The sequence below is a fragment of the Microcebus murinus genome, chromosome 12 (assembly GCF_040939455.1).
Source record: "Microcebus murinus isolate Inina chromosome 12, M.murinus_Inina_mat1.0, whole genome shotgun sequence".
Taxonomy (NCBI): Eukaryota; Metazoa; Chordata; class Mammalia; order Primates; family Cheirogaleidae; genus Microcebus; species Microcebus murinus.
Window position 1 is genome coordinate 55,944,863 of NC_134115.1, and position 144,179 is coordinate 56,089,041.

The window sequence follows — 144,179 nt, forward strand, 5'->3', positions numbered from 1 at the left end:
GTTGCTACGAGCCAAGAGTTCTGCAAATTGTAATTTGATATTTTTGACAATTTTTTCATTGCTCTTGTAAAGGTTGTGGAGGTGTGAATTTTCAGAGGTCCTTATGTTGCCATTTCTGCTGATGTCACTCCTAAGGTTTGAGTAAACCTTGAACCCCAAGTGCACTGCAGCCTGGATAGGGATCATATTCCTCTAGGAAATTCTCCACGGCCTTGAGACAGGCTCAGGAGTCATCTGATGAGGATCACCTCCACAAAGGACCATTTTGAGAGTTCAGCACTAGTAGGGACTCACAAGGCAGTGAGGCCAGGAGGATGCTGAAGTTTTCTCCTTAGAAGACAATTCAGATTTTTTTCTCTTATTAGTGGTCTTATACGCTTGATTTCACCTTGAGCTATGTCCTCTTAGAGCATCTCTACAGTAATATCAGCCAATACTATAGAAGCTGTACTTCTAATTATTTATAAATATTAAATGTAAGCAGGTTCTGTAGTATTTTATGTGGAACATAAACAACAAATATTTCTGTGGCTTCCATGGAAGCTAAAAATGATGATATGTAGTTTGAATGTGGTATTTCTTTAAATTCATCCTAAGGGCTAGATTTTTCTAATTTACATCTTAAGCTGGACTTTTTCTCAACAAGGCTTATATTTATTTAGGTTGCATCTATTTTCCCCTAGCTGTCACTTCTCAGATAACTTCTCAGTAATGATTCAACCAAATCAGGAGATACCTTAGAAAGAGAGAGACAGTAATAAATGTCTCTGAATAAGAAGTCATTTATATAAACTGTTTAGACAAACAACTCTCAAAAAAGGAGATTTTTTTATTTCCCTTGCCTTATAAGACCACTTTCCTTTACATATAATTTAGAAGGAACAAAACCTCTGAACTTAGATTGGAGGCTCCCCAAACCGGAGGGCTAAACCTCAAGTTCAGAAATTCCAGGCAAACTATTCATCAATGAGTAACTAATAAAAGGAAACCTCTCTACTTGTTAATGCCATGTATTTAGGGCTGTTCAAAGTAAATAATGTAACTGTTTTTTCTGTCCATGCTTTATTTCTACTCATGCTTATGCATTTCTGAACAAATGATAGCAAAAAAAGAAAACCTTAACTCAGCTCATCCTGATCTCAATAATCAAAGCATTATAGACAAATGGACACTTAAGCTAAAGTTCCACTTTGAAAATCCAACCACACACAGAATATCATTTATATCAATGGCAGTGACAATTAAAGTGACCCCTTGCATGATGCCTTTCTGCATTTCTGCTGTCACCATGCTGGTGTGGCCACCATCATGTCTTCATCAACTGAAATAGCCTCTAAATCGAGGTCACTAAATTCACTCCTACAATTCTCAAGTTCATTTTCCAATGTGTAGAAAAAAAGAACTTTTCAAAATACATATCTGATCATGCCACTTTCCATCTTGAAAGCCTTCAGATTCTCCTTATTGCTCTTAGTATAAAGATCTAGCAAGGACCTGAATAACCTGTCTTAGCCTACCTCACCAGTTTGATTTTGTGCCACTCTTCTTGTATTTTCTGACAACCAGCCTCACATTCTTATTTCAGTTCTCATAACACAGGCTTATATTTCCCACCTCAGATCATTCAAACATGACCTTTACTCTGCTTGGAGCAGCTTTCCTCTATGAGTAATTAATTCTAACTCAACCTTCAGAATCCACATGAAGTGTCACTTTTTCAAGGCAGCCATCACTGCCTGCCTAATCCAGATCTAACTTTATTCTTCTTAGCAATATCACAATTGTAAATAACTGATCATGTAACTTGATGTTAGTTCCTGTTTCCCTCCAAAAATATAACTTCCACAAATTCTGGAACTTCATTTTGGTCATTACTGTGTTCCTACTTCCAAGCACAGAGAAGTACTCAATCTCAGTATCTATTATGAGTGAAATTTATATGAAATTTGTAATTAGTAGAATTTACAAATGAATTAAAAGCTAAAGAGTACATAAAATGTTTTTACATAGATTATTTAATTCTAACAAAAAAGTATAGTAAATAATATTTATAGATGATAAAACTGACTCCTCTACTATATTATGAGGGTAAACAAATGTGTTTCTTGGTGAGATCAGTGGCTCACTCTGCCCATTTTCTGTCTGACAGTAATATTAAGAAATTTTTGTTAATACATATGATTGTCTACCAACAAAGGTGAGTAATGCACTTAGATAAACTTACTTTTTTTTAGCAACATGACCTAGAATTATCAACACTTCATTACTGTAGACACATCTTAAAATCATTGTGTATTTATTTCATATATTTATATAATCTTTTGGGCCTTAGATTTAGTCTTATTGATTTAAAATTGAACTTCATTTCAGTTACCCTAAAACATCAACTTGTTTCATAATTGAAATAAATGTAACTGAAATCCTCCTTTTAATTTTCATTGTTTCTATGTTCAATGGAACACTTCTGCAAATTCGGTAGCATACAAATTTTCTTTCACATACAATAAACATTATTCATCCATATATACATCAATATTTAGGCCAAAGTATCCAGATGAAAAATCAGGGTGGATTTGTTATGGGGCTATGTGTTTGAGTGTGTGAGATTGTATAAGTGTGTGTGTGTGTGTACAAATTTAATTTGTTTTTCAATCTAATTTCCTCTCTAAATGGAATAAATACTCCATTTCCTTTTCTTCCCTAGAGGGCTTAAGACAATTTCTCCTTTGGTACTATTATCAACATGCCTTAAGTAACAGCTTCAGCATGTTAAGTCATGAAAATTCTTCTTCCAGTTTGCTCAAAAATCTGTAAAAGAGACAAGTCTGAAACTTCAAATGCTTATCCTTAATATAAGATTTGACATTTAGAAAGTAGGTCAAGTGCCCTAGTGCTGCTTGGCACACATCAATATACCATTTAGAAACAATTTTAGCCAGTAGGCACCACAAATTAACCTTTAAGTCTATCTCTAATACTCCTGTATGTTTTTCTACTTAAGGGGATAGAGCTTTACATAATATTGAGCATGAAATTAATTTTAAAAGCCCAGCCCTTAGCCTCCTTTCAGGACTTTTAATAATTTTTTGTCAGTTGTGTTGGCATTGCAGAGAGAAGAGAAGAGAGACCAGAGTTTAAGTCCTGTTTCTGAATAACTGTATTGACTTTGGGCATATTAGTAATCTTCTTTGTGAGTTAATTTCTACATCAAGAAGAAGATAATTATACCATGATGTCAATAGGCAATAGACTCCCATGACCAACCAAATTACAATGATCATCACAGTATACAAGCCATTTCAAAATTTAAAAAACCAAGTTCTGAGCTCATTCAACTATTGAAATGGTATTGATGGGCCCAGGTAACTTGCATATGATCAGAGAAGTTCATATAACCACTCGCTTGCTGTCTTATAACTTACATACAAACATCCTCCTACCACTATTTCTAGCTCATCCCTTCCCAAATGCAGTTGTTTCCTTCTCTTACTCGTAATATTTTCTCAAATGAGTCAATTCTACTATTTGGGTTAATTACTTTAATCTAAGTCTGTAATACTATTATTAATATTTCTATAGATAGTGGTCATTATATTTTTCTCAGATCCCTTACTAAGATTGTCTATTCATTTTGTACAATTCATTTGTGCAATTCCTGAATCACATGATTTTTTTCTGTGCTTACTTCACCTTATTAAAGTGAGTGTTCATTTTATGTAATAATTAAGACTTCTCATGCATTTTATCTATAATATATGAAATGAAAGAGTGAATGATTGTCTTAAAATTTGAGATCAAAGGCACATGAAGATTGAAAAAAAAATTTTTAAAAAGCCTCTTCTCTGAAAATATATGGCAAAAATTAAATTAACATAATCATGTTATTTGAAAACAATGTCAGGTTCATGTTCTCTAAAATGTACTTTGGCCTTTATTTCTTTTTCTTGCATTATTACACTAGATAGTACCTACTATAGATAGAAGTCTTTGGAGTCTTTGCCTTATTTCAGTATGATCTGTACATAGAAAATCTAAAGAAATCTTCAAAAGTCTATTGTAATAATAAAGAAGTTAGTAAAATTTAGTCCAAATACAAAAATCAATTACATTTGTATTTCTGAGCAATGAAAACTTTAAAAAGGAAATTTTAAAAAATATAATTTACAATGCCATCAGAAAACATCAAACACCAAAGAATAAAGCTGCCAAAAATTCTTCAAGACTTCTACACTGAAAATTATAAAACAATGTTGGAAAAAATTCAAGACCTCTATAAAAATTGTATAACATATTCATTAACTGAAAGACTCAGTATTGCTAAGATGTCCATTTTTCCCAAATTAACATATAGATACAGTGCAATTCTCTATCAAAATTTGAGCAATTTAGAAAAAAATAGACAAAAATAAAATTTTAAATGTACACAAAAATGCAAAGATACAGAATAGCCAAAGCACACTTACAAACAAAACCCAATATTGAAGGATTTATAATCCAAGAGAAATAAAAAGTTATGCCCACAAAAATACTTGTACATCAATGTACATCCTTATTAATAACTCATACAATGAAATACTAATCACTGATAAAATGAAAAAATGTTGTTTATGCAACAATATGAATGAATAAAAAAATTAATTAATGCAAAAGCACATACTAAGAGTTCAAACCATATGAGTTTAATGATTTTAAATGCAAATATAGGCAACCTCGTCTATTATGGTAGTGTTTGGTGGAAATAGGACGCATAAGGGGTTGAGAAGAGTTATAAACTGGAATATTTTAAGGGGATGAAAATTGTTTATTATTGCTTTGTGCAGTTACAAATTATAAAGTTTCATACAATTGTCAAAACGCATCAAAAGAACACTGAATATCTTTGCATTTTTAAATGATAATTATATTTCAAAAAAACAAGATTAAATAATAAAACATGTAAAGCATGAAGCATAGATCCTGTAACATAGTACTTGGGTTGAGTTTTTTTTATAAAGCTTAATCTTTTTCTTTTTTCTAAAACCAATGTAATGGGTTAAATCTATACTTTATCATATACACACAAAGTAATTTTAGAGAATGTAGCATTTGGTCAAACAAATTCTATGAGCTGAATTTTACAAAGATTCTGCTGCTTCATAGAATAATTCAGAAGAGTATTCAAAACTGGGGGGCAGTATTTTAAGGGAATGACTGCTCTGTAAAATATCACTTTCCATAATCCCAAGAAATATTATCAAGTGGTAACTCCAATTTTAAACTTAATGTCCATGCCCATGAAATGAGAAATTTCTATTTATGAGAACACATACTTTGAATAAAGAATTTTGGTTCTCATGGGCATTCACAGCTCATTTGTCGTAAGAAAACGGCTATGAGACACCCTGACCTATAGTAGCCACTGTCATCACATGTCTTTTCAAGGACTCATACAAACAATAAATAAGCTTTATTATGATAATATATTTTTAAAGCACATTCTATGTACATAGTCAGCAAGTTAACCTTATGGACCAAGGGTTAGTTACCATCATCGTGCCTGTAATGAATTTGCAAGGTACTACATTGCTATTCTAGGCCTAGAATAGTAATGTAGGCTCATTGCTATTCTAGGCCTATGAGAAAATGGATGTGAAAAGAAGATTCAAATATGTATAGGGAAATCTGAGAGGAAAGACTAACTGTGCCATTAGAAAATCTGTAGTGGATAACATTAGAGCTCCTTCCAAATTCCCTCATACTCCTTTCATTTTGGTGCACACTCCCATCCCTGACCAATTTCAACTGTATTTCCAAAGGCCAAAACTATATTTCTGAGGCTCTTCTTACAGAGGTCTACTCTCAGCTACTTAGGTCAGAATATCTAAGTACCTTTGGTCTCAACAGAGAAGAGAGATAAATTTAGGGGTGTGCAAGCCCAGTTCCCTTGCCTCAAGTTGCTCTATGGGATCAGGCTGAAGTTATTTTCCATGGGATTTCACCTGATATCTTCTCCTTCTCTATCCTGTTTCCCAGTTTCCCTTACCAGTTTCTTCTGGGGTCATTTCCTTAGTAAGCCACTCAGGAGTCCTCTTTCCAGGCTCTGATTTTGGGGAACTCAACCTAAGACAGGACGCAAAGGCCCTCTGGACATAGGGATACTAATGGACTATATAGAAAGATGTAAACAGAACTCCTGTTCTTAGAGAAGTATACATCTTCTAGTTGACTATGGCCCACTAAAGCAGAAAATGTTCATCCTTACACCAGCAACTTCAAAAAATGATAAGGAAAGGAAAAGAGATTCTTGTGCTACAGAAAAGGGCTTCTATCCCAGCTTCACCTTTTAGAAGCAGTTCAAAAGAAATATAGTGCCCCTAAAAAAGTCCTGAGAACTGTAACTAATACCCCTGGATTGGAAAAATATAGACTAAGAGAGCAGTTAAGTCAATTAAGATCTCAAGGATAAGACGGGCTATTGGCTGGGGCTTCTTCTTTGCTAGGATGCTGGCGTGAATTGGGAGAAGGATTCGGTGCTAATGTGAACATCAAAAATGGATGCAGGTGAATAAAATGGCAAGCGGTGAACACTGCAAAAAAATTATCCAACACTAAACAATAAGGAGAATTATGCTTATAAAAAAACAATGCACAATGTTATTTGCCTCAAAAAATAAAAAAAGAAACACTAGTCCAGAAGTGGAAAAATTCCCAGAGAGCTAATGTCTTTCATAGCTGTTGAGTAAACTGATGTTCTCTAAAACTGAACTGTAGTTAAAATTCCAAGGCTCCAACTTCTTAATACAGATGCAAGTTGAATCACATAAGCTTCTAATATCCTCCACCATAAAAACTACTTGTTGAAAATTAGAAGTTATTTTTAGTTTCACCTTATATTTTTCCTCATGCTAAATTCAGTTAGAATGATATTTAATGCATTTTAGTGTGTGATTATATTTTTATACCATTATTACTATCAAGAGGTGACAAGAATGGTATTAACAAATGTTAACACTAAAATTCTAGGTAATGAAATATTGGATAATTTAGTATGGATTTTCTTGGTATTGTTTGGTATTTTTTTATTTACAAAAAGGAAATAAGGTTATTTTCTTCAAAAATACACAAAAATTATGTTCTTTTTAAATTATTAATTGAACTTTCTAATAATCGAGCAGGGTCACAATATCATAATTTTCTAAAAGATAAACTTATGTATACAATTTTATCCCAATTTTAACCCTTTGCACTCGGATGTCAAGTGTGACTTGACATGGTTAGCAAAAATTATAGAAATTAAAATTACTCTTTGAATGTATCAATAATTTGAAGTTTTAAAAAATCCAAATAAATACGTTTGTATGAAAAGAAACTCCAGTTTTTTATTCTACTGCCATGCTTTGTAAAACCTGGGGCATTTAAAAAATTAAATCCCGAGTAGAATAAAGGAATCGAGAAAAAAGCAAGTGAGTTCAAAGGGTTAAAATCCCTTAAGTTGTCCTCTGGATTCATTCCTTTTCCCCCTGACTATTGATGCATAAAGAACAGAATTAAACAAATACATGAAATGTAGATAAATCAATTAATGATGCTGGTGAGAATGTCACCAAAATAATTCACTATGAGATATAGCCTGATTGAAAAGCAAACAGCAATGAAGCCAGAGAGGTGATGACATCCCTCAAGCACATCCATATTGACTTTTCCTATTCTAACAAGCAATAGGTTAAGTGGAAGTGAAGGGAGAAAGTGCATAAGGGAAGTAGGATATAAAGTGTAGTCTGAGAATTTTAGAGATCAACATTTCAGTGACAGCAGCTCTAGGTGATAAAAAGATTTTAAATGTAGTTTGATGTGTGGATTGTCAAAGTGAAAAAGGGAGTCATTGGGTCAGATGAAATCCTAGAGGTATATGGTTACTTTTGGATCAGAAACTCATTAACTGTGAGCTAAACTAGGAACTCAGGTGCCAAAGAACTTGTAAAATGAACTAAATTCATGTTATCAAATTTATGAAGCATTGAAGAATGAAGCTTTAAAATACTGGACATTCATGGGAGCCAGAAAAAATGCTGACTATACATGATGCTTCAAAGTAAATAGGTGTAAATATGTATGTGGGGTATGTGTGTGTGTGTGTGTGTGCATGTAAGAGAGAGAGAGAGAGAGACAGAAAGTGAGGGTATCTAACTGAATGGTTGTTCAGAAACTGGTACGGTAAGAGGAAAAAATATTAAGGTCTAGAGGTAAATGTAGTGGTCAAGAAAAAGTTCAAGCATATAAAAACACCTATTGACAGTGAACTGAGATTTCCAGAAGGCACTCTGAGAAAATTAATGATAGGCTCTCAAAGGTTAGGAAAAAGGGAGGAAAAAACAGAAAGGGGACAAATATATAGGGATGTGTGGTGACAGCAGGTGTTGAAATTTATTTGATTAGTGGATCTGTGATGGGGGTGGAGGATGGGTTTTAGGAGGATTGATTCAGTCTGGAGCCTGGCACATCACAGGTACTCGGTGAATATTAAAAGAGTAAATAAATGATAAATTTAAGTAAATCAGCCTCAAGTTTGCAACTGAGAATTTTATATGAAGTTTTAATTTTCTTAAAAGTCCTACTTTCCCAGGGCAAGCAAGTATAAGACTGAAAAAGACTGAAATCACTGTCAATTATGCATTTCTTGTTGAAAAGGAAGGCCAAGAATTTGGAGGATGTCAGTCAATGAGAAAGAATTACAAAATAACATCTGGGGGAAAAATGAACTCACTACCCATTTGAAAGATTTACACGAGGTGTACGAGCAAAAACAGAGGGATGGACCCAGGAGAGAAAAGAAAAACTTGGGATATTTTCACCTGTCTCAAAATTGGCTTTAGGTATAGCAGGGATGCTCACAGGTTGCAAAATCTTGGTCTTTGCTTATCTTATGATATCTTATGCTTCCTGTTAGAAGACAAAGTCTTCATTTCTCATATAAAAGTTTATCAAGCTTAGGAAATCTTGAAGACCTGAAATTTAGGCTATTAAAATGGATGAAACTAGTAAAGCTATCTTGGAATTAAAACCAAAACAAATTCCATTTTGGTTGGTGCCAGATATTGTTAGAGTTTTAGGAGATAACTTAAAAATTCTACTTCATTTATCATCTTTCATGACAACACTCAATGCAAAATAAAGTGTATATATTGTAACATTCTTTCCTAATTTATTATTTTAAACTAGTGTATTTTGGACTTAGTTGCATTGGACATAATTTTTTAAATCTGGAGAACCATTTTATTATAAAAATAATAAAAAATAAAGAACATACCAATTAATTTACTATCACATAATTAAACAGCTTTACTTCCATAGTTTCCTCCTTTCTTCCCTATTTCTCTCTCTCTCTCTCTCCCTCCCTCCCTCTCTCTCTCTCTCTCTCTCTCTCTCTCTCTCCCTCCCCCCCTCTTACTCTTTCTCTATCTTATCATATTCAATGGAGGTTTAATATTCTATTAAACATTTGAACTCTCATTGATTAAAATTTTCCCCACTATTAAGTATTAATGCCCCCCTTTCCTCTTTATGGCTAACTATTGTTAAAAATAAATCTTTACATGGATATACCTATTTCCCTCATTATAACTAATTTCAAATATAATGAACAATAATTAGATTATGGATAATGACATAATTTAGTTAAATTACATAAATAAGTTTATAACTTGAAATCCATTGCCAAATTATATAAAAAAAGAACAATCTTTTGGAAAGCCACCACAAGTAATAGTGATAAATAAGTGTCAGGAATTTTTTCTAATTCCAGAAACTCTGAGTGTTATGAATTATGCTCTTGTATTACTAATTAAGGGCAAAAAGTTATTTGCACTTCTTTGGTAGCTAATAAAATTAATACATTTTCATGACTGTTTCCTAGATTCCTCCATTGTTATAAAGATTTTTTTCCACTTTACTGAGGTAAAACCGACAAATAAAAATTGTATACATTTAAAGTAAACAACTTGATGTTTTGATAAACATTGTGAAATTACCACTACATCAAGCTAATTAACATATCCATTACCTCACATAGCTACTATTTTTTAAATCTGTGTACGTGTGTCTGTGTGCATGTGAGTGTGTGTGTTGAGCACCCTTTTAGCCAATGCCTGCCAATTAGTTCCTTAAGCCAATAAATGGTTGTTAATTGAGCTGTGCCCTCAGGTGATCTACCTAACCTCTCTGTCTCCACTTTTCTGTAAAATGAGGCTGGCAATGGTAAGGATCCTAAAAGGTGATATGAATAGAACCTCTAGTTTTCTGCTTATCTTCCTCTTTTTTCATATAAATTATCTGTTTATAACAATTATAAGCTTCTAACCCTTTTTTCTCAAAATATTTTCCCATTCCCTTGGCATGAGGTCTTCATATAATACAGTTACTGAAACTCCCTGTCACTGACAAATATTTCCTTTTTTAAAGTTCTTGCCTAGTTGTACCTCTATGTAACCTTAAAAATGCCAAAGAAAACTTCAGTAGGAATGCTAATGAGTATAGTATTCAAAATGTAAATTACCTTGACAGAATGTCTATTTTCACAATATTTAGTGAAAACAATTAGGAATATGATGCGTGTTCCAGTTATCTGTTATTCTCCACCTTTTTTTTTTTAACCTCAGGGGCAAGGAGCTAAATTAAACATAATCCTCTCTTCATCATGTCCTTGTCACTAATGTAATCAAAGCTCAGTTCTTACTTCATTTCTGTTCCATTAATAACAAATCTCTCCTTCCCCCACTCCATGAACACCCACTCTGATGTATAAAGTATGTGTCCTTGAGCATATCCCGATTTTGCAGTTTCTCTACATGACTCATCCAAATTGCTTATTGCCTATTCCCCAGAATATTTATCTTTTTGTTGTAAGTCATATTTTTATCAAATATAATTTAGGTAGTTATTGCTGGAATGCAGCAACACTTTTGTGTTTTAAGTTTTTCTTACTCAGCCCCTTCAATGATATTTTTTCATTATATCTAATAGTTTTGAGTTAACTACTCAGAATTTCTTAGTATATAATATAAAATCTATGAATAATTACTTTTTCTATTTGGCAATATTATTTTTATTCTTACTCTTACAACAACAATTTCTACAATCACAAAAAATCAATTATAATATAATGTAATTGTCATTCCTATTTCATTATTTAATTTAAAATGGTATATTGAATACAAGGAAGTTTGATAATAACTAAAGGTCTAGGATAAAAACCTTTTCCATCTTTGTCTCTTTTAAAATATATGTCTTAGGGATGCTTCTGAATTTTAGCCAAGATCATTACTATTTCTTTTATAAGCATTATTATTTTAAACTATTTATAATTATACATCAATTTTAAACCCCACTTAATACTTCTTTACCTTTGCAGATGTTTCTGTTAGAGCACGTTGGCCTATAATATAATCATCACTGCAAAGTATCACATCTGTAAATTCCCTTGTTTTCAACTGGAAGATGAAACAAGAGAAAAATAACAGTTTTATTCCAATTTCCAAAACTATTATCATCCACTGAAGCTAGAACCACAAGGAAATGATTCCATAACAGTTTTGTACAATCCCACACATATTTAATATGTTGATAAGATCATGTATGCAATTGTTTGGAAGGTAGAACTTCAGCATATTGGAAGTATCTCCATTGAAATTTTTTAGGAAGCTGATGTTGTCACCCAGTGATATAATAATTGTAAATATGCAGATATATTAGTTTCTGATTAGATTATCTCTTGTAGATATAAAAACAAGTCAAAAAATGTGAAATCATTATTTATCACTAGTTATAATAATTTATCTGCTGTCAAGTATAAATTCTGATAAAAGAGTAAAGTTTGACTCCATTCCATGAATTTTAACCTAGAAGATGATTTATCATACCTCCAAGATGGTATCACACCACTTAGACATTAGGATCTAAGGAGGAAAACTGTTTTTAACTGCTTTTAAATCTTATGCTGTTGCTTGACACTGGTCACACCGATTAGTGGCAATACTTCATATCTATAATGGGCCTAATAAACATCACTATCATTTGAAACTCTGTAATACACATCCCTCCAAAATGAAACAAACAAGATAGAACCATTTCATGATTTGCTTAACTGTATACTGCATATTTAAAATCAGTTTTTAAAAAACCATTAGCATTTTTCTTAGATAAATTTTTCTAACTTGGCTTAAGTTTTTCTACATTTTTATAGTAATATGTTCAAACTGCTATAAAATGACATTTTTCTCATGTATTTAAAATCTACATATTAATAAAACTCATCTCTCCTTTACCAAAACAATTTAATGTCAAGCTTTATAGAAGGTTGAGCTTGCATTAAAAAAAACACAATATAGAGTTGTATCTCCCAGAAGACGATAAAGTTGTGCTCCAAATTCTGTATTTTAAAATATCAATTTTGAGAATTCAACTAGAATTTTATGACCTGTATCACTATCCATCTCTAATAGGAGATATTTTATTTCAAAAGAGTGATTATTTTAATTTTTTCAGGGGTATATACACGGCCACGTTCAGCATGTCCTATACCAATTAGAATGTACATATAAGTTAATTGATATTACTTAAAAAACAATTAATTTATATCAAATATGCTAGACAGACCCCCCTCATAGCCCAGACTATTCTCCTCCCTTTTCACTATTCCTATAGGCAAGAGAATTAGAAGGAGTGCAAACTAGTAATTAGAAATTGTTCTCTGCCTTTAATTATTGCTATTATATTCTCTTGGAAGAAGTGACAGATTAATAAGCATTAAGCCTCACTACTATGCATTATTAGTAGTCTTACTAATAAATACTATGAAAGACAGAATCCTGCTTATGGGACAGGTCCTATAGCAGCTATTATTTGGCTTGATTGTGAAGGGGACCCTACTCAGCCAAACTCTGATCCAAGGAAAGCCACTGCCATCACGTACACATCCAGCCACACTCAGTTTGAAAGATTCCTGGGCTCTATGAATGTCATTCCTTGGGACCTAGTGTTCAGGAGAAAGGATATGGGCATTGCTTCCTTCCAGATCCAATGAACCCCCAGTAAAGGACTTGAAGGTGCCTTGTGCTGCTCTTACTGCTGAAATAATTCGGCCTTGTTTTATACCTGGTATCTAATCAGTTCAGAATTTAGCTGTGTTTATATGCTACAGGAAAGCCAAACCCATTGTGTCTTGGAACTGATTGCAAGAAAATGGCCAATACGTAGTTCCTTCTATTAATGCATAAGGCCGTCTAGACTGAAAACATATCATGCAAAAAGTGGCATACAGAAAGACATCTTAAATGCTTCCTTTGGTCAAGAGCCTCACAGGAGGTGACCAGTACCATCTCCACCCTAACTGATTTTTGCACCCTTTTGCACAGTGTTTCTTTCCTATCTCTCTAGTTGGAAAATTTCCCATAATACACAGTTTTAGGAGTTTGTCCTTAACAGTATCATTAGCTGACTATCTAATGGAATCAATCTTATTCTCTATATTTGTGTGAGATTATTTATTTGAATTTATTTGAATTTCCTTATTGTCAGAAATAAACTGACTTATTCAGTTATTGACTTAGAAACTTGATTTTGTCTAAAATTAGTTTACCTTCATACTGATAAAATAGGATAACAAAATGTGAATCCATATAAAATAACCAAATAGATAACCCACAGCTTAATTATATCTATAATTTAAACAGAACAAGTATGGTAAGTACATTTGTTTTGAAATCCTGCTATTAAAAATTACCACAAAGTTAGTGGCTTAAAACAACATAAAATTATGATGTCACAGTTCTGGAGATCAGGAGTCTAAAATGAGTCTGCAAGCCTGCATTCTTTCTGGAGCTTCCCTGTCTTTTCCAGCTTTTACAGACTGCCCACATTTCTTAGCTCATGGCCCATTCCTTGTATCATTCAGACTTCTGCTGTAATCATCTCCTCATTCTCTGATGTCGATTCTCCTGCCTGCCTCTTATAATAACCCTTGTGATTATAGGGGCTTACCTGAACAATACAAGATAACCTCCTCATCTCAACATCCTTAACATTATCACATCTGAAAAGTTCCTTTTGCCAAGGTAATATCCTCACAGGTGTTTTGGATTAGGATGTGAACAACTTGAGGGGCTGTTATTCTTCCTACTACAATAAGCAATAACCAATCTAGTTTTTTTGTGTGCCTGAGAAACTGTGTTATCACATCCCATTTCAGCTATTCTAGGTCACTCTACATCTTTATTATCCAAAGTGCAGAAGATAAAATGAGTGTTTTACTCTATGGAACAGTGGAAACTACATTGGCTTTGGAGTCAGAAAGTCCTTTCTTCATATCCTGGCTTTTCCACTCAACTAACTGTGTGACCATGCACAAAGTATTACTTCTCTGATCCTCAGTTCTGCCACCTGTAAGACAGAAACAATAATGTTTATCTTACCAACTATGAAGAATAAATGAATTCATGTATTTGAAATCCCTACCACTTGGAATGTAGCATGGTCCACGATAAATTGTAGTTACTTTAATTAAAATAATAACTATCATCAAATTTTAAGCTCCAGCCTCCCAACTTTACCCTCATTGTCTTTATATTTCTTCAATGGGGGCCTTTTCTCTCATTATATTTCCAGAAATACTGTTATGTTTTTCCTAAGTGAGGAATTTGAATTCAAACTACATCGTGTGAGTCGGATCAGACACGCTCTTGCCTCTCATCCCAGCAGGAAGGCAGAGTGTGCACACCATCCTGCCAGGACCACTTGCCATCCAGCCCCTAATTCACATAGACCTTCCCACACTCCCTAGATGTTATGTGTAGAGAGTGTGTTTATTTTTAGCTCATATAAATAATGCTGAAAAATAAATGTGTGTGAACAGTTATGCTAATTAACAATGTTTTAATGTTTATATTCCAAGATAGGGATTTACTAGATTACAGGCTTAATATTATTTAAAACACACTTAATAAGATGTCAACAATTTTTCTATGAAATAACCACTGAATTATTCCCTACCCTACAGAATATAATACTACTACATGTCATACTACTTCACCAACATTAAATAAAGCTTTATTATTATAATAATTATAAATTCACTATAAAAATGTTTTAAATGTAGTATTATGCCCTGTGGCTATTTATATTTTCTGTCTAGTAATTATGTCTTTGTCTTCACTCATTTTTCTAGTGGGGTGTTCATGTTTTTTCTTATAGATGTATAGGAGCTCTTTATATAGTGTTATGCATTGACTACACTGAAGGCCCAATTCTTTGTCCCACCCTATGTCTCTATTTTTCTGCCATGTAACTTTGCAGTACCTGCCTACTCAGGAAAAGATGTTATACTTACTCCTTGACATGGAGATCAATCATGTGACCTGTGTTGACAAATGGCATGCTAGCTAATGTGATACAGACATTAGAAAAGGTGTCTGCATTTCTACTGGTTTTTATTCCTCTGCCATCGCCATGAGAATTTATCTCTGCTAGGCTGCTGGATGAAAGACACATAGAGTAAAGCTGAATCATCCCCTGTCATCCCAGCCAAGTCTATCCTGTGTTAAGTGACAGCCAGCTGGCTCTCAGACTTGTGAGAGAGCCCAGTCCAGATCAGTAGAGCTGCCTCACTACCCATCAGTTGACCACAGACACATGAATGAGTCCAGAGGAGATCAGCTAAATCCTATAGACCTGTGAGCTAAATAAAATGCTGATTGTTTTTGCCACTGAGATTTCATGGCTGTTATGTGACATTATTGCAGAAATAGATAACTGAAGGTATCTATAACATTATTCAGCATATTCATATCCCAACACTTTCCTAGTTTGTAATTTGCATCTTAATTATGGGCTTATAAATTTTGATACTAATTTGTGGTAAAACAAAAAACATATGTGGTCTTTGTTTCCAGTTCCTGGCACAGAGCTCCTAAAACTCTTGGAAATTCCTGAGGGATAAGGATAATAGGAACATTTTTTGTTCTAATAAGGAAACTCTTGGCAGGCTCCTAGATAGCTTCAGGATGAGAACTGGTTGCCAGAAAGAAGGCCAAGCCTGAATTATAAGCGTGGAACTTTCAGTCTCAGCTCCCAACCTTTGCAAAGAGGAGAGGGGCTAGAGATTGAGTTAATCATCAATGGCCACAGTAATACCTACATAATGAAACCTAGATTAAAAACCTGTAAATGATGGGGTTCTCAGAGCTTCCTCATTGGAGAATACATCTACATGCCAGGAGGGTTCTTCACCCTGACTCCATGGGGTACAGAAGATCCTGCCTTTAGAACCTTTCTGAACCTCATTCTACATACCTCTTCATCTGCCTATTATTTTTATCCTTTATAATAAACCAGTAAACCCAATTAAGTGGCTTCTTGAGCCACTGTGAGCCATTCTACCAAATCATTAAACCTGAGGAGAGAGTCCATGGAAACCTCCGATTTATCACCAGTTGATCAGAAATATGGGTGATTTGATGCTTGCAACTAACATCTGAAGTCAGGGCATTCCTATGGGACTGAGCCCTTAAAACTATGGGGTCTGATGCTAACTCTGGGTAGTTAGTGTCAGAATTGACCTGAATTATAGAACATCTAGCTGTTGTTGGAAAGTTGAAGTGATGTTGGAAAAGACATCACATATTTGGTGTCAGGAGGAAAAAAAAACCTCTCTACTAATACTTAGAAATCTTTGACTATACCTACAATACGGCAACAACTAAAAGTGACACCAACAAATGATATATATGTAAATTTCCTACTCATATTTTGATGGCTTTTTGGATTCTCTCAACAAAACAAGTATCTCGGCAATACAGCTACAAGCTGGGCAGATGTCACCAAAGAGATAGGGAGGCTCTAAACAAACCCAAAAGAAGTCAACCTCTCTCCCTTTGCAGGCTCATACTAGATGTAAAAATGAAGTTTCCATCTAGAGTCTCTGCTTTCAGCTCAGTTTAGTCACCTAATTCATGACACTATTTGATAATTTAGATAAATATAAAAAAGACTTTCATATTCTGACTTTTGAAAAGAGGTTTGAGGTTTTTTTTTTTTTCCTTTCCAAACACATTTATGTAATGGCAAAAGAGAGAAATTCCAACTATTCTAGTCTGACAAAGAAATATTACAGATAATTAAAAAGACAAATACAGACATTACAATAAAAACACAATACTTTTTATTGATTTAAGCCTCTGAAATTTTTAGTTACTTACCAAACCATAACCTGGCATTACTCAGACTATACCCAAGTCTCTATTATTTAGTTTACAATATTCAAAATACTCAGGTAGCTTTGCAAAGATATTTTCCAATATTTTTATGTTGGAGAATATCTTTGCATGCTAAAAACAATATTCTAAACATTGTTTTCTTTTTTTTCCTCTGGAGAGTTTTTCCACCTCACAATAACTATGCTGAGAGATTATAATTTTTATGACTCTTCTCCATGACAAATGATAAATTTTCTAAAAATAATTTAGACTTCACTCTTTATAAAATGCTAATACAAGTTAACAAGAATTGAGAAAGTCGGCTTCAGATTTAATTCAGGCAGTCCCACTTGTAAGGATTCTGGTCCCTCAGAGACATGGATGAATAACAAAGAGAAGCAAACACAAAATAAGGACAGAGCTAATGAGTCAAACTGAACTATAGGACTAGTCTCCATTGAAACAAATTATAGTGCCAGTGGTAAATTTGGGGTTGATATGGGCCATGGTTAGTTTGTAGGGTAATCTTATTTGGTAGGGTGGTTTAATAGAAAGCATTTCTAAGCATGGGTGAAGCTTGAAACCAAACACATAGTTCTGTGGTTTCAGGCTGTCAGCCAGGTTTGTGAGGTTGTCAACCAGGAGCTAAGAAGGCAGAAAAACAAGGGCCAATCCTTGGAGAGGAAAAGCAAGGGAAAGCCAGTGTCCAAGCATAACAAAATAACAGAAAAAATAAGTGGTCATAGATATGGAGTGAATTCAGTCTTCTCCAGTCACTCCCTCTAATCAATTTTCTAGTCTCTCCAATCAGGTCTCCATAGTGATCTTTCAAACTACAAAACTTATCATGTTGCTCGCCTACTTAGAATCAATATTCTTTCATCTATATTTATGCATTCTGTTTACTTATTTGTTTTTTATTTTATTTGGGGTTTTTTTGGAGTCCTTTAAAGTAGATCCCAGACATTTGTATATTTTGCATAATAAGGCTTCAGTATACATTTCTTACTGTTAATAACATTTACTTTTCTTTTAAATAATCATCAACTTTCTGCCATTCTGTTTTTCAACTAAGACCCTTCCAGTTTGTTTTTTGTTTTGAGCATTCTAATATGCCAGTTGGAGAAAAGGTGGAATAGAGTCTTACTCAGACATAGTATATACAAAATGTCTAATATGGTATCTGTCATGTAACTGTTGATCAATAATTATTATTTATGAATTTAAATGAATTTATGAATTTAAGAAAATAACTAAGTACTTCTGACACATTATATCAGAATCCAGCTCTTTATTCTCATTATCAGCCTTAAATTGGGCTTCAACCTTTTGCACGGTGCTCTTTCCTCATGGCATTTTGTACTTAACATCACTAGGTATATAGGACAAATTAAAACAGAATGTGGTTCTTTAAAATTATTTTTAAACTTGAATATGTAGAGGTTCTCATCCCTTCTCAATGTTAATAAATGGGACATTGATGAAGTAGATAGAGCTTTAATTGGATATTTAGGTTTGAATGAGGATCACTCATCCTTTATTTGGAACCAATCATTCTAAAACCTGAGCATACTTATTGAGGGAAAACAAAAGATGAAAATTATAACAAATTAAACAGAACATCACCAATTTAGCTGTATCCTAAAGAGAACATCACCAATTTAGCTGCATCCTAAATTTACTTTCTCTAAGCAACTCACATTTAACAAATCCTTGAGCAAAGTCCTGGGATTGTTCCTCACACTAGAGAAGGCAGGCAAATACTAGACACATTCATTAAATGCAGCATAAATGCGGCCCGGCTGCTATATTGAAAAGAAATATTTCTATCAGCTTTTTAATTCAAGAAAGACAGTAATTATGAAAGACTACAAATAAATAAGAAGTTCAAAATAAATAAAGCATGTGGTAAAAAGGCTTTTATATATCATAATTATTTAGTTCTAATGCAGATTTCTAATGATAATACATTCATTTCTATTAATTCTATAAATGTAGACACACAGTGATATGTTCAGAACACAGTCTATCCAAATTTTTGAAAGAAAATTATTCATTCCCTCTAAATGATGGACTTATTCATTGATTTACTGGGAAATCAATTAAAAATCTATACTAGTTTATTTCTTGGAAAATTGTAGTTCTAAACTATTCTCCATGAAGAGCTGACAGGATTTAGGCAAAATTATTCTACAAATGATGATGGTTTAAAAAAAATTGATTTTGTGGTCTGGAACCAATTAATGAATAACCTGTACAGGTTTTAAAATGCCATCTTATAACTTATATTGTCACAGAACCTACACCAAAATTTCAAACCTATATCAACATCATGATGACTTGATTAAAAAAAAATGGTTCTTATAGTATATAAAGCATAATGGCATTTGGTTAAAAAAAAAAGCCGTTTTTTTTTTGTTGTTGTTTTTTTTTTTTACTCACCCATTCCATTTCTTTCAACTTGTTTCTTCATTTTAATGAGCTATATATACACTGCCTATTAGCAGAACTACACCAGGGAATTTAACTCAGCAAACTAGTCACAAAGTTTTCAGAAAAGCTAAAAACAGGGAAAGATGAGAAGCCCAGATATAAATCATCTGCAGGAAGCTACTGTTTGTATCCTTAAAACTGGAGGTACATAGGGAGGAGGAAATGATGATATCAGAGTCCAGAAGCTAGGGTCACCAAGAGGGAGCCGCAACTCCAATGAAGGGCTTTCCCAAGGAACCACCAGATAAGCCACGCAGAAGAGGCCACCAGGGGATACCTGAAACTCTGGAGGAGGGACCATGGGCAGGAGTTAGACTCATAGTATGGGCTTCCAGGTAGGACTGAGACCATAAAGGAAGGAACAGGTGGCAAGAAGGAGCTGTCTAAAAAGAACAAGAATCACAGAGGAAGAGGAATCTTCAACGCTAAAGATTCCACACAAACCAGAAAGAAGAGCAGAGAAAGCACCCAGCTGTCCTTTCCCAACTCCAGTATCCTGCCACTTAGGTTGATAGAACCTCAATGAAAGCCAACAGACCAGGGAACCTGAGAGACACAGTTTTCACATATCCCCTTCCTGCTAGAGAGAAGAACCAGGTGGGGGAAAGGATGAACATCCAAAAGTAATTTAAGCAATGGGCTAGAACAATGACCCAAAGAAGATAAAATTAGGTGTTAACTTTCATAAAATTGTCCAGTCTTAAAGGATTTTGATTTTCTCTATCATTTATTTCCCATCACCAACTGGAAGTGATTTCTGATATGCTGATTATTTACTGATCTCAGTGTTGGATATCAATCTATAACAATTCTAGAAGTATTTAGGCCCCATTAATAACAATTCACCTAGGTCATTTTCATGAACTGGGGCAGTGGTCAATCCAGCCTGACATCTTGAGTAACCTCCTTATTTTGAAACACAGACCTTAAAAATATCCACTTCTCAATTCTAATTATCAAAAAATATGCATAAGACCATTATCACCAAAATTAATAACTACATTCACATTTTCTCTAACAAGGCTTATAACAATTGTGGGAAAACAGGAGGCTGAGTTTCTGCCTATTTTAAAGAGAAAAATTATCAGAGATTTAAAAATTATCAGAGATTTGACTTTACATTCAAGTCAAACAACTTACTTTAAGTAATAAGGGTGGAAACAAAATTCAAGACTTGTAAAGTGAAATATTTTGGTCTTTTTTCGGTACCACTAGGTTTCCAATACATAATTAACTCCATTTGCATAAAATCTGGTTAACTGTAAGATCCAGAATTTGTTTTGCAAAAGTAATTAAATAAGTGACAGTGATTGAGTAAGTGACTTCAATAAGACCATGAAGAGGCATGTATTATCATAAACAATTTTGGCAATTGAGAAACCACTGTATTGTGTCTTTTTGTTTTCTTTTTAGCTCTAGGCTCTCTTGAATTGGTTTATTTTCTCTCCTAGGCATTATCAATTTAATTTTGCATTTGTGAGGCTATTATGCCTCCATCCCACCTCCCAACATCCACAGTTAGATTGTGGATGCTTCGAGAGCAGGAACCCTTCTTTACTTTTTATTGATACATAATAATTGTACATATTAATTGGAGACAAGTGAATGTGATATTTTATCCATACATACAATGTGCAATGATGGTATTTAAGATATCTATTACCTCAAACATTTGTCATTTCTTTATTTTGTGAACATTTCAAATTTTCTCTCCCAGCTTTTTTGAAATATACGATAAATTATTGTTAACTATAGTTATCCTACTGTGCTATGGAACAGAACTCATTCCTTCTATTTGACTGCATGTTTTTACCCATTAACCAGCCTCTCTTCATTCTCCTCTACTCAACACTCCCCAGCCTCTGGTAAGCATCATTCTAGTCTCTACCTTGAGAAGATCCACTTTCTTAGCTCCCACATATTCCTGAGACCATGTGATATTTGTCTTTCTGTTCCTGGCTTATTTCACTTAACATAATGACCTCCAATTCCATCCATGTTGCTGCAAATGACAGGATTTCATTATTTTCTATGAATAAATAGTATTGCGTTGTGATATATGCCATATCTTCTTTATACATTCATTTGCGTATGGACGCGTTGATTCCATATCTCATTTATTGTGAATACTGCAGCAATAAACATTGGAGTCAGATATCCTTTTGATAGACTCATTACCATCACCTTGTGGTTTTGATTTGCATTTCTCTGATGACTAATGATGTTGAGCATTTTTATATGGTCATTTGTATGTCTTCTTTGAAAAATGTTTACTCACATATTTTGCCCATTCTTAAGAATATTTATTTTTTGCTAGTGAGTTGTTTCAGTTTCTTATATATTCTTATTAATCCCTTGTGAGATGGACAGTTTGCAAATATTTTCTCCAATCTATGGGTTGTTTATTCACTTTGTTGATTGTTTCCTTTGCAGTGCAGAAGCTTTTTAGCTTGATATAATCTCAATTGTCTATTTTTGCCTTAGTTGCCTAATCTTTTAAGGTCATATACAAGAAATCTTTACCTAGACAAATTTCCTAGAGCATTTTCCTGTGTTTTCTTCTAGAAGTTTCATAATTTCAGGTTTTGAGGCAAGTCTTTAACCCATTTTGATTTGATTTTTGTGTATGGTGAGATATAGGGGTCTGGTTTCATTCTTCCATATATGATTATCCAGTTGTCCTAGCACCATTTATTGAGAAGACTGCTTTCCCCACTGTAAATTCCTGGAAGCTTTGTAGAAGATGAGTTGGTTGTAAATGTGTGGATTTATATCTGATTTTCTATTCCATTGGTCCATTTTTTTTTTATGCCAGTAATATGCTGTTTTTGTTACTATAGCTCTGTAATAAATTTTGAAGTCAGGTAGTGTGATGCTTCTAGCTTTGGTGTTTTTGCTCAGTACTTTTTCTGGTGGGGGGAGGGCTATTCAGGGTCTTTTGTAGTCCCATATATATTTATAGATTGTTTTTCTACTTCTGCAAAGAATTTCATTGGTATTTTTATAGGGCTTGAATCTATAGATCCCTTTGAACAGAATTGACATTTTAATAATATTAATTCTTCTAATAAATGAGCATGGAATATCTTTACATTTTTTGTGTCCTCTTCACTTTCTATCATCAGAGTTTTTTAGTTTTCCTTACAGAAATCTTTAACTTCTTTGGAGGAATTTAATCCTAGGTATTTTATATTTTTGTAACTATTGTAAATGGGATTGCTTTCTTGATTTCTCTTTCAAGTTGTTTGGTGTATAGAAATGCTACTGATTGAATTTGTCAATTCTAACAGGTTTTCAGTGGAATCCTTAAGTTTTTCTAAATATAAGATTATGTTATCTGCAAGTAAGGCTAATTTGACTTTTTCCTTTCCAACTCGAATGCCCTTTATCTCTTTCTCTTGTGCTCTGGCCAAGACTTTCAGTATTATGTTGAATGATAGCGGTGAAAGTGGGCACCCTGGTCTTGATCCAGTCTTTAAAAGAAAGGCTTTTGATTTTTCTCTGTTCAATATGTTAGCCATGGGTTTGTCATACAAGGCCTTATTATTTTTAAGTATGCTTCTTCTATACCCATTTGATCAAAGTTTTTATCATAAAGGAATACTGAATTTTATCAAATGCTTTTCTGGCATCTATTGAAATGGTCATATGATTTTTGTCCTTCATTCTGTTGATCTGATGTATCACATTTATTGATTTGTGTATGTTGAACCATTCTTGCATCCCTGGGATGAATCCCATTTGATCATAATGAGTGATATTTTTAATGTATTGTTGAATTCAGTTTGCTAGTATTTTGTTGAGGATTTTTGCATATATATTCATTAATGACACTGACTTGTAACATTCTTTTTTTCTTGTCTGGTTTTGGTCTCAGGTAATTCTGTTCTCACAGAATGAGTTAGGAAATATTCCTTCCTCTTCAATTTTTTTAAAGAGTTTGAGGAGGATTGTATTAATTGTTTTTAAAGTGTTGGTAAAATTTAGCAGTAAATCCATCAGGACCTGGGCTTTCTTTTGAGCTGAGACTTTTAATTACAGCTTTAATATCATTACTTATTACTGGTTTATTGATGCTTTCTGTTTCTTTATGGTTCAGTCTTGGTAGTTTGTGTGTTTTCAAGAATTTATCCATTTCTTCTAGATTTTCGAATTTGTTGGTGCATAGTTGTTGATAATAGTCTCTAATGGTTCTTTGTATTACTGAGGTTTTTATGTTCTTCTTTTTCATTTCTGATTTTATATATTTGTGTGTTCTCTTTTTTCTTCTTAGTCTAGCTCAGGTTTGTTGATTTTGTTTATCTTTTCAAAAAATCAACTTTTTGTTTCATTGATCTTCTGTATTTTCTTGTTTCAATTTCATTCAGTTCTGCTCTGATCTTTATTATTTCTATCCTTCCATTAAATTGGAATTTGATTTGTTCTTGCTTTCCTAGTTCCTTGAAGTGCATAAATACATTGCTAATTTGAAGTATTTCTCCTTTTCTGATATAGTCATTTATTGCTACAAACTTCTCTTTTAGTACTGCTTTTGCCATATGCCATAAATTTTGCTATCTTGTATTTCTATTTTCATTTGTTTCAATACATATTTTAATTTCCTTTTTAATTTCTTCATTGACCCACTGCTTGTTCAGGAGCATATTGCTTAATTTCCATGTGTTTCTGTATTTTCCAAGGTTTTTCTTGGAACCATATTAATTTCTAGTTTTATTGCTTTGTCCCAGGTTCAGCTTCTCTGGTGCACTGAATCTCTCATTCCCCAAGGTACAGGGCAGTGTGTGACCTACAGTGCTGGGGACCCAGCTGCACAGGCATGGGAACTCAGGGCTGCAGTAATGGTGAGATGCAGGGGCCATTGGGCCCCAAGGCAGAATGTAGTCTGGTGGAAACTGGGCCTTCAACATGGTGCCATGATAAAGCTGCGTGGGTCTCAGTGGGTATATGCCACCCAGTGTGAACTCCTTCTCTGAACAATGCCATCACATGTACTGCAGGCAGCTCCCTGTTAGTCATGGGGCCTGTGAGGGCCAAGAGGCTCTCCTATGGCTAGAATGACAGTTGTCCGTGGTGGGAATGTGGACCACTGAGCATACCTTTTCCCTGCAATGGGGAGGTCCTCCTGGCTCTGAGCCTCTGCTGACAGGGATGGCTGCTTTCTTCTCTCCTTTCATGCCTTAAAGGTTCCCTGTCACTTCCCTGCTAAATTCCAGTATTCTGTCATGGAAGCTCTATTTTACATGTTGTTATCTACTCTCTGTCTTGGTCCTTCTTTATGCCTTCATTTTTTTTTTTTTTTTTTTTTTTTTTGCATTTTCCAGATGCTGGGAAAGGTGCCTCATTCCTGGATCCTGCATCGGTACTCCTGTTTCTTCACAGATAATTTTAACAAATGCACTGATATATTAATTATGTGAATTCAATCTGAGAAACAATTGATTATTAAAAACCATCTCTTTAGAAAAAAAAGAAATGTAGTTTCCTTCTATTCAGCATAGTTAAATAAATTCCATAGTACTTATTACCCTTTACTGGTTCCAACTTTCCTTAGATTACTACACTAATATCTTCAGTTTTGCAGGGCACAGAATTTGTTAAATGCCCTTTGTGATCAGATATCTTTAGCATATTCATCTAGATGACTGCCAAAAAGAGAAACTAAGTGATATTATTTTTGCTTCTCCAAAGTTAATGTGATCTTCTATTTTACCTTGCAGAAAATTATATTCTGTTATTCATGTGATAATTCAGTTCACTCCTGGTAAATTATGTGACAAGTCAAAATGGCAAGATTGTATTTAAATGTAACTGTTATTTTTTGAGCATTTTTTTTCTCTCTCTGGCGTTAGAATAAGGGTATCATTATCTGAATCACATAGCTTCATTTTTGTAAAGCTTTTATGTATTTTAACTAAAATAGTTATATAGAGTAAAACAAATGTATATACTGATACACATATATATGTATTTGTGTGCATGTTATATCTTTTAGCTGGATGAACACATTTATGTTTACCACTGAGTACAGAGAAAAAAGAGTAAAGAATAAGGAAGATAATAGATGCAGGGGAAATAGACATACCATAGTAATATAAACAGAAATGGGAAAACAGAAGAATATCTGTTAATAGATGTGCTCCTGTGTTTGTGTGTGTATGTATATATGTATATATGTGTATACATATATATACATATATACATATATACATATGTATATATGTATACATATATATTTTATTGGCTCTAAAATTGTAGGAGTAGGATGGGTGTGTGTGTGTGTGTGTGTGTGTGTGTGTAGTATACATGCTTATCAGAAACACTTTTGCCTTAGCACTGTCACAACAACACTTTGAAATAGGGAATTTATTACAGAGAATGGGAAGTTTTTACCTAAGACTTTTTGACCCAGATGGTAAGGGAAAAAAACATAAAAAATCCAAAGACAACTACACTGAGGACCAGATTATCAAGGCTTGTGGCAAAAATACAGAAACCTGGCTCACCAGATATCTATAATTGCCCACTCAAACTGAAACTACCATGTATTAGCCCAGAAAAGAAGAGTGACTACATCTTTCTTCGCTTAACCTTTTGGCCTCAATTTCCTTCTCCTTTTGGTCTCCTTTTGATGTGTGAAGAATGCTCATTTATTTGTTTTCACTGTGGTCTCACAAGAAAGGGTGGATGCACAGAAGTATCTAGACAGCAAAACATAGACCACTGATGAACAAAGGAGTTTGCCTCCCACTAGTAGTGGAGGGAGGGAGCCTGTGGTTTGAGGATGAGAAGTTGAAAACCAGTTAAGGCATTACAGTGATATACAGCTTTAGGTTTCTTAAGGTAATATGAAAATATGAGTCTTTATGCTCAAATTAAGGACCAATAGCAACAACTATATAAATCTAGGTTTTTTTTTTCTTGTGGTTTACAATTTGTTTAATCTTTATTTTTTAATTTCCTTCCTTGTTAAACTATGCACATATCTTTTAATGTAAATGAGGTCAATTCATTTTGAAAGTAGTTCAGGCAATGTTTATGAATAAGCTAACATAATTTAATATTATTGCTCCCCCCAACCCCTACCAAATCTATTTTTGAACCAAAGATACTCATGGGTAAGTTTTTTTCTTCCATTGATCTATTAGGTTGTTTTTCCCTCTCTGGTTTCTTTAATAACTACATTTAGAAAACTGAAAGTAAGTAATTATTTCTTATTCACCAAATGTGGGTCATATTTGAGCATTGACATATTTTATTTCTAATCCTCACCACAGTTCTGTGAGAGGCAATTACCAGTTCTGTTTAGTTTTATAACAAAAATGTGTATGAGGAAAGTGAGGAAGGAATGGTAGGTATTGGGATCTGTAATATTACATGTGAGGAAACTGAGGATGTAATAAATTCTGGACATGTTCATCCAAATTTCCCAAAGGAAAGATAGTACAGATTTCCTACCTCAATTTGATGCAAGATCGCTCTTCAGAGACATTCTGACCCAGGAATTCCCCTGCTAGGATATATGTGTAAAATTCTGCTAAGAAATGTGCAAGTCTGCTTGTAGCAGCCTCACATACAACTAAAAACATCAAGAATTAACCTAAAATGTCCATCATCTAATAAAATTATGGTTGAATAAATTATGGTTTATCTGTATAGAATATTATGAAAAAAATTAAATAGATGAATTTTTATATGTTGGTGTGGGGAATCTCTAAAGTATACTGTGTTAAGCGGGAAAATGCAGAGAATAGAACAGTACACAGAGCATAAGCTCTTTGATGTGATGATAATACTTCATATAATACAGATAATGTAATAGTATTATTAAGGTTATTTTTTTTTATTTCGGCATATTATGGGGGTACAGATTTTAAGGTTTCAATAAATGCCCATTTCCCCCCCTCCCCCCAAAAGTCTGAGTCTCCATCATGACCATCCCCCAGATGGTGCACATCTCACTCATTATGTATGTATATACCCACCCTATTAAGGTTATTTTGATATATTTTCTTAACATCAATGATTATACACAATATATAACTGGCAATGTATAATAGTTAAATACACACACAGACAGAATATCAAAAATATTAATAAAAAGCCTGTAATAATAATTTTGAAGAGAAAGAAGTTTGGAAAACATAGAAAAGTTTATTTTGATTTTGTAACTTGCTGTGTGATTTTTGAGACAGGCAGACTGGTTGGTTTCCTATTTTGGTGTGGTCCACACAAGGGAGCAGAGGTCTCTTGCTCAAGCTGAGGACCTCTGAATTTCTAGCCAATTAGAATCAAGAGACCAAAAACCTGTTAACCACAAGTTTCTGTTGTAGAGGGCTAGGAACTTTCCTGGAGCCTTTACAGGTGCAGTTAGGCTTAACCTTCAAATTACAGTAACACTTTCTTCATTTTAATAGTAAAAATCACACCCAGAAGTGGAGATTTAAAATGCTAATGTTAATACAATACATGGAGTATGTAAAGCTACTGTGCAGGCACAAGAAAAACCCCTCCTATACATACTTTGACATAACCAATTCCCACACAATTCTTGAGGAGCAGCCCAAACTCTTCTTTTCCTTATGTACCAGGTAAATAAAACGTTTTTCTTCATTGCTATGTCTGGTGATCTCTCTTGATTTCTATCCTGGGAGAGTTACAAGAACACAGGAGCATCAGTAACAATTTCATTTTTTTTTTAGATGGGATCTCCCTCGGTTGCCTGAATAGAATGAAATGGCGGCATCACAACTCAATGCAATCTCAAACTGCCAGCCTCAAGTGATCCTCCTGACTCAGCCTCCCTAGTAGGTAGGACTGCAGGCACCTGCCACTACACTGGCTAATTTATTTTTATTTTTATTTGTGTAGAGACAGGGTCTCGCTTTGTTGCTCAGGCTGCTCTGGAACTCCTGGATACAAGCAATCCTCCTGCCTCTATCTCCCAGAGTGCTAGGTTTATAGGCACAAGCCACCATGACCAGCCAGATTTGATTCTTTTGTTGTTGTTATTATATTGTTATATTATTTTTATAATAAATGATATTAAGTTTTCCAGGGGGTAGGATTATAGGTTATTATTCAATTAATCATATTTCTTCGTATTAAATGTGCACAAAATAAATATTCTTTTAAATTGAAGGCAACAACAATATACATGACCATAGAGCATAAAACTTCTTTAAGAACTCTAACAGTAAATAAATTGATTAAACACACACAGGGAGGTTGGGAGCAAACAGGACAAAAACCAGACACACAAGAGAATCTTACAAATAGAAAACAATAACAAAAATGCCAGGAACCATTTAAACAAATATCTACTACTCAAAATGAATATGGACTTACCGAGTGTCCCTGTTGAAAGACCGACTTTCGAAATTTGGTAACAACCCAAACATTTGGTCGTTTACAAGAGACACATATACACAAACTTAAATAATAAGCAAGTGTCTCGGGGGCCTTAGAAAAGAGGAGTCAAGGCGAAGGGGAGGCAGCACAGGGCTTCTGTGGACTCCAGTGTGCCGATGGGTCGCCAGCCTTAGGCCTCAGAGGTCACCAGCCTTCACAGCCCGCCAAGGCCTGTGTGTGCTAACACCTGCTCCACAGGCTGCGGCGCCAAAGCGCCTGCGTACACTGCGGGGGGCGGGTCCAGGGAGCCGCGTCCCTTCCCGGCAGCCCAGGGGCGTGAAGGCGGCGCACAGTCTGCAGGCTCCAGTCAGCTCCAGGGAAGATCTGCACTCAGCAGGCACCCAACATGCAGGATCCCCAGGCCTCCCCCATCAGAGCGGTGGCAGAGGGTCAGGAGAGGACCACTGCAGAACCAGGAGTTTTGGGAGAAATCCTATTTTTTTATTTTTTTCAGAGCCTCACTCTTGTCCAAAGGGCTAGAGTGCAGTGACGTCATCACAGCCCGCTGCAACTTCAAACTCCTGGGCTCAAGGGATCCTCCCTCCTCAGCCTCCTGTACTTGTGTTATTTTTCTTTATGTCCAGCTAATGAGCTTGAGTCAGTTGAGTGCTTTGTACTATTGCAGAGCTTTCTTATACACATGACTTAAGACTTAGCTGCTAATAATATCAGCAGTCCTTTTCTGTATGGCAGAAATTTCTGAAGCCAGAAGTCTTTTAAAAATTATTTCAAAGCCAGAAATATATGTTCTTGGATATGCCCACTGAAATTATTTCAATATTGTTTAATCAACATTCTTCTCCACTCCCTATTCAAGTGTTAACAAAGTGTCTTATATTAATTATTCTTTCTAAATTTTAGAATCTGTTTACTCCATTATTGGGTTGTAATCTTGGATTGAATTGATTGCTTAGGAGAGATCTTCTAAAGGCCTGAAAATACAGCATTCTATATTTCCAAGAAGACTACATTTTCAGGATGACTAATTAGAGAGCCAAAAGACATTAATGTACTTGATGTTCCATTGTCTTATGTATCATTGTTGTTTTCTGGTTTAAAAGCCAAATACTGAATTTGATCTTGGGAAATTTGCTCTAGTCTAAGTATTTTAGATTCAAACTTCTCATGTGTGAAAAAAACAACTAATGTACTGTAAATAAACGAATATAAACTAAGTTGTTGGAATTCATAATGAAAGATGAAATTAAGGACTTAGCCTCTTAGCAGTGAAATGAGTTATTTGGAGTAGTCACTTGGATTATTTTTCAGTAAAAGTTTTACAGAAGTCTAAATTAGAAACAAACTAAACCAAATTAGAAATCATGTGCAAAATATAAATGCAAATTTATTTTTAGAAAGTAAACTGATATCTGATTGATTGAAAACTTAAGCCTGGGGGATTATGATTTTTAATTCTGTATATGTCATGAGCTGAATGGTAATACATATTTTTATTTCAGTGAAAATTTTTTCTAAAAATTTTTAGGGTTCAGTTATATCTTAACAATTAAAAAAGTCTAATTCCTCCCTTTTCCTATGGGGCAATAGAAGCCTGGAGAAGTTACCTCCTCTAAGGAAACAGAGCCAGCACAAAGATTAGAACCCAGGGTTTCAGTTTCTAAACCTTTTCTTTCCAGAAATCTGAAGATCATTATCATCCCTTTTTATATGACTTGTTAATCATATGTTTGGCTGACATATTTAAAAACTACCTTTGGAGATAGTGGAACTGTATTTTATCAGAAAATCCTAGGAGAATAATTCACAAGAAATGGAGTTATAGTTGGAGCTTCCAAAGACTGAAAAATGGGTAGTAGAGGAGAGAGAAAGATCTGATCTGGAAAAGATAATTAAGAAAGGGTCAAGCTGGCAGCACCCCTATAAGAAACTAAGGAGGAACAACTACATAACATCAAGATCATGGTGTGATAGGTTTCAAAATCAGAAATTTATGAAAGAAAATATACACAGTATTTTTAGTTAAAAGGAAAAAGTACGGCAGAAGATAGTGCTGCCTGCCAAACTGCTCGGATTATAGGCAAACCTCATTTTATTGCAGTTTGTTTTGTTATGCTACACAGATGTTGCATTTTTTATAAATTGAAGGTTTGTGGTAACCCTGATTTGAACAAGTCTATCAGTGCCATTTTGCCAATAGCATATGCTCACTTCATATCTCTGTGTCATATTTTGACAATTCTCCCAATATTACAATTTTTTTATTATTACTATATCTGGTATGGCAATATGTGATCTCTGATATGACTATTATAATTATTTGGGGTGCTATGAACCGCACCCTGTAAAATGACCAATTTAATCCATAAACATTGTACGTGTTCTGACTGCTCCAGCAACCAACCATTCCCCCATCTCTCTCCCTTTCCTCAGACTTTCCTATTCTCTGAAACACTACAGTATTGAAATTAGGCCAATTAGTAACCCTACAATGACCTGTGAGTGTTCAAGTGAAAGGAAGAGTTGCAAATCTCTCATTCTCAATTTATAGCTAGAAATAATTAAGCATAGTGAGGAAGGCATGTTGAAAGCTGAGATAGGCTGAAAATTAGGCCTCTTGCACCAAACAGCCAAGTTGTGAATGCAAAGGAAAAGTTATTGAAGGAAATTAAAAGTGACAGTCCAGTGAACACACAAATAATAAGAGAAATAGACTTATTACTGACATGGAACATGTTTTAGTAGCCTGGGAAGATCAAACCAGCCACGATATTCCCACAACCCAACATCTAAGTCAGAGCAAGGCTCTAACTCTCTTCAATTCTATGAAGTCTGAAAAAGGTGAAGAAGCTGTAGAAGAAAATTTTGAAGCTAGTAAAAGTTGGTTTATGAGGGTTAAACAAAGAAGCCTTCTCCATAACACAAGAGTGCAAGGTGTAGCAGCAAATGCTAGTGTAGAAGCTTCAATAAGTTATCCAGAATATCTAGCCAAGATCATTGATGAAAGTAGCTACAATGAACAACGGATTTTCAGTGGAAATGAAACAGCCTTCTGTTGGAAGAAGGTGCCATCTAGGACTTTCATAGCTATGAAGGAGAAGTCAGTGCTTTATTTCAAAGCTTCAAAAGACAGGCTGACTCTCTTGTTAGAGGCAATTGCAGCTGGTGGCTTTAAGTCAAATCCCATGCTCCTAGGGTTTTCTGAAAACCCTAGGGTTCTTAAGAATTATGCTAAATTGACTCTGCCTGTGCTTTATAAATAAATGGAACAACAAAGCCTGAATGATAGACATCTGCTGCAGCATGATTTACTATTTTAAGCTCACTGTTGAGACCTACCGCTTAGAAAACTTAAAGAGTCCTTTCAAAATATGACTGCTCATTGACAATGCACCTACTTACCCAAGAGCTCTAATGGAGACATACAAGGAGATCAATGCTATTTTCATGTCTACTAACACAACATCTATTCTGCAGCCCATGGATCAAGGAGTAATTTTGACTTTCAAGTGTTATTATACAAGAAATACATTTTGTAAGCTGTTGTAGATAGTGATTCCTCTGACGAATTTGGGAAGAGTAAATTGAAAACCTCATGAAAAGAGTTCACCATTCTAAATGCCATTGAAAACATTCATGATTCATTGGAGGAGGTAAAAATATCAATGTTAACAGGAGTTTTAGAGAAGCTGAAACTGGAATTTTTCTTTTGCTTTGTACAAGCAAGAGCAATCAGTAAAAGAGCTGAGAAGTAAATTCTGCAAGTACAAACAACGATGAGTTAGAAGATGCCTAGGGAATAAGTAATACAAGAAGAGAAATGTGTAAGTGTATTCCACATTGGGAACGAAACAGAGAACCTTAAACACTGATGCAAAAGAGTCCACTAGCAGTACACAGTCCCACTGAAGTCAGTCTCTAAGAGATTTAGCAGACTGCAACCTCCTTGGAAGAAAGAGCTTGGTTTCATTTCTCTTTGTTTCCTCACCATACCCTAATTCCATCCCCAAAGTAAAAATCAATAACAAGAAACTACACAAACACATAAAAATTAAACAACATTCTCTCGAACAATCAGTGGGCCAATGAAGAAATTCAAAAGGGAAATTTAAAAGTTATTGAAACAAGTGAAAATATAAATACAACATAACCAAATCTATGGGATATAGCAAAAACATTACTAAGAGGGAAATTTATAGCAATAAACACATCAACAAAAGTCAAAACTTCAAATTAACAACCTAACAATGTTCCTGAAAAAACTAGAAAAGCAATAAGAAAATAAATTCAAATTTAGTAAGAGCAAAGAAATAGTAACGCTTATTTCTGCTCTTATAGCAGAAATAAATGAAATAGAACTAAAACAATACAAAAGATCAAGGGAAAAAGTTGATTTTTTAAAAGAAAAATTAACACACCCTTAGCTATAGTAACCAAGATAAAAAGAGAAAAGACCCAAATAAATAAAATCAACAGGAAAAGGGAGACATACAACTGAGGCCACAGAAATACAAAGAATCATTAGAGACCATTATGAGCAACTATACGCCTAAAAATGAGAAAATCTAGAAAAAAAATGGGTAAGTTCCTGTACACATACAAGTTATCAAAATTAAATCTTGAAATAGAAAACCTGAACAAATCAATACTAGTAATAAGATTGAGGCCATAATAAAAAGCATCACATAAAGAAATGGTCAAGATTTGATGGCTTCACTTCTGAATTCTACCAAACATTTAAAGAAGAAATAATACTAATTCTACTCAAACTCTTCAAAAAAATCGAACACATTTTTGTTCAGTCAGAGCATACCCTGATACCAAATTAGAGAAGGACACAAGAAAAAAAGAAAACTATAAGTCAATATCCCTGATGAAACACAGATGCTAAAAATCTTAACAAAATGATAAAAATTAAATTATTTAAATAATAATTAATGATTTAAATAATAATGTATTAAATAATATAATAAAAAGATCAGTCACCATGAACAAGTGGGATTTAGCCAGCAAAATAAGAATGGCTCAAAATATGCAAATCCATAAAATAATATTTCACATTAACAGAACCCAAACAAAAACCATATGATCATTTATTTCAATAGATGCTGAAAAGGCATTCAATAAAATGCAACATTTCTTTATGATAAACACCTTCAAAAAACTGGGTATAGAAGTAACATACCTCAAGACAATAAATGGCATACGTGACACACCCACAGCAAACATCATACTGAACAGGGAAAAAATTGAAACTTTTTTCTCCAAGAACTAGAAAAGACAAGGATGCCCAATTTCATGACTTTTGCACAACCTAGAACTGCAAGTGCTAGGCAGAGAAATGAGACAAGGGAAACAAAAGAAAAAAAGGGCACACAGATTGGAAAGGAAGAAGTCAAATTATTCTTCTCAGACAACATAATTTTATATTTAGAATACCCTAAATACTCCACCAAAAACTGTTATAATGAATAAAAGAATTCAATAAAGTTCTAGGACATGAAATCAACATATGAAAATCAGTAGCCTTTATATAGACTAACAGTGAACAATGTGAAAGAGAATTCAAGAAAGCAATCCTATTTATAATAGCTACAAAAAGTATAAAGTACTTAGGAATAAATTCAACCAAATAAACTAGTGGTTTCTACAAGAAAAACTCTGATGATAGAAATTGAAGAGGGCACACACACACACAAAATGGAAAAATAATACATGCTCATGGATTGGAAGATATAATATTATTAAAATGCCAATAACACCCAAAGCAATCTACACATTCAATATAAACCCTATCAAAATATAATATAATCCCTATCAAATACACAGAAGTTGAAAAAATAATCTGTAAATTATATGGAACAACAAAAGACCTAGAATAGCCAAAGCAATACTGAGCAAAAAGAACAAAGCTGGAGGCATCATACTACCTGACTTCAAAATTTATTACAAAGCTATACTAACCCAAACAACATAGTACTGGCATAAAAACAGATACATAGTCCAACAGAATGAAATAGAGAACCCAGAAATAAATCTATTCATTTACAACCAACTCATTTTCAACAAAGGCACCAAAAACATATATTGGGAAAAAGACAATCTCTTCAATAAGGGTATATAGGAAAACTGAATGGTACATAGGAAAACTGAATAATATGTGGAAAAGTATGAAACAGACCCCATCTCTCACCATATACAAAAATCAAATCAAGATGGATTAAAGAATTAAATATAAGACATTAAATTATGAAAATACTAGAAAAAACATTGGAGAAATGCTCCAGGATATTGGACTGGGTAAATATTTTTAAGTAAGACCCCAGAAGCACAGGAAACAAAGGCAAAGATAGGCAATGGGATTATATCAAGCTAAAAAGCTTCTGCACAGCAAAGGAAACAATGAACAAAGTGAAAAAGAGACAAAGCACAGAAGGGAGAAAACATTTGCAAACTATCGTCTGACAATGGATTAATTAACCAGATTATATAAGGAACTCAAATAACTCAGTAATATAATAAATAAATAATCTGATTTTGAAAATGGGGAAATATCTGAATAGATAATTTGTCAAGAGAAGACATGCAAATGACCAAAAAGTACATAAAAAAAAAAACCCTCAACATCACCAATAACCAAAGAAATGCAAATCAAAACTACAATGAAGTATTATCATCAAAAAGACAGAATAATAGATGCTGGCAAAGATATGGAGAAAGGGCAACCTTCATACACTGTGGGTGGGAATGTAAGTTAGTACAGCCACTATGGAAAACAGTTTGGCAGTGCCACAAAAGTCTGTAAATAGAACTACCATATGATATAGCAATCCCACTACTGGGTATAAATCCAAAAGAAAGGAAGCTAATATGTTGCAGAGATATCTGCACTCTTGTATTTATTGCAGCACTATTCACAATAGCCAAAATATGAAATCAACCTAAGTGCCCATCAATAGATTAATGGGTTTTTAAAAAGTGTTATATATGAACAATGGAATACTATTCAGCTGTAAAAAAAAAATGAAATCCTCTCGCTTGCAGCAATGTGGATGGAACTGAGATCATTTTAAGTGAAATAAGCCCAGCACAGAACAACAAATATTGCATGTTCTCATTCACATGTGGGGGCTAAGAAAGTGGATCTCATGAAGATAAATAGTAAATGGAGGTTACCAGAGGCTGGGAAGGGTAGGTGGGAGGGGCAAATGAAGAGAGGTTAATTAATGGGTACAGAAATACAGTTAGAAAGAAGAAATAAGACCAAGTGTTTGACAAATCAGTAGAGTAAGGATAGTAAACAACAACCTATTATATAGTACAAAATAGCTGGTAGAGAATAATTTGAATGTTCCTAGAGTAAAGAAAAGATAAATATTTAAGGTGATAAATATCCTAATAATAACCTTGATTTGATTATTATACATTGTATGAATGTATCAAACTATTATGTGTATTTCTAAGATATGTATATCCATTGTGTATCAATAAAAAAGAAAGAAAGTTAAGTAAATGAGTTTTGAGTAATGAGCTCTAATCTTCTGTTTGTCAAAGATTTCACAGACCACAAAGATCTGATAATGCTGTGGTTGCAGAGAAAGGGGCCTAGTCATGAAATGCAGATAAGAGAAGAATTTGGTACAACTATAATGGAAAATTATCAGAAAAATCTATCAGAAACTTTAATGAACCAAGGCTTTACCCTACAAAAAGTATCAATGTGCATATTTCTCATCTTCCTCATGGTACTGTTTATTAAAACTAGATTTTATCAACACTTTATTGTGGAATTTAATGGAAATCTATATGATCATTAAAATGGTACAGTAGAAGAATACTTAATGACATTCAAAATATTCAGAATGTATTATTAATAGAATAAAGCAGTAAAGTGCTAAAAATAGTACATATTGTAAATTTTTATTTTGGAGAAATGAAATACATATTTAAATGCATAAAATTCCTAGATGCATATATCACCAAATGCTAGCAATTGTTATTATGGCTAACGAATTAAAAATAACATTTATTTTAGACTATATTTTGATATTTTCTAAATGTCCTCTAAGGCACTCATTGTTTTTATAGTCAGTCAACAATAGTTAAAAATAAAAATACTGGGAAACAAAGTAGAATTTTTAACTTTTTATTTCTGGATTTCTACTTTTATTTTAGTCTTCAGATTTTTATATCTTTCCCAAAATTTGCACAGAAAACTTATGTTTCAAAAACCACACAGGATTAACATTTCACACATTGTCATTATGCATCTTGGTGACTTTATTAACAATTTTTTAGCATTCTTTGTCTGAATAATTTAAATAATGCAGATTATATTTTTCTGTTATGTTTTTATTGTCATTTACTGCTTAATTTATTCCATCTGATCTCTGATCTCATATGCCTTCAGGACATCATTTCTGTGCCTTTTTGCACAGAGAAAGAAGGACAAAGCAGGTCTGTAGGCTTTATAAATATAATTTAAATAATATAATTCTGCACCTCCATGCCTCCCCCTACACTTTTGGCTATGATTCTGTTAGGTTGAAAGGTTTTCAAAAACAGCTTTCATAATATTAAATACCCCATTTACCATTCAAACAATTCAGAGTAACTATTTAGTGTCTTTCCCTTCTCTACATTCTAGCCATACAATTATTATTCTGTAACACTGAGTTTATATTCTCTCAACAAGATTCGTGCCACAACCCAATGTCTTGGGAGTCATTAAGGCCTTTTGAAAAATTCAAGACTTTCCTTTGGCATTTTGTAATTATAATACACAGGTGACACATGCTCACAATTCTCCCTCTGTCAAGAGCTTCTAGTCTAACTCCACTGCAGAGAACAAACAACAAACGTAAGAGTTATTTTGATTCAAGTTAGTTTCACACTGTCTTGCTATTTTTAACTTTTTGTTATTGATAACAGCAAATAGATTGTATTTACTGGTGGTTAATACAACATATAAGTGTTTGAATGGGAAAAATAGGAATAGGATAATCTTTAGAGCACTTTCATAGGGAAGAATGTTTGCTGCTGTAGAGCTGCGAATTTGGTGAATCAAAAGGTTCCCGGATGTTTACTTTCCATCTCTCCTTTTTAAAAAAAAAAATTGAAGCCATCCACACCTATGTTAAGATACCCTTTAAAGTCAAAGCAAGAATTATTAAATGAAAGGTTATAAGGAGGCCCTTTATTTCCTTAATTTTCTCTTATAAATCAGGTAACTAAATATGAGGCTTCATTTAATCCCCAAATCAGTACAGGCAAACCTGGAAGATATTGCAAGTTTGGTTCCAGACCACTGCAATAAAACAGATATCACAATAAGGCAAATATTACAATAAAACTAATAACATGAAATTTTTGGTTTCCCAATGCATATAACAGTTATGTTTACACTATACTGTAGTCTATTAAGTGTGCAGTAGCATTATGTCTATAAAACCAATGTACATACCTTAATTAAAAATACTTTATTGCTAAAACAATAGTAATTATTACCTGAACCTTCAGTGAATCTTAATATTTTTACTAGTGAAGGGCCATGCTTCTGCTGATGGCTGCTGACTGATCAGGGTGGTGATTGCTGAAGATTGGGATGATATTCTCCAATGGAATCTTGAAACCCTCAAATTCATCTATGAGAGTTAGAATCAGCTTCTTCCAAACTCCTGTTACTGTTGATATTTTGACCTCCTCCTGTAAATTATGAGTGTTCTTAATGGCATCTATGCCATTAAAAGATAAACCCTTTCCAGGAGGTTGTCAGTTTACTTTGTCCAGATCCCACAGAAGAATCACTATCTATGACAGCTATACCCTTACAAAATATATTTCTTAAATAAGAAACCTTGGAAGTAAAATCCCTCCTTGATACCACAGCTGCAGGATAGATGTCATGTTAGCAGGCAGGGAAACAGCATTAATCTCCTTATACATCTCCATGGGAGCTCTTCAGAGACCAGGTGCATTGTCAATGAGCAGTTAATGCTTTGAAAGGACTCTCTTTTTTGAGTAGTAGGTCTCAATAGTGGGCTTAAAATGCCCAGTAAATTATTCCATAACAGATGTCTGTCATCCAGGCTTTGTTGTTCCATTTATAGAGCATAGGTAGAGCAGACTTAGCATAATTCTTAAAAGCCCTAGGGTTTTCAGAAAACCCTAGGAGCATGGGATTCAACTTAAAACCGCCAGCTGCAATTGCCTCTAACAAGAGAGCCTGCCTGTCCTTTGTAGTTTTGAAACAAGGCATTGACTCCTCCTCCATAGCTATGAAAGTCCTAGATGGCAACTTCTTTCAATAGAAGGCTGTTTCATCTCCACTGTAAATCTCTTGTTTAGTTGTAGCTACCTTCGTCAGCGATTTTAGCTGTATCTTCTGAATAACTTGCTGTGGCTTCTCCATCAGTGCTTATTGCTACACTTGACACTTTTGTGTCATGAAGAAGGCTTCTTTCCTTAAGCCTTGTGAACCAACCTCTGCTAGCTTCACACTTTTCTTCTGCATCTTCCTCACCTCTCTCAGCCTTCATAAAATTGAAGGAAGTCAGGGCCTTGTTCTGGGTTAAGTTCTGGCTGAAGGGAATGTTGTGGCTGGGATGTTAACGGTCAAACATAAAACACGGAAACTCAACATATGCTTTCCCAGTTGGGCTTCTGTCCTCTTGCACCTCTGGCATTGGCCTTAGAAGAACATTACTGGGCTATCTCCATTGTCTAATGGGGAGGATGGTAGCATATGGTACAGGAATGCTCTAGATAAGTTGAATGAGCCAAGTCCAGCCTAGATAAGCCAATTCCATCTATCAGGGGCATGAGTTAAATAAATGCTTACTGTTGTATACTGTGAGATTTTGAAGTTATTTGTTATTTAGCAATAACTAATTTAACTACCTTCTCTGAATGCTTTCTTTACCATCTGGCCTTCAATGACACATTCTTCTCCCCTCAGTGATACCACTTCTGCTGAAGTAATCTTAAGTGGACACTGATCATTTTCTAACTGATCATTTGACTTATGTACTACAGAAAAAGAAGATGCATTTGAGGTTCTTCCTGAAGTCCAACATCAATTCTAGATAACTGATAGTTTCTATCCTCCTTCACAAGCTCTTCTTCCCTCAAGTCTTATGATTTATATTCTGTCCTTTGCCTTATGCAGTTTACTGCTGCTGTTTACAGGCAAGCCCATTCTCCACTACTCATTAAAGCAGGGGTTCTCAAACTATGGCCTATGGGCCACATGCGGCCCACGAAGACATTTATCCTGCCCGCTGGGTGTTTTTGCCCCCGCTGGCTGTCCTGCTTAGCAGCTAACACCTCCTGGGCCCACAGTGCGCATGTGTGGAATGTTCGCTGCGCACTCTCCTACTCCCCTCCTTCTCTCTGTCTCTTGACTCCTCCTCTCAGTCTCTGGTGTGATTGGACGAGCTACAAGCTTGCCTGTGCAGAGCCTGCTGCTGCCTGAGGACCCAGGTAAGAACAAGTTAGGATTTATTTTTTTGAAGTTAGGAGGTCTATTTTTGTTTTATTTTGCAGTTAGTAGGGCCTTTTTTTTTTTTTTTGCAGTTAAGGGGGGCCTTTTTTTCTGAAATTAGGAGGTTAGGAGGGCCGGGCTATAGTTAAAAAACAACTATGAACAAATTCCTATGCACACTGCACATATCTTATTTTGAATTAAAAAAAACAAAATGGGAACAAATACAATATTTAAAATGAAGAACAAGTAAAGTTAAAGCAACAAACTTAACAGTATTTCAATGGGAACTATGGGATGCTTTTGGCTAATGAGACGGTCAATGTCCAGTTCCATATTTGTCACTGCTAGTCATAACAAGTGATGCAAGTGTTCATCAGTTAGTCTAGATCTGGTTGGAGATTTCAGATGTTTCATTCTAGAAAAAGTCTGTTCACAGACATAAGTGCTGCCAAAGAGGGTTGCCATTTTGAGTGCATGGTTCCTGAGATTAGAATATGTCTCAGAGGGGAGAAATGCATAAAAAATTAGAAAGGCTGCTTGACTTGAATGCGTCTTTCGGAGAGTCACAATTCTGCAGTTCCATTTGGTAAATTGTATCTGCATTTTCAATGTCAGTAGAAAATGGGTTACGGAAAAGCTGCATGTCTTCTTCATGGAGATGAAGCTCTTTAAATCTAAATTGGAATTCCTTTTGCAACTTTTCCAGTGAATCCACACATGTTTTGTTTGGGAATGCAACCAATGGTTTTTCTGCTAACGATTTTGAGTTGTGGGGAGATGGCAGAAATTTTCCTCCTCCTTCACTTCTTTGATGAGGAGGCTTAATTTTACTTCAAATGCTTTCACATGTGATTGCATATCACAGATGAGCTTCCACTTTCCTTGAAGATGCACATTGAAACTGTTGAGTAGCTCTGTTGAGTTACATCTGTCAGAAAGGCAAGGTGCCATTTCCATTCTGCATCATTGAGCTCTGGTCCTTCTTTGTTTTTTGAAAGCAAAAAAGCTGTAATCTGTGGAAGTAAGTCATATAAATGTTTTAAAACTCTCCCTCGACTCAGCCAATGGACTTCTGTGTGGTACAGAACATCTTCATAGGCAACATTTAGCTCAGACAGAAATTCCTGAAATTGTCTGTGGTTTAGTGCATTAGCTCTAATGAAGTTAACACAAGATACCACAATTTTCATAACAGAGTCCCACTTCAGTGATTTACTACACAGTGCTTGTTGGTGGATGAGGCAGTGTATGGCTATTGGATGAGAATGGTTATGTTTGTCCATCTCTTGGTTAATGCGAGCATTTACTCCTTTCTTAGACTCCACCATGCTAGGAGCACCATCAGTTGCCACACTGGCTAGTTTAGCCCAGTCCAGCTCCAAACCATTCACAGTTTGGAAAACCTTTTCATAGATATCCTCTCCTGTAGTTGTTCCTTTGATGCTTTGCAGTGTAGCAAGCTCTTCCATGACTTTGAAATAGTCATTTGTCCCACGAATAAAAATTAGAAGTTGTGCAGAATCACAAACATCATTACTTTCGTCAAGTGCCAAAGAAAAATAGGAAAGTTTTTTTTGCAAAGTTTTGCAAATGCTGATGCAAGTTGTCTCCCATTTCTTCAATCCTTTCTGTAATTGTAGGTCCTGAAAGACTCACTGTACTAAATAAATCGGTCTTCTCTGGACACATCTCTTTGGCAACAGAAAGAAGGCATTCTTTAACAAATTCTCCCTCCACAAATGGTCTGCCAGTGCACGCTATTAGCTTGGCAACTTGAAAACTTCCTCATAGTGATGAAATATTTGGCTGCTTCTGCTTCACAAAAGTATTTTGCTGAGTTGTCAATGTATTTTTCAGTTTTAATATTTTATTTTTTCTCATTTCTCCGACCAAACAATCATATTTATTTTTATGTTGAGTTTGATAGTGTCGACGCAAATTGTATTCTTTGAACACAGACACTATATTCTGGCATATCAAACACACAGCTCTTTGCTTGTACTGCATGAAAAACTAATCATAAGTCCACTGTTCTTTGAATATTCTACACTCTGAGTCAATTTTTCTCTTTCTTGATACCATTGTTTCCTAGGGATTCCAAATTGCTATTAGTAAAATACCAATATATATATATATACAGCGCTACAAAAACAATATACCAGCAATAACTTTGCCCACACAGAGACATATAGACTGCACTGCCCATCAATGCAGTCTGATCAGTGTCCATCAATGCAGCCTTGCCAGTCCACATAGTGCCCATATTGGTGAAACTCAGCCTCACCAGTGCCCATATTGGTGGAACTCCACTTTTACCTCAGGCTCACACTAGTGTGGTGCGGGAACCTGCATGATTACAGAGCCGGTTCCTCCACCACCTTTCCAGTTCACACTACCCCATGCGAACCGCACTGTGACCTGCGAACTCGCACAAGAATCTGATCGCATGGGTGAGATTCCACTGCAGGAAAAAAGATGGCACGTATGCCTTTTTTCTTCTGAATCTAATGCGAGTTCAGCCATACAAGCATATGGCTGAACTCTCACTGCTCAGAGATGACAACAGTGTGAACCGGGGCTTACACAGCGCACAACATACAACATCATACACAACTGAATATCAATCAGAATATAAATGCACTTACCTTCGATTAAATTGGGTTTCCTACTCCTCAGCTGTCTGCAGAGCCAGATTAAGTTCCCATGGGGCCCTAGGCAGATTACCAGTTTGGGGCCTCCCTGCAATAACACTGACCGCTGACCATTTGCATTGACACTGAGCACTTACAATTATCATAACCACTGAGCACTGACTATTTGCCTATCACTGTGATACAAGCCCCCTAAAAACCACCCCCAAACAACTAACCAACTGTAAAAACAAAAGGCTTTCCTAACTTCCAAAAAAAAAAAGGCACCCCCATCTGCAAAAAAAAGACCTCCTAACTTCAGAATAAAAAGGCCCCCCTTAACCGCAAAACAAAAAAGGCCCTACTAACTGCAAAATAAAACAAAAATAGACCTCCTAACTTCAAAAAAAAATAAATCCTAACTTGTTCTTACCTCGGTCCTCAGGCAGCAGCAGGCTCTGCACAGGCAAGTTCATAACTCGACCGATCACACTGGAGACTGAGGAGGAGTCAAGAGACAGAAGGAGGGGAGTCAGAGAGTGCACAGCGCACATTCCACACATGCCCACTGTGGGCCCGGGAGGAGTTGGCTGCTAAGCAGACAGCCAGTGGGCAGGATAAGTGTCCTTGGCGGGCCACATGTGGCCAGTGGGCCATAGTTTGAGGACCCATGCTCTAAACCCATGAATGGCCATCTCCAGATCATTTATATAGAGCTGTTTATTTTTCCATTCTAACTCTATACAGTCTTGTCTGGTGATCTTGTTTATGTATGTGCGTGGTTTTAATCACCACTATATGCTGACAATGCTCAAATAATTATTTCCAATCCTGCATTTTCATCACCTAGTTAAATTCACTTGGACATTTAATGGGAACATTAAACTAAGCATATCACAAAGTAAATTGCTTATCTTCATTAGCTAATTTTAATTAAGATACTGATACTGCCTAATTTCCATCTCTTGAAAGGAGGGACTCCAGTCAAGTTCTGGCCAGATTCCTTTTTCCCACAGGGCTAAGGAAAGGAGGTGAGGTCAGAGTGCTTCTACAAGAATTGTGTGTAGAGTCATATGAAATAATCCAGATATTTTAGAAACCAAGAGGAAAATACATTATGATAGAAAAAATAGGCAAAGAACATTTTATATATGGAAAGATGCAGATTACCTTTTTGAACACGTTAAGAAATGAATTCAGAAATAACACTGCTATACTTATTTGTCTATTGAACCAGAAAAATATTTAAAAGTATAGTATCATTCAGTGTGGACGAAGTGGCAGTGAAATAGACAGGCTTAAACTTTACAAGTGGAAATGTAATTTTGCAAAATATTTCATCTTCCTGTAGTTATGTCTATTCAATAATTTGAACTCTTTCCACTCTACCCCTTTCAACCACGGTCCCAATTTAGATTCATTATTTCTTCTATGAACTGCCACCACAGCCTCTTCCCTGCTCTTCCTTTTCCCATTCTTCTTCCCTCTCATACCCATTCTGCACTCTACTAAAGAACACTTTTTAAAATCCAAATCTTATCAGGCATATCCCCTGCAGGAACCCCCATCAGTGTTTCCCCATTATCTCCAAGCAAAAGATGGATTCCTTTGCATGACATTCGTGCCCTTTTTGATCTGGTCCCTGTCTGACCTTTCCAAACTAATCTTCCACCAGACTGTCTGGGTTCAAGTCCTGGCCCCTGTCCCTACTAACCATGTGATCTTTGGCAAGTTGCTTAATGTCTCTCTGTACTTCAGTGTCCTCTTCCTGTAAAATAGGATCTTCCTGTAAAATAGGATCATATGCTCACTGCGTCCATTAGTTTTGAGTTTATCGCCAAATCTCTGGAGAATATTACTATGGTGTGAGCACCACAGTGTTGATCAGTTAGTGACAATTTGATGGCGAGTAGATGTGGAGCCTATTCTGTTCTTGAGATACCTCACTTTGGATAATGGGTGAGGCAAAGTCATAAAATGTAACCAAAATGTTTGTACCCTCATAATATCCTGAAATAAAATAAAATAAAAAATAGAATCATAATAACACTAATACTCAGGCATGCGAAGGTTGTATGAGTTGATATACCCAAAGTGTTCATTGCAGTGCCTTGTATATCATCAGCCTTATAGCAATATACACTGTTAATATTATTATTATTATAACTCTTTCACAAGGATTCTGTGAGATAAGGTGAGGTTTTTCTTTTTTTTTTATTATTCATGACTTTATCCATGCTACTCTCCTTGATGGTCTGATAAACAGGCCTCATTTTTCATACTTTTTCCTGTAAATGTCTGGGAAGGACTGAATTCATTTTTGTCCTGCCCCAAGGAACTCATTTCCAAGTGAGGAAAGACAAATAAATAAGAAGTGAATATATACTTTATGTCTGGGAGTGATAAGTGCTATGGAGAAAAATAAAAGCTTCTTGGAAGAATTTACAACTGTGTAAATGACTTCTTTACTCAAATAATGCTTTGTTCATTATTTTTTAACTAGTCCTTTTACTCTTATTAGACACTGAGTTCCTGAGTTTACTTAATTCTACATCTCTAGGGCTTAGCATTCTGCTGAACATATGAAAGGTACAGAAGGTACTTAATAAAGACTTATTAAATATGTACATGAACGCACACATGAAATAATGTTTGAGTACATATATATTTTTATCTTTTTTCATTTTTTTATTTTAGAATACAAAATCTTTCAATTGCATTGTCATAATTGTGCTTATTGCATGGATAGTAGAAATTTTAATTCACCTATTTGGTGTATATACATCAGCCTGGAAAGCCTGATTTACAAATATCTTTTATAAAACTATAACTGAAAACTCAACTGCAGATAAGGGCTGGGGAAATTCCCTTTTCTCATCACAGATAGAAGGCCTAGGGAGCTCTCAGCCACCACTAAGATGCCCTAGTCCCCACATATCAAGAGTTTTAAAAATTCCATTCTATACACTACAGTTGCCACAGCTCTTTCAAGAGGTGGGAAGGAGGACTTCTTTCAACCCTCCTAAGTCCAATCCATAGTTGGTGTCCCTAGGTGCTACCTCATACAAACTTTATAAAGAAGTATGCTACATGTAGTCAAACTGTTGTTTTTGTGTGTAATTTGTCATATATATGTAGAATTGGCTTTTCCAAGCTATCCTGAGCACATCATACCATTCACAATGAGGTTTCTGTGGTGTAAACTATTCCTACTGCCAACCAGAGAATTTATGAAAGGGCATTTGGAGTTCTGCCTGTTCATAAATTGAGGTTTGTCTTTACTACTGGACCAGACATACTTCAAAACCTTCCTGCTCCATTCAGTCCCCTCTCCAATTCAATATCCAATTTACCTTCGGAGACTTTCACAACGCCCAGAACAGAGCAGACACCTAATAAATGTTAAATGAATGAGAATATAATTGCTGTAGCACATTTAACATTGGAAGGAAATATCTGAAGACTACTCTGACTGGTTAATAGTGTAATAGTCAGGATTCCTTTAGTTATAAATTATAGCAATTCTCTTCAAACTAATTTAGCAATTCTCTTCAAAGGGATAAATTTGTCAAAGTTTCAAGTAACCATGGAAAGGGATGAAGCCATTTCTCAGGGACTTGAGTACACCAGGCCTTTCTCTCTCTGTCCTTCATCTCTATTCCTCTCTCTGTGTTTGCTTCATCCTCTCAGATCAGCTGGCTCCACTTTAAAGGGCATGGTGCTGTCACCGGCCTCTGTGGCACCAAATCAGGACTGGCCATTCTTTCCTTTCTTTTGTTCCTAAAAAAGGAATCTGATTCGCCCATCTTGGGTGATGTGCTCATCCCAAAATCAATCGTACTGATTGCTCCTAAACATGTCTAATTGCTTCTTCTCTCCTAACTCCAAAACCTACATTTCCAATTGCCTGCTTACCCAATAAATTAATGAAAACTGGCAGATTAAAATCAGTATGCTGGAACTCAAACTCACTTCTCTTTCTATATAACTTCCTTCTTCTTTATCTATTAGTAATACCATAAATGTAATAGTCTTCTGGGTACCTGAACTTGAAACCTACCCTGTTATATCAAATTCAGTTAGGCATTAAGTTGTTAGCTTTGGCTTCTACCAGACCTTTTGCATCTCTTTTCTCATTTTTCTTCTCATTCCTGCCTCACTAACTGAAGTGTACTTCACCTTCTTCCTGGACTAACAGATACATTTCTATTTGGGCATCATATTCCCATTCTTTATTCCAATCTAGACTTCACACTGCTATCAGAATACCAATTCACAATAAAATTTAACATCAAATCTGTTTCTTATTCAGGGGCTCTCAATGGCTCCTAATGGCTACTGAATATAATACCATCTCATCATCTTGACACTTTAGCATCCACAACTTGAATATGTACCTACAAGTCATAGAGAAGCTTCTCTCATCCATACATCCATACCCTTTGCTCTTGCACAATTTCCTCAATTTGAAATGCTGCCCCCTCTCCCCCAACTAGAGACTCATTCTACTTGTGAAAACCCTAATCATCTTTTCAGGCCTCTATCAAGTTTCATATTATTTGTGCAAATTTTCTCATTTTCATCTGATTATGAATTTTCTTTCCTGATGATCCTTATATTTGTCATTCACATACTTCATTTGTACTTTACCTCATGTCACCTGGTTTATAGTCATGTATGTGCTTTACCTATTCTACTTCTTTAACTGGTTAAGTTAAAGATATTATGAGTCTAATTATTTATCTTCGTAAATTCTTTTGTAAGATGACTGCATCTTTCATAAAGTTTTTGTGCTAGAGATATTTCTGAAGTAAATTGAGGAACTTCAAGAATTCATTACATACATAATGAGTGAGATGTGCACCATCTAGGGGATGGTCATGATGGAGACTCAGACTTTTGGGGGGGGGAAATGGGCATTTATTGAAACCTTAAAATCTGTACCCCCATAATATGCCGAAATAAATTAAAAAAAAAGAATTAATTACAGACTTGCATGGCAATAGATTGCATATGCTTGGTATGCCTACCCTCGACTTCTATGAAGATATATAAGATCACAAATAACAGCATTAGCCCTGTATATTAAATATAAGGAAGACTTGCTAAAATCTGGGCGGAATGTTTACCAGCTACTTTATTAATGAGAAAATAATGAGTAACACCTTCTTAAACTCTGCACTCTGTGTTGTTCTATGAGCAAATAAGAGTTCACTAAAGAAGGTTAGGGAAACACTGATTCACCCCTACTATCTCCACCTAATTTCAGAATTCACAGACCTACATGGGCCATAAAAGGAGGTCATAATCTCTAGCACCATGAGAGCATCTTGTCAACCAAATTCTGCAAATTGTGCTTTCTTTTCCCCCTGACACTTTCTCTTTACTTTCTCTGCTCGATATAAAAGTGGCAGAAAGTACGGGCAGCTCAAAGCATGTAGTATTAATGAGATGCTTAACTACTTAAGAAAAACCATTGTGGTATTAATTTTGCATATAGAATTAGCAAATATTTTAAAGCAAGCACTCAATGTGGGTATAGCAAGGTGGGCATCTAATGTACTATAAGTGGAATGTAAACTGGTATAACCTTCCTAGAAAGCAACTTAAAATATGGATCAAGAGACACTTTAAAGAAACATACTCTTTGACCTAGTAAGATGCCTTCTGTGAAACAGTCCTCAGAAATAGATATTTAATGAAGATTTAAGTTAGCTCTGCCTGAGAGAGTATAAGGAGAAGATAAAGGACAGAAGCTTGTAGAATGTGCAGTCCTAGGATGTACAAGAAAGAAGAGGAGCCAGGGAGAGGGAGAGATTGAGAACCTCAAAGAACACAGTGCATCAGAAGCCAATGGAGGAAAAAGTTTTAAGAAATCATGGCAGTCAAATGTTAAATACTTCACTAAGGTCAAATAAGATGAATACTCAATTCAGACCATTTTAAATTTAGTTATTAAATAAAATGATTTTTAAATAAAAGAATAATAAATTTAGTTGTAAATAGAGTAAAAGTTTTGAGTGCAGCTCCTCTGAGGGCAGAACGGGTAACAAGACGCTATACTGCAAGTTAGTGCATGGTAAAGAGTAATAGATATCAAATGTAAACCACACTTCCAAATACTTGACAGTGAAGAATTCAATCCACAACCATTTATGGAAAATGTACTCTGGGGGTGGAGGTAGGGGACAGTGAGGAAACAAAGAGAAATGAAACCAAGCTTTTTCCTCCAAGGAGGTTGCAGTCTGCAAATGTCTCAGAAACTGGCTTCAGTGGGGCTGTGTACTGCTAGTGGACACTCGTTTGCATCGGTGTTTAAGGTTCTCTGTTTTCTTCCCAATGTGGAATACACTTACAAATTCTCTTCTTGGATTACTTACTCTCTAGGCGTCTTCTAACTCATTGCTATTTGTAATTGCAGAATTTATAGCTCAGCTCTTTTACTAATTGGTCTTGCTTGTACAAAGCAAAAGCAAAAGTCTAGTTTTTGAACATTGTGGGCTGCTATCGCACCTTAAGTTAACAAACAAAAGCTATTCATCTGTAGTTTTTCTTGCTTTAAAAAAAAATCACCCAATTCATCTCTCTGAACTGAGTTATTTATACTATAGTGAAAAGGGAACTTAATTATCCTGCCAACTCTTAAGTGTGTGCCTTCATATGAATGAGTCTGGCATGAGGCATGTTTTCCAGGAGGCAACAGTGACTTCACGAGAGGACAGTCACACTCACTAGTGCTCGTCTGATCAATGGTTTGCATTTAAGAAATGAGAGGAGTGATCACTATACCTGGGTCAATAAATCAAATGGACACCACTGGCCTGATGGACATGCACACTCCGGTAGAGATTAATTCATTCAGGAGACCCTGTGGATGTCCAAAGTTCTAAACCCAAAACATAATTTCATCTTATCAGTAAGAAAAATGAAGAGAGAAATGGAAGTAGATGTTACAGCTCCTGACTAAAGCAGCCTTTGATGAAAGGTATTGTAAAAGTGTTTTGTCTGAGAGAAGTAAAAGTCGTCCCAGGTTAAAAACACGCTTCCTGATTTCCTGGCTTACATTCTAAGAAGGAAAGGCCTGCAAGGCTAACTGCGATCAGTCAACAGTGACTGTGGAAAAGAATGACTCCCGCTGTATAATTTGGGATCTGAACCATGCTGGTTGTGCTTCACTGTTACTTTTCAGTGCTGTTGAGAGTACTTTCCTTGTTTGTCTGAACCCCTCTGTCTGCTGTTTCTTTGAGACCAGCCCTTGTGCTTGTTCTATTCCGTCTACACTTATTTATTGTGAGAGAATAGTAATTGGTTTTACAGAAAGTCTGATGAGTTTACTTAATTGCTGATTGTATTATTCTCCTTAATTCTCATCTATGGAGCTTGGCAAGCAGATAGATGCCATTATCAGAGTTACTTCTTTGCCATTCAATGTCTATCGTTGCCATCATTCAAGAAGCAATACTTTAAGAGCAGAGCTCTGGGTCCTTCTCATTACTGCAGTCAACACAGTTTTCAACTTTTTAAAATTACTTTTGGATCCATCCTTCCTCTTACTTTCTCTCTTTTCCTCCCTTTCTTCCTTGTTTCTTTTCTTCCACATCTTCCTCCCTCCCCCCACAAATGCTTGTTATGTCTGGGCAGTTTGCTAAATGCTGGAGGCACAGGAATAACAGGAAAGTTTTGGTACTTAGCCTTAGGGGATTGGCATTCTCTGGGGAAACTGTAGGAGGGCGGGCTTTATTATATTTGTGATTCTTTGTTCAAATTTGAGTGTTTCAAAAAGGTAAGCACTATGAGAAGGTAGAATTAAGGTTACTAAAGAAGACTTCACTAAAGAAATAGTATTTAAACTGAAACCTGAAGGATAAAGGTGCCATATTCATATGAGAGTAGAATTAGGGCTGACCCAGTGACACCATTCACTACTTTATTAAACTTCTTGATGCCTCCATTACTCCCTTTGAAAAAAACCCTTTAACTCTCACCATCTCATAAGCTTGTTAAAGTGCTTTGGGACAAAGAGGGGATTCAGGGACTTGGGAAGGAAACAGCAATCAATTTTTTTAAGAAAAAAAACCAATAATGGCCACAATAACAGATGTATATCAGTTTAAACTGAATGGCAGGAAACTGTTCATAACATAAATTCAGTGGTTCATAAACCCTGAAGAACTTTTGTGAGAATGATATCAGAAAACTCATAATGGATCAAAACACAGAAATAATTGACCAACAAAAGGAAAAATGATAAATTTATAATAGATAATAATAAACATAGGATAATTTACCATTCAGAAGACAAATAATGCCAAGCACCATACTAAGCAAGTTCTTTACAGAAATAAATAGGATCTGAGTTTTTAGGGAAATGATTTTAGAAAATCATTTGTGGCACACCAATCTGGGTCCTTTGCTCAAAGCCTAGGGTCTCTATGGGGAAAGGGTGAGGGACAAACTACAGGTGAGCTGTGGCATCTCTACTGGGTAGCTCAGTCTATTGGGATATGGATATCACAGATATACGATTGACCCTTGAACACCACAGAGCTAAGGGTGCCAATCGCCTCACAAATGGAAAATCCACATATAAATTTTAACTCCCCCAAAACTTAATTATTAATAGCCTACTGTTGAGCAAAAGCCTTACTGATAACATAAACAGTCAATTAACACGTTTTTGCATATGTTTTATATTCTGTATTCTCACAATAAAGTAAAATAAAGAAAAGAAAATGTTATTAAGAAAATCATAAGGAAGAGAAAATACCTTCACTACTCATTAAGTGGAGGTGGATCATCATAAAGGTCTTCACTCTTGTTGTCTTCACATTGACTAGACTGAGGAGGAAGAGGAAAAGGAGGGGTTGATCTTGCTGTGTCGGAGGTGGCAGAGGCAGAAGAAGCGGAGGGAGTGGACTAGGAGGCAGGAGAGGAAGGCACACTCAGTGTAACTTGCATTGAAAAAAACCTGTGTATAAGGGGACCTGTGCAGTTCAAACTCATGTTCAAGGGTCAACTATATATATATATGCACACATAGACACACAGTTATATATATGTAAATATACATATATTTATTTTTGACAATGAGATAGATATTTCATCCATTTTATGACCTAAGAATGTCTTTCTGAAGTACCTGGGAGCCATCCTTTGAAATACAAACAAGGGAGGGAGCACTCCCATTTCCCAGTTTCTGTAAGGGTAGAAGCCTAACTTCAGTAGGCATCTTACTCCAAGTAGCAAAACTGTCTCCTGTCATTAAGATATGATAAGTTTGTTTTTCCTCTGGATGAAGCCAATTATCTAACAAAGGTGGTGGCTCTAATCACAATGGTAAAGTTGGGATAAACTATGCGTGGCAACCAGTACTGTCAAGACCTCTTACTTAGGACTAGTTGTTGTTTATCTTGAAAACATGTATGCAATGGGTTATATCCACTTGGTTATATAAGAAAATAAGTTTCCTTTCTGTCTTTGCAATCTCTTAATGCATTGCCTACATGCACATCACAGTCTGGTTTAATGCCTATTCAATAATAAAAGTGTTTTCTTTCTTTACCATCTTTGTGGGAGGAGTCCTGGATTGGAAGTTTTGTTTTGAATTCTATTTTCCCAACACTCTATGCTCAGTGTGTCTTCCACAGCTAGTCCATCCTCCATGTGGCAGCCAGAGGTTACTGTCTATAAGGTAGTTTCAGCAGTTGAATTCCCTTTTTAAAAAACTCTTTATGGACTTACCATCAACTCTGAGAAAACAACTCTATTTAATGAGCACTTCTGTGTCCCAGGTCCTACAGTAAGGACATATGCGTGTTATCCCATTTAATTCTCAAAGCAACCCTGAGAAATAAGTACTATTATTATCCCAGTTTTACAGATGACGGGGTATGAAACTTGTTGTAGGTTCTGCAGGTGATAAGATTCTTAGCTGGGATTAGAAAACAGTCAGGACAGTCTATCCAAAATCCCTCTATATCAGACTGCCCAAATCCTAACCCTCACTCTCTTTTCATATTACACTTCATAAATGCTGAAGGTCTATCATTCACTTAACCTACCATTTACTTTCACAGAATGTATACCTTTCCAATTTTGAGTATATAAATGGTGTAAAAAGTAGGATTTAGAAAATATACATACAAAAAGCCCAATATATGACTCTGGAATCACAGAATGAGTGCAATCACAGAATGAGTGCTACAACTATTTAGTAGCACCTGCTATCTTTCAATAAAATTGAAGCAATGATTATTCTAAAATTATCTGTGGAAAGAACAAATGATAATACCTGGAATTTTTTAATAAAAAAAAGAGACAAAACTTCTCCTCCTATATAGTAACATGTATATATAGTTGCAGTGATTAAAACACTGTGATACAATAAATGAAAAGAAAGACATATGAAATCACAGAGAGTTTGAAATCATCTTACATATATTTGAGAGTGTGATATAGGTAATTTTAAATTAGCATGAAAGGTATAGACATTTTTATCCAACCCCACTTACCAATACAGCCTCTATTTTATCTACTAACCATATTAAGCAGTTTTCTCGTGTTCCATCTAATCACAGAAACATGGCACAAAATGATGAGTAAAAGACCAGATCATTCTGTGGAGAAGTCATTCTTTGTCCATTCCCAGTCTAGACTCTGAACACCTAATTCCTTTCTCACGGTTGGTTTCTCAGCAGAAGTGGCATTTTTAAAAAGGATTTGCATAGTGAAAAAGTTATATAAGAAGACTAATAACAGCAATTAGAAGATGCATTATGTTATTAATAAGAAAACTCTGTGCTTCTCTGTATTACTTTGCTTTCAGAAATATTTTTAAATCAAAGCAGAGAACACACACACTTAATGGGAATTGATATGTGTTTTGAGGAAAGAAGAAATCCTAAAATTTAGAACAATCAACTAAATGTAAGACACCTGCTCTCAAATGTTTATAGCAGCACAATTCACAATTGCAAAGTTGTGGAAACAATCCAAGTGCCCATCAATTCATGAGTGGATTAATAAAATGTGGTATATGTGTACCATGGAATACTATTTAGCTTTAAGAAACAATGGTGATACAGCACCTCTTGTATTTTCCTGGATAGAGCTGGAACCCATTCTGCTAAGTGAAGTATCTCAAGAGTGGAAAAACAAGCACCACATGTACTCACCAGCAAATTGGTATTAATGAATCAACACCTAAGTGGACATATAGGAAAAATATTTATTGGGTGTTGGGTGGGTGGGAGCAGGGAGGAGGGGATGGGTATACACAAACACAATGAGTGAGATGTGCAATGTTTGGGGGACGGTCACACTTGAAGCTCTGACTCGAGGAGGGAGGGAGGGCATGGACAATATATGTAACCTTAACATTTGTACCCCTATAATAAGCTGAAATAAAAAAAATAAAGAAAAAAGAAAAAAATAAGAAGAGGCTAGGGATGCCTGCTTGATGGAATTTTGAATTTTGGGTCTCAAGGCTGAGGATTGAATGATTTCTCACCACCATAAAGTAAAGCACATGAATATATTGCTAAAGTTAGTATCCAAAGGGGTTTTCTGTATAATCTGGACATAAGCTATCTAAAACTTGGCTACTTTATCTATCATAGTTTGATTTAGAAAATCGAAATCATTCTAAGTATTCTACACAGAAAAGAAATTAATATCAAGGATCAGAGGCTCACAAAGCAATTGTAGTGGCTGGTGGAAGTAGGAGGATAAAGGACAGGGTATCCTCTGGTAGCTTACAGCTAGCTCAGTGTACAAGAATTGCCTGCACAGTTGCTGTCTGTTCTCACATGTCGTATGTCATATGAAAGCATCTCATTGATTCTCACATGAAACGGAAAACTGCTAGCAAAAAAAGATAGGAAAAGTAGTTTCCAGGCTTCTAGTGTCTGACATATGGGAGAGAATGTATAAGGGAGTAGGAATGCTAATGAGAAGCCAAAATCAAAGACTAACCAAAAAATGAAAAATTAGCAAAGAAAAAAACAAAGACTAACAGGGCAAGGAGGGAAGGAAAAGCCTAAATACAAGACAAGAGGATCAAAGGAAGGGACCGTGGTAAAGGACAGAGCGAAGACAGCCTCCAGGATATTTCTGTGCTGATCAGAAGCTCCCTCTCTCCTTTAGGAAAAACTCAAGGATAAAAAGAATGGTGTCCTGCTACCCAGTGCAATTAGGTGAGGGACATTCCAGGTAGTACATACAGTCTTCTTCTTTGGTCAGCATTCCCAGGGGTTCACACCTCTAAGGCAGCCCCTAGGTTAATCTGGATCTCACTGAGACCCTACTGCTGAGATCAGAGCACCTGGTAAAAGGTAGCAGGCACCAGGGCTAAAATGTAGCCCAATATGAGCATTTACAAAATGGGGTTACTTCTGCCAATCCCTGGTGTATCAATATTATGAGCAAAGGAAGGGAAAAAACTTTAAGTCGACTCCATCTTAGGCATATCCACAGTGGCAAAGTTTCACTAAAATCTTTAGTTAAATTTCATTTTATAGCCTTGAAATGCCTCTTAACTCTTACCATATATTTAAGGTTCTTTTCCTTGCTTTCAAGGAAACAATAAATTGTGAAAGCTTTTGTTCTCAAGAAAATCATACCAAGATTTGTATATACCTGTTTTCAGAAAGATAAATTTTCCTTTGTTGTAGCAAACGGAATACATATTTGCAAAGTTCCTTGGAGACTCTTAGTTCAAAAATCCTGCCAGCTCATTTTTCAATGTTAGCCTAAAAAGAAGGAGCTGCTTACCGATCTAAACTTATTTCTGTCCTCAGGAATAATAAAAGGAGTCAGAAAACAGTTTACTTAGAATTATCTTAAGGCAGAGAATTTTGTTTATGGGTGTTTACCCACAAATGTGGGGTAGAAAACCTGCTAGCCCTTTTGGAAGAATTCTTCTCACAGGCAGTGGTCTAAAACCAATGTGATAATGAGTGACTAAGAGTGACTAATGAATAACACCAATGAGTCTTGTGTGATATAATTGTGAATATAGTATAAAAATCCAGCAGAATAATTCTTTGAATGGCTTCTAGAACCTCTTGATGCCCTGAAATTTCTGGGCAACAATCTGTTCCATTGCTTATTTCAAAAAACTGAAATTAGTCATAGTCAAGATGAGGGACTCGCCCTGCTTTTCAGCAAACTCTTAATGAGTCTTCTCGGAGTATATGTTCTCTATTCCCATCTCCTTTTTGGAAATGGGTGTCTTATTAAGGCCCCCCTTTAAAGGGATAGAAAAAATGGCTAACAGTAATTGCACCAGGAATACTAAAACCCAAGTAATCAGAGATAGGTGTTGTCCAGTGGGCTGTAGCTGTTCCCACTCTACTCATCGTAATGATCTGAGGGTATAGGTGCCATGGGGATCCTTTATTGGTAACAGTATTTGTTGCCAGTCACTATTACAAATTTCTAATATTTTAAATAAGGCTGTGCTATAAGTATCATCATGATCATCATCATCTCACAGTTAAAAAAACTGAGGCATAGGGCAGCTAAGCACCTTGCCTACCCTGATAGTAAGTGGGTAAATTGGGATTAACACCCAGGCAGTTTGGCTCCAGAGGCCACACCGGGGACCCTTAGAGCATTGGCCCAAGCTGTTAAGGCAGTGTATGACCACACACAACTTACAGCAAATTTCTCACCTCCTATCCTAGGTACTTGGTAGGAGCTAGTGGGAGGCCATGAAAAGATGATTTGCTTTCCCAAGTGGACTTCCAAAGACTTCTGGCAAAATCCATCAATCCTTAAAGACCTGAGGCCTGAGCCTGTATCTATTCACTACTCAGACAACTCTTACTTTTTGATGTACTCAAAAGTTCTTCTGGCCTATTTTATTACGAGCAAGATTAGAATATATGGTAGCAGAAGGGCCAGTGATTCTGCCAGACCCTGTATGTAGTAGCATAGGCCATTTCCTGTGAAGTACTCTTTGGAGCAATCTAACCTGTCCTTTGCTAAAGCCAAGAGGCCCAGGAAGTATTTAAAAATCAAGCTACCCAGCTGGACAGGGTACATAATGCTAAGGAGATCATATGTTGCAGTTTTTCTGGGACAGTCTATATATACTCCTGTTATCCATGTGCAGTTATGAATAGAATCCACTTTCGCTTCCAAATGTCCTTGAGTGTGGACTGTAAATAATTATATGGTCGCTCTGGGAATCTTCCACCTCTTCATCTGCATAGCCAAGCAGGAGCCCTAGTCTCAGGCTTCTTTGGGGAGATGAGTTGCTGGCTGCATCCTCTAGAAATCAGGGACTTGGGAATCCTGTGGACACTCACATCTAAGCAGAAAGCCTGATGACCTCAAGGAGTTCTGGGATTATTTGACTATTTTTTTCTTCTAAATTTCTTTCAGGGAGCTTCTGGTTAAGCATAGTCTATTCAGAAATTTTTTTCTGCATGTCTTTTTTCTCCCATTGCATATGCAGAGCTGTTTTTGTTTTGTTTTGTTTTTCAAAATCAGCACTTTGCTGTTGGTTCCTCTCTTCTCCAGAGATTCTTATTAGCATACCAGGAAAGGCACATGGCCAGACTGCATATTCACATTAAAAGTAAGTCACTCAAGGAAATTAGAGACAGATTTTATTGACAGGGATAAATAACAGTAACACCTGAGCCATGATTCGACTCATCACTCACAAGTTCTAGCAACCATTAGCCAAATGGATCCATTGTTATCGACAATCATTGAAATTCAATGCTCACTTTTTCCAATCTGAAAATCTTTTGAAGATCTTCAAGCATGCCTTACTGACATCTCTGAAAAGGCTTGCAGCTTAAGCCATTATCTAATACCTTATTCATTTTTAGTTTTGTAAGGAGCAAACTGATATGCTGCATTAGGAGCAAGAGGGTGATAAAGAAAGGCCTTATTGTTAGAGGGACTTGGAAGAGGCCAAATCTAAGCATTGCTACCTTCCAAAATTTGATTAACATCATGTGTGCCAGATACATTCTCACCCCACAACTTCTGTTACTTACCCCTGCACAATATCATCCCCCTTCCTCACCTTCCAGCCCAAATCACAAGCAAGCTGAACCTAGCAGCAATCTCCATACCTGCATAGTCTCTATTCCCTGTTCTAGCAACAACTTCACTCACCCTGCCTCGCTCACCTCATCTCTGCCCTGCATCCTGGTAAACTCCCTGCAAAGGTTCTACAGAGAAGCCTGAACTCTGGATGATCTTGCCATAGGACACTCTGTGAGGAGAAACCCAGGAACTTGATTTTCTAGAATGCCTCTCTTTAATATTGTCCAGATTTAATGTAAGAAACCCATTAAAGCTTCAGCCACTGTTGTTCAGTGTCCCCACCACCTCTTACTTCCTAGAATGTGTAAGAGAATTAAATAACATCCATATCCTGACGCACTGAGTTTTTCTTCTCCAATTCAAAAGAGGTTGCTCCAGCATTTTCTCTTCAGTTTGGCTCTGGTAGGCTAAAAACCAAAAGACAAATCTGTACCTCAACTTCTAAGAGGACTTATACCTTGGGGCTCCTCATCTGTTCCCTTGCTTTGCCATGGACCACCATCCTTTTTAAATATCCAAAGCAAAATGTAAATACTCCACTCCCACTTCAATAAGCAAATAGCTGTATATCATATAGGATTTCTCATATGAGTGTACAATGAATGATTAAAGGATTAAAATAAGCTTTCATGAATATAACATTTAATTTGAGCTTGAGCCTTAAGGAAGAGGTGGTGTTCTACTCTATAGCAAGAAATAATCTGGCCTGACATTTGTTCAAAGTAATAAAAAGAAAGAAAAATGTAATAAACAACTTGTTTTGGTTTTTGTGAATATATTAGCGACTTGCTTCTGATTATGAAGTATATTGATTTTGAGTATAGAGCATTGCTTCTAAAGTGTTTTAGCTGTTAACAGCAGCTGTGACAGTCCTGCCTATATTCAGACTTTGAGAAACAGGTGGCTTTTATAGGTATTGATTATATGGCACTATATAATTTATGAAACCGAAACATTAAAAATTATAACCAGAAAACTTTGTCTACCCTTCACCTTGTACCCATTAATAATGAGACGGATGAACTAAATAAACACCAAGGGAGGAAACCTGGGTCATCTATTTTCCTACAACATGAGGAGCTTTATTCTAGACCTTTTGAACATAAAATGACTGTCCAGATCCTTCTAGTCTAAATATAACAGCTAGGTTTCCTTTCCTTCACATTTTAATTCCTATAGAAGGAAAATGCAGAGACAAAAACATTTAAGAAAAAGTCATTTACTCACAAAGATAATTTACAAGGGAGCTAGGTTTCAGAAAAATTAATTCATCAAATAAAACCACAACATATATTTAAAGGAAAAAAATTGCAATATTACCAGGTTATCAAATTTACACTTAGTCTGCTCATGGTAGAAAAAGACCAGTGTACCCACCTGATTATCCTATCCAAGAAGATCCTGACATCTACAAGTATCAGCATTGTAGAAGTCAAGGATGAAGATGTTTTTGTTAGGCAGTCAGTTAACTTATGGAGAACACTTAAGGTTTCACTTATTTTGAGATAGAATTAAACATAGTTACTCTGTTCTTTTGGCTTGATTTGAGATGCACAGTTTTGTTATTTTGTTTTTGTTTTGTTCTTTTGTTTGTTTGTTTTCCTGGTCTTAGGATGTGATGTGAACCTTTACCTATGATAGTGGCCTGCCAAGATGTCAATTTTGCTTTCACACTCCACACTATTAATAAAGGTTGTTGGGGCATGAAAGATTCTGATGTCTCATTTGGGGTAAGTATAAGATGTCATATTTGAACAGATCAGTGAGACTATTTCTATCAGACACTATTTTTAAAGCTCTGCTCAATTTCAATGACCTTCTTTTAAATACAAATAAATTGGGACAGGAGAGAAGTAACCTGGTAAAAGTCACACATCCATCACACAGTACAATTCTGACTTGAAACCAGGTGCTCTAATGAGTAGTCTAGCACACACATGGTAGAGGCTGTCAAAAACAGAGCACTTATGAATATTTGTTAGATGAACAAATTCTCTTTTCATTTCACCAAGCTGTATATGGTCCAAAAATTAAAATCACCATATCACACTCTGGAGCTCATCCATTCAGAGTAGTTATACCTGCTCCACTATAATGGATTCTTTTTCAATGTGGAGAGAATTAATTTTTTAAAAAAATATCAAGTTGAATAATCCTTGTATGCAATATAATTAGTGAGTGACCATGGTATGGAGAAGCTCATTTCATTTGCCAGAAATCTTAGTGTGACTCTCTGGCTGCACGGTAAGAGTAAAATGCACTAATTATGTGAGGCAAATGTGTGTTAATTATATGGTTCCATAGAAGGTTACGTTTCTTCCCTACTTCTTTTGTAAAGGATCAATTGTTTATTTCCAAAATTTGATTCCTTTTGGTCTTTATAGGGTTTCTCTGTGGTTCCTTTTCTCATAATGAATACTTAGCTTAGCCAAGATGTTTTTTCTAGTTTGCTTTAGAGTGCATTGATTTCGTGAAAATTCACTCAAATAATGTGCTCCCTGTATCTTTTTCTCAAGGATGAATTGCCTTTTTCAGTTTGAGTCTGGCAAACCTAGGGCTTCTTACTCCAGTGCCATCACTTAGAAGTGGAAAAGGGCCAGAATATGTTTTATAAATTCTTGCCAAATAGCCTCCTTCTTATGGTCACTTAATTTTCAGGCCTCACCACAGATGGCAAATCCTACAGCAAGCATTGCTTTGAGACTAGAGGGCTCCCAATAACTGGCAGTTTGTTGTAGTGCACTCAAAAACTGTTGTGACCCTGAACATCCTCTGCATGAGATAATCCCATTTAAAAATATTACTATAAGATTTAAGGACTGTAAAGCCTAACTCCTTTTGTACCTTAATATTTAAACATTAAACAATAATCAGATTCCAAAGATGTTACCGAAAGTTCAGCGCTTGTCTCTGAGACCACATCAGAAAAATGAGGGTAAGTGATTTGAGAAGAAGGAAAGAGAAGTTTATTAATTTGCCAACAATTGAGGAGTATGACAGACGCATGGCTTAAAGTACCATAGTCCTCCCCATGAGCAGAAATGCAAAGCTTTTAAAGGGAGTTTTCAACTTGGGGCTATTGCTGTTTAACTACAGTTGATGTTCCTGATTAACCCCATCTCCAGTGAAGATAAGCTATCTCCTGTGGTGACTGAACAAAAAAGTAAAAAAAAAAAAAAAAGATTACTGGCCTCAGACAGGGATGCGGGTTTTAAAACATTGACTGCTGCACTAGTAAAAAAAAATTTTTCCCTGTGTTCACAATATTTTATTAAAACAAAATGATTCTTTCTAATTTGTTGCTTTTAAATTGTTTTCTGTGTGTGAGTTATATGCGATGCAGTCCACATTTTAAGAATTAAATTGTCAATATTAATTGTAACAATAAGAACATCAGCAAGATTTTCATGAACCAACTGTTTTGGGGTTTTGCTTCATGAGGCCAGGGGTTCAAAACTAGTATGAGTTAAATATAATTCATATGGCAGTTAATATGTTAATTCCCAAGACAAGTGTGTATGGGGAGGGTTAAAGAGACAACTCATAAAACATTCTACCATTTTTTCAAGCACTCCCTGTGTTACAAAGACAGCCACTCTTAAAAAAAAAAAAAAAAAAAACCCAGACACTTGGTTTTGAAAAGGGATTAGAATCTCTCTTTTTGGAAGAATAAGAAATTGAGGAGGAGTAGGGGGAAAACCAAACTTGAAAGCTAGTTTCCTTGACTCTGAATGAGAATAGAACACACGTAAGGGAGTTCTGTTTCTTTACAGACAGCTAATTAAAGTCTAGTGACAGATTATAGCATTGTTTACGTTAAAGTCAACATTCACGGAAAAAAATTATAAAATGGAATTCAAGTTTACTATTTTTTCCTTTAACAGTGTATAATAAATTAAGGTAGATCTTACTGCTTTGCTAATACCCATGCTATTTTAAATTGTAATATAAAATTAGGAGAAAAGTTGTGTTTCACTCTTAGGACACAGCCCTTTTCTCTAAGTATGAAAATAGTTGTTTGTCCTATAAATTCTATTTACATAAATAAATATTTAACATTTATATGTAAATGTTTCACCAAAAAGTCCTGCATTTTAGCAAGCTTTATAAAATCCTGAAAAAAATGTATAAAAAAAATCTCTGAATCTATATTCTAATTGTAAAAACCATTAAAAATATATTGTTCATTGAGCTTTTCTTTTATGATTAAAACCTAAGCTACATGTTAATTTATATAAAAGATGAGATTATGATAACAAGACTATAACTATCAGCCCCTCTCCTGGATGACTAGAGTGAAGAAAGGGATATTAAAATTTGGAAAATTATCTAGTTGTTCACAATGATGAAAGCATTCTGTGATAGTTATGTTAAAAGGTCAAGGGAAAATGCTACCACTCAGCACTCAGAACAATATTATGGACTAATTTCCTTCACAGAAATGTTTTCCAGTGACTTGAATATGAGCTGTTTCTCATCTCACCAGGATTTTCACCATTGTGAGTAGGCATTCTCACCACAGAAACAAAGTTGCTGAAAATTAAATCAGATATGTGAGATGCACTCTCAGAATGCAGAGAAAGATCAAAAAGAGGCAATAACAATCAAAATCAGCATGTTAGATTTGAAGCCTAGAAATTGAAGCCCTATCTTATGGCTCCTTTGTTTTTCTAAACATGAATTAGAAAAATCAAAAGAGAAAAGTATTCCAAGATGAAAATAGCAGGGTGAATTAGCAGAATAGGTAGCGGTGAAGGCGAGGGAAGACCTGAACTCTAAAATCAGAAGTCGTATTGAACACTTAGAAAAAAAGAGAGAATAATGAGATATATTTTGTGGAAATTATTTAATCATAAGAATTGAGAAAAATCCTACAAATATACATTAAGAAAAAAGTTATATAACCTATAAAAGAAATCTCCCCTTCCCAAATCAAAAATAAACCTAAAAAACAGTAAGACAATGGAGCAGCATCTACAGGGCTTTGACAGGGAATTGTTGTTTAGCCAAATTTCTCCTCCTGTGTGCAAGCATAAGAAGTATTTTCCTAGTTCTTGTGTATCTCAGCATGACTATTATTCTTTTATCTTTCCTACTACACATATCTAAAGCCTACAAGGAAGATTATAATAGGGAAAAAAATGATGAAATGATTTCATGTATTCAAAATCAGTCACCCCCCCTAAAAATTCAAATATATATTTAAAAAAAACACTATGACCAAGAAAACTAATTAGTTTAAAATAGATTGGAAAAGAAAGTTATGTTATCTAAGTCAATGCCAAAATAATTTTGTAAAGTTTAATTTCCGTTCCATATATATAACAAAAATAGAAGAATATTTTCATAACATGGTAAAATTTATCCATCCTGAACCAGGAGGGAGCACCATACCTTAATGAAGAAATTGTTGAAGCATCTAAACTAAATCTAGGATAATAAAATAAAACAAAAAACAAACACAAAGATACTCATAATTAAAATCATTAGTGAGTATTTTTCTGACAATACTAGCCTCAACAAAAATAATGAGAAAAAAGAATGAGGAGGCATAAATTTGGGAAAAATGAGCTGATATATATTTTTTCAGATGATATGATTGCCTAGAAAATTCAAGCGAGCTCATGAAAAAACAAATGAACTATTAGAATTAAAGTGACTGTTTCAATAAATACCTTGTTCAGAAAAAAATATACAGAACAAATAGCTCTCATATATATAACACCTAGTTTTTCTATTCCAGCTTTACCAGACAGTCCTGCACTAGGAATTACAGAAAACCCTTAGGTAGGAGAGTAGTAGGATTACAAAACTCAACTTTGAACTCCTAATACTTGTAAAAAAAAAAAAGTGGTTAATTATTACAACCTCTACCTGTCTACATGGGTGAACAATATCACAGAAAGTCAAAGGAGTAAAAAGTATTGCCCCTTTTATTAAGAAATCCATAAAGCTGGGAAGATAAGATATATATGCACATGAAATCATTCAAATTGAGAATTAATTTTCCGTTTTACATTTATATTTTACAATCCTTATATAGGAGGGGCTCAGTCTGCCTGAATAGTCAACATGAATCATGAATGCTTTCATCCTCAAATATGATTTCTAACAAAAAAAATCTTGTTTGAGTTGGGGGAAGAAAACAGGGGTGGGAGTGCAGCATCTTTCAAGATACAAAGTAATATATGTGACTTTTTATTGAGAAAAAAAATCAATGAAACTAATCCCAGGGATTCAAGGGTGAAAATTTTTCCCTATTAACAGAGGAATGTCTCCCTACCCTACAATTGTAGCCCTTGAAAAACTATTTTATGCCACAAGTTGTAGTCTATTATTAAATGTATTATGTCTAAATCATGGAAATAAAACCAGTCTCAGACCATTATTTTCTGGGTATGCTGAGACATTTCAGGAGGACGACCAGCAACTAAGTCCTAAAGATAGAAAAAGACCATTAAAAAACAGCAACTGTTCATTTCCAATATTTCATTTGCCACAGGTGGGGGACTTTCCAGAAGGAACAAGAAAGAAGGAAAAAAAAGAGACAAGAGTTACATGTGCCGCTTGGCCCAGAAACTTTATGAATTAGTCTGAGAATGGTTCTTGGGTTATCTTTGTAAGAGTGATTTAGCAACATGAAGCATATCGCTTTTAAATACTGAGTGTAACTGACATAATTAATTATCAATTTCCTTTAAATGATACTTGAACAAATCGTATCTCATCTACTGCTTCTCAGAGGTTGTACCAGCAACGTCAAAGCTTTCGGCAAATTAACTTACAGCCCTCTGGGTCGGTTACCTAGCAGACATCAGAGGCCAAGTAGTGGCCATTGTTTTATGCATATTTTTTTATCCTTGTAAGTGTTTTGGATAAGGAACTTGGGCTATGACCCAGATTTTTAATATTAACCCTATAATCCTTCTTTATCCCAGCATGTGACAAATGTCTAATTTTTCTACTTGTTAGTTTCCAAACAATTAAATAGCTAAATAAATAAGTTTAAGCTGATGTTGTTAACAACATCAGGGGAATGATCTTTGTTCCTTGGTAATTTCAGTTTACTATAGAATATGCCCAATGAAGAATGCTGTGTTACTAGTTTTCACATCATGCTGTTACTGAAGCAGAGACTCATTTCCTAAGCCACCATGATGAGCTGAGGAACTCAGGACTTCTCAGAAACTCAGAAGCAGTGTTTTCTTCAGTAAGTGGCATTATTGAGGTCATTAGAATCAGTTGAGACATTCTGTGTTTAAGCTTGCTTTGCCACAAAATTATAGAGACACGAGAAACAGGTTTTGTATCCCTAACCTTTCTTACTCCATTTTACTTCCCCTAAAAAGGTCATTTGCTAGTTTCCTGGGCCATCTAAATCAACTTGGATGAAGGACTTCTCCATACTTCAACTCCTCTGGATTTCTGTTGTATCTGGATCAATCAGGGCTTTTGCTGTATTAGGCACAGACAACTGAATTTATATCTGGAAAATTTCCTTTTCAATACTCCATGTGTCTGTAGCTGAGACTTTTGCACGTCTTTTGAAAAATGTGCCTCTTACGCCCTATTTTAAGGCCAGATGTTCTCATGTTTGTAATAATTTGCATAATAGATGAGGTTTCTCACATAATTTCTGGTATTCTTCTGTGGATACATGAATTGAGGTGAACAGAAATTCTTTTAATATTGATGGTCCAGGCTGTTTTAAGGCCCAGGAGGTAGTGACAAAAATAGTGATATTTTGCAAAGTTAATTTTGATGTTGAGAAAATGAGGGACAGAATAGTTAGGTGGTTTCTCAAGGTCACACAATGAGTAAGAAAGGCAGCAGGAATTAAATGTCATGATACTTTAGAAACTATATGCCTAAATACTGTGAGGTTAAATGAGCTTTACTCATGGTGTCTTTTGTCATCATTTCATTATTCCTGAGGTTATGTGGGTAGAACCAATTCATAGCTGTTAGGTACAAGTGACATTTGGGAAAAATAAATTAAATAATGGGGAAGAATCACGCAAACCTGAGGCAGGCTGAATGGGCATAGTCTTGAAGAGTTTTATCCCATTGAGTATCAACTCCATTGATCTATTCTATTAAGTCTCAGTAGGCTAATTAATACTACATTATTTCACAGGGGCACAATATAATTTTCAGCAGACTGTGAGGTCTAGAGATCTGGCTGTGACCCTCATGTGGCATTCAAAAACTGTGAGGGTTTGGGCAAGTCATTTAACCACTCTGGGCTTCAGTCCAAATAATTCTGGGCTTCAGTCCAAATAAGGGATTTGAGCTTCATGGTTCCTAGGAGTCTTTCTACTTCCAACAGTCACTTTTGCTTATACTAATCTAGTATTTTTTCACTATGATGTTACAAGAATAGAATATTCAGAATAGAAATGCTTAATGGTACATGAAAGGGATTTCACTGGAAAAGCCATGAAACAAAGAATAAAAAAGCATCCTTTGAAATGTTTTTTCAAAATCATACATTTGGCCAGGTGTGGTAGCTCATGCCTAAAATGCCAGGGCTTTGGGAGGCTGAGGTAGGAGGATCACTTGAGCCCAGGAGTTTAAGAACAGCCTGAGCAACATAGGAAGACCTCATCTCTAAAAAAATTAAAAAATAAAATAGCAATAAATAAATAAATAAATAAGTTAGCTATGCATAGTAGCATATGCCTATAGTCCCAGCTACTCAGCAGGCTGAGACAAGAAGATTGCTTGAGCCCAGGAGTTTGAAGTTGCAGTGAGCTGATGGCATCCAAATGTAAATTTCTCTTTTGCTTCACATTCTAGCTCCTGTACTCCCATCTCACCTTCACTGAGAAGCAGGCTCAATTGACAAAACTGATACACAAATATGGAAAATCCTACATATACTCTCTGAAAAGACTAGATAAGGGTGTAAAACACATATCACTGTTTTTGACATTCGATACAGATGGAACTAGCCGGGAAGGAATATAAGGCTAATACAAAACAACTTTTTAAAGAGCAATACACTTGCTCTTTTAAGAGTAATACAGAAAATTCTGGAAGAATCCCCACTGTGAGTCCCTAACATGGAGTAGCGGTGGCTGAAGTAGAAAGTACACCATGAGAAGCAACACACTAGGAATGGCTCTCACTCTGTTGAGAAGCAGTTCCCGAAGCCCCTGGACCACAAATGTCAAAGATGAAAACCATCTTGCATGTAGAAACCTGGAGTGTTGTCAGGCTGTTCTCTGAAAACAGCAGGGATCCCTCAGGTCCTGGGCAGGAGACATAGCAAGGAGGTCAGAACTGCTATACCCTATTTCTAAACTGTGATTTGGAACGATGAAGAGAGAGTCAGTTCCTTGTCCTGGAGGCTTCAGGAACCCTAACCAGGGTTAATTCATCAGAACAAAGTTCCCAACTGGATGCCTATGGTTCTGTCTCCTCTCCACTTCCTATAGATTGCTGGACTCCAGAGCTGATAAGATGAACTTTTATAAAGCAGTTTAAATAGAGAGGAAGCCTAAGGAGAATATTTTTAGATAAATACTATATCTAAAGTATCTCTTCTTATTTGAGGATAAGTAGGCTGAAAATTAAAAATATTATACTCAGTGAGAGAATATAAATGTAGCAATAAAATGATGTAAGAAGAACGTAGTTGTATAATTTTTAAAAATATGAATTCTAATAAATGAGAGGTCCAAAGAAGTGAGATAAATTAAAAATTTGACATGAAAATTAAGGCTGGATCACAGAGGAAGATAAATTTTTTTAAAGATTAAATAAGTAAGTATTAACTTTGAATAGCTCTATGTTGTAAAATACAGAAAAAATTAAAGGAAAAAAATTAAAATTTAATTTAAACTTAATCATTGAGTGATAATCACATTTTTGGTGTATGATTACAATATTTTTGCTATGTAGGTGTGAAGAAGGCATGATTGTATATGTAATGAGTATATTTTCTTAGGTCTAGAAGATATATATTCTAATATTTCATTTTACATGACATCACTACATGATTCAATAACAGCATTTTGGATAAAAAACTTTACATTTAATATATGGAAAACTTACACTGAGAAAAACATTTGACACATCTTTATAACATTTTCTTCTTTTATATCACAAAGTTTGAATCAAACCCTCCTTCACACTTAGAAACTAAAAATTCTTGTGAACCACTTCAGCCACAGACAGCACTGCAAGCGTCATAAAGCCATGCTGTTTTTCCAAATTCTTCATCAGGAGTTTGACCTTTTGAGGCCCTTTGTGCTCAGTGGTGCAATTTCGAGGAAAATCAAAGAATACTGGAGTTTCAACTCCATTTTTAAATTTATTGAAAGCCTAAGGTTTTTGTTTATTTTCGTTCAAAACCAGCACAGCATATGAAAAGGCTATCCTTGCAAGTCTGACAGAAGATTTTGGCAGATAATGTTTGGCACCAGAGTGATATCTTTGAAAATTCCAGGATCTGGTTGGAGGTGATAGATTCTAATGTCTTTAATGATATGCTGTGTGTATGACAGGATGTGTTTTATGAACAATAACTTTTAATTTCAATGTTTCATCCCTATGTAATATTTTGGAAGGTACTTTTAGCAACAATTAAGAATGTACATTTAAATTGTAAATGCCTGAGATGCTACTAATGAACACGACTTAAGTGATAATCAGTCAACAAGTCCCCCATACGCACCAGGAGGCTCCCGCCTGGGCAGACAACCACCACCACATCTCAACTGACTTCCTGATTTGGTGTCTGCCAAAAATTTTTGACACCAGTTGTTAGACAAATTGAATTTCAGATATTTGGACAAAGTGTGCATCTTCAAATGGAGAACTTTCAGAAATAGAGTGTATATGGATATGCACTTTATAGTATTTTATAGAAGTGATGTTATAATGAAACATGATTTTTCACTTAAGGGCAATTTATTGAAAGTGTTTTTCCATGTCATTAACTACTCCTTTCAAGCATCATTTTTAATAATAGAATAACATTCATTATATAGTTATGATGTGTTTTAAACATTATTTCGGTCATATTAGATATTTATAATTTCATTATACTATAAATGTCAGTGAAATGTAGCTAAATCTTTGTGAATATCCAGGGCCATTTCTCTGGATAAATACCTAGAAGCAGTGTCTGGGTCAAAAGATATGCATATCCTTCTAAAGGATTTGAATGCATCAGACCTAAGTGCTCTACATACAAACCATACGTTATCCTCTAATCCTCTACTTGCCGTCATGCCTCCCCTTGCCCCGTCTGGCTTTCATGATGCTCTGGATCTTGGTGCAACCGATTCCTGGCATTACTGATTCCTCACAGTGAAAAGGCTTCTGTGGGGATACTGCCACATGCTCTGTCCCTGCATATTAAAGGATGGGTGGCATTTGCCAGGGTCTGCTCTGCTTACTTCTTGTATTCTACAGTCACTTCTCCCGGAGGAGTTTGTAAAAATTAACCAAAGGTCTGTTTCTTCATTCTGGTCCCATCTAGAAGCTATCTAGCAGAGTATCTTCAAAGTCTGGCATGTGGAGAACATTGATCCTTAGCTTTTAACTTCAAGTTCATTTTCCAATTGCTTTCTTAGCATCCTTTGGGAATTTAGGGGTTTCAGGAAAGGATGTTTAACTAAAAGTTTTTAGTGGTTGTTGGCTTGCTTTATTACAGTGTATGAATATAAAAACGGACATTATCTAACCTGGGAAACATAGCAAGACCCCATCTCTACCAAAAAAAATAAATAAAAATAAAAATGTTAGCCGGCATGGTGGCACACACCTGCAGCCCCAGCTACTGAGGAGGCTGAGGCAGGAGAATTACTTGAGCCCAGGAGTTTAAGGTTACAGTGAGCTATGAATGACGCCATTGCACTCTAGCCTGGACAACAGAGTGAGACTCTGTCTCAAAAAAAAAAAAAAATGACATATCCAAAGTGATAGGGTTAAAAAGAAATAACTGGAGACCTAGAAAAATCAGTGTTTACCCTTTTTTTTCAACTATCCAGTCATTTTTGAGCCTTTGTAACTCATTTTATATGCACTGTCAGTACTTAACCCCAGGATAATATATAGTAATATGGACAGGAAAGTGACCCTGTGAAGGGAATAACATTGTACAAGGGCCACTGAAGGAGGCCAGATGCACACTTACAATGGATACTCCTGTGGTCAAGTCTTCCACAGACCTGAACCTAGGTGACAGAGGCCCTGTGGTCTGATATTTGTAACTGCCTTTTCACATTTAACTAAGGCAGGACATATGGTCAGGTGATGTTCCACAGATGCTGCCTTGATCTTGCCTTCAGATGGCAATTTCATGAAAATGCCAAATCAAGTCCTGCTTATGATTGAATCCTATGGACATTGTTACAGGGTTCTGGTTAGTTCATGAGAAGGAATCACTGGCAACCATGAATAAAACCCCAAATTTCTTTTTTCACCTCTGAATCCCACATTCTCTTAGTCCCACATTTTACCAAGCAGCATTGGATAAACATCAAGTTTCAGTTATGCAAGATAAATGAGTTCTAGAGATCTGGTTTACAACGTTGTGCCTACGGTTAACAATATTGTATTGTGCATTTAAAAAATTGTTAAATAGGTAGATCTCATGTTAAGTGTTCTTAACCATAATTCTTTAAAACAGTAGTATTAGATATTCTCATGGCATGATCACAGCTGCCTGCTTGCCCCAGTCAGTCTACACCAACAGTTCTTAACCCATGAGGATGCCCAGCAGAGCTTTGATTTCCTGGCCCCATTTCCAGAGATTCTGATTTACTTGCTGTAAGCAGGTGTAATACTGCTTAAAACTCAGCCATGGGAATGAGAGGAACCAAAGACAGAATAGGTGCAGGAGCACTGAAAACTAATTGAATGTTAAATGAAACAGATATTTCAGTTTCACATTCCCTCACCAAACCATGTGGCAAGCTGTATTTGTGGAAATGTAAGCAATTTAATTTCATCCTTTCTGCCTTCCCCTCCTTCTCCTACCTCCTTTCTCCTCCTCTTTCTTTTTCTTTTTCTTTCTTTTCTCTTCTAATTGTCATACATTTGCTCCAATTTTGCCTTCTCTTGTCCTTTTGGGGATAAACTTTCCTCACGTCCCCACAACAGTTAAGTGACCCTGCTTCTTCTCATTTTTGTCTTTTGACCACAGGGCTATCATAACTTTTTCTCACTGTGTGTATGTGTGTGTTTATAATCCTAATTCTATAATAAGCAGGACTTGAGGCTGCATGGTGTGTTTATTAGTTTACATTGTTGTGCCTTGAACTGGACGCTGAGCTCCTGACTGCCCAAGTTCCTGGATTATTCCTCTTTGACTCCCCAGCACCTAACACAGTCAGTTCTCAGCAAACGCTGATGAGTGAATTCAGAAGGGAAAAAAATGACTGCTTTTGTTTGTTTTGTTCTTCAGCTAACATGTAGTTTAGCACCTTTTTCTTTTATGTTTTGAAGCTTCCTGGGATTTTAATTGACTTGGGCACAGTAATTTCAAAAACGAAAGGAAAATAATTATATAGCTTCAAGGTTCTAACCTCAGATGCCCTCAGTTCAATACTGTGGTATGTGCTTTAACGTTAATTTAACAACTGCTAATGGTCTAACTCACACAATCAGAAAGAAGAAACAAAGAGGTTAATATAAACTTGAATCAAGAAACTTTAACATTTATATTCAAGGAAGATAATATTTTTCCCAAAAAAGCATTCACTTATAAGAAATTTACACAGTATTGAAGCTCATATTCTGAGCTTTTCTCCTGACTTTGAGGGTAAAATTAGTCATCACCCTTAAAATGTTTAAATGAAAATATAGAAGTTGTGTTTGAAAGATAAACACGTTTCTTCCTCATGTGGTTGTGAGAATACCAGATTGCTGGTCCATTCTTTTGACAGGTGTCTCTTGGAATGAACTGTTGAGAGGACTGGCATGATTTGACAGCACTTTGACAGGACACTGTCTCATACATGCAGTCCCTGAGCAAATTGGCTTCAGAATATCCCTTAACGAATTCCAAGTCAGAGCAATTTGAGGCAGCCATGTCAGCTTAGATTATTATCTCCTTCAGCCTCCAAAGACAACCTGGGTTCTCTGTCAGCTCTCTGTAGACAAGCTGCACCATCAGCCTCAAGTGTTAAAAAATGAAGGAAGTGAATTTACTTTACTAAATTTCAAAAAGCAGAATGATTCTCATAAGCATTTCTCATAGGAGTTTTGGATTACTCAAATCCAAATCCTAGTTATTCCATGTACTAGCTACCAAATTTAAACAATGCACTTGATTTATTTAAGCCCACATTTCTTTTGAAAAATGGGGATGTTAGATCTGTTGTGCAGATGAAATTAAATAATCCAAGTAAAGTTTGTAGGATCCTGCCTGGTCCATAATTAGAGCTGAATAATGGCAACAATCACTCCTCTAAGGAATTCTTTACCATGTGGCAATTGGGAATGATGACCTCCATAGTCAGTTCAAGAATCATTTTGTACATAAACCCATTACAACATATGCATAAAATATAATGCGTCTACATCCCAGCAGAACCCCAGGCAATCCAGGGAGAATAAAAACAAATGTGCATTGAAATTCTCTCAACTTTACCATTCTCAGCTTTATTTTATGAGATATGTATAACATTTAAGGAGGTAGCATATCTCTGTTTATTACCAAAGTAATATATGTTTCTTATGGAAACTTGAAAAACACAAAATACCTTGAGTTTGCACACAATCAACAGCACACAATGATCCAGATATAAATGCAGAAAACATGAAGGTATTTATGTTATCCTTCTAGTATTTTATGAATGCATAAAATGTAAACAAATAAAATGTAATTAAGATTATGTTGCCTGTATTTTAATTTTCATTTAATATTATTTTGTAAATATTTTTCAATATCTTTAAATATCTTTCTAAAACTTTAGCTATACAAATTTATTTAATCTATTATTTGACATTTAAATTTTTTCTAATTTTAAACTATTGTGATTTATCTTTCCTTGAATGTGATTTCACATACATCTTTACAAAATAAGTGAAATTAATGGTTCTTAGAATAGTATGAGAGTTTTGTAAATACAGGCAAATTTATCTCCATATTTTTAATAGTTTATATTCTCAATGTAGACTATGAAGATGTCAATTTTTTCTAACCTCTGCTAGCATTGGATATTAACATATAAACAATTTTTGTCTCCTTGACATATAAGAAAAGGCAAAATTTTATTTGCTACTTCAATTTGCATTATAAAAATCTATTTCTGGTGAATACTCCATTCATGTGTTTTTGACTTAATATGAATAGTGAGTACCTATTTGATGCCAGATATATTGTCAACAAAATATTTTATTTATTTATTTATTAAGGTCTTGTTTTTCTCCTGTTGTGATTTTCAATTTTTGTTGTACAATTTGTATTAAAATGTTTGCCCTTTCCCTGAATGCTTTGTAAAAATGTCTAATATACAATAGCAACTCTTTGTCTATCATATAGCCTAGTCTGCTATTATTTTTCTTGTTTTGTGTGCTTTAATATTTATTTATAAATTAATATTTTTATTTTCCAAAAAAATGCATTTTTAGGAAGTTAACAAAATACAAAAATACTAAATAACACAAGACAAAAATTCTCTACCTAGAGCTTTCCACTAGAAATTTTTTTTATAAATTTGTTTATATTTTTATAAACAAATATGTTTTGCACATATTCCTGTGTTGTTTATATAAGTGCAGTCATAAAACACATCATTTTTCAACATTTTCCATTAAAATAATATGTTTTGTGGGTCTTTCCATCCCAAGAAACATTATGGCCACAATGCAGTATAGGCCTACATCATACTTTGACTAATTAATCTTTTAACAATAAATATTAGGCTATTTCTAATTTGTCACTATGATAAGCAACACTACCATCAACTTCCCAGCAGGTTTATTTTTCTGTACTTACCTGATTGCTTTATTGTTGAACATATAATTAAAGCAACTCATAGGGATTTTGACTGAGGTTGAAATTGATAACTTTATTGGAAATTAAAATTTTGAGGTTAAATACTCTTTCTAAAGATCAGTTGGTAAATTTAATGTAGTGCTATATTTATAAGCCACATTTATATCATATGTCCAAAGTATCATGGCGATAATTTTACTTTTTATTTTTCTGAGCCAATTTCTAAAGTTATAGATTTCATTATGCTATAGAATATTAATTTACTAATAGTAAATAAAAAATATTAAGTGTATCATTAAGTTAAAATAAGTAATAATAGTAATTTATATAATTATATTATCGTTTCAAATATTAGAACTAATATTTTTTAATTACTAACAACAATAAATTAGTGCAGGCCGTTGTTTGGATATTTGACCCTCCCAAACTCATGCTGAAATTTGATCCCCAATGTTGGAGATGGGGTTTTGTTAGAGGTATTTGGATCTTAGGGGCAGATCCCTCACGAATGGCTTGGTAGCATCCCTGCATAATGAATGAGTTCTCTCTGTTAGACCAGTGAGAGCTCCCCCTGCTGGTTGTTAAAAAGGTCATGGCGCCTACCTTTTCTCACTGTCTTTCTTCCTCTCTCTACATGTGATCTGCACACCTCAGCTCCCCTTCACCTTCTGCCATGAGTGGAAGCTTCTTGAGGCTTCCTTCTCATCAGAAGCAGATGCTGGCACTATGCTTCTTCTAACTAACCTGGGGAACTGTGAGCCAAATGCACCTCTTTTCTTTATAAATTAACCATTCTCAAGTATTCCTTTTTAGCAACACAGACGGAGTGCATTTACTCTGACCTATTCAATTGAATTTGTATTTTACTTCTTCACATTTTCCTCCTCTCATCTATTGTTTTATTAGATATATAGTCTCAGATTTTTTTACCCTTTTATAATTTTTTTTAATTTAATTTAATTTTATTTTTTGAGACAGACTCTCACTCTCTTGCCTGGGCTAGAGTGCTATGGTGTCAGCCTAGCTCACAGCAACCTCCAACTCCTGGGCTCAAGTAACCCTACTGCCTCAGCCTCCCGAGTAGTTGGAACTACAGGCATGTGCCACCATGCCCGGCTAATTTTTTCTATTTTTAGTTGTTTGACTAATGTCTTTCTATCTTTAGTAGAGACGGGGTTTTGCTCTTGCTCAGGCTGATCTCAAACTCCTGAGCTCAAGCAATCCTCCTGCCTCGGCCTCCCAGAGTGCTAGGATTACAGGCATGAGCCACCGCGCCCAGCCCCTTTTTTGTTTTTAATAGTAGTTATTATGTTAGTATTCCCTCTTTCAAGAATTATTTATGGTATTTGCATATCTTTATGTAACTCTACTTCAATTTAGATTAAGTTTTGTTTTCCATTCTTGAGAATTTATCCTGAATCATCATTCCATTGCATGGGATGCAACATTTTGTAATTTCTATATGAAATGTACAATTGTGTACATTAGATTACACAGCTGTTGCTTTCATATGTAATTGGCAATTTGACTTTGTAAAGCACTTTCTAGGAACAACCCTTTTTGTTCCTGTAAACTGTATAGATATACTTTGATTCCTTCTATATTTTTAATGATGTGAATTGACTGAGGATGGCCTGATATTTATTCTTTGTAATAAAACTGTTTTTATGGGGGTGGAGTGAGAAAGCAAGAGGTCCAATGCTCCCAGATGTTCATAAATTTGGGTTTTTAAATAAAATATTAATTGTTACAATTAGTAATTATAGTCATAATTATCATTCAATTATTATATTAATTATATTGATCATAATTATTATTTTTCCAGCATATATACAGGTATTAGCTGCTTTTCTTTAATTTTGATGGGATGACTGTAAATCATTTTGACTTTGTAAATTTATCTTCACATCAGCAAAATTTTCTTCCAATATATGTTAGATCATTTTAGTGTTTTCCTTTTGTTCTTATCTCTTTCTAATGATTGCTAATGTTAGATATCATGATGCCCTTTGCCAGATGTGTCATCTGCTCACTGATTATTTATATCTCTATGTCTATTTCTCTATATTTTGGAAAAGTTTTTAAATTTATATTCCATATCACTTTTGAAATTTTATTTGGTATAGATTTGTTTTTATTGTCATGTATGGTATTTAAATTTTTATTATTAAGTTAATTATTAATGCACCTTACTTCTTAACTACAGTCATCTTCCTTTTTTTTTTTTTAAGTTACTATGTTAATATTTGAAGTATTTTTTTTTTAATTTTTTTTTTATTTTGGCATATTATGGGGGTACAGATTTTAAGGTTTCAATAAATGCCCATTTCCCCCCTCCCCCCAAAAGTCTGAGTCTCCATCATGACCATCCCCCAGATGTTGCACATCTCACTCATTATGTATGTATATACGCACCCCCCTCCCCCCTCCCCCCTCCCACCTGCCCAATACCCTATTACTGTAGTACCTATGTGTCCACTTAGGTGCTACTCAGTTAATACCAGTTTTCTGGAGAATATATCTGGTGCTTGTTTTTCCATTCTTGGGATACTTCACTTAGTAGTATGGGTTCCAGCTCTAACCAGGAAAATATAAGATGTGCTATATCACCATTGTTTCTTAGAGCTGAATAGTACTCCATGGTATACATATACCACATTTTATTAATCCATTCTTGGATTGATGGGCACTTGGGCTGTTTCCACAGCCTTGCAATTATGAATTGTGCTGCTATAAACATTCGAGTGCAGGTGTCTTTTTTGTAGAGTGTCACTGGATCATTTGGGTACATGCCCAGCAATGGGATTGCTGGATCAAATGGTAGATTCACTTGTATCGCTTTAAGGTATCTCCATATTGCTTTCCACAGAGGTTGAACTAGTTTGCAGTCCCACCAGCAGTGTAGGAGTGTTCCTCTCTCTCCGTTATTGTTTGGAGATTTTTTGATAAAGGCCATTCTCACTGGGGTTAAGTGATATCTCATTGTGGTTTTGATTTGCATTTCCCTGATGATTAGAGATGTTGAGCATTTCTTCATATGTTTGTTGGCCATTCTTCTGTCTTCTTTAGAAAAATTTCTGTTCAAGTCCTTTGCCCACTTTTTAATGGGGTTATTTGATTTTTTCTTCCTAATTTTCGTGAGTTCTAAGTATATTCTAGTTATCAGTCCCTTATCGGATGCATAGGATGCAAAAATTTTCTCCCATTCTGTAGGTTGTCTGTTTACTTTCATGACTATTTCTTTGGCTGTGCAGAAGCTTTTTAGTTTGATCATGTCCCATTTATTTATTTTTGCTGCTGCTGTGATTGCCTTTGGGGACTTCTTCATAAACTCTTTGCCCAGGCCGATGTCTAGGAGAGTATTTCCAACTTTTTCCTCTAGAGTTCTAATAGTTTCATATCTTAGGTTTAAGTCTGTTATCCAGCGTGAGTTGGTTTTTGTGAGAGGTGAAAGGTGTGGGTCCTGTTTTAGCCTTCTACAGGTGGCTATCCAGTTTTCCCAGCACCATTTATTGAAGAGAGATTCTTTTCCCCAGCGTATGTTTTTGTCTACTTTGTCAAAGATGAGATGGCTATATGAGGATGGTTTTATATCAGGATTCTCACATCTGTTCCACTGGTCAATATTCCTGTTTTTGTGCCAATACCATATTGTTTTAATTACTACAGCTTTGTAGTATAGTTTGATATCTGGCATATTAATGCCTCCCATTTTGTTTTTGTTGCCTAGAATTGCTCTTCATATTCGGGGTCTTCTTTGGTTCCATATGAAGCGTAAAATTATTTTTTCTATATCTGTGAAGAATGCTGATGGGATTTTAATAGGTATTGCATTGAATCTGTAGATCAGTTTGGGTAGTATAGACATTTTGATGATGTTGAGTCTGCCGATCCACGAGCATGGTATGGATTTCCATCTGTTTACATCCTCTGCTATTTCCTTCCTCAGTGTTTCATAGTTCTCCCTGTAGAGGTCTTTTACCTCTTTGGTTAAATATATTCCTAGGTACTTTAATTTCTTTGTTGCTATTGTGAAGGGAATTGAGTCTTTGATTTGGTTCTCGATTAGATTGTTGTTGGCGTATATGAATGCCTCTGATTTCTATGTATTGATTTTGTATCCTGAGACTTTACTAAATTCATTGATCAGTTCCAGGAGTTTCTTGGTTGAATCCTTGGGGTTTTCTAGATACAATATCATATCATCAGCAAACAGTGAAAGTTTGATCTCTTCTGCCCCTATCTGGATACCTTTGATTCCATTTTCCTGTCTGATTGCTGTAGCCAAGACTTCCAGCACTATGTTGAACAGAAGTGGAGATAGTGGGCGGCCTTGTCTGGTTCCAGTTCTAAGTGGGAATGATTTCAATCTTTCCCCATTCAGTATGATGTTGGCTATGGGTCTGTCATATATGGCTTGTATAATTTTTAGGTATGTCCCTTCTATGCCTATTTTCTTAAGTGTTCGTATCATGAAAGGGTGTTGAATTTTGTCAAAAGCTTTTTCTGCATCTATTGAAAGAATCATGTGGTCTTTGTTTTTGCTTCTGTTTATGTGGTGAATTGCATTTATAGATTTACGTATGTTGAACCATCCCTGCATCCCTGGGATGAAGCCCACTTGGTCGTGGTGGATTATTTTTTTGATAAGTGTCTGGATTCGGTTAGCTAAGATTTTGTTGAAAATTTTTGCATCTATATTCATTAGGGATATTGGTCTGTAGTTTTCTTTTTTTGTTGCATCCTTTCCTGGTTTTGGTATCAGAGTAATATTCGCTTCATAAAAGGTGTCGGGGAGGTTTCCGTTCTTCTCGATGTTGTGGAATAGTTTCTGCATGATAGGTACTAGTTCTTCTTTGTAAGTATGGTAAAATTCAGGTGTGAAGCCATCTGGACCGGGACTTTTCTTTTTAGGGAGATTTTTAATTGCTGTTTCTATTTCAGCTGTTGAGATTGGTCTGTTCAGGGAATCTATTTCTTCCTGGTTGAGCCTAGGGAGGCTGTGTGTTTCTAGAAATTTGTCCATTTCCTCCACATTTTCCAGTTTGTGTGCATAAAGATTTTTGTAGTATTCATAAATTGTATCTTGTATCTCTTTGGGATCAGTTGTGATATCTCCTTTTTTATTCCTGATGGAGCTTATTAGAGATTTCTCTTTTCTGCTTTTCGTTAGCTTAGCCAATGGTGTGTCAATTTTGTTTATTTTTTCAAAGAACCAACTTTTTGTTTTATTAATCTCCTGAATAGCTTTCCTGTTTTCAATTTCGTTTAGTTCTGATTTGATCTTGTTGATTTCACTTCTTCTGCTGGGTTTGGGGTTGGTCTGTTTTTCTTTTTCCAGCTCTTTGAGTCGTTTCATTAAATTGTCTATTTGTGATCTTCTTGTCTTTTGGTTATAGGCATTTATGGAGATAAACTTTCCTCTCAGAACTGCTTTAGCTGTGTCCCAGAGGAGTTGATAACTTGTCTCTCCATTGTCGTTTTCTTCATAGAAGTTTTTTATTTCTGTCTTGATTTCTTCATTTACGAAGTAATCATTTAGTAGGAGGTTGTTTAATTTCCACGTTTTTGTGTAGAAATGTGAGTTTCTGTTAGGGTTGATTTCTAGTTTTATTCCACTGTGATCTGAGAAGGTACATGGTATGATTTCTATTTTTTTAAATTTCTTGAGATTTTCTTTGTGTCCTAGGATATGGTCAATCTTAGAGAATGTCCCGTGAGCTGATGAGAAGAACGTATATTCAGTGGATTTTGGGTAGAATGTTCTGTAGATGTCTGTCAGACCCCATTGTTCTAGAGTTTTGTTTAATTCCATTATTTCTTTATTAATTTTCTGTTTGGAGGATCTGTCTCGTGCCGTCAGTGGGGTGTTGAAATCTCCAGCGATTATGGAGTTGCTATTAATCCATTTGCTTAGCTCCAGTAAGGTTTGCTTTATGAATCTGGGTGCACCTAAGTTGGGTGCATATATATTTAAAATTGTTATCTCTTCTTGTTGGACTGTGCCCTTCACCATTATATAATGACCCTCTTTGTCTTTTACTACTTTTGTTGGTTTAAAAACTAAATCGTCTGAAATTAGAACTGCCACACCAGCCTTCTTTTGGCTTCTATTTGCTTGGAATATTGATCTCCACCCTTTTATTTTTAGTCTATATGCATCCTTGCAGGTTAGATGTGTTTCCTGAAGACAGCATATACTTGGCCTGTATTTTCTTATCCATTCAGCCAGCCTGTGTCTCTTGAGTGGAGAGTTTAAGCCATTCACATTTATTGAGAGAACTGATAGGTAAGGTAGATTACTGATCATTCTGTTGGGTTGGATGTTGTTGCTATGATTTCTGTCTTGAGCCATTGTAATATCTGGCCTTTAATATCTTTGGGTTTTGGTTGTTTTTATATTCGTGGGTTATTTTTATGATGTTCCGTGCATAACGCTGTTTTAAGTACTTCTTGTAGGGCTGGTCTTGTCTTGGTGAATTCTCTGAGCCTTTGCTTGTCTGAGAATGTTTTTATTTCTCCTTCATATACGAAGCTTAGTTTTGCAGGGAATAATATTCTAGGCTGGGCATTGTTTTGTTTCAAAAGAGTGAGAATGGGGCCCCAGTCTCTCCTTGCTTGTAAAGTCTCATTAGAGAAGTCTGATGTTATTCGAATTGGCTTTCCCTTGTATGTTACTTGCTTCTTTTGTCTTACAGCTCTTAGAAGGGCCTCTTTAGTTGATACTTTGGTCAGTCTGATGACTGCATATCGTGACGTCTTCCTGTTTGCATTGAATCTCCCAGGGGTCCTCTGAGCTTCTTGAACTTGTATATCAAGATTTTGAGCAAGGCCTGGGAAATTTTCCTCTATTATATCTTCAAACAGCTTGTCCAACCCTTGAGTGTTGTCTTCTTCCCCTTCCTGTAACCCTATGACCCTCACATTAGGTTTCTTCACATAATCCCACAGCTCTTGTAGGCTTTGCTCTTTTCTCTTGTTTCTCTGCTCTATTTCTGTGACTGATTTATTTAATTGGAGGGTGTTATCTTCAAGCTCTGAGATTCTTTCTTCTGCTTCATCTACCCTGTTCTTGAGACTTTCCACTGTATTTTGTAGTTCCTTGAATTGATTCTTCATTTCCAGGAGTTCGGTTACACTTTTCTTCAATGTGTCTATTTCTTTTCTCATATCCTGGAGACTTTTTCTGGTTTCTTGGTGTTGGTTGTTGAGTTGTTGTTGCAGCTGGGTGAGTGTTCTTATGTTCCACATACGAAATTCCTCTTCTGTCATATTGGTTGCCTGATTTTGGTCGGTGTCCGTTTCTAGGGGGTTGGTGCTCCTCTTTGGGGGTGTGTTTTCCATTTGGTTCTTCATATTTCCTGAGTTCTTTCGCTGATTTCTTCCCATGTCGATCAGTTGTTGTTTCTTTCCTTAGGTTATTGTTTGGGTATTCACACACCTTGTTTAGTTTCTGAGGCGTTAGGTGGTGCCTGTGGGTGAAATTGGACCACTCCCTGTATATTGAGTCAGTGGGTGCCGTGGAAAGGCTGTGCAAGATGCCGTCCCTGTCAGTAGGTGGCGTTTGCTTGGAGGAACAGGCTATGGTGTTGATTTTGAGTCCTGTTATCAGCTCTTGTTCTGGGCGGAGCTGGGTTGGGTAAGCCTGCCCTCAGGCCGTTAGCAGGGGTCAAAGTTCTGTTCTCTGCTGTCAGGGCGGGGCTGGAATGGTCCCGCTCAGCCAGAAAGTCTGGGTGTGGGGGTGGGGCTCTCTGAGACCCTCAGTCTGCAGCAGGCCTCGCTTCTTTCCACCCTCCCCAACTCCGCAGCTACTCCTGGGCCTCTGCCAGCAGGCCAGACCACAAGCTACCAGGCCTCCCCGGACTGTGATGCCGGTGGGGAGGTTCCCTGCACAGGAACGCCACCTGGGTTGGGCGCACGGCCTCCTCCTGGGAGGAGGGTTGCCCTCTAGGATGCCGATCCGCCCCTGGAGGCACACAGACCTCAGTAGGCTGTTCTCGTATAACCCTTCTGTGCCCCGGGCAATGCTAGCCCTCGGTGCAGGGGATCTGGTCTGCAGGTCCGACCTCTGGGTCCCAGAGTTCAAACTGTATTCCCACCAGGGAGAGGATTTCCGGTCCTAATTCACCCACAGGGAGCCCAAGCTGGGTCTATGTCTCTCAGCCTCTGAGTCGGCACCGTTTTCCTGGGAACACAGTGCCAGCAGCACCTAGGAGGGCGGGCGGGGTCCCAAACGGGAAGGTCGCGTTCCCTGGAGGTGCCTCCGGCTGGTGGCTGTATTGTCTCTCTGGGCAGCCCGGGTAGGGTCGGCAGAGGGGGGGAGGAGGCAATATGGCGCCTGCCGCGCGGCTCGGGTCTGTGCACACAGAGGTGCCCGGAGGAAGTTGGGAACCTGGTGCCACGTCTGCTACAGGCTCACCGTTGGCAGGCGGCGGCAGTATCTGGGCTGGTGTCCGCAGGTCTCTCCACCCGCTGGGGAGCCCACCAGCAGTCCCGAATGCAGGGGAGGGGAAACAGCAGATCCACCTACCCTTGCCGCTGGTCTCCGGGCTGCTCCGGTGGTCTCAGCCTCCAGTTCTCCTCTGCAGCCTCCTCCCGTGGAGTCTCCCGGGGTCTCAGGTACCCCTCCTTCCGGCCCTTGTCCGCTGTATGCTCGTCTTCTTGCTTCTTTCCTCTAGTGTCTGCTAGAATCTGTCTTTTCAGCAGAGACTCTCTGGCGGTGTTATTCGTCCGCCATCTTGCTCCGCCCCCTTCATCATCTTCCTTTTTATTTTATTGTCATCACTATGAATTCTTTTTCAATCTTTTTTATTAGAGTTAATCTCATATTTAGTTTTATAGCTTTACTAATTATACAGAGCAAGATCTCTTCATTCCAGATTTTTTGTTTTGTTTTGTGTTTGTTTGGTTGGTTTATTGTAAAATTTTCTCAGAAGAACATATGCAAACTGCAGCTTTCTGTTTTCCATTATAGCAATTTTTGAGAGGCAGTAAATTCCATCCTATATATTGCTTCCATTATAGGCTTCTTTCTTGTGCAAAAAAAATCTCGCCAGGCCTTGCATTCATGGAAAAACTATGCAGATGGATTCTCCTCAGTCACACTCACTCTCCTCCTAGGTCCTGCTAAGATTTTCTTGAATCTTATGGATGAGGGTTTGCCCCTATAAATAACCACATGATGGATTGAGCACCCAATGGGAAGTTGGGTGTTTGTGGAGGTGCACAATAAAAGAACTTGGCTATTTTAGCTTTCTTCTCTGGATGCAATGAAGCTGCAGCCAAGAGAAAGTTGTCACCATCTTCTTTTCTCTGGTCAAATTTCAGCTAAGGGTACAGCATGGAGCAAAGCCTGCCCTCCTTCCCAGCTCTACTTGCTTTTTGCCGGGCTGAATTTCAGATGCTTATATACATTACCTTTGTGTGAAGTTCTTATCCCTGGAGAAGCAAATTCAGATGCTTTGAAATAGTGAAAGAACTCTTTGGTAAAAGTGTTCCAGTAGTTCATTTGACTGATGAATAACCTTGGTCTTTAACCTTTACTCTGCAAATTGGGGAATGTCCATATGTTTTTGCTAAATTTCTTCTAAATCATTGCGAAGCAGTAGGTAAGGGCGATGGAGTCCCTCAACTAAAATTACACTTGGTATCAGAAAAAACAATCCTGTAGACTGGCCCTGGCACTAAATCTGAGAGAAGGCAGGGGTATTGGAAGGAGAGAGGAAAAAAAGAGGCCACCCAATCCAAGCTTTCCTGGAACAGACTCGCATTTTGGGGAGGTGCCTGTATGAGTGACTTAAGACCTTTAACCTCCAAAGACCCAGCCAACTTGGCATGAAATTTTCTCTGATATAGAGGGCACTGTGCTGTCCTCTTTCTGAGAGCTCCTGTCTCAGGACAGGAAGGTGCACTAGCACTTATTGTGAGAAAGAGTGGAAGCTCAGGTTCAGACATATGCCCTTGAGTATAATCCTGACTCTTGGGGACAATGTTTCCTTGCTTTCTCTGGGTAGGAGAAGCCCTGCCACAAAGTTGATTATGCAGACAACACTTTCATTGCAGAGAAAAGTTCCCTTTAGAGACTTCAGAAGATGATTTATAGATGTGCAGCCTTCAAGAAAATCCAGGTAGCATCAACCACAACAACCATCAATTGCAGCAGGAACATTTAGTCTTTAAAACAACCTTTTGAAATTGGCACTATCATTATCATTTTGCATATACAAACACTGAGACTCAGCAAGGTTAAAAAACCATGTCGGGCTGATAAGTGGTGGATTTCACATTAGAAATCAGATCTGTCTGATTCTTAGCCTCTCATTTAACTCATACTTTACTGCCTTGAAATCAGCACTTGACACAGTTTTTGACTTTCTGACAAGCCAATATTTGGGCTGTAGCTATTCTTGTGGAAGATTTCTGCAGGAGAAAACTGTTTGCAACTGGCCATGGCAGAACTTGCATCCCTAGGGGCCTGAGCTTCAAATTATATTCCAAGTTCTCAAAGTCTATTAGGTTTAAAGACAGCCTGGGCTTTTTCTCCCATCAGTGTTTAGCACAGCATACATTAACTGAATATTCTAACACATTTGCAAATGCAATCGCCCAGGCGGTATATTATAGGAGGAGCAGCATACTCAGGCAGCTATGCAAATGAACTATACCTTAGTTTTTAAATGACCAGTAGACCACTAATGACTTGCTGTCAAATATGCACTGTTATGTTTGAGCTTTTCTAAAAGGATCCCAGCACTCTGAATTTGTGAAACTAAACTTGAAGTCTCCAGTGGTAATATGAATATAGTACGGTGATTGCAATTAGTTTAGATTTATTTAGCTGCATAGGCACTCAACATAAGGATTTTTTCCTCGTGTTAAAGACCAAAATTTGGTGTGTCTTGCAATGTCATTTAGACTCAACTTGGTTTGATCCTGTTCCTTCAAGCCTAAACTCCTCCTTTTCAACAGATGCACATGTTAATAAGTACAGACAAACCAAGTCTTTGTATCAACTCCTGGGAGCTACCACATTTATAGTGAGTATGAATTCTAAGACATCAAGCAAAGGGATTCTGTCTCAATGAACTATGCTTTGAAAAGCTGAGAGGCATACTATTTTATTTTAAATACCAGACCAGGAATTTTACTTTATTTGAACTTTACTTAAATCTCTGGAGGATGAGACTTTTTGAATTCTTTAGTTAAGAAGACTATTAAAGATTTTTGCCAACATTGAAGAGAAAGTTATTTGTCATTTAAGATACCCTAGTATAAATAATGATACATCTTCTAAAGCTTAGCATATGCAGAAAAGAAACATTAGAAGAGGAAGCAAGGATGAGTAGACTATAATGTATTCATCTGTATTCACCTATATTCAGGAAGGTAGCATGAGAGAAAGGTACTGCTCTAGTGACCTCAGTGGTATGTAACAGGCTACATTCTATTTATATGTGAGCTGTTGCATCATGCATATGTTTGAATGCAATAATTTTTAACACAAAAGTCTTTCTAACCCCATAGGATTCATACAAGCAAACTGTGCAATAGCATCTTGGTGAGTCATAAAAAAAATGAAGTAGGGCCATTGAGATGAAAACTAACTTCAATACAAACTTCTATGAGTAAAGCAAAAACAAACAAAAAAAAAAATTCTGAGAGATTGATGAGTAAAACAACAAGGAGGGGCATTAAAAATTTCAGAAATTTCCTCACTGCAATGGTCTCAGGAGATTGAGTATTCTTACTTTATTGGGATATGAATCATTATATTTTATGTTGAGAGAAAAGCATTTTAATTAGTGCTATTTATCATTGATGGGAACATTTGTAATTCTGTGGTATCTATGAGAGTCGAGGTCTCCTTATAAATGGTTACCATTAACATTATTAAACACATTTTTTTGTATAACCCCAAAATGCAGAATGTTTTACTGAGAAATTTGGACAGCAATTTCCTGTGTAGGTCAACATAGTTCTTCAACCTGGGACAGAATCTATCGGGGAAAGGTCACTGGACTTGCCCAGTTCGTGGGCATCTCCAGGGTAAATGTACTACCCTAGACATGGGTGTGATGGTCTTCTGTGAACACCTCCAGCTTCTCTCTTTTCCTTGGGCAGGCAAGGCTTTTAGAGGTGAGTAAATTTGCATAACGTTAACAGAGGAATGGCATAAAGATTGTTATTTCCTTTGTGAAATTTGATATCATCACTACCCCTTTTGATGGTTGGTCCATCACCAGATGGACAAGAGTGAAGCAGGGGACCAGCTGGAAGATCCTCAGAGTAGTTCAAGAAAGAGATGGTGGTGCCATAGACTATGCTTATAGTAGTGATGATAGTGAGAGCCAGTCAGATTTGGGATTGATTTTTTCCATGAAGATTTACTGATAAAATGAATAGAGAAAATAAATGAACAAAGGGGTGGTAGGAAGGTAGTGAGGGCATTTTCAAGAGAAAATCAATGGTTCTCTTTGTTCATATTAAATGTGAGATATTAATTATTTATCTTAATGGACATTTGACATATAATATTATCTGGCTGCCCAACCTTTTGAGCACTCTTTTTATGCTTTTGTGTTCTTGTATTCCTGAAGTCTCATCTCCAAAGGTAAAAAACAGAAACTTCATTTTCCCAGGCTCCATTGCAGCTTGGCCAGTCATGTGACCTAAAATCTGGCCATCAGATGCACCCACCAAGACAGAATTCAGCTACCTGAGGAGGCAGGTGACATGTGGACTCCATCAGCCTATATCTGCCTTGTGAAGGAGTAGTATCAGGTGTTCTGAAGTCCAGGGGTGGCACTGGGTCAACAGGATAAGCTAAGATGTCTACATTGAGGGGTCATGGAATCAGTTGGAGCAGCACTTGGCAATGTGATTTGGATATTGTGTCAGGCCATATATTCCAAAGTCTGCCTTTCTACCATTTACAGAAAATCTGTGAGGCACTTATGATTCTTTGTGAAATCTATTTCTGCTTTACTCAGCTAGAGTGGGTTCTGTTCTTTGGAGCATGAACACACACAAACACACAGAGCAAACAATCCTGGCAACAGCCAAGTGGAGAGTCAAGTAGGAGTGTGAGATTCAGGAAGGCCTTGTTTGGAGAAATAAATTTGAGGGTCATCTGTATATAGGTAATATTGAGAGCCTTGGAGCTAGAATAATTCACTTAGGAAGAGATAGAGAAAACAAGGAGTAGACAGCAATCATATCATTTAGAGAACTTATAGAGGAAAAGGAACCAGGAAAGGAAGCTGAAGGATGGACCATTGAGGCAGGGAAAAAATAAGCTGGGTATGATTGCCCAGAAAATAAAGTGTTTCAAGAAGGACTGATATGATTCTGAGCTAAAGTGGTAGGAAGGAAGAATTCCTATTGGGTAAAGGGACAGCGATTGCCACAACATATGTTCCGATGCCCCGGTGTTTGTATACCTAAGAATGAAGGGCCTCTGGAATAATTTACTAGGGCACAGTGTTATACTTTTGGGATAATGACTGATCACATGCATTTAAATTAAAAGAGCTCAAACCATGGAGCTCAAGTCTGAAGTTCTAATGGGTTACTGGTGTGGATCTGGATATCATTGCATTGGTAGATATATGTGGTCTGTCCTGCCCATCAACAGTGTTTAGGTAGGTACAACTCATAGGTGCCAAGAAAACCCTGATGTTGGTGTCTTAACCAGAATTCCCAGTTCTCACCCTACCTGTCACTGCAAGCAGGATTAACCCCTTCAAAATAAGCCACCCTCAAATTCCCAGATAATTCTTGGTGGAATTAAAAATAAAAGTTGGTGGCATAGTTTTAAGAAAGACATGCTAAATATGCTGAAAATTAGGGCAGAGTGCAATTATTTATCAAATGATTATAAAACAGCAATTATTATTTTAAAAAATGATAGTGAAAATACAAATAATTTTTAAAATAATTGTAAATTACAAAATAATTGTCATCATATCTATATCCCAAGTTGGGGAATTGTTTAAAATCAGTTTTACTCCTAAGCTTCACGACAAAAAAAATTTTAAAAGTATATGGTTTCTTAAATCAAAATGAAATGAATGAACATTTTATCCCTCTATCATCTCTTGGATACAAGCAGTCTTTTTTCAAAGACAATACACTTGTTTTACTACTATAATCTAACAAAAGTATATAAAAGTATAATCTAATAAAATTATGAAAGTACCACAGCTACTCACACATATGTCAAATCAATATCTAATGGAATTTTAAGTGACCTGATTTTTGGCATCCTGGGTAGTTGTGTTTCCTCATGTTTTCAATTCTCAAGGCCTCAGAAAACTATGTAAAAGGTCTTGGTCTTAGGTGAAATGTGAATATATCTCCAAATTAGAGTAGAGACCAAGTCACTAGACTCCCAAAATGGGGACTATATTTCATTGTGTCCTATCTCATTTAGAAAGGCAATTTTCAGCTATCTCTCAGGAAATGTATTTAAAATTATCTGTTACAGATTATTTATGGAATCCAGAGGCTTTTATTATTACTATCTTGAATCATATGAAATTGCTATATTCTAGGGTCAGAAAAAGGCTGACTTATCAAGCAAGTTCATGTTGTTTAACCTAATATTCTTTTTACACATAGTATCGGTTTTACACTTCATTCATCCATAACACAGATTCTGGGACATCTGATAATCCTGTGTTCCTACTTGAAACAGAAATGAAATTCACAAGAAACAATTCACAAGAATCATGTTGGGTGATTTGTGGGATCTCAGCCAATATGTGCATCATCCTCCTGGCACTGACATCAGGACATCAGCCATCCCATAAATTCTTACTTTAGATGTTCACCAGTTTGGAGGCCAAAGATTTACTTCAATAATTATCTTGTTGAATGTCTCAAAGTCCTGATTCCAAGAGAAATTGTTTGTGCCTTTATAATTTGGCAATTTCAATCTGCCTGAATGAAAGGTAGTGAGTCCAACACTTTTGGTATCCAATCTATAGATCAGAACAGTAACAGAAGTGTGTCTTACATCCAGTTTTGCTGCAGTGCCATACAGCAAGCTTGGCATTAGGTATGTAAATGTATTTTAAAATGAGCTCATGTGTTACAGTTAGTTGAGGCCACAAAAGCTGGAAATATAACAGTAGATGTCATGTGCTGCCAAATAAGGTGCTAGGCTACCCATGAAGGATGTGCAAGTGGATAAACTAACATTTATTTTGTCCTTAGCTTAACTAGTGCCTTGGGAGTAATTAAGGGTAAGATTTTAAGAGGCTGAGGAATTTCTTCATAAGATTTATTGGCATGAAACATTTTTTTTCCTTATCTGTTAAGGCTTTTCATGTTTTTCTTCCCTGATGTATCTGACCATTCCAAGCAATATTACTCACATCCTAAATGAGCACTATAACTAAATCATACTTATAAGTGCTTTATTATAGCACTTATCTCAACTTATTATTATCATTGGTTGATGTGTTTATTTCCTCAATTAGGTGCCAAGCTCCATGGGGTCAGGAACTCTTTTTTTATCCACCATTGAATCTTCTGCATCTAGCACAATATACAAGACATAAATAGACAATGAGTATGAAAGAATGGTTCAAAATGAGGAAATCTATCAAGTCAAAGAGTGAAAAATCCACATAATCATATTGATCAATAAAGTTGGTCATTCACGTCTGAGAAATGCAAAAGGACTATAAAGAATTGAAAAGAGTAACACCTCCTTAGCAGGTGACATAAATTTAATTATCACCCATCAATTGAGAAAAAAAGGTTTGGTTTTTGAGTTTATCGTGCAAAATGATACATTTTGGGCTAGAATGGGGAGATATCTCTTTCTTGTCTTTTAAAAAACTTTGTCCTTGACTTTAATTTTCCCAAAATAGGCATATATAGTCTCTTTAATATGAATGAAGTTAGCTTTGAAAGGGTGACCAAGCAATACTAGCATTGAGATTTTGCAAAGTTTCAAATATCTTAATCTATCTGTTAAGTATTCATTTGAGAGTTTAATGGATGGGCAACCTAAATCAATTAAGTATTCCATGGGGTCATGAGATTGTAAAACATGCATGTATACTTTCTCCTGCCCTACCATTTTCTCTACCATTACTACTTTCTTTTACCTTTACATTATTGTATTTCTTTAGAGTTCAACAAAGAGTCTGTAAACTCTATGAATAGAGTCTTTCTAAAGAACAAAAAGGTGGGAGGAGCAGAATGTAGAATCTTTTCTTCTTCTGATTTATAATATAGTAAATATATACATTTTCTTTTTCATGTTAAAGACACAATTAGAGATCTGGAGTGTTCATCTGGCCAAGAAGTCTGGTTTTAGCACTTTGTTTCAACTTCTTTCTTACCAAATTTATCACCTTTCCTGTTTCCCCAGCACAGATAGCATGTGACCTAAGAGGACAGTGAACATCCCCAACTTCTACAGTGCCTTAAGCTGCCATGCCTACCTTTCTGTGTGTAACTTTATCACAGCCACAAAGCTCCCACCTTCATGTTTGGATATTGTTTTTTCCTGAGTCACCAGAAATGGGAAAGCTCCAGACTTCTACACATAGAACTTTCTGTGAATGGGGCTGGAGCTTCAGAGTATTCCAGACTTCCAGTATTCCAGTATTCAATCAGTCTTACACCAAACTTATATCAACTTCTTCCTCAGTTAAAATAACCTTTAATTTTGAAGTCTCTGTTTAGAACACTTGGAGATCATGTGCAAAAGAGAGCATGTGTGTTCCCCTTTCAAGTAATTTGAACTGCCCCCTTATGCAACAGTAAAGCAAGAACTTCAACACTGAAAGAAGTTACAAATAATGTTTAGTCCTTGTCACAAGGTGGGGCCTCCATAAATAGTTCTAAAAATGGGCGAGTAAGTACATAAGGCTATTACATTTATATGCCATGTATAACAAGGTACACAAACATCTCTGCAAAGCACCCCTCAAAGGAATTTCTATAGGAACCAGCAGGTTTCGAGCCTTGGTTCAAAAGGTGATATAAACCTGAGATTGGATCTGGGCTCTGCTACTGGCCGACAAAATGACCATAATCAGTTGCTTAACTTTTCTAAGATTCAGTTCTCTCATACTTAAAATGCAGTGTTTTTGTAAGGATTAAATAAGAGATCATGTTAAACTTAGCACAGTACCAGGCTCGTAGCACACATTCAATAAATTATAATAATTGTTACTGAGTCCACTTAAATAATTAAATCTTATTAAAAAAACTTGTTAATGGTGTATTGATGGTCTATGAGTGATTTAATCAATTAAATCAGGAAGAATAACAAATAATCTGGAAATTTTTTTCTTCACCATTATACCTAACTATGTTATAAGGGAATGCCACTCTCTTTTCACCTGCAAACTCATGGTATAGAGTCAATACATTTTTCTAAACTGTAATAAGATGACTATTGAGTGGGAGTGGATAAAATAAGTTCATTTGAATTCTATATAGTCATATACAAATTAGATATTTGAGCAGAGAAGCTATACTGAAGCTTTATCTTACTGAAAAATATTATGAAACATGATGTGTAATCATCCTTTTGGCCTCTGCTATAAGGTAGTCATGATTGTAATTAAAATTAATCACTAGTTATACCACAAAACAGGAAACATTGTGATGGAGATGAACTGTGAAAGGAATGCCAGGGTTTAATCACTGGATGCTGAGGCATCTATTTCAGGGGATGGAGAAAACTGGCTTAAAAAAAAAAGAGAAAATTAAAGTATTACATGAGTGAAGCCCCTAGAGGATGAAGTGTACAATAAATTTTGTTTATTTGCACAAGTGGAGACATTAAGCTGAAAAGTATCAGCATCGCAATTGATGAAAAGTGGCATTATCTCAAAATAGAAGAAATACAAAAATCCTCTTCTTGAGATTCATTGCACATCAGAGTGAAAATAGTCAATAATAAAGTATTGTGTATTTCAAAGTAACCAAGAAAATAAATTTCAAAAATCTCACCATTAAAAATGATAGGTGGCCGGGCACGGTGGCTCACACCTGTAATATTAGCACTCTGGGAGGCCAAGGCGGGCAGATTGCTCAAGGTCAGGAGTTCGAAACCAGCCTGAGCAAGAGCAAGACCCCATCTCTACTAAAAAAAAAATAGAAATAAATTAATTGGCCAACCACAAATATATAGAAAAAAAAATTAGCCAGGCATAGTGGCGCATGCTTGTAGTCCCAGCTACTGGGGACGCTGAGGCAGAAGGATCGCTTGAGCTCAGGAATTTGAGGTTGCTGTGGGTTAGGCTGATGCCACGGCACTCTAGCCTGGGCAACAGAGTGAGACTATGTCTCAATAAATAAATAAATAAATAAATAAATAAATAAATAAATAAAAAATGATAGGTAACTGAGGTGATGGATATGTTAATTAGTTTAATTGTACTACATGGTATATATATATATATATATATATATATATATATATATCAGAACATTACATTGTACCCCATAAATGTATACAACTATGATTCGTCAATTTAAAAAAAAAAGGTGTCATGGTAGTAGGGAAAAATTGGCCACAATCTAACACCTAAAAATAATGAAATGATCAATGAATTTAGATATAGCCATATGTTGGAAATTACACAGCCATAGAGTGATGTTTATGGAGACTATGATAACATAAGAAAATACTTGTTTTTAAATATTAAGTGAAGAAAATCAAGATAATTTTTCAAATGCTATGATTATAAGTCTATAAATAAATAATACATATTTTAAAATAAGAAACAGATTTAAAATATTTAGTTATTTTCTTTGAGTTAGAACTCAGGATAATATCTTTCCTTTAATTGAATTGTTTATTTTTAGTAAGTGCATACTACTTGCTTTATTCATCACAATCTATAATGGAGAATGAATTTTAAGTATTTAATCTGATTCAGTAGGAAATGTCCTACGTTGTGGAATTCAATTGAATACTTTTTTCTAGAGCATCAGCTAGAGCTCTTTTGATGTGAAAAATCTAATTCAACTCAAAAAAACACAAAGAAAGACTAATTCAGGCCACTTGGATCATGACAATTGAATTAAGCATCCATATGATATACCAAATAAAGTTGTCTTAAATTATTTACACTAAATGTAAAAATCTATTTAAAATGTGCATTCTCATATTCCTGAAATCAGAAATTCACTCTAGGTGTGTTTAAGATCAAAGTATGATTCACAGAGCAAGTGTATTTTATTTGTAAATGAAATCAATTTTATTTGCAAATGAAATATTTGCAAAGTGAAATATTACCACATGAAAATCTATAAAGATAACTGTTGAATCTTAGTTGGACTTAGAGGATACCTTTTGTCTATATATTGTTTCTGAAAATTGTCATAACTCGATCAATTAACTACGCCTACAAGCCAAGTGATCAAATAGAAGATTCAACAGCTGAATCTGATTAGTCTTAACTGAACTAGGCAAGGCTTTCTTCTGAAAAATTTCATTTAAAAATAATATGAATATTGTGTGGGGCATGAAGTTGGAAGGCATTTCCTCTTTAGTGATAAGGGTGAGAGGGAACCTGGCAGATGCATTTAACTAGAAATTAGTTAGCACTATTCCATATAGGTAAAGCAAAATATGAAGCACTTAAGGAAAAGTCTGCAAAAACAAAAACTTACCACTACATAGAGAGGCAGCTCCCTTCACTCATGGTTTAGAAATAGAATATTGAAACTAAGATGAAGTCATGTTACATTAAAGGAGACAGGGAGGAATCACAGAAAATTGACAATGTTAGCCTTTGGGGCTCATTTGCCTTCAGTCTACTACCAGGCAGTTCAGGGGGAAAATGTGTTCCTTGGGGCATTCCTGATTTTCCCTGGATGGATGGTATCTTTGCTAGTTATTGTACCAGACTTCTGAGAATAGTTTAATGAAAGCTGCTTGCACTTACATAGATAGCCAATGACTCCCAATCTGGGCTCTGCCACTTACAGCCAGTGAGACCTTAGACAAGTCACATGAGCCTCTGATTACCATCTGTAAAATGGATTTGCTATGGTTATTAAATTAAATCCTAGGTAGAAAATACTTAGGGTAATATCTGGCTACTAGATAGACATCGATATTAGTTATCTATGTTTCTTAATTAATATTACCACACATTTAGTGACTTAGCACAACACTCATTTATTAGCTCACAGTTCTGTGGGTGAAAACCCAGGAGGACTTACTTGGGTTCTCTGCTTAGGGTCTCACAAGACTAAAATCAAAATGGCAGCCAGCTACATTTTCATCTGGAGACTGGAATCCTCTTCCAGGTTCATTCTTGTTATCAGCATAAGTCAGTTCTTTGCGGTTATCCCAGTTATCTTTCTGAATTTTGGCTGGAGGTCATTCTCAGCACCTAGAAGTCCTTGTACGAGGTCCCTGGTCACATGCTTTGGTTCTCTCTGACTTTCTCTTTTTCCATCAGCCAGAAAAAACATTGTGTCATTAAATGGCTCATGTTATTGGATTAGGCCCACTGAGATAATCTCCTTTTTAGTAACTCAAAGTCAACTGACTTGCAACTTTAATATTTTTGCAAAATTCCTTTGGCCATGTAAGGTAGCATAATACCTGTGTATGTGATGAAAATTTTTCATCACATACACCTTCCTAAGTATTAAACCTTGGAGGAGCATTTTAGAACTCTGCCTACTGTACTCTTGGTAAATGTAAAATCTGCTATTTCCTCTGCTGCTATTTCCAAGAGGAGCTGAGCCCTGTGTTTTTTATGCACAAGATTCATCTTAATATTATTCATAAAGACATCACTGTCCACATAGTCCCTGAAAGATCTAGGAAATTTAGAACTGGCATCTCAAAAGTCCAGGCTGCAGGACCAACTGATGGATTGGCTAAATCAATAAGGGACACTCATAGAGTGACATCAGAAAGTCTGAAAAATCCATAAGATACCTATGTATATTCACTTTAATTAAATCTACTTGTAGGTGTCCATTTGTGGGTTGAGAGCTAATAGTTGTATGAATGTGGTCTGAGTGAGCAAAATGTAAAATACAATGAAAATAAACAGCAGAGGTACTCCCTACAAACCACATCCTTTTTCCTATTTATAGATAAAATTCATGCTCAAGTAACAGTTGTTTTAGAAGTGGCTAACGTATCAATTTAAGTGTCATTAACAGAACACTGGATAGAATTAAGGATCTAATCTCATGATCCAGATTTTACTCTTCCACTAATTCAGGGGATCTAAAATTAAAATGTTCTCAGATAAGTATGAGAAGACAACGAAAAGAATAAGAAGCCCTATCCTACTCTGATCATGGAACCCTAACTGTGGGAGGTCAGAAGCCCTGGTAGCCATCTTTCCTACCACTGGGAAGAACCTGAGAGAATGATGTCAAGACATGTTCCACAGGTGCCTTCTCTATCAGTGCTATTCATATTCAAAAGATTTTACAAATCAGAAAACATAAGTTTAAGAAAGGTAAATAGTTATCTAAATTCTCACAGTTGGTAAGGTGGCAGAGGTGGTTCTCAAACCATATTTGTCCCACTATGTCTACTTAAAAAAAATTATACCACTTCCTACACTGGTTACATAAAAATGTAGAGAAAAAAGAAAAATGAAGAAGAGAGTACCTCTCTTCAATGAAATTTTGTCTCTACATATTTATTTACTGAACACGTATGAACATATGTATATAAGTGTATACCCATCTTCCCTGAACTTAATAGTTGAAAAATGCTTAAACAGATGAGCCTATTTACTCAGTACCTGGAATCACTACAGCAATCCCAGAATTATTACATGATTGGCAGGAAACTTAATCAACCTTAACTCAAACTAATTGGTGAAATTTTCATCTCTTGACTTGAGAACAATTACTATTCAGCCAGAAGCATTCCAAGTTGGCTCAGGTTTCACCTTTGACTTACAAACTCAAGTACTATGAATAATCTGAATGTGAAGTGTTAGAGAACGTCATGCCTCATATCTTGGTATCATTTATGAGCTAAGATTGAGTGAAAATCCTCAGCTATGAAGTTTTTAAAACCAAATAAAAAAAAATGGTGATCTAGTATCTTTTATAACAACCTGGATGGAACTGGAGACTATTCTTCGAAGTGAAGTATCACAAGAATAGAAAAACAAACACCACATGTACTCAATATGAAATTGGAACTAGTCAATCAACACGTATATGCACATATGGAAGTAAAACTCAAGGAAACCAAGTGAGAGGGGAGGAGGGGAAGGGTAAATTCACACCCAATAGGTACAATGCACGCTATATAGGTGAAGAGCACATTCATAGCTTTGACTTAAGCTGTACAAAAGCAAATTATGTAATCAAAACATGCATACTCCCAAAATATTTGAGTTTTTTTAAAAAATGGAACCAGAATAATGATGTTTGTGAATTCTGATTCTGTTAAAACCATGATGGAGAGAGTATTCCACTTACTATGTTCTAATACAGTACCGCAATGGTTCTTTTTCTGGACTAATATATAACCATTGCTTCCACTGGCCATACTGGTCTTAGGTAAATCTGGAGAGTGACAAATGTATGATCTGTGAGAGGTCTCTCTCATCCAATGCTGTATCCCTAGCATAGTGCCTAAGAAATAGTAGATTCTCAATAAATATTCATTGAATGCATGAAACACAATGGGTTTCTAAAGAATACTTTAGTTACACATGCAAAATAACCTAAACTTAAACTTTCCTCATATAATTCCAAGGTTGTTAAGCCTGCCTTTAAGGCACCATGTGTAAATATGAAAAGACAAATACCACTGATCTCACTTATGTGTAGAATCTAAAATAGTTGATGTTGGTCAAAGCACACAAAATTTTAGCTAAGCAGGATAAATAAGTTTTGGAGATCTAATGTACAGCATGGTGACTATAATTAATAATACTATTTTGGATAGTTGAAATTTGCTAGGAAAATAGACCTTAAACGTTCTCCCCACCAAGATAAACAAGGTAACTATGTGGAGTACTATGGTCACCCTGTTGTATAGATCTCAAAAGCTTATTCCTTCTAACTGAAACTTGTACCTGTTGACCAAAGTCTCCCCATAACCTCTCCCACTGGAAACCATCATCTTACTCTTTACTTCTGTAAGTTCTATTTTTTTTTAGATTGTACATATAAATGAGACCATGAAATATTTGTCTTTCTATGCCAGCTTACTTCACTTAGCATAATGTCTACCATGTTTTATTTTGTTTTTTTGAGACAGGGTCTTGCTCTGTTGCCTAGGCTGGAATGCAGTGGTGCAACTGTAGCTCACTGCAGCCTAGAATTCCTGGGCTCAAGCAATACTCTCACCTTAGTCTCCTGAGTATCCTGAGTAGCCGGGACTACAGGTAGGAGCCACCACACCTGGCTCCACAATATGCCTCCAGAAGCAAGTAATGGAAAGATAGAGGGAGATGAAAAGTAATGGGAGTCTTTTTAGCAAATGGGGTTGGAGCAACTGAATATTTATGTACAAAAGAATAAAATTGGATCACTACCTCACACTGTATACAAAAATTAACTCAAAATGGATCAAAGACCTAACTAAAGCTATAAAATTCTTAAAAGGAAATACACATTTAAACCTTTGTGACCTTGGTTTCTGAGATATGATACTTGAAGTAAAAGCTACCAAAAATAAATAAATAAATTGGTCTTTATCAAAATTAAAACTTTTGTGCTTCTAAAGACCTCATTAATAAAGTAAAAAGATACTTCAAGACCATAGAATTGGAAAAATATGTAAATTATATATCTGATATATTGCTGATGTGAAAACAAAATGGTGCAACTCCTTTGGAAAATAGTTTGGAAGTTCCTCCAGAAGTTAAATATGGAATCATCACATGACCCAGCAATTCCATCCTTAGGTAAATATTCAAAAGAATTGAAAGCATTCATTCACACAAAAACTTGTACACATATCTTCTTCAGTATTTTTCATAGAACCAGAAAGTGGAAACCACTCAAATGTCCACCGACTGATGAGTAGATTAAACAAAATGTGGCATAGCCATACATGCTACAACATGGATGAAGCTTGAAAACATTATGCAAAGTGAAAGAAGCCAGAGGCAAAACTCCCTATCATATGGTTCCATTTGTATGAAATTCCACAATAGGCAAACCATAGAAATAGAAAATAGATTAGTGGTTGCTAGGGACTAGGGGTAGGAAAAAATAGAGAGTGATTGATCATGTGTATAGGAGGCTTTTGGGGGTGATGCAAATGTTCTGGAATTACATAGTGGTGCTCGCTGCACAACCTTGTGAAAATTCTAAACTGCTGAATTATACTTTAAAAGGGTTAATTTTAAGGTATGTGAATTACATCTCAATTTTAAAAGGCAATGTGAATTCATTTTACCCTCTTCAGACCATAGTTCCCATGGTCAGAGAGAAGGATTCTCCTTCCTCAGCGTATTAGGGATCTTTTGTGTTTGCCACCCACTGCTACTTAGCTGCCATGCAGCTTCAAAGCTAAAACACACTTGGAACCTGAGTGGGAGAGAAAAAAAACAGAACAAAACAAAAACCTAGGGATTTCTTCACTGTCTCTGTCCCTAGGGGTTTTCATTCCTGCTACTCTGGTGAAAAGGAGAGATTTTCTTGGAGGTATTTCTGTCCATGCTTAGATTATAGTTCTAGGATTTGTCTGCACTTGAGTTGAGGTTAGATGATATAGAAGTAAAAAAAAAAAAAAAAACTAGAAAATTTACCACTGGGTTATTTGTATTTTCAGTTTTAACTTCATTACCTGTTCTGCCTGTTGCAACTTACTGTTGAGAGTTCTCAGATCGCCACCTGCTGCATTAGGTCCAGGTTTTTATCTGCATTTAGTGGCAGAGAGGGATGATGTGTGCTTACTCCATCTTAGTTGAACCCAGAATTCTACTACTCATTTTTTTAAAAAATTAGTTTGGCTCTTATATTTCCATTTTCATGATTCTTCCATTTTCACAATTCTTTAGACCTCCCTCATTTTTATTTTGTCATAGCATTTATTAGCCCTTTTGTGTACATAATGCTGCTTTGTCTTGCTAAAGATTTCAATTAGAGGGCTATAATCTGAGGCTTTAAAATATGACATCGCTTGTTATATTTGTTTTGGTTTCTTTCATTTTAGAGGCTTTCCTCAAATGTCTTGTGGCTTCTTTGTTGTTCACTTTTATTTATTAAATTTTACTAACTGGAAGGTTTGTGTGAGTAAGAAAAATATTCATTATAGGATGATGATGGCTAGTTCATTGGGGAAACTCTCAAATATAAATATGTGAAAATTGTTTAAATCCTTCAGTCTTCTTTTCAGGCATGGAGGTGCAGTGGTGGTAACTTATGCTGATCTTCCAGAATCTGGATGGATAACAGAATTTGAAAGCACCATCATTCAGGATTGGGTCTCTGCAGAGAGTCCTCACCAGCAAGAAGGCCCTCACCAGATGTGACCCCTTGATCTTGGACTTCCCAGGCTCCAGAAATGTAAAAAATAAATTTCTTTTCTTTATAAATTACCCAGTCTGTGGCATTCAATTATAGCAACAGAAAACAGATTTAAATATGACCTTAAAATTTTGTTTTTATTCCTGTAATAGCATTTAGTATATTCTTGGGAGAAAAACAAGATCAACAAGAGTTTATAATATGTCATGTTTAACTAGAAATTTAATGTATTGTTTTGTTTAAATACATTAGGGATAACTTAGAGCTGATAAAAGCCAAAAATGCCTTGATCCTTAGTATTATAATTTATCTTGCCAAGTTACATAATGCCATTAAGACAATAATGATGAAACAACCCTCCCCCAATTCTCTGAGTAGATCCAAGGAGTGAATGAGTCAATGAGAGATAACTCCCTGCATCTGATGCATTATTCCTATGGGGACCTATTGTAGTTAATAAAGTATATGAGCATGGATCTATGAAAGGAATGAATTATGGTTACAGAGAAGATTGCTAATATTTGCATATCCTTTCTGTTTGAAGGATACCTTGGTACTAAACCTGACCCATTAGACTTTCTTCAGGTAAGAGCCTTGGCGGGGGCCCAGCATAAGTAATTTATAGTCTAAGAGGTGTAATTTATATCACATCCATCATCTTCTACCTTCTTCCATGAGAAAAATGCACTGACCATGAAAGAATCCTGGCCCAGGAACAAGGGTGGGATGAATAGGAAGACAGACTGATGAGTAACACTCTAGTAATTATATAAGTGAATTACATAAGGTTAAAATAGTGCATCAGTAATGCATTTGGATATTTTAGGAGATATTTACAATATACCACCTGAAGTAATATAAACTCTATGAGAAATCTTGATGGTAACTTCTGGTTGACTTAAGCATCCCTGTTCTGCTATCCATTAACATGTAAATAGAGTAGTTATGTGACTGGTTTGTGGTGGTTTCAACAAAACATTTTAGTTTCGGTCACCAAAATGGGACTGCTTGAAAGCTGTTTTCCCAGATTGATTATGATGAAGGTCATGGGCTTCAGCAAGGGAATTAGAAAGTACAATGATGACTGTCTCGGCTTTACAGAACAAAACATTTACCTCTGAGATAAAACCTTGGTTTTTATTTTCAAGGATATCCTGGTGTAGGCAAAGGTAATGCAATTACTCTCAGAGGAAGTACACAGTGATAGAACAATGGGAACATTTAAAAGGTGCCCTTAACCATTTTCACATAAAGGGAAGGCTGAAAAGGCTCTGTTCATTCATTTATGATATCATTATAAAATGCCTTGGAAACCAAGGTTCATGAATGTAAATTACTGGGGAAGCAATTGACATAATTAATGGAGGAGAAAATGTTCTTCTAAAAATGTTTTTACAATCTGAGCTTGGATATAGTGTTCTTTGACATGTGTGAATACTGGTATTCAAATTTGGCTTAGAGGTATTTTTCTCTCTCTTGTGTATCCGCTGGGCATAAATGAGTATTAGACTCTGTACTCAGCCTATTGTTTTATAAGAGTACTGTGTGTATGACATCAGTGGTACCTGAGCATCTATGAATTTTGATCATATTTGTACGTACATCATATTCCAGATATTCACTAATATTGTTAAAATAAATTACCAAACAAAAGACACACAATTTAAAACATGACAGCAAACCTATAAAAATTGTCAATATGTTTTATTTTGCAAGTGTTTATACCTTTTATCTAATTTCATTGTTTATAGTGATTATAACGAAAACAACCACAGAGAAATACATCAAATTCTGTATGTCACTTCTGCAGAAGATTGATACCATTTTATAGCAATAATTATAAAAACTAATGTTATAATTGTATTTTATCCTAAATAATATTGACAAGTACAATTTAAAAAGTAATGTTTCCCATTGTGATTCAACATATAATTAAATCTAATTGACTATGTAATATATCTATCAATTTTATATTTAAAAATATTGGAGTTGGAAAATGTAATTAATGATAATACTTGCCTTATAGGTTGGTTGCAACGTTTCAATGAATTAATTGATGCAAAATGCTAAAAGTAATGCCTGAAACATAGTACTCAATAATATTTAATATATTATTAATATAATTTACAGTTAGCCTGACAATTACAGTTAGAGTTGAATAGAGTTGAATCTTTTTGACATTTGTTCAACTTTCCTATGTTTAGATTGAGTTCTTTATCATCATTTAAAATATCTAGGGTTAGATCTTTCATCCCAGTAAGTACTTTCTAAACCTCTACAAAGTAGTAAATGTTTTATAAATCCCAAATATTCTCTACAACTATGATCCAGTAGGTAAGCCCCATAAATAAAAATGAAAACTTACAGAAAATATACAATTAAACATATTACAACTTTATCTTGAGAGTTTGTACTTTTTTCCAAGGAAATGTATATAGTGAATAATGTTTTAAAATGGAATTTTGCCTTAGTATTTTTTAATCCCTCCACTAAGTAAATGTTAAATGAAAGGCAAATTTTGTTAATGTGGGATTCTAACACAGAAATTTTTATAATAAATATCAACTGTTACAAAAACTAATTGAATGATTTATCTCCCAAAAACCCACACACAAAAGTAGGATAATTCATACTTCTCAGACTTAGTTTCTATTTATGTCATAAGTAGTGAGATATGTGGAGATCAAATCCCTAAAACCAAGTTCAGATTGAATTGGAGATACAACAAAACTAGGGTATCACAGTCTCCATTACTTTAGATTGTCTTAGACATAAGGCCAGTTCTCATTGGCATTCTCTTTTCAGTAGGAAGCATAAAAGTCTGTGTTGAGGATTTTATCTGGGAGTATTATATAAAACCTAAAACACAAAAGGATTTCTTTCAACTGCTTTAGTTTACCTACACCTTATGCTTCCTTCATAAAATGTGATAGAGTTCAGAGTTCTGTACAAATAACCTCAGTTAAAAGAAAATTTTAATTTGGGGCTGCTAGTCAGAGGGTCTATAGCTGGCACAATAACAGGAGTTAAAAGGCATTTGCAAATTTCAGAAACTCTTCTTTCAAGAAGTTATAGGTCTAGGGGTTTCTTTGGGGAACGGGGTCTATTAGTATAAAGCAGGACATAAATAAAGCTGAGAAACGTGAGGTCCATTCTCCAGAAAGAGGGTTTTGGAAGGCTCAATGGGGTGTGAAGACCTTGTCCAAGTAAGGTTCAAGTCCCTAGCAGAGAATCAGATATAAATCAGGAATAGAAGGAGAGACCTTAGTTATATAGACTGAGCACACATGGAAGAGACTGTGCATACTTAAAAAAATTCATGGCAGACACAGAGGATTTGAACTTAAGTCAGTGAGGGCAACTCTGGGTGTTGCTAATTCAGCTGACATTTCTGCTACTACCCCAGATGAGGTTTAGCTCCTAATACATTACCAGACTCAGGTTTACCCAATTCATCAGTTAATCCATGCCACACCTGTAGGTAAAGGTCTCTAATCTCTCCAGTTGATCAAAATAGGCTCTCCAGCTGAGATCTTTGGTAGCTAGTAGGCTCTCAAGAATAAAGCTTGGTAAAGCCTAAATTTTTAGGAAGGTGCCTCACCAGAAAATTTTAAGTTTGGTTCCATGACCTTAAATACAGGGTAATCCCCCCAAAAGTTTTTGTCTTCCCACTTCTTTTGGAACATGAAATTTTAACTGATCAACTTCCTTAAAATAACTTCACATTGTCTCATGTTGAGATTCTAACGTTTAGAGGACTTGACTTGATTCCTCAAATGGATCATGCTCCTTACACCAGCTCCACTGACTGGAAAGAAGTTTACTACTCCATTCTTCTGGGTCAGCAATCTTTGTACTATACTTTAATTCCTTCAGCACTTTCATAACTGATTTATAATTAGTGAAGGACAAAATAAAAAGATATGGCTGCCTAAGTTTAGGATCACTCTAGTATAGGTCCACCAAGTTGTCCTTTAATTTAGCTCCTCTCTCTTTATATAATCTAGTCCCATCTTTCTTGGGAAAGCAAATGACACTGCCAAATGTTCAACTTCCAGAGGTCCCAAAATCTGGCTCTCTATTGTATTTTTCCCAGCTTCTTTCACTATGGTTCTCTGATAATCAATAAGCTGTGCCTCACCCAACTGTGAAAATTGAGAAATTATGCATTGACACCTGAGTCCTCAAATCCCCTAGCTTTTTGGATGAGTACATCTGAGTTTACTGGTTTTCTTCTGCATCCTGGTAGAAAGACTTTAATTTAGGATTGCCTTCTATATTCCTAGTCCTGACTGCCTGGGTTAATCTATGTTGAGCATATGCATTCTTTGCCCTTACTTCTAGAGAAGCTTTCATTTTAACCAAAGGCAGATCTACCTAAAGGCTAATTGATCTTAAGCTTCACAGCCTCTTACTTAAATGGCCCCTACCAGAGATGGGAGATGTCAATTGTTCTACATGGAAAAGGAAAACACTTGGCTACAACAGAGAGCATTTCTATGTAAGAATTTCTGGTAACATGTCCAAACAGATCCAAGAAGAAAAACCGGAATCTCAAAAAAATCCAATCATTTGGTATGATTCCTTTTGTTATATCAATAAATATTCTGGTTTGTGTCTGTATTATTTTATTTAAAGAAGCCCCTTCAATCAATAGCTTAAGCTTCAGGCCTCTCAAAACCTGCTATTTCTGGCATTGCTCATTTTTGCGGCCTGCAATGTTCCTACTTTGTTAATCCATAGAGAAGTGGTAGGAGGATACCTTTCTTCATATTATTCAGTTCACACCTAGGGATACATTAGCTTTGTAAGAACTCACTCTGGTTGTCCACACTTGATTTCCAGTTATTTTGTCTGGAACATCCTGCTGCATCTCCTGCTCCTTAACTGGCTCATTGATACTTATATTATCTTGTTGCTCACTTTCCTTTTTCTTCTAATTCTTGTCTTGGCTTCCTGTACTAGTTAGGTTTTTATTTACTCCCCATAGAACACTCTTTGACGAGAAATGTTAGAAGGAAACCTTGGTGACTCTCTTAATCTGTAAATAATTAATTGGAATTTGTGGGGCATTCCCTATAGAAACACCTTTCTATGTAAGTAGCTTCTTAGTTCTCCTGCCTCAACAATTTCTGTATCTTTGGAACATAATCTACTTAAATATGCAGAGGCAGTCTCCCTTCTGTGCTCTGGTTGCTTTTGAAAACTGAATCTTCTCACTAAATTCTTCTATAAAAAGACAAAAGCTGTCAAATTGAGTTAAAAAACAAAATTGAGGAATGTGCTATTCACAAGAAACTTGCTCCAGACCAAGTGATAAAGAATGTTTAAAAATAGAGAGATGGCTGGGCACGGTGGCTCACACCTGTAATCCTAGCACTCTGGGAGGCCAAGGTGGGCGGATTGCTCAAGATCAGGAGTTCGAAACCAGCCTGAGCAAGAGTGAGACCCGTCTGTACTATAAATAGAAAGAAATTAATTGGCCAACTAATATATAGAGAAAAAAAAATTAGCCAGGCATGGTGGCACATGCCTATATTCCCAGCTACTCTGGAGGCTGAGGCAGTAGGATTGCTTGAGCCCAGGAGTTTGAGGTTGCTGTGAGCTAGGCTGGTGCCACAGCACTCACTCTAGCCTGGGCAACAAAGTGAGACTCTGTCTCAATAAATAAATAAATAAATAATAAAGTGAGAGGCCAAGAGATACCAGGCATAGTGCAAACATTAGGAAAGGCAAGAATGTCAATATTTCATCAGTAAATCTTTGATATAAGCTTAAAAGCAGCAAGCAGTATAAAGAAGAATATTTTTAAATTATAATGGGGACAATTATTATTGATATAATAATCAACCAGTATATAGCTAGTGGCAAAACAGTTACATATACATAAGGAAATTATATTAGAAATGTAGAAAGAAATTGATAAAAATCCAATTATAGTATAAATTGAATTAAATTATTTGAGGATTAAAGGTCAAAATCAAGTAAGTAAAATAAGAAACTACATACAAGTAGATAAACTACAATAAGTGTATGTGTATACACAAATATATATGTGTATATATGCATACACACATGCAGATATACATTATCCATCTTTCTTATATCCACTTATGAAAGAATATCATGTATTTGGTTGAAAAGAAAGCTTTACATCTAAAAAGTAAAGATTTCATTAAATAAAATGTGGCGTATATATATATATATATATATACACACCATGAAGTACTATTCAGCCATAAAAAGGAATGAAATCATGTCTTTTGCAGCAACATGGATGGAACTGGAAGCCATTATCCTAAGTGAAATAACTCAGAAATAGAAAGTCAGATACCACATGTTCTCGCTTATAAGCATGAGCTAAATAATGCATACACATAGACATACGTGTGGATTAATAATCATTGGTGACTTCAAAAGTTGTGGGTGGGCACTGAGGGATGAAAAATTACCTCTGGGCTACAATGTACACTATTCAGGTAATGGGTACACTAAGAGCCCAGACTTCACCACGACGCGATATATCCATTTAACAAAATTGCACTTGTACCCCCTACATCTATTTTTAAAAAGTAGAGATTTCATAGGTCATATTCTCTGATAATAATAAAATTAAATAAAAAGCACAAATCAATATATTACCAAAAATATTTACACCCTTTAATATCCATTAATAAAAGAGAAAATTACAAAATATATAGACTCTAATACAATAAAAGCTATACTCAGAGGAAATGTATAGCTTTAAATGCAAAAGAATAAAGACAAAACTATAGAAAAATTAGTACTCATTTTAAGAAATTAATATTATGATAACAAATTGGAAAATATTGGGAAAATTATTTACTAAAATTGACCTATGAATAGAAAATTTGAATAAATATATAAATTTATGAAAAATGATATTTTTAGATCTACCCTTTAAAAAGCACCAATACCCAATGAGTTTACAAGTACAGAGCAGATTATTTTATGATATTTAAATTATTCTTGGCCAGAAAGAATAAAAGACCCTTCCTTACTTTACCCATGAAGCCAGCATAATTTTAATGCCAGAATCTGGTAACAAACAACAACAAAAAAAGGTGCAAAAAATAGCTACTTTTTTAAAAAGATACCGAAATCCCAAATAAAATAATAGAGAATGGATCTAGTAATATAACAAAAACATGTAGGGTTTATTCAAGAAATACAAGTATGATTCATTATTATATAATGAATCAAATAAATAGATGAAAGAAGCTTACGATTATAACCACAGATGTCTAAGTATCATTTTATAAAATTTAGCACACATTCCAAATAAACATTCTAAGTAAAATAATTTGCTAGGAAAGTTATTTAAATACAATGTAGATCATTTTTGCCATAAATATATGGTAAAACACTAAAATTATATTCAATAAGTTTGGAGCTCATCAAGGGTGCATTCCAAAATTTCATTGCATTCTTTTTCGTTGGAGTCTCAGTTTGCTATGAGGGTTTAGCATAACAGGAGTAAGAGTCCATAAATATACTCTTATCTCATCTCCATTAAAGATTACATTTTTTCACCACCATTCTGGAACCTGCTGTACTTTTATGTAGATAAAGCTTCTTCCTCTTTGAGCTTTTAAATATGATGTAAAAATTGCTGAAGTGCAATTATTGGTAGGTTTTTTTTGTTTTGGTTTTTATTGAGGAGGAAACAAGAGGAATTCTTGGGAGTGCTGCTTTCCCCCACTTGCTATTTTCAGCAGTTGCTTTGCCCATTTCTGTTGGGCCTTCAAAGACCCCCTGATGAGACGTAGAATTTCCAATAACTTAGTTCTGTAATTGGGCTCTTATAGACCAACATGTGGTGCCCTTTGGAAAACTCAGTGAATAAATCGAAGGACCTGCTGGTCGGATGAAATTGCACAATGCTCAACACGGTATCACAGAAATACATCTGGCAAAGACAGCATTCCATGAGGAGTCTGCTTACTTCTCTGGGTACAAAACTTCTGCCCACAGTAGTTAGGTGTGATCCTTCCATTCATTTGTATTTGACAAGACTCAGTAGAGGAATTTTAAAAATATCAAACACTCTATGTAAAATGTGAATGACATAGAGTTGATTATATAGTTAATAAGCATGATGAAAAATAATTATTTCTCATATGAAATACAAATTATTCCCCTCAGAGTGGACAATGAAGACTTGGAGTCAGGGTGGCTTTGAGAATGGTTGTCTTTGGCTTTGGCCTAAATTTTCTGCCTGGGTAACGTTAGTTCTGCTGATCCTCTAGTGGGCCCGTCACTATTCCAGCCACACACCAATCTATGCCAGGAGTTCATTTTGTGTGTCAGGTCCCCTTTTTTTTATTTTTTATTTATTTTTATTTATTTTTTTTGCTATACTCATCTAGGTTTATGTAAACAAGTGTCTTATCCTAGTTAGAAATAACTCAATCTTGATAACTATAATTACTCTAAATTCACTTTGCATTTCCAAGGAGAATATCCCCACCACCAAATATGCTCTGTAAATGCCACTTTTCTAAACATTATTTACTCCATTAGCTTATCTTTGTTACTGTCTCCTGTCTTAGAGCTCTGGCCAGCTCATCTATTTTCTGCTATCTTCATTCTGCATGTCTCTGTTCTATGTGTGCTGACGTGATTGGATATCTCCCAGTTGCATTCAGAAATTAATTGAAAATGAATATCTGTTTAGGCAGAAACATGTACAGCATATACATTTTTGTTTAAAAAAATATTGGCCTTGCATCAGAGACTATATCTTATTAAATAGCCTAGAGGTCATACCCTTGTATTCCTTCTGACTATTACTCTGGCTACCATGCTGTCTCTGAAACTCTTACCTTTAGTGATGCCTAATAGCAAGGAACACTGCAAGCTCACCTTTCTTCATGAAACCAACCCTCAGCTGTGCCCTGATGGATCACTCTCTACTTCATGCCAAACAAGCACAAAATCTGAATGTAAACTGACAGCTAGGTCAACATGTCTGTTTACAGTAATATATTTAAAGGCTTCTATAATTTAGATCAATAATCTGATGCCCATCTGGAGTGTAGTTTATAAACTGAAGAAAATGAGATCCTTGAGGATATTTTCAGAATATTCTCTGGCTGCAGTCCTATTAGGGAATTGATCCATACAATGTTATAAAAAGGACCAACACAAAATGAAAATTTAGAGCCCTAGGTAGGAGTTGGGAGAATTCAATCAACCTTTCCCATAAACCCACTGCTCAAGGTATTTAACTTTCCAGGAAGACACATGTTAATACTTGGTTGGATCTGGGTAGTTGAGCCATATGACAAGCCACGTGATAATCGCACTGTTGCTCTGGATGCTGCCATCATGACCTGCCCTGGGCCACCACTGGATACTCTCAACCTTAACCCTCCCCATTTTGACACCCAGGTCTCCACAGGGGGTGAAGGGTGCTGGCAGAATGCAAGTCTCGCCTCACCTGTGCAACCTGGTGTGACTCCCAGTTGGGGCTGGCAGAAGTCTGGGACAGAGGTGGGAAAAGGGAAGCCAAGAAGAGCCTGGATCACCAGGAATGGGAAGCAGGTAGCTGACAATCATGCATGGCAAGATAACATGTGAGCTGTGACTCCAAGCCCTCACTGTGCCCTTACTCCATTGTCCCATTGGACTTCAATTACAAAACACAAATTCGAAGTTAAAATTGTTACAAATTTTAAGATGGCAACCATAGGGCATAAAAGCCTAAGCATTAAACCCTTTTCAGCATGAAGCTCTGTGCAACTGCTGAAGCTCCGTGCACATCTTGACTATAAAATGTGGAAGGTTCCCACAACATGAGAGGCATTGTTGTGTAGGTGAAACAGCCTTGGACTCGGATTAGGAAGCCTTTGGTCTAATATTGGATTGACTACTATGATGTTACCCAGGATGTCACAATACTTCTTTGAACCTCAGTTTCCTCATCTATAATATGGGAAAATTTTCAAGTCTGTTGCATTACGTTGGAATCTTTGGGAATGAAACCTCCGAATCTGTATTTTACATGGGTCTCTAGAGTTTTGCTACCCAAAGTAATATGCATAAACCAGCAGCATTAGTATTACTGGGAGTGTGTTAGAAATACAGACACTCAAACCCCAACCCAGACCTCCTGAATCAGCATCATTTTAGCAAGATCTGCAAGTGATTTGAATGCACATTGAAGTTTGAAGAGCACTGCTGTAAATGATTTTCATGATCATTGAAATCATCAATGTAGAATATCTCTAAGCCCTCGTCCAGCTACATTATAATTTTGTGCAACAGCTAAACACCAGTGGCAGTTAATGCCCATATTAGAGAATTAGGTAAATTCACTAAGAAGGGTCTTGCTCTCATTTACGTTTTTAGTCCTGAATGTGTGTTTGTTTAGATGGTTTCATTCTGTTTTCATTACAGTCCCTAGTGACTGCTTGCTCATAAAAGCTGATTTAATTTTCCACTGTATTTAGAAACAAGAGGAAGGGATCTTACATCAGTATTTTTCATCCACTGTTCTCTGCAATTTAACATAGAACTTTCTTTAAATCTAAAATAGATTCATTTAAAATAATTATTATATGATGATTTTATGACAATTTTTTCAACTATAGATTTTAGTTTCTCTTCAGTTTATAGCTTCAACATCTATATTATGCTCCTAAAAGCAAAGTGATTGCATTAGAGGAAATTTATTCAGAAATTTCATCCTGTATCACTCTTTAGGTAAATATGCTAATTTCCATGGAAACTGAAGATGAGTCTCTTACCAATTTTCCATATTATGCATTTTATACTCAGAACCCCTTCAGACTTCCAGTGATTACTGACTGTAGGCTCTCACTGTTCTACACATACTTCCTGGCAGAGCCAACATTATGTATGTTTTCAACATGAAAAAGATCAGAAAACAATTAAGATTTTTCCTCTCATCCAATTTATGTCAATTTGAAAAACAAAACATTTTGTAAGTTACATTGGCAAAAGGCATGAAATATTGAGTTTTCTGGCAGAGAGGTTTTGGAGTCTTAATTCTTAATTCTTTAATTTTAAAGCTTCTTGGAGTCTGAGATTTCTTTTTTTTTCTTTTAATTTCCAAGTATTATAGGAGTACAAATGTTTTTGGTTATATGGATCACTTTGATAATGCTCCAGTCAGGGTTAAAAGTGTCCCCATTACCCAGATAGTGTTCATTGTACCTGCTAGGTAGGTTCTCTCCTATCTCCTCATCCCCCTTCCCCTCTGCTTGATTTCCTTTGAGATTTACTTCCCTTTATGCATATGTATGCTCATTGGTTAGTTTCAATTTAATATTAATAGTGAGCACATGTGGTGTTTGTTTTTCCATTCTTTAGATATTTCACTTAGGATAATAGTCTCCAGGTCCATCTAAATTTTTGCAAAAGGCATTAAGTCATCCTTTTTCATAGCTGAGTAGTAGTCCATGGTATACATATACCACATTTTGTTAATCCACTCATGAATTGATGGGTACTTGAGTTGATTCCGCATCTTTGTGATTGTGAATTGTGGCCAATAAACATTCATGCACAGGAATCTTTTTGATAAAATGACTTTTTATCTTTGGATAAATACCCAGTGGTGAGATTGCTGAATCAAATGGTAGGTCACTTTTAGTGCTTTGAGGAATCTCCATACTGTTTTCCATAGAAGTTGTACTAATTTGCAATCCTACCAAAAATGTATAATAGTTCCTTCCTCTCTGCATCCATGCCAGCAATAAGATAAGGATGCCCATTGTCACCATTAATATTCAACGTACTGCTGCAAGTCCTAGCCAGAGCAATCAGTCAAGAGAAATAAATTAAGGATATCCAAATTCAAAAAAAAAAAAGAGGAGGTCAAACTATCACTTTTTGCAGGCAACATATCTTATATCTAGAAAACCCAAAAGATTCCTGCCAAGAGACTCCTGGAATTGATAAAAAGAATTCAGCAGTGTCTCAGGTTATAAAACCAATGTACACAAATCAGTGCATTCCTTTACACAAATAACAGTCAAGCTGAGATTCAAATCAAAGATTCAATACCATGCACAATTGCTACAAAGAAAATGAAATATCTAGAAATATACTTAATCAAGAATGTGAAAGATCTCCATGAAGAGAACTATGAAACACTGAGGAAAGAAATTGCAAATAATACAAACAAGTGGAAAAACATATACTCATGGATCACCAGAATCAACATTGTTAAAATGTCCATACCACATAAAGTGATTTACACATTCAGTGCAAACCCCATCAAAATTCCAGCATCAGAGAGGAGGATCAAGATGGCGGACGAGAAGCACCACCAGAAAGAGTGTCTCTGCAGAAAAGACAGATTCTAGCAGAAATTAGAAAAAAGAAGCAAGAAGACGAGCATACACCAGTCGAGGGCCGGAAGGAGGAGTACCTGAGACACCGGGAGACTCCACGGGAGGAGGCTTTGGAGCAGAACTGGAAGCTGAGACCGCTGGAGCAGCCCGGAGACCAGCGGGAAGGGTAGGTGGATAAATCACCTTTCCCCTCCCCTGCATTTGGGACTGCTGGTGGGCTCCCCAGCGGGTGGAGAGACCTGCAGACACCAGCCCAGAGACAGCCGCCGCCAGCTAGCGGTGAGCCTGTAGCAGACACGGCACCAGATTCCCAAATCCCTGTGCACCTCCATGTGCATAGACCCGAGCCATGCGGCAGGCGCCATATTGCCTCCTTCTCCCCTCTGCCGACCCTACCTGCGGCTGCCCAGAGAGACAATACAGCCACCAGCCGGAGGCACCTCCAGGAAACGGGACCTTCCCGTTTGGGACCCTACAGCTGACTAAGGGGAACTCAGACTGTGAGCTCCCTACCCGCCAGCCCTCCCAGGTGCTGCTGGCACGGTGTTCCCAGGAGAACAGTGCTGACTCAGAGGCTGAGAGACACAGACACAGCTTGGGCTCCCTGTGGGTGAATTGGGACAGGAACTCCTCTCCCTGGTGGGGATACAGTTTGAACTCTGGGACCCAGAGGTTGGACCTGCAGACCAGATCCCGTGCACCGAGGTCTAGCATTGCCCGGGGCACAGAAGGGATATTTGTGAACAGCCTGCGGAGGTATGTGTGCCTCCAGGGGCAGATCAGCGTCCTACAGGGCAACCCTCCCACCAAAGGGAGGCCGTGCACCCATCCCAGGCAGCGTTTCTGCCCAGGGAACCTCCCCGCAGGCATCACAATCCGGGGAGGCCTGGTGACATGTGGTCTGGACTGCTGACAGAGGCCCAGGAGTAGCTGCGGAGTTGGGGAGGGTGGAAAGAAGCGAGGCCTGCTCCAGACTACGGGTCTCAGACAGCCCCACCCCCACAAGCAGACTTTCTGGCTGAGCGGGACCATTCCAGCCCTGCCCTGACAGCTTTTCCTGGAAGCAGAGAACAGAACTTTGACCCCTGCTAATTGCATTGGTGGTGCCTGAGGGCAGGCTTACCCAACCCAGCTCCGCCCAGAACAAGAGCTGATAACAGGACACAAAAACAACAGCATAGCCTGTTCCTCCAAGCAAGCGCCACCTACTGACAGGGACGGCATCCTGCACAGCCTTATCATGGCACCCACTGACTCATTATACAGGGAGTGGTCGAATCTCACCCACAGACACCACCTAACAGCTCAGAAACTAAACAAGGCGTGTGAATATCCAAACAAAAACCTAAAGGAAAGAAACAACAACTGATCGACATGGAAAGAAATCAGCGAAGGAACTCAGGAAATATGAAGAACCAAACGGAAAACACACCCCCAAAGAGGAGCACCAGCCTCCTAGAAACAGACACCAACCCAAATCAGGCAACCAAAATGATAGAAGAGGAATTCCATATGTGGATCATAAGAACACTCACCGAGCTGAAACAACAACTCAATAACCAACACAAAGAAACCACAAAAAGCCCCCAGGATCTAGAAAAAGAAATGGACACAGAGAAGAAAAGTTTAACCGAACTCTTGGAAATGAAGAATCAATTCAGGGAACTACAAAATACAGTGGAAAGTCTCAAGAACAGGGTAGAGCAAACAGAAGAAAGAATCTCAGAGATTGAAGATAACACTCTCCAATTAAATAAATCAGTCACAGAAATAGAGCAGAGAAACAAGAGAAAAGACCAAAGCCTACAAGAGATGTGGGATTATGTGAAGAAACCTAATGTGAGGGTCATAGGGTTACAAGAAGGGGAAGAAGACAACACCCAAGGGTTGGACAAGCTGTTTGAAGATATAATAGAGGAAAATTTCCCAGGCCTTGCTCAAAATCTTGATATACAAGTTCAAGAAGCTCAGAGGACCCCTGGGAGATTCAATGCAAACAGGAAGATGTCATGACATGCAGTCATCAGACTGACCAAAATATCAACTAAAGAGGCCCTTCTAAGAGCTGTAAGACGTAAGAAGCAAGTGACATACAAGGGAAAGCCAATTTGAATAACACCAGACTTCTCTAATGAGACTTTACAAGCAAGGAGAGACTGGGGCCCCATTCTCACTCTTTTGAAACAAAACAATGCCCAGCCTAGAATCTTCTTCCCTGCAAAACTAAGCTTCATATATGAAGGAGAAATAAAAACATTCTCAGACAAGCAAAGTCTCAGAGAATTCACCAAGACAAGACCAGCCCTACAAGAAGTACTCAAAACAGTGCTATGCACAGAACACCATAATAAAAACTCACGAATATAAAAACAACCAAAATCCAAAGATTAAAGGCCAGATAATACAATGGCTCAAGAGAGAAATCAAAGCAACAACATCCAACCCAACAGAATGAACAGTAATCTACCTTACCTATCAGTTCTCTCAATAAATGTGAATGGCTTAAACTCTCCACTCAAGAGACATAGGCTGGCTGAATGGATAAGAAAAAACAGGCCAAGTCTATGCTGTCTTCAGGAAACACATCTAACCTGCAAGGATGCATATAGACTAAAAGTAAAAGGGTGGAGATCAGTATTCCAGGCAAGTGGAAGCCAAGAGAAGGCTGGCATGGCAGTTCTAATTTCAGACGATTTAGTTTTTAAACAAACAAAAGTAGTGAAAGACAAAGAGGGTCATTATATAATGGTGAAGGGCACAGTTCATCAAGAAGAGATAACAATTTTAAATATATATGCACCCAACTTAGGTGCACCCAATTTCATAAAGCAAACCTTACTGGATCTAAGCAAAAGGATTAATAGCAACTCCAAAATCACTGGAGATTTCAACACCCTACTGATGGCACGAGACAGATCCTCCAAACAGAAAATTAATAAAGAAATAATGGACTTAAACAAAACCCTGGAACAACTGGGTCTGACTGACATCTACAGGACATTCTACCCCAAATCCACTGAATGTATGTTCTTCTCATCAGCTCACAGGACATTCTATAAGATTGACCATATCCTAGGACACAAAGTAAATCTGGAGAAATTTAAAAAAATAGAAATCATACCATGTACCTTCTCAGATCTCAGTGGAATAAAAGTAGAAATCAACCCTAACAGAAACTCACATTTCTACACAAAAACATGGAAATTAAACAACCTCCTACTAAATGATTACTTCATAAATGAAGAAATCAAGATGGAAATAAAAAAATTCTATACTCCTACACTGCTGGTGGGACTGCAAATTAGTTCAACCTCTGTGGAAAGTAATATGGAGATACCTTAAAGCGATACAAGTGAATCTACCATTTGATCCAGCAATCCCATTGCTGGGCATCTACCCAAAAGATCCAATGGCACTCTACAAAAAAGACACTTGCACTCAAATGTTTATAGCAGCACAATTCATAATTGCATGGCTGTGGAAACAGCCCAAGTGCCCATCAATCCAAGAATGGATTAATAAAATGTGGTATATGTATACCATGGAGTACTATTCAGCTCTAAGAAACAATGGAGATATAGCACATCTCATATTTTCCTGGTTAGAGCTTGAACCCATACTATTAAGTGAAGTTTCCCAAGAATGGAAAAACAAGCACCACATATACTCACCAGCAAATTGGTATTAACTGAACAGCACCTAAGTGGTCACATAAATACTGCAGTAATAGGGTATTGGGCAGGGGAGAGGGGGGCGGGCATATACATATATAATGAGTGAGATGTGCATCATCTGGGTGATGGTCATGCTGGAGACTCAGACTTGTGAGGGGAGGGGGGAAAGGGCATTTATTGAAACCTTAAAATCTGTACCCCCATAATATGCCGAAATAAAAAAAAAATTAAAAAAAATTCCAACATCATATTTCACAGATCTATAAAAAATAACTCTACACTTCATGTGGAAACAGAAAAGAGTCCAAATAAACAAAGCAATCTTATGCAAAAGGAACAAATCTGGAGGCATCATCATATTACCAGATTTCAAACTATACTAAAGGCTATAATAACCAAAACAAAATGTTATTGGTACAAAAATGGAGACATAAACCAATGGAACAGAACAGAAAATTCAGATATAAAACCACTTACAAACATCCAATTGATCTTTAACAAAACAGACAACAATATAAGCAGGGGAAAAGAAGCCCTATTTGATAAATGGTGCCGGGAAAATTGGATAGCCATATGCATAAAAATGAAACAAGATCCATATCTCTTACCACTCACAAAAATTAATTCAAAATAGATAAAGGACTTAAATATAAGGCATCAAACCTTAAGAATTCTAGAAGAAACTGTAGGTAAAACTCTTCTAGATATCAGCCTCAGCAAAGAACTTATGAAGAAGACCCTAATGGCAATCACAGCAACAACAAAAATAAATAAATGGGACTTGATTAAATAAAAAAAGCTTCTGCACAGCCAAGAAAATAATTAACAGAGCAAATAGGCAACCTACAGAATGGTAGAAAATATTCACAAGGTATACATCTGATAAACAGCTAATAACAAGAATCTACAAAGAACTCAAGCAAATCAGCAAGAAAAAAATCAAACAATCCCATTAAAAAGTGGGTAAAAGACAGGAACAGAAGCTACTCAAAAGAACATAGACAAATGCCTGAAAAACATGAAAAAATGCTCAATGCCACTAATCATCAGGGAAATCCAAATCAAAACCACAATGATATCTCCCTTCTAATGTGCCTTAAAAAAAAAAAAAAAAAAAAAAAAAAAAAAAAAAAAAACCACAATGAGATAACACTTTAACTTTACCCCAGTCAGAATGACTTTTATTAAAAAGTCCAGAAGCAATAGATGTTGGAGCCTGAGATATTTGTCAAGAGGAATGTAAGGGGAAGACATGAAACAATTTAGTAAGTAGCCTCACTCTGCATGAATTTTTGGCTCAGATTTCAGGGAATATGTTGGCATGCGGGCTTACAATGGAGGAGTGGGTTCTGTTATTTTTTTCCTGGCTCATTTTTAAGCATCTGCTGAGAGGATTTCAGATATGCCATGTAGCCAATGTAGCCCATACTTCTTCTAAAAATTTTAGAATATATCTAGTGAGTTTAAATGGTACTTGTTTTTTGTTTGCTTGTTTGTTTTGAAACTGTTCTCTCTCTCTCTCTCTTTACCTTAAATTTAATTTACTGTATATAAAGGAGTAGGAGGGAAACAGAGAGAGGGTCAGAAGATCCCTCAACTGCTTTCTGTTATGAAAAAAGAGGGCATTGATGTGAGTAGGTAATTATTGGTTGTTTCACAAGTATGGCAGCCAATCTTCTCCCTGCTATTAGAAAGTGTGTGAGCAATACAAAGCGTATGCCCAGGCAATAAAGAACTCTTCCCCTTCCTGGACCTCTTCTGGCTGTGCCCACCATTCATGGAATGAGGAGCCTCTAGATAAAGTCCATACAAAGTGCACACCCCCAGGTTCCCTTCTGCTAGACCAAGTTTAGGGTACCTGAGAACCTAAAATTTTCACACTGACTGTCCCAGCCCACCTCCAGTGTCTGTGTGGACTCTTTTTTGAGGTAGACTGTGAAATGGTGATGTTTGTGTGCGCACCTCGAGTCCCAAGGGAGGCTAAGGGGCAGCAGGGAAGGGTTGGGTGGCATGTGGCTGTGTGGGCTGCAGTGTCTACACAGTTATGCCGAAGACTCCTCAGAGTGCAAGACAGAACCAGGGGTGGGAAGAGAAGGAGCAAGGGATGTGGGTCATGTCTTAGTGTGGAAATCCATGGAGTCCAAGAGTTTTCAATTCAAAACTGGCCATATGTAGATTTCTTGGGATGCAAGAATAGCATATATTTTAACAGGTTTTTTTTATCTTTCTTTATAACTTTTAAAAACTTAGACTTATGATATGCAGACCTCCATTTTATATATGCCCTAAGTCCCACAAGTGTTAAAACTAGGCATGATAGTGAGACAAGTCAGCAAACAGGCACAGCGTCTCATGAGCCCAGGCCGTAGGGGAAGGAAAGAGGAAGCAACAACCTTGTGTTTGAATCTTAGCTCTGTAACTTATCAGCTGAGTGACCTTTTTCCTTTTTATTAACCTCTCCGGATCTATTTTCCTCATTTGTAAAATGAGAATAATGTCTACCACAACAATTTTGTTTTCAACAAGGATTACACCAATAAGAGGTTTTATATACATATGTACATACATACATACAGGATATTCTGTGATGGAATATATCTTTATGTCTATCTACCTATCAACCTAACTATTGAAAGAAGAAAAGAAAGAGAGAGGAGAATAGAGCCTCAAGAATAAATTGTAGGTCATTTTAGGCATATTTTCTGTGTCAGCAGCTAATCTTTTCCTTTAAGAAATTTTTCGTGGAGTTTACCCAGAGGCACAAAGTTTTCCCTGACTAATGTGTATTAATTATCGGTGAAATTTCAGCTTTAGAACCTTAAATAATCCTCCCATTGTTGTGATCCATGGAAATTTTTCTCTCCTCTCTCAAGCACAAGGATGTTCTGGGTTAGATTTTACATCATGGTGTCCCTGCTTCTTACTGCTTCACTTACGGAAAAATCACAAATAACTTCCATAGAGTTTCACACTCATCTCTTATCCTAAATCATAACACTCTTTCTTGAATACAAATAGAAAACCATGGCTTGCTTATAAATGTATGAAACTCTTAACTAGCAATTGTACTAGACATTTTCCATTGCGTGACAGAGCATTACCTTTAATTATTTACAGTATTTGCCTTTGATCTTGCTCTTCCCTCTTCATTACACAAACCACCTATATTTTCAGAAGCTTTATTAGAAATACGGCAGGCCCTCAAATAATGTTTTTTCATTCAACATTGTTTTGCTATAACATTAAATGAGATAAAAATCATTGACTCTCGACTGGCTCCACTGTCTATGGAGTCTGCATGTTCTCTCTGTGTCTGCATGGGTTTTCTCTGGGTACTTGAGTTTCCACTCACATCCCCCAAATGTCCCCATTATGTTACCTGGCGTGTCTAAATGGCCCCAGTCTGAGTGAGTGGGGGTGTGTGTGAGTGCGCCCTGGGGTGCAAGGGCATCCTGTCTAGGGTCGGTGCCCACTTTGTGCCCTGAACTGCAGGAATACAGGCTCTGACCAGCTGCGACTGAATTGGAATCATTGGGCAAATATTTATTTTTATTAACACTTCCTAAACATTTTTATAGCTCACATTTATATGAATTTTTTATGTTAAAAGTGTTTTGATCTTTATTCAGAAGTTAGGTAATGTTTGTTTTGGCCAGAAATATGCCATAGGAACTTAACTCTTGTTCATATCAATTAACCTGTGATAAATTTGGCTTCGTTATATGTAGTTTCACTTAAAGTCACAGTTTCCAAGAACCTATCAATGACATTTAGTGAGGACTTACTGTAGTGCTTATAGTCCACCTATTTCTGTTTCACACATTTAAAAAGAAATGAGCAAATTCCATCCCCCCTTCTTCTTCAACTATCTGCTGGAATTATGGGTCTTAAGATGCATGCATGCTTCCACTCCTCTGCTATTCCACAGGCCTCACTCTATCTACCTTTTGGGTTAGCTGTGGTGGACTGTGCTGTGTCAACTTGGTAACACTGAGAACTATATGTCAGAAGCCTCATTGCTGTTTGATTTGGTTAGAGTAGGCCCAACGAGGAACCTGTCTGAGATATAGAAGGTGAAATTAAAACATTATCCACTGGCCATTATTCTCTGAAGATCTTCATGCAGATAGATGTGGCAATAAACAGACACAGAAGTTCCTGGCAGACACAGCTTGTCTGTGGTCTCCTCTGCTTCATGTCTAGGTCTCCTTCCTGTCTGCTGGCAGTATCCCCATGTTCACTGCCCATGCCTTTGCTGCCCATTAAACAACAGCTTCCCAAGGCCTCTCCTCTGTCTCCCTCTCCACAGTCAAGCTTTGCCCCTGGCAGGGCTTGGCTTTGACGTTGACTTTGACATTGACTTTTAGGTGACTCTTTCTCTGAACCTTATACAGATAGACCTTTCTCCAGCTTCTCCCAAAATGTGGTAAGAAGGAATTCCTATAATAAATCCTTTGCTCATAATGTTCATGGTGACTCTGCTCCCCTGACTAAATCCACACTGATACATTATGCTCTGTTTCTTTATTCTTTAATATTTTCCCCTTTGTTTCTGGAAACTCAAGGCTGATCCCTATTCATACACCCACGCCCACTCTTTTCTCATAATTTTATTGAAATCAAAATCATTCTATGCCTTTAAAAAAATCCATCTTGTTGCATTTGTTTTTCCTGACACTTTTATTATATCATGTTTTGTATAATCCCATGACAGGGATTAGCAATTTTTCAGAAAGGGTTGGTGCATGATTTTCTTTTTCATTTATTGTGAGAAGTTTTAATGACTTTTTATCAAAGGAGGAACCTAACCTATAGTAAAAAGGACTAGTTTTTTTCTTTTACATTTCATTGTCTTTCCATTTCCATATATTCTAATATTTAGAAAAGCCATTTGAGTGAAGAAATTTTCTTTTAAAAATAAAATAAAATTTCTTAAAAGATTACGATTTTTCAGAAATACGTTATCTTCCTAACCCTAGAAAAAGAACCTTAAATGTTGGGTAGGTATGAAAAGGTACAATATTTTAAATCATAGGATAGGTATGGAAATCATCTTAGTTTTCTGGTGTTTTATTCCTAGGTTCTCAAAATCCTCTTACTTGTGGATTTTCTAGGAGGGTACCAATGTAATGTAATGTTGATTTTCAATTCAGGAGGTACATTAATTGCATAGAATAAAGATGATTAAATATGTTCATGATGTTGATGATAAAAATAAGAGAAACCATTACCCTCATTTCTACCTATATATATATAGACTTCATATTTTATATACTTTATTGCAAGTACTTTACAGATTTTTGACTACTCATACAGATACCTCATATATAACTACTTTTAAGATTGAATAGAATATAAATGATAGTAGTATAAGATTCTTATTGTATAAAATATTCAAGAAGATTAAGAATTTAAAACATGGAACCTGAGAGTTTTCATGACCATAATTTACTTAATTTTCTAAATAATCCAGTGAATTTAATAGAGAAGATAATTGTAATATCTACATTTTTAGGCAGGAAGTAATCAGGGTTTTTGGTGGATATTATTTGCCAAATCATATGTTTACCAAGTAGAAGTTCCCAGTTATTGTGTAGTCTCTACCACACAAGGTTCTATACAAATGGCTATTACATACGGATCCATTTAGGGCAACAGTGGAAGAGACTGGCCTATTATATACAGGAAAGCCAGTTACAGAATAAAGCTTTCAATCTGGTCATCCAGTGAAAGACAGATACCAGAGATTTTTGTGTAGGTTTAGTGTGGTCTAATATGTGTGTAAAATATTACTAAATTATCATGAGTACTTAAACAATTGTAGTTGAGAGAGTGTTACCAATTATTCTTAATGCTAAATAAAGTAAAAGCAAAGAACTTCATGTGAAATTAAATGTACTAAATATCAGTCTGGTCTTTGCCTGACCTAAGACCTGCTGTTTACATAGATGAAATGAGAAAGTTTCTATATTTAAGTCTAGTTATTAAAACAACCTGTTAAAATAAGAAAACTTTCCACATTAGTAAATACCATCATTTTATGCTATAAACATACAATTGTCTATAGAGGCCCCTGATAGTAAATTAATTAAATCTTTGTTCCATTATGATGTCAACTAATTTGGAAGCTCATTATTTATTTGGCACTAATTTAGCCTAGCAAATTAATTAGAAAGGGCCTGGGAAAATAAATTATTTAACATGAAAGTTCAAATCAAGACAAAGAGGCAAAATTAAAGAACTTATTTAGAGGAGAGGAATAATTACATCGTTTTCAGCAGGACTTTCTCTCTTCCTAAAGGCAGACAGCACAGTGCAGAGAAGCTGCCCAAAAGTGGACTTAGGAAACTAGAATCAGGAATTGTCTTTAAGAAAAACAGTTCCTCTGCATAGAGGTTGTGTACAAAAGGCTGCACTCCACGGTGTGTTTCCAGAGCTCCTCCTGAATCCATCCTTCTCCATAATGCAGTCCTAAGACTCATGGGACAATTGGTCACAAATCAACCACCTCTAGCCCTGGGGAAACTTCCCTTCACCCCGAAAGATTTGCTGAAAGATCATCTCAGAATGAGGCAGATTATTAAGAGAAAGAGATTTATTTATCGTGTACACGGGGAAAATCTCAGAATGATTACTTAATATTCCAGTGGTGTTCAGAAATGTATATACCCTCATTTTAGAGGAGAGTGTAAGATGAGGAATATGGGTAATTCTGTTTAGAGGCAATAAATTATGGAAGGATGAATAGATACTTGGAAGAATAAATGGGTTTTATTTTTAAAAAAAGACCCATTACATCCTACCATAAATAATAATTTTTATTAAAAATGTATTTTCTGAAACAAAAAGATTCAGCTAAAAGAATAACATCTTTTTACATTTTTTTGCACATCTTTTTAATGTTTGACTTGATAGAAGACAGGTGAATTGCCATATGTGCTTCTGCATTATATCTGTTCTGATGCAGTTTTTCAGTAGAGAAAATAATTCAGCTTCAAACATATATGTAGCTTTCAAAAGGAAGACTATTGTATAGACTTTTCAGATAATTTTACATATTCTTTAATACTACACAAAATCTCAACTAATAACAGTTTATTAAAATTTATTTACAATGTGAATACCAGGAGAAGTTGCATCCAGATTTCTGACCCACACAAACTCTGAAAAAATAAATATTGCTTGTTTAATACTAATAAGTTTTAAGATAATCTGATATGTGGCAATAGACACTAATGCAGCATGTGTGTGAGAATCCATGCAGCAAATGTATATAAAAAAGCCTGAAAGGATCCATAGGAAAATGTTAGTAGCAATTAAATCTGAGGATGGAAGTGGAAAGAGACTATAAAGATTTTCTTTTTTTTTTTTTTTTTGCCTTATCTAACTTAAGTCTTGCTTGAACCTTTTACAGTGAGAACAGTGAGAATATATTTATATATTGTGCTCTTTACAATTCTAAAAATATAAAGTTGAAGGTAAAAAAAAGTTATTTACAATGTAGAATCTGAAACTATATCAATGGATCTTTATTCTCTGTCACATTAAAATCATTGATCTATCTATCTTGCATTTACAAAAGATCCTTTATCCATACATGATTTGTAACACCATGCCTTGGTTATGTGAAAAATATTGCTTCAGTGAGTTATATAGATCTTGCAAATGACATTTTGTGTAGTACATGTCTGCTGACAAATTGTGTCAGCTTTTTTTAATCTATAAAGGTCTCTAATTCACTTAACTTAAATGATATTTTTGTGGGGTATATATTCTAGGTTGGCATTTTTTTTTTCTTCAATCACTTTAAAGCTACTTTAAAGATGGCATACCATTGTCTTTTGTCATCTATTTTTTCTTATGTAATGTCAAATGTTTTCTTATCTTTGTTCCTCTGCATGTAATATGCCTTTTTTTGCTGTATGTTGTTAAGATGTTATCTTATCATTGATTTTCTCTAGATTGACTATTATGTTTCTTGGGGTGTTTACTTCTCCCTACTCCCACTCCCCTCAGCCCCTCCACATTTATTCTGTAGAATGGCTTGTTTTTAAATTGCTTGGGATTAGCTTAGCTTCCTGAACAAATGTCTTTGTGTTTTCCATAAGAGCTGAACATTTCTCTGACATTATTCAAAATTTTTTTTTCAGTTTCATTCTTGCCTTCTTTTCCTCTGAGACTTTAATTGCATATATGTTATACAGTATGGGGATACAGTATGATGGCTATAATTGCTAATAATATATTGTATTGTTGAAAATTGTCACAGAGTAGCTCTTAAATGTTCTCACCACAGAAAATATGTTAAGTATGTGAGATAATGGATATAATAATTAGTTTGATGTAATCACTTCATAATGTATGTATATCTTGAAAAATCATTGTATACCATAAATACAAACATTTTTTATTTGTGAATTATGTCTTAACAAAGCTGAAAAAAAAATCAAGGACACCATCTGCTGCGGTTCTTCAAGCCTATGTTAAGATTCACTCCTTTGAGTTCCCATAATATTCAAACTGTCACCTGTCATTAGATTTAGTATTTACCGTATTGCTTTGTCTGCCACTACAACATCAATGTTTTGATGATAGGGAATATGTGATATGAATGTTTATATTCTAATGCCCAGGACAAAGTTTGGCACATAGTAGGCACAAAAAAATTTTTTTGTTGAAATAATGCACAATTATCCTCTGTAAAATTGATTTTTAGTGCTCACATTTGACTAACTTTGTCTACTGCCTTTCTAATACAATAAGTGTCCTTCCCAGACAGGAACCAAATGATTCCAGAGACAAATCACCTAATATGGATAGCTGCAAATTTAAAGCACTTGTCAGTAAATGTCATAGCACTGTCCTGATTGTTTTTCTTCCAGAAATGATTTTCTGACATAAATGATCAACACATCAGCTTGTGGCTTCTTGCAGTCCAGAAGCAAATGATTCATGCTTCTTGTTATTATATTAATGTGTGTGAAAAGCAATAAAAATTCCAAGAAGCCATCATATAGTCAAAATATCATAACTTTCTCTCATTACCCCAAAGTCAATGGATCATTACTCCTGATATATATTGATTCAAGCTGACAGCATTGGTGTTTCGATTCACTGTCACTCATTCTTTAGGTCAAATAACTACCATAATCACATTAGAACATTTACCTATTGAACTATACTAGACTCTATACAAACACTGGACATTTTGTTCCACAATGATTGGACACTGGCTCCGTCCAAGGTCCTAAGGGTGGAAGAAACAAGGCTCTTGTCTAAAGCCAGCAATTTTCCACATACTGTGCTAAGTACATTACAATCACTATGCCATTTAATATTTATGAAACCTGTGAAGGAGTTGCCATTATTAACATTATTTTATAGATGAAGAAACCGAAGCTCTACATGGTTGATCCTGAGCCCCACTGCTATACAGGAGATACAAATATCAAGCACCTGTCTGTGTCTCAGCCTTCACTTGCCCCTTCTGGACCCTTGGAGACTACTTCTGATCATCTCCTACCTGCCAATCCCTCTGTGGAGCTCTCTGGTGCTACTGCTGTGCTGCCAGAGGTGCAAGACACCAGGGTTTGCCGGATTCTCTGCTATCATCTGTAGGTTTTCCACAGAGAGCTCACCACAGCCATCATCATTCCTTCTGTAATGTAAGTATAGGTAGGCGTACTTGCATTTATTCAGTTCATTTCTCAATATGTGCTAGGCACTAAAAAGAACATACAACACATGTGTCCCCATGGAGCTGACATTCCAGTGGATGCAGCTCTGGCCTTGGCACTCAGGTAATTGGCTCCTGAGTTAACAGAGCTCTGTGGGCCTCTGAGACAGACTGGGCCTACCTCCTCCCTTAATGGGTGTTCAAACCAGGCTCCTCCTAGCATTGTCTAGAGATTATTCCCACTGGCCCTAAGTGGCTGTGCTAATAACTTTCCGTGTTCTTAGGCCCTTAGACTTGGCCATATGAACTTTGAGTACAATGGACTCATGGGGAATAGTTCACCTTGATTTCAATTCAGACCACTGATTGCAAAGGAGGAAGAAAAATAGCAGAGTAAAGGTGACCTCCTGGGTTTCTGCTCCTAGAGAAAGAGGTGAAGAACTCAGTCTCCTACTCATGAGTGGATTACTCCCTCACAAGAACAGCATTGTAAATGGGAGATAGGATTGCGAAGTCTGAAGAGTGTGAGATAAACAATAGAGAACAGAGTGTAGGACAGCTGCACACACCCAACCAGTGAGTGCAGTGGGATCTGACCCACAGGAGAATGTCCTGCTTCCCCACTGACCTCCACACCAATTCAGACAGGTATCTGCCTAAAGTTGGTGCAAAATCGCAGCAGGGGACATTGGTCTCTGTGGAGAGGAGACTATGGTGGGAAGCATCTTGAATTCCCCAGAGCTCCGTGCTAGGACTTTACTGGGTGGGGAAGGACTGCTCTGAGCTACCACTCCAGGAAGTTAGGAGACAGGCACCTCACCTCTGGTTGTCAGCAGGATGAGAACAGAAATGAACACTGAAAAGGGGGCTCTAACATGGAAACTGCTGGAGACAATTAGGCTAGCTCAGGGTGGGTCAGAAAGACCAAGACTTCCTCCTGGACAGGCTCAAGATTGTGAAAGGGTGACGCAGAAGAGACAACAGGTGTCCTGTTGACTCGCCTCCCTAATCCAGCATCCGCCAGCACTTGAACAGTCTTCCCCAGTGCTAGTGCTCTGCAGGTGGGTGGCTGCCATTTTAGGATTCACAACCCAGACGCTGTGGTGCACTACCGTCTCAGGCAACACCCTTCCTCCAGCCTGGGGACTCTCGCCACAGGCTCCACCCTTCCGCAAAAATTATGAACCAGCTGGCCAGTTTTGATGGGCAAATTTTTAGTGCTTTCCCAATCATGGGAGGCTAACACCTGCAGGATTCACAGGAGCTGAAGTGCAGGGCTGTCTCAGGCACCACCCCTCCCCCAGCTACTTTCACACCAAAAGTGGTAGACTCCACCCCTGGAGGTAGGGGGAAGCAAGAAAAGCCACTTTCCCTGTGAAACTGGAGTGAATCTGCCTGGCTTTGGTGCAGATCAATAGTTGGCAGCCCAGTGACTCTGCCTGTCAGACTGGCTTAGGTTATCCAGTAGGATCATAACTCTGGGGACTGATCTCCACATCCAGGTGGCTGCCAACAGTGGGGTTTGCAGATAGGGAAGGAAAATCCTGGCCAGAGGCCACAGCAGATGCACCAAGTAACCCCCACATCAGGAGCAGCCTCCAAAGTGTGGTGGAAGAACCCTGAATAACATATTAGCAGCTCCCCCTAGCAGCAGATCAAGCAACCACAGAAGCACACACAGCCAGGCTAGTAGGCAGCACCTATAATCTGCCTTACTTCTACCACCACTTTAAGGGGAAATAGGGTCCAAGTAACCTTCAGGAATGGCAAGATCCTTCCTGAAGATCAGGGCATTAGTATTCCTCACCCAGGGACCAGAAACCAACATAGAGGCATCCAATTACCTCGATAACTGGCTCCCACACAATCTACAACCAATCACAGGGTAACCCCATATCTCAACACAGTGCCCTCCATCTCAAGTTATTAGAGGGCAGTGGAGTTATACACTCATGAGTGATTCACCACATGGGAACTTAACCTGGGGGATCAAACTCACTAATCTCCACTGGCAAGAGGTGAAGACAACAGGTCAGAGGTAGCCCAACTTACCGAAATACATCAAAGGCAATAAAAGACCAGCTGCCTCCTCCCACCACTGTTAAAGAAGGTCCCTTGGGGGCTCGAAGTTAAAGGTACAAACCAGTCCTAGCACTCCCAGTTCTCAATCAATTACCTTGATGAGAAAGAACCAGAAAAAGAACACAGGGAATATGAAAGAGCAGAGAGGAAAAGTCATCCCCCCCAAAAATTATGAGGTACTCAAAATTGCATACTAATTTAAATGAAATGATTAAATTGATGGAGGAAGAATTCCAAATATGAATTATAAAGAAATTCAATGGAATTGAAGTGAATATAGAAACCCAACACAAAGAAACCATGAGAACAATACAGGAAATTAATGAAAAATTCTCGAATGAAATTGAAATATTACCAAAAAACCCCCACAAATCTTGGAAATTAAGATGGCATTCAAGGAACTTCAAAACACAGTGGAAAGCCTTAAAAATAGAATGGATCATGCTGAGGATAGAATCTCAGAGCTTGAAGATAATACCTATGTGCTAAACAAATCAGGTGAAGAAAAAAACACAGAAGCAAGAGACAAGAGCACAACATAAGAAATGTAGGATTATGTAAAGAAGCCAAATATGAAAATTATAGGCATTCTAAGGAGAGGAAGAAAACATACAGGTGCTGGAAAATCTATTTCCTGGCCTACTGGAGGAAAATATGGCTGGCCTGGCCAGAAACCTAGATATCCAGATACAAGAAGCACACAGAACTACTAGGAGACTCAATTTGAAGAGGCAAACACTACAGCACACAATTATCAGACTGGCCAAAGTTTACATAAAAGCGGAAATCTTTCACATAATAAGACAAAAAAAAACAGATAATCTACAAAAGAAAACCTATTACACTAACTGCACACCTATCAGACTAACTAAAATAAAACCCTACAAGTCAGAAAGGACTGGAGACACGTCCTCAATCTTCTTAAACAGAAAAATCGCCAATCTAGAATTGTTTATCTGGCAAAACTGAGCTTCATCTGCGAGGGAGAAATAAAGACTGTCCCAGACAAGCAATGACTGATGGAATTTGTGAAGATTAGACCTGTTCTGCAGGAAGTACTCAGACCTGCATTACACACTGAACAGCACAATAGACACCCACTAAATTAAAATACTCAAGATTAATGTCCAGAACCTGAATTCCACAATGGCTCAAGAGATAAAACAAAACAGTAAGAACTTACCCAACAATATGAACAAAAATCTACCCCAAATATCAATCCTTTCAATAAATGTGATGGTTTGAATTGTCCTTTGAAGAGACACAGACTGGCTGAGTGGATAAAAATTTGTAAGCCAAGCATCTGCTGTCTCCAGGAAATACATCTAACCCACAAAGACTCTTTCATACTGAAGGTCAAGGGTTGGAAAACAAACTTTCAGGCAAATGGAAACCAAAAGAGAGCAGGAGTAGCAATTCTGATTTCAGACAGCATAAATTTTAAAATAGCAAAAGTAAAGAAAGACCAAGATGATCACTATAAAATGGCAAAATGGAAAATCCAATGAGAAAGTTAGCAATTCTTAATACCTATGCAGACAACACAGGAGCACCAAAATATATAAAGCAAACCCTGTATGGACTAAATAGCATGATAAACAGTAATGCCATAGTAGCAGGCACTACTATACCCAACTGTCTGAAATGGACAGATCCTCCAAGCAAAGAAATAATGGACTTAAACAGAGCTCTAGAACAAATGGCTCTAACAGACATCTATAGAAAATTCCACCCAAATAAATCCAAATATACATTCTTCTCATCAGCCCATGGAACTTTTTCCAAAATCAATCACATCTTAGGCCACAAATCAGACCTCAACAAATTTTAAAAAATAGAAATTTTGCCATGTATCTTCTCAGATCATAGTGGTATAAAACAAGAGATCAATTCCAACAGAAACACTCACTGCTTCACAAAGTGATGGAAATTAAACAGTCTATTGCTGAATGACTGCCAGGTGAAGAAAGAGATTCAGATGGAGATCAAGAAATTCTTTGAAGTAAATGATAATGGGGACACAAGCTATCAAAACCTGTGGGATACAGCAAAAGTATTCCTGAGAGCAAAACTAATAGCATTAAATGCTAACATCCAAAAGACATAAAGCTCACAAATCAACAAACTAATAAACCATCTTAAGGAACTGGAAAAGGAAGAGCAAATTAATTCTAAACCTAGCAGAAGAAAGGAAATAACTAAGATTAAAGCAGAACTAAATGAAGCTGAAATCAAAAGAACTATACAGAAGATCAATAAAACCAAAAGCTGGTTTTTCAAAAAGATAAACACAATTGATAGCCCTCTTGCTAGATTAACAAGAACTAGAAAGGAAAGGACTTTAATAACTCAATCAGAAATGAAAAAGGAGAGGTCACTACAGTCATCACGGAAATACAAAACATTTTCTTTGAATACTATAAAAATCTATATGCCCAAAAGTTACAAAATGAGGAGGAAATGTAAAACTCTTGGAAACCCACAATCTCCCTAAGTTCAATCAGGAGTAAATAGAACTCCTGAACAGAGAAATATCAAGTGCATAAATTAGAGCAGCAATAAAATACCTCTCCTCTCCCCCCAAAAAAACAAAGTCCTGGACCAGATGGTTTCATACCTGTATTTTACCAAATATACAAAGAAGGACTCATACCTATACTGCAGAAATTATTCCAAAACATTGAGAAGGATGGTATCCTCCCCAACTCATTCTATGAAGCCAATATCACTTTGATAGCAAAGCCAGAAAAGGATGTAGCAACAAAAGAAAACTACAGACCAATGTTGTTCATGGATATCGATGCAAAAATTCTCAATAAAATTTTAACAAACTGAATTCAATAGCACATCAAAAAAATAATTCACCATAACCAGGTGGGCTTTATCCCGGGGATGCAAGGCTAGTTCAATATAAGAAAATCTATAAATGTAATTCACCATATAGATAAAAGCAAGAACAAAGACCATATGATTCTCTCAATACATGAAGAAAAAGCATTTGATAAAATCCAGCACACTTTTATGATAAAATCCCTAAACAAAATAGATATAGATGGGATATTCCTTGAAATTATTAAGGCCATATATGGCAAACCCACAGCCAATGTTATATTGAATGGGGAAAAATTGAAAACATTCCCACTTAGAACTGGAACAAGACAAGGCTGCTGACTATCTCCACTTCTATTAAACATTGTTCTGGAAATCCTTGCTAGAGTAATCAGAGAAGGGAATTAAGGATGTCCAAATGGTGGCAGAGGAGGTCAAACTCTCACTCTTTGCTGATGATATGCTATTGTACCTAGAAAATGCCAGGGATTCAGCCAAGAGACTCCTGGAATTGATAAATTAATTCAATAAAGTTTCAGGTTACAAAATTAGTGCACACAAATCAGTGGCATTCATATATGTCAATAACAGTCAAGTCAAAAATCAAATCAAAGATGCAACACCTTTCACAATCGTATCAAAGAAATTTAAACATTTAGTAATATATTTAATGATGGAGAGATATTTATAGGAAGAACTATGAAACACTGAGAAAAGAAATTGTGGATGATGTGCACAGATGGAAATCTCTACCATGCTCATGTATTAGTAGATTCAATATTGTTAAAATGTCTATTCTACCTAAAGTGATCTATGGAATTAATGCAATCCCTATCAAAATTCCACCATCATTCTTTACAGATTTAGATAAATAATTCTACCTTTTCTCTGGAACCAGAGAAGACCTCAGATAGCCAAAGTACTCTTAAGCAAAAAGAAAAAATTGGGAGTCACCAGTTTACTAGACTTTAATCTTTATTATAAGGCTATAGTAACCAAAACATCATGGCACTGACACAAGAACAAGATATAGACCTGTGGAATAGGATGGAGGTCCTAGATATAAAACCATCCTCATATTGTCATCTAACCTTTGACAAAGCTGTCGCGCCCGCCTCGCCAGCAAGGAAGACGCGGCAACCGGAGTTCTTCTGACAGCGCTTTATTGGGGAATCTGAAGATGACTAAAGCGGAAGACCCCAAGGAGCTCTCGGAGCGGGCTTATATAGGCACTAAGTACATTAGGCAGAATCTGATTGGCTCACGCAAGAGCCCTCATTAGCATACTTGATGAGAGACAGGAAAAAGCCCCTACACATGCGCGGTTCACCCTGTTTATCAGTCTTGTGGTATGGGTGTGACCAGGAAGCCGGCGCCATCTTGCAATGGCGTTAACACCGCGCCCCACAAAAGCAAACAAAAGTATACATTGGGGAAAAAAATTTCTATTCAATCAGTGGTGCTGGGAAAACTGGATATCACAAGCAGAAGATTGAAACTGGATCCCCACCTCTCAACTCTCACAAAAATCAACTCACGTTGGATAATGGACTTAAACCTAAGGTGTGAAAGCATAAGAAATCTGGAAGAAAATGTGGGGAAGACTCTTTTAGACATTGGCTTAGGTAAAGAATTTATGAAGAAGACCCCCAAAGCAATCACAGCAGCAACAAAAATAAACAAATAGGACCTGATCAAATTAAAAGCTTTTGCACAGCCAAGGAAACTGTCCTTAGAGTGAACAACCTACAGAATGAGACAAAATATTTGCTTTCTACACAACCAATAAAGGGCTGATAACAAGAATCTATATAGAACTTAAGAAAATCAACAAGAAAAAATCAAACAACCCCATCAATAAATGGGAAAAGAACATGAACAGAAACTTTTCAAAAGAAGACAGACTAATGACCAGCAAACATATAAAAAAAAAAAGTGCTCAACATCTCTAATCATTAGGGAAATGAAAATCAAAACTACAATGAGATATCACCTAACTCCAGTGAGAATGGCCTCTATCAAGAAGTCCCAAAATAACAAATGCTGGCATGGATGTGGAGAGATTGAAATACTCTTACACTGCTGGTGGGATTGCACATTAGTACAACCCCTATGGAAAATAGTTTGGAGATACCTCAAAGAGCTAAAAATAGAAATACCATTTGATCCAGCAATCCTACTACTAGGCATCTATCCAAAGGAAAAAAAAAAAAAGACATTCTATAAGAAGGAAATCTGCACTCAAATGTTTATAGCAGCACAATTTACAATTGCAAAGATGTGGGAACAACCCAAATGCCCATCAATACATGCGTGGATTAATAAAATGTGGTATATGTACAGTATGGAATACTACTCAACTACAAAAAATAATGGTGATCTAGCATCTCTTATATTATCCTGGATAGAGATTGAGCCCATCCTTTGAAGTGGGGTATCACAAAGATGAAAAAACATGTACCACATGTCCTCGCCATCAAACTGGTACTAACTGATCAACACTAAGGTGCTCACATGGTAGTATACTCACTGGGTACCAGTCAGGTAGGGGGGTTGAGGGTGGGGGATGGGAGGCAGAGCAGGTGGGGTGGGTAAACCCAAAGCTAATGGAGATGGGGCACACTGTATGGAGGAAGGACACACTTGTGACCCTGGCTTGAGTGAGGCAAATGCACTTCATGGAACCAAAATGTTTGTATCCCCATAATATACTGAATTAAAATAAATAAGTACATTTTTTTAAAAAAGAGCACTGATTGCCAACTCTTTACTCTAAGCCAAGTGTTGACTCTAGGGTTCTCTAAATGCCCTTTAGTTTGGTTGTCTCTAGAAGTTGAAATGCCAGTATGCAAATGATTCTCAAGACTGTGCAGGACAACCAGAGTCCATTGAGATTCGTGGACCACAGCAGCATAAATATGGAAATACCTCTAGACATAAGGCACTGCTGAGGTAGAAGCTATAGTTAAAAGCTCAGCCTCCCTCCCTCTTCTATGAAAGATGCCGCCATTCTGCCTAATGCTGATTCATACTCTTGTGCTCACAGCTTTCATATGCAGCCACCTTACTACCCCAGCCTTTGCTAACCTGCTACCACACCAATCTTTCCCTGCTATCGTTTTTCATTTCATGTGTTCAAGCCTCTCTCATGTGCAAAATAAAACAAATCCCTCTCTGACACATTTAGCCATGTGTGTGCTCACTTCTTTCCCAGCCTTGCTTCTTTTAAGATTTGTCTGCATGCAGTGTCCCCACTTCTGCAGTTCTATTCATCTTCCAAATCACAGAAGCCAGCTCCTGCCCCACTCTGCCCCAACTCTGCCCTTCTTAAGGTCCCCAATCACCCTGGGGTTGCTAAATGAAAAAGATTAAATGAAAAGACTTTTCTAAGTGCTTATTTTTCTTGGATCCTGTGCAACTTTGACATGCCTGGCCCCTTTTTTATTGAAGCACTTACTTCCCCTGGCTCTGCATCCATCCTCTTGCTGGTCCTTTTACCTCTCACCATTTGCTGTGGGGCTATGCAGTTTGACATTCTGAACATGATGTGTTGGTATATCCTGCCCCTACTCCAGCCTCTGCTCCCATGTCTTTGCTCAACTGACTCTCTTCCCACTATTCAGCCTCCAGACAATTCATTTTCCCTGGAACATCTATTTAACTTGCCTTTCCCCCATCCTCCCACTCTCATCTCTGAATGTTCTGAGCTGTGACATGCCAGCCATTCCCTCTCCCCTCTGATTGCTTGACAGCAACTTACCTTCCCCAGGGAACCTTTTCCTAGTAGCTGGAGAACCTTCTAATATTTGCCATATCTGATCCTTCTCTACCTTATATTCCTAGGTATATATTCACTCTTTGACTTATACAGATTATTATGCTAATATTAATATTATTTCCTGTGAACGCCTCTATTTTGTGCTGTGCTGGGCCATGTATTTCTAGAAAATAGTAGCTTGTGATTTCAACATTTAGTAAAAACGTATCAGTATGCAATTAGAAATGTTTTATGATAATTCTGATAGTGATTTATTATGAATAGCCAAGTGTTCTATTAAGTGACAAGAAGTTTGTTTATACAAAATTCTCCTGTGAGTATAGGCCCAATTTTTCAGTCACAGTCATGCACAAAGAAAAAAAGACTCTTTTACCTAAAGAGGAATAGGAACATTGATATAATTGTATACCTTCCTTTCTTAATTCAGTAATAGGAGATACAGGATGAAAATAGCAGAGCGCCAATAGTTGCTAGCCTTAGAAACATTCATGAAGAAAATTTTACATTACTTATTTCCTCTTAATATTTGAAATTTCTCTCTCCCTCGTTCTTTTTGAATTTTTTGTTTATTCCTTTTTAAATTTTTAAATGATATTACTTTCCTTGGTTATATAAATATGGTTCTGAATTTTTAAAAAAATACAAAAGAGAGTATAGTGAAAAGTCTCCCTCCTGCCCAAAGCTGCTGTCATACAATTCCCCTCCTCAGAAACAGTAAGTCCTACCAGTTTCTAGGTCTCTTCCTAGATAATTTATGTAAACAACTGAACTCTCTAGGATCTTTCAAGAGACCAGGTCTTTGTGGAGCCACTAATCAATTTTCTCTTTACATCTTCCAGTGCACTTTGCTTTCCCTAGCCTCTCCCTCCCACCCCCAGCAGGGGTGCACATGGAGTTATGCCACAGCTCTTCAGGAATTCCCTCCAGGCTCTACCTCTTAACCTTCTCTTCTGCAACTACATGCTCCGCAGTGGTGACTTCAGTTTTCCTTCCTCTGAGCATGGCCCCTTTGGATTAATTATTTCTTGGGGGTTGGCTCTTGACTTTGGCCTTGGTCCCTAGTTGCTACCCTTTACATCTCCCTTGGCTCCAGGCTCTGTAGTTAACAAGCAGTTCTGACCCTCCTCCGTGCTCAGCTCTGACCCTGAAAGCCCTCCCTGCATCCAGCACCCTATATATTCATCCACCAGGAATAGAGTTTAGGCCTTAAAGGCTGCAATGAACTGAATGGTGTCTCCACAAAATTCATATGTTGAAGCCTTAATCCCCAATATGATGGTATTTGACGATAGGATATTCACGAGGTAATTAGGGTTAGGGTAGGTCATGAAAGTGAAGCCCTCGTGATAGGATTAGTGGCTTTCTGAGAAAAAGAGAAAGTAATCTCTCTTTCTGAGTGCACACGCCAAAGAAAGGCCTTGTGAGGACATAGCAAGAAGGCGGCCAGCTGCAAGCCAGGAAGAGAACCAGGAACTAAATCTGCCTTGATCCCAGAATTCCTCCCCCCAGAACTTTGAGAAATAGATGTCTGTTGTTTAAGCTACCCAGTCTATGGTATTTTGTTATGGTGGCCCAGGCAGAACAAAGGCCAAGGCCAACTGATCTTGAGAATGAAATCAACCAAACTACCTTTGTCTCTTCCCTACTGAAAAACACAGGCTTCCTCTTCTCACCCACACCCTGGTTTCATCCTGTTTGCTTTTATTTTCTTGCTTGTTTATGTTCAGCCATTATCAGAAAGTTCCATCCAGCTTGGCTAATGAATTCATGCTCCATTTTTACATACAGAGCTAATAAAGCAAAGGGAACAGTAGCCACACTGTAGCTCCTTCCCTCTGTGAAAAGAAACCTCTATCACTTTATCCAACTATTGGCTAGCAAGCCCGTCTTACCTCTGTCGGAAACAGAGGCTTCCCTGGCCACACAAATATTCTGCCGAAGCACTCAGCTATATCTTAGTTTTTTTCCTGTCAGCATTTAGAAGAAAAGACACCCCAAAGACCATGCTACACAAAGTAGCTAATGAAATACGCAGCGCCACACCAGCAGACCTCTGGTTTTGTGAGGAGTAAACTCTGGTGATATCCTTTCAGGTTGAACTTTTTTGTATCGACTACAAAAGCATGTGGGCATAGCAGCGCTGTCATAAGACAAGGCCACAAGCTCACAGACTTGGGGACCTTTGAAATATAAGTAAGTTGGTGATAGTAAATCAGTGCTTTCCAGGCAAATAATAAATTTTAGTAAGTAGCAGGAAAGTAAAAGTGACAGTGTCTTTCTTGTGCAGTAAACTTAGCTGACTACTATTAAAACACTCCAGTAATATCGTCAGTCATTATTGACTGTCTATTTCTCTCTAGCAAAATTATAATTAACTTTCATAAGTCAGTGACTAAAATGCCTCTCTTTTGTTTGTTTGTTAGGATGGACACAGGGTTTCTTCAAATTTTTGAATTCTTATTTCCTCAGAGCACGGGAGAAGCCTGAGAAATAAAATATGCAACCATTAAACTATGTGATGTCATTTTTATTTGCAGGACTGTGAAATCAATACTTATATTTATGAGTTTTAAAATCTTAAGGATTATTATTAATAGAAAGCTAAAACAGACCAATTAACTTATTTGTTATCAGATGCATATATCAACGCTGACTTTGAAAGAAGCTTATATTTTCTACAGAACACATTCTTCAGTATAAATTTTGTCTGTGAGTGACTCGGGTTGCCAAGATAATTGCTAATGATAACTCATCAAAATATATGGCTTGGTTCAAGAGAAACATGTTTACTATACTGTACATATTTATCATTTATGTTGAAGCCATCCTATAGGCTTTGACATTAATGCTTCTGTGTACATAGAATTTGATATATAAAATTAATCCCTTATAAGCTAATGTGTGTAAATATATGACTTAAGCTGCATCTAGGAGAACTGCGACTGGCAATTGAAATGCCTAATCCTCTCTGTTATGGTTTAGTCACCATCTCAAGGATAAAGTGTTTGGCCATGAGTAAAACAAAGCAGTGTGAAATAAAACAGGAGATCAGCTAGACAGGGTACTTCACTTGCTTCCTCCTTCCTTCTTATCTATTCCCATGTTTGTTTGTCTCATCTTTATTCAGCTAATTTTCCAAGAAAAATAAAAACTTGTAGATAAAGGGTATAAGTGTACTCTATCTCTGAGAGATAGAAAAATCAGGGCAATAACTATACCTGTCTTTCTTGTTTTCAGCTGTACAAGAATCCCTGCACATTTAGCTTGTGTTGGAAACATTCCCACACACTCAAAAGTTCATCATTTTTTGAAGTAAAATTCAAGGTTAAAGCTAGATAGTTATATGTTACCTAGTACCACTAATCAAAACTAATTTAAAAAGTAGTAAATGAAATTGGGCTGTGAACCATCAGATCCTTTGGAGTTTCAATGGAGAAAATGCCAGGATCAGATCCAGTACTAAGTTAGGTATAAATGCAGTTACTCCTCAAAATTAGAAAATTAATGTAGTAAGGTTCTCTTTATTGATTATTACCACCATTAATTGCTATAAAATATTCAGCCTTGATCAAGGGACATACAATAAAATATATAAATATTTTGTTAATTCTATCAACTTCACGACATACAGCAACCATTGTATATATTATATTAATGCCCATAAAGTGTAAACAGAAATCTGCTTGCTAAAGGTTTGGTCATAGTTCCTTTAAACCATGAGTAAAAAATTAGTAAATCATAATAATCTTCAGTAGCAAATACCTACTGAATATCCTCAATGTGTAAGTCATTCCATTCTCTCCTAGCCTGCAAGGATTTCTCAGATTCTGCTGAGAAATATGATGATAGTCTAAAGGAGATGCCCTCATACATGACTCAGTGATTTTCTCTTGCTGATTCAAAAATGTTCTCTTTGTCTTTAACTTTTGAACAGTTTGATTATAATGTAACTTGAAGAGGATCTCTTTGAATTGTATGTGTTTGGGGATTTTTGAGCTTCATGGATCTGGATGTCCACATCTCTACCAAAACTTGGCAAGTTTTCAGCAATTATTTCCTTGAATGAGCTTTTTGTTCATTTCTTTTTCTTCTCCTTCTCAAAGTTCAGTAATGCAAATGTTTGTTCACTAGTGGTCTCCCATAAGTCTCATAGGCTATCTTCGCTTATTTTTAATTTTTTAATCCCTCTGACTGAGTCATTTCAAAAACCCTATATTCAAGTTCACAGATTATTTCTCTTCTGCTTGATCTAGTCTGCTGTTGAAGCTCTACAATGAATTTTTTCATTTCATTGGTTGAATTCTTCAGTTCTAAGATTTCTGTTTGGTTCTTTTTTATATCTACCTACTTACTGAATTTCTCACTCAGATCATGAATTGTTTCCCTGATTTCATTGAATTTTCTATTTGTATCCTCTCATATCTCACTGAGTTTCCTTAAGATCATGACTTTGAATTCCTTTTTGGACAATTCATAAATTTCTGTGTCTTTAAGGTCAGTTGCTGAAGAGTGATTTTGTATATTTGGTGATGTCATGCTTCCTTGCTTTTACAAGTTTCTTGTGTCTTTGCATTGATGTCCACAGTGTAGTCACCTCTTCCAAATTTTACAGTCATGCTTTCATAGGGAAATACTTTCACCTGCAGATGAGCCTGAAGATGCCAGTTGGTCAGGTACAGTGGCTGTGGTTTTGTGTGGGTGCAGAGGTATAGTTTCCATGCAGCTTCTTCGGTAGTAATCAATGTCAGCAATGACTGCGAGTGTCTCAGTGCTTTAGGCTACAGGAATTTGTGACAGCGATGGCAGCTGCAAAGGTAATTAGGGCAAGTGATTTAGGGATCTTACTGTTCTCAACTTCCCCACAGTGAGGAGTCTTAACTGAGAGGATCTTTCTTGGTGTCCAGTCCGACACAGCCTACAGGTGGCTGCAGTAGCAATGGGATCCAAGGTACAGGTGCTCTGAGCAGCTGTGGAGTTGGGTTCCTGGGCTCAGTATCTTGTGAAACTACTGTAGCACCTAGGACTTAAGGTGTGGATTCCCTTTCCAAGGCACAAATGGATGCAATTTTCCCACTAAGCTGTGGTTTGTTCCTCTGAAGAGCATACCAGTAGATAGAGCCCAGGGGTCTCGGATGTGGCTATAGTTACAACTGTGGGGTGCAGGTCATAGCCCTAGCCCACCTCTGGGGAAGAAGATGTGTTCCAGTTCAGGCTCTTGGGAGCAGGACATAGCTACAACTTAGGACCCAAACCAATAGGGCATAGCAACAGCTTTGGCTCTAGGGGGTGAGACATCATGCAGTGGTGACTCTGGATCCTGGGATGATAGGATCTACGGCCCCAGCTTTATAAGTCTGAGTGGCCCAGGCTTTATGAGGCTGGGTGCAGTGGCAACAAAGACACAGAAATGGCAAGATGCCACTGTGGCTTGGGCCCTGGTGGGAAGGAGGAAAACAGGGAAGCAACACAGCATTAATTCCACTGCCTAAAGACATAAGCACCTCAGCAGCTCAGACTGCAGGAGGCTAGCCCTGTTCTAGGTAGGCAGGGCACTGTGGCTGTTCAGTGTGGAGAATCAGATGGCACAGCTCAGCCAAGCCTCTGAATCCCTGAGATAGGAGGCACTGTGTCTGCTCAGCCCCAGAAATTGCCACTACATGGATACAGAGTCTCTGGATTCCTGAGAGACAGGCTACTTCATCAGCTGTGGCCCTGGACAGTGCAATTGCTCTGGTGTGCATGAGGCTTGGTGCTCACAGTGAGAGCAGGGTGCTGCCCCCCCCTGTGGCACCAGGAGGGAGGGGTGACTACTCTGGTATGCTGCAGGCCTGAGGTCCCAGGTGAGGGGGTGGGGGAGGGCAGGGCACTGCTTCAGCTCTTCACCTCAGCCCTAAGGGAGGGGTGCACCAGCAACTGGACTTGGGGGGGACAAAGCAGTTCCATGATAGCTTGGCCTAGGGCGTAGGATGTAGCAGCAACTCTGCTTAGGGATGTAAGCTGGGGTGGGGAGGGGTGTTGGGCTTGTTACAGTGGTAGCAAAACTTTGGGTATGGAGGGCTGCAAAGGCTGCTCACCCCTGGAGCAGGACATACTCTAGCAGTGGCTCCAGTTTCAAGATGGCCCAATGTAGTAGTGGTAGCATGTGCCTTGTGGGTGGGGTGGGTGGAGGGACCAGCATCAGCTCCTTCTCTGGGGTATCATTCAACGCATGGACTCTGGGGAGTTCCCTCTGTTTGGCTCAGGGTCATGAGGACTGAAGGAGTTTTTGGTAGCAAAGACTGCAGGTGTCCCCTGTGATGGGGTCTGCTGGGGTTCTCTTGTTTACCTTTTTCTGCAGGAAGCAGTCTCTCCTGGTTTGGAGCTGATCCAGACTGAGGGGATGAGGTTGCAGACATAAGGTGTTTCCTTCCCTTCCCTATGAGGCCACCCTGTCCTAGGTTTCTGTGCTCTATAGCTGTGGTCCCCAACCCCCCAGGCAGCAGACTGGTACTGGTCTGTGGCCTGTTAGGGACCGCGGCTGCAGAGCTCTGTTACCACCTCCCCCACAACCACCCTGTCCCTGTCTTCCATGAAGCATAGGAAAGGGAGAGGTGCACAGCAGGAGCGAGTGAACCTTCATTTGTATTTACAGCTACTCCCCATGCTGGCATCACCGCCTAAGATACACCTCTCCCCTCCTGCCCCTACTCGTGCCCCCCAAGCCCCTCATGGAAAAATTGTCTTCCATGAAACCAGCCCCTGGTGCCAAAAAGTTTGGGGACTGCTGCTACACAGGATTTCTACCACTTTTTTGCTTGTTCTCTGGACTCTTTAGTTATTTTGGTCAAAATGTAGTGGTTTATTTGTTGTTTTGGGTTTTTTTTTTAAAGGAGGCAACTGGGAGCTTCTAATCAGATATCTTGCTCATGTCCTCCAATTTTGCCTGTGAGGGATCTTTTGAAACTATCAGGGTGATTTTGAGAACAAACTAATCTTTTAAGAAGCACTTACTCACTGCCTGTGGTGGACTTGAAACCTGGTCAATCACTGTTATTATTTTAACGTAACTAAACCAGTGCTTTTCTGATTTATTCAGGTAAGATTTTAACTAAGGTAGTGTAGACTGCAATGGCATTTTAAGTATTTTAGAACCGTACCTATGTTTTCACATGAAATCTTAATTATTTTAGTTCATTTTAATTCCACAAGAAATTCAAATGATCATCTCTTATGCATCAGCCCAATGGTACCAAGTAGTACAAACATGAATAAAATAGCTAGCCTCCATAGCTGCAGGTTGTCAATCAAACATGGATCAAAAATATTTGAAAAAACTAAAAACACAACAATACAAAATAATACAAACAAAAAAAGAATACAGTACAACTATTTACACAGCATTAACATTGTATTAGGAATTATAAGTATTCAGGAGATGATGCAAAGTATATGGCAAGCTGTGCAGAGGTTATATGCAAATACTATGCCATTTTATATAAGCAAGTTGAATGTCCTCCTGAAACCAATCCTTTGTGGATACTGAGGGACAAATGTACCTGGATCATCATAGACTAATGTATAGGACATACATATAAGCTAATAAATCTATCTATTAGAGTTATACAGTCAATCTTCAAGAAGAAAAATAGGACAAACTCATTCCATAAGAATTCAGAAGATACTGGGGAAGGGAAGAAGTGTCAGAAAAAGCTATAAAACAGAGGCAACATTTGATCTGAGTCTTAAAAGGAGAGTTAGAGAGTGCTGGGCATGCAGAGCAAAGTGTGGCCATGGTGGTGGTGGCAGGAACAGGAAGGTTTTCTTGGTAGAAAACACTATTCTCCACTTACTTTTATGAAAAACGGGCCCAAGAGGCCCAACGACGTAATGGCTTCCTTCTCTCCAACTTGCTAATTAAAAGTCCACCTGTGCTCATTTTGCAGGCTCATGGACAAGAAGGAAACAGAGGGCTCAGGCAAAGGCTTAGGCACCAGGGAATTCATAAGAGGAGGGAAGCCAATATTTTACTTTCTATTTGGTCCAAGTTGTCAGGCTAAAGTACCTGGTAGATTAGACATGTGGGGATATTTAGACAAACAAAAGCCTGGGGCTTCAGCAAGCACTGAAATTCTCTTCTGTGGACCTGGGGAGTGACAGCAGGTATCCAGGTTGAAAAAGACCACAAAAAAAGCTGGAGGTATTATTAAGCTTCCCCAGAAGGCAGTTTGAAACAGTCTAATGCATTTCAAAGCTTCTAGAACAGAATAAAAAATAAAGAGTGCTGTAATTTAAATGTTAATATCTCATCAAGTTTTATGTGTGGGGGGGGAGGGGAGAAGGCAGCTCCACAGTCTCTTTCCCGGAAGCAGCTAAGTAGCAATAAACAGCTGGCAGCCCTCAACTCAGATATCTTATGCTACCTTTGTGATCCATCTCCTGTGCCATGTGGTGACATCAAATTAGAAGAGACAGGCTTGGGGGCTCTTCACTGTGAGGCCAGATCACAGCGTGTGAAGAAATGTGGTTTTGTGAAAGAATAGTGCTTCTCCAGTGCCCAGAGCTGCTAATCTACTCAGACAGGATGAGGTTATTCTGCTATTTCCCGGCAACATGTGATACAATGAAGCTGTCACCCAGGATAGAACCACCCCACCAGCGGGTATTAATTAAATGCTCAGGTGTCACCGAAGCGACTCCACCAGCAGTGTATGAGTGTTCCTATCTCTCCGCATCTAGAATCTACATAGAACTCAGGAAAATCAGTAAGAAAAAAGCAAACAGCCCCATTAAGACGTGGGTAAAGGATATGAACAGAAACTTTTCAAAAGAAGATAGACTAATGGCCAAGAAACATATGAAAAAATACTCAACATCTCTAATCATCAGGGAAATGCAAATCACTGGCTGATCAACACTAAGGTGCTCACACAGTAGTAATATTCTTTGGGGGTAGGGGATTGGGGGTGGGTAAACTCACAACTAATGGACCCAGTGAACGTTGTAGTGGGGGAAAGGACACATCTCAAATCATGGTTGGGATGTGGCAAAGTCATAGCATGTAACCAAAATGTTTGTACACCCATACTTTCCTGAAATAAAAAAAAAAAGTCCCCAAACAACAAATGTTGGCATGAATTCACACATAATGAGTGCGGTAGGCACTGTCTGGGGATGGGCACGCTTGTAGCTATGACTCGGGCAGTGAAAAGGCAATATACGTAACCTCAACATTTGCACCCCCGTCATATTTTGAAACTAAAACAATAGAAAAAATAATACTTAAAAAAAACTCCAGAAAGGCTGTCAACGTGCTTTTGAAAGAGCATTTTAAGGAGGATCAATTATGGCTGAGCAATTAGAATGCTATTGTGTGGGCAGAAAGAAAGCACTAAAGTCACATTAAAGTTTGACCAAACCATATCAGAACTACATTACAGGTAGGATGATGATCAGTGTTTCAGAGTATGTGCAAAGGATGAGGAATTACTACCACTAATAGTACTCTGTCCATGTGTGTGTGCATGCAACAATGGTTTCCTAGCATTATTAGTGGTGTCACTAGGATTACTGTTATTTCATCCATTGTAAGGGATTATTTTAAACCAGGAACAGCTAGTTCTAAGCATTTTACATGGATTGCCTCATTGAATTCGTACAGGACTGAGATGCAAACGATCTTGCAAGTAGTATTTTCTACCACATTTTTCAGATGAAGAAACTGGAGACATTAAGATGTTAAGAGAGCCCAAGGTCACGCAGCTAATTAGTGGTGGAGTCAGAATTTGAACCCAGGTAATCTGGCCTCAGAGTCTAAATTGTTACTTCTAAACTTTCTATCTTCCTTCCCATGCAAGAGACTAGGAGGCCATTTACCATGTGCTTAATAAGAGAAATGTCTATTCTTTCTTCCTCTAAATATTCCCAAAACTGTGTCTCCTACCTAATTTCTGATATCAGTGCTGCTTTGGTAAAGGACAAAATCTTTCATTTTATAAACAGAGCTAAACCTCAGGAACATTTGCATAGTGACTAAATTTAGACTAACATGTCAACAATGGATAATTGGATGTCTGAAAGGCTTTTCATGGACACTACATGGTGAGTATTGACAAAGTAACAGATAACAGCAGGAGCTAGCAAGG

The 144,179-nt window shown here is 36.6% G+C and overlaps 1 long non-coding RNA gene across 2 annotated transcripts; it reads right to left on the reverse strand.

Moving 5' to 3' along the window:
- Positions 1 to 14,224: 14,224 nt before the first annotated feature.
- On the reverse strand, positions 14,225 to 90,753 carry LOC105871181 (uncharacterized). Of its 2 annotated transcripts, XR_012922187.1 has the most exons (6): positions 90,678 to 90,753; positions 51,964 to 52,034; positions 43,630 to 43,695; positions 43,212 to 43,305; positions 18,923 to 19,027; positions 14,225 to 14,412 (listed from the first exon to the last, which is right to left on the reverse strand). It is a non-coding gene; the product is annotated as an uncharacterized LOC105871181 (long non-coding RNA). The 2 variants fall into 2 exon arrangements; XR_012922188.1 differs by lacking the exon at positions 43,212 to 43,305.
- Positions 90,754 to 144,179: the final 53,426 nt, after the last annotated feature.